Source organism: Cervus elaphus, chromosome 32 (genome assembly GCF_910594005.1).
Source record: "Cervus elaphus chromosome 32, mCerEla1.1, whole genome shotgun sequence".
Lineage (NCBI taxonomy): Eukaryota > Metazoa > Chordata > Mammalia > Artiodactyla > Cervidae > Cervus > Cervus elaphus.
In genome coordinates this window covers 10,763,046-10,907,224 of record NC_057846.1, presented here as the reverse complement: position 1 = coordinate 10,907,224, position 144,179 = coordinate 10,763,046, and the positions used below count along the sequence as shown (strand labels likewise).

At 50.5% G+C, this 144,179-nt stretch overlaps 1 protein-coding gene across 1 annotated transcript; it reads right to left on the bottom strand.

Moving 5' to 3' along the window:
• Positions 1 to 75,529: 75,529 nt before the first annotated feature.
• On the bottom strand, positions 75,530 to 137,119 carry MYOM2 (myomesin 2). The gene is made up of 37 exons (XM_043893501.1): positions 137,012 to 137,119; positions 130,895 to 131,015; positions 129,693 to 129,911; positions 127,450 to 127,612; positions 127,188 to 127,345; positions 125,831 to 125,923; positions 120,174 to 120,262; positions 120,037 to 120,087; positions 119,169 to 119,333; positions 116,962 to 117,123; positions 113,505 to 113,646; positions 111,574 to 111,773; positions 110,940 to 110,993; positions 105,951 to 106,078; positions 102,992 to 103,175; positions 102,081 to 102,255; positions 101,590 to 101,711; positions 99,740 to 99,927; positions 98,344 to 98,470; positions 97,071 to 97,249; positions 96,206 to 96,320; positions 95,041 to 95,197; positions 94,846 to 94,952; positions 92,252 to 92,296; positions 91,607 to 91,743; positions 87,399 to 87,543; positions 87,222 to 87,281; positions 85,892 to 85,959; positions 85,377 to 85,490; positions 84,920 to 85,007; positions 84,368 to 84,406; positions 82,098 to 82,203; positions 79,243 to 79,406; positions 78,962 to 78,998; positions 77,700 to 77,722; positions 76,551 to 76,606; positions 75,530 to 76,155 (listed from the first exon to the last, which is right to left on the bottom strand). Exons 2-37 carry the CDS (start codon positions 131,002 to 131,004, stop codon positions 75,838 to 75,840), a joined length of 4,488 nt encoding a protein of 1,495 aa, XP_043749436.1. The 5' UTR covers positions 131,005 to 131,015; positions 137,012 to 137,119; the 3' UTR covers positions 75,530 to 75,837.
• Positions 137,120 to 144,179: the final 7,060 nt, after the last annotated feature.

Here is a 144,179-nt window from a genome sequence, read left to right as displayed (position 1 = left end):
TCTTTTATTTTCAGATCAATAATAATGCAGCTCAGACGCAGCAGCAAATTCCAGAAGCAATTAGACTCAAATGCTTTGGATGATTTATGTGCTTAATTAAAGGCTTATGAGAATTCATTAAGAAGTTACATAAATTGTCTTTATTCCTTACATCTGGATTATTTACACATATAGACTCATATTTATGGAAGAAAATGAAGGCCCTCTTTCACATCTTTAACTACAATCAAAATAAATGCTTGGAAGCCTGCTGATATGAAAATTATACTTTATTTCTAAGTTAACTTTAGGAAATCAGCTGTTTGTTTTCCATTTATATATTACACTTTTACCAGAAGTTTGTTTTAACATCATAGTTTGATTCTCAAAATGTGGAACCTTTGCTCACTGAAGGTGGTTGCTATAGATTGAATGTCTGTGTCCCCTCAGAGTTCATACCTTGAATACTAACCCCCAAGGTGATGGCACCAGGAGGGAGGGGTGGCCTTTGGGAGGTGAGAGGTCAAAAGGGTGGGTCCCCCATGAGAGGACACAGTGAGAAGATGAGAAGATGCCATCTGTGAACCAGGAAGGTCCTCACCAGACAGTGAATCTTCCAAGCCTTGGTCTTGACTCCCAGCCTCTGGAGCTGGGGGAAAGCATTGTCCATTGTTCCTAAACCACCCAGTCTCTGGTGTTCTGTTAGAACATCTTCAAGAGAGAGAGTTGTCAGTACTCACATTTAGTCTATTTTGTGAAAAAGCAAATTTGACATTTTTCATTGAAGTTGATTTACAACATTATAGTTGTTTCAGGTGTACAACATAGTGATTCAAAATTTTTACAGGTTATACTCCATTTAAAGTAATCATAAAACATTGGTAATATCCTCCATGCTGCAGTTGCATATCCCTACAGCTGATTTATCCGCAGCAGCTTTGTCTCCTAGTCCCCCTTCCTTTCTTGTCACCCCTCCCCTCTCCTCACTAGTAACCACTGGTTTGTTCTCTATTTTCTGTGGCTATGTTTCTGTGTTATTATATACACTCGTTTGTTTTGTTTTTTAGATTCCAGAAGTAAGTAATAACATAAAATATTTGTCTTTTGAATAAAAGCAAAGTCTTGTCTGGTACTTAATGACATAAAAGGCTCTCAACTGCCTCAAAAAGTCACCCTCTCTTTCTCTAAACTGACTGTGGTCCAATGGATGTGCAGTTGCTGATGTCTACAAGGAGCGAGGTCTGGGTCTCTGTAGACCAACAGCACCTGTGGGGAACAGTATGGTGTCCTGCACAAGAAACTAAAACAAGGTGGATATCAAGGTTAAAAATAAGGCCCCCAACAAACAAACAAGGCCACAACGGAAGCGTGAGAGAGCTTTGGAGGTGCTGGGTGTGTGTAGCATCTTGACTGTGGTGCTAGCAAATATTACAAGCATTTGTGTATTTCCAAACTCATCAGAATGTATACATTGCATATGTGCAGTTTTTTTTTATATCTCAATAAAACTGAGAAGAAAAATATAAACAAATGAAATTTACAATTGGATTTCTTCTTCCTTTTGACTTTTTCAAAATTATGGCCCTCCTTTTCATATTGAAATTAAAGAAAGGCAAGAAGCCAAGAAAGGCATCCATTTCAATGGCACTTGTTATATCTCTGTGCTTTTCAGCCAGCTGTTTGTATGTCTGTGTTTCTCACAGGTACACACATGTAATCACACACACGATCACCATTAATTACTAGATTTATTAAGTTTACTTTTCCTCCAGAAACCAGTTAGCACCCTGTGTTGATGGAAAGCATGTCAACACAGCTTAGCTTCTACACAGGTTCTGCAGTCCTGCGTGTGTCGTGCTGAGCCCGTGCGAGAGCTCTGCCCTCATGCTCCAGAGGCAAGATTGCTCCACTCAGGACTGTGCACACGTGCATTTCTGAACACTCCCGAGCTACACGGAGTGTTTCTCAATCCTAAACTTCCCATCCAAATGCATTTTCTGTCTAATACAGGCAAGGGTAAGGCACCAAACACTGAAAGAAATGTCTGGCTAGGTTGAAGCAGAGAAGAGAGCACAGAAGCAGATTCTGAAAAATGCAGATGTGGAAAGGAAAGGGAGGAAGATTAAGGAAAAGATGAATCCAAAAGATAGTATACACATGTGTGTGTGTGTGTGTGTGTGTGTGAGTACAAAACAACAGAAGCAACACTTGTGTTTTCCTGTTAGCAAACATGGATACACCTCCATGTAGTTTAATCTGCACTGAAAAAATAAAACAACATGTGAAACAAGGCGCAATACAGCAGAGAAATGGAAATCCATTTGCCTTTTACAAATTAAGCAGATGTCCCTCTTCCTTTGGAAGGCTGAGACGTGTGAGCAGGGGTGACAAGGGCCACCAGCTGAGTCCTGCTGGGACTCTGGAAATCTAGATGGGAGCTGCCTGGTTAGTCAAGCCTCATAGTAAAACCAGGCTGAGATTAGCAAGTTACTCTCCTTCCTGGTTCCGTGGATCTTACACAATCAGTGGGCTGTAGGCATGTGAGGGCAATAAGCTAACAGGGTCCACTCTGTTCACAGAGTGAAACTAGGTCAGAGTTGACCCCAGCCACGCCCTGAGGCCATGCTAGATGTTTCTGGACAGGTCAGTGGCCCAGCTCAGTTGTTGGTTACTGATTTTATTTCAGATATGATTTTATGGCACATGATGTATCTAGAACAAGGTCTTCCCCGTCAAGTGGGAAACAATGCAGCCATGGCTCCAGATTCTGTCTCCAGAAGAGTCTTGTGACCTTAACAGGAGGGGATAGTGGCTCATGGAGAGAGAGCTTAAGGGCAGCCCTGCTCTGGATCATCAGGATCAGCAGCCCAGGCAGGGCCTGGAATCTGGGACACAAACTTCCAGGTGACTCTCCTGTTCTGTGAGTCCAAGACCACCACTCTAAGGAAACCTCCCAGCTCGGGGACCCCTCTTCGGTCACTGAGGCCTCACCCAGGCAACCAGTGTCTCAAGCTGGTCCCGACTCACCCCTGGGTCCCTCCTCTACTTGGGCTTCGCCAGGGAGAGAGCCCATCCCCTGGCTCACACTGCTGAGGACACAGCGTGATGGGGGAATGCGAGACTGGTGCAGCGAGTGATCATACCTCCAGGCATCACGGGAGGCTGCCCTGCTCAGAGAGGAGGGTGATCACATGCCCCTGCTGGAGGTGTGTGCCCAGCACCTTAGTGCTGACCTCCCACACACGAGGAACGCAAGATTCTACATCTATGCTAATGATGTCAAGTGTGATCCTTCTTAACCACTTAATTCACTGGGAAACTACTCCTGTCTCACAGTGATGGCTCTTAATTCACATAATGGATGTATGGCCTTTTACAAATGCTCCACAATGGAGCACGTGCCTGACATGTCACATTTTACAGCAGATGTCAATACCCAAACTCCATCCCAGCTTCAGGACAATGACATCGCTGGTTCTCACAGTCACCTTCTCAGCTCCCTGCTTCACAGGAGCAGGCCACACCCCAGGAGGGACAATAACCCCTCCTTCCCAGGTGGAGGGCAAGGCTCCTAGCCACGTGGTGTGAGCTTGGCTGGTCTGGGGTGTAGCAGTCCCAGAAGAGATTGGAGTGAAACACTATGGACCTTTTGCAAGCAAAACGGTCAAAAGCAAGAACAGATTATAAAACAGATCTTTCAAAAACAATTTTCTCAATAGAGAAAATTTTTTTTATTCTTTAAAATTCTCTTTATTCTCCCTTGTGGATTTTATGACTGTGTTAACAATACCATATCATGTACTTGAAATTTGCCAAGAGTAGATCTTAAGTGTTTTCATTACCAAAAAAAAAAAAAAAGTCATAACATTGGTGAAGTGAGAGTGTTTATTGGCTTGACTGTGACAGTAATCTCACATTATGTATATCAAATTGTCATGCTATACACCTTAAATATATGCAATTTTATTGGTCAATTATATCTCAATAAAGTTGGGGGAAAGTGTACAAAGAGACATGGTTAAGAATAACTTTGCTAATTTTATGGTTAATTGCAACAAAGAGAAAACATTCCGCTCTGCTAAACCATTTAATACTAATTTCTAAATCATCACCTGTTTGGGACATGTTTCTTACCCTTCTGTGTCTGACTTATATATGTGGATAGGATACTTTATTTTGACTGAAGGAATGTTATGTAGTATCCTTGGAAAGTCAAGCTATCTAGGAAAATTATAGCCAAGAACATCTACTGAGAAATTTATTTAATGGAGCACTCAAAATTAGTTTTAATGCAAATATGAGTTAATTTTTTTTTAGCAAAAATTGTACTTATTTTATGTTACAGAAAGAAATGTGCTCTGTTGAAGTATCCTACCAGTAGAGCAATGACAAGAACCAGAAGCTGTGGACACAGCAGTTGGGTAACAAACGGTGAGTAGGGAGACTCTGCTGCCCAGGGCCCAGCGAGAGAGCCTCACCAGGCAGCGACCCCACTGGCACTCTCATCCTGGGCTTCCAGACTGCAGAACCCTGAGAAGTGAGTTTCTGTTGCTTAAGTCTCTGTCTGGGCATTTTGTTTCGGCTGCCGAGCAGACTGATGCGTCGTGTTTAAGACAGAAGGTGGCAGACCAAGTCCTGATGGTCCCCAGAAGGAGTTTGTGTCAGCGGCGTGTTGTAAAGGTGCCTAGAGATGTGGTGCTGGCTTGGGCAGACAGGCTGGATGCTGGCTGGAGGCAAGGAGCCTTGGCCCTTGGCCGCAGGACACCGGACCTCAGCTCACAGGCTGAGTGCACGTGCAGGTGTGAGACCCGCCTTCCCACGAGTGGCCCGTGCGGGGCGGGGCTGGCAGGTTCTGTGTTTCCTGATGCTGTCTGGCTGTTTGAGCCCTCGCTCACTGTGGGGGTCTTTCTGAAACTAGATGTCCGGGACAACTTGAGCTGTAGCCTTGGTCGCACACTCTCTGCCTTTGTTCTAGTTGCTACTTGATGGAAGCTGTCGCGGTAAAAACATATTTTCTCTCATGTGAGAAAAGCACAGTAATCACACGTTAAATGGGGTCTTTTAAATACATGAGCTTGGGAGAAGCAACGGGCAATGGGGTAGTGTTTCAGAAAATCACATTCTCCTTTTCTTCCTATAAATGGCACTGTGTGCTCTAAGTATTTAGGAAGCATATCTGATTTCATATGTGCTACAATATGTGGGCTAAAGTTTTGAAGGAAAGTCTAATTGTGCTGTCTTACCATATCTAAGACTGAGTTTGGGTCATTGGTCACTGGTAGCCGGTAAATTGAGGGCTATTCTTGAGGTAGAAATAGACCTATATATCAGAAGTGAAGTTTTTGTCACTCCAACCAGAAGAGCATTTGCAATTAAATCCGAGCATGAAGTGATTTATTTACCGGGACCCATCATGTTGCTATCAAGATTATATACCACATAACGCGAGAGCGGTGCGCCCTCACCTCCGCAGCCAGGGGCTTGGCGGCAGCATCTGCGGGGTCAGCATGAGTTACTGGCGGACAGACGTCACGTTACAAGTGTCAGTTTGAAAGATTTAATGATAAACTGAGAGCTTAGGAGAGGAAGGAGCAAAATAATACTGACTGAAGGGACAAAGAAGAACCGTATTTGACTTTTGAGAACCCACCTCTTTAAGGGGGAATTGAGCAGTAAGTCTGATTAACAAACCTCGCATTCTCTCGGTGAGAGGAGCACTGGACTCTGGGGCCGTGGGACCCCTGAGACCCCAGCGCTGTGTTCACAGGAGGAAGTCTCGGTGGGTTTCAGACCCGTGGGCGGTCACAGGCGCCCTGAACAAAGAAAGCACAGAGACTCCATTTCACTTGCATTCAGACTGCAATTTGCTTTAAAGTTTTTTGAAAGTAGAATCCCAAAGAAACCTTTGCTGTAACACACTTAGTAAGATGGCATTTCCGTGTCCTCCTCTAAGTAAGTACCGGTGAGCGATTGTCACGTCCTCCCCAGAACGCTGATTCCATTGACTTCCTGGACAGTAAACGTCAGTCTGTCTGACGCTGGGGCTGTAACAGGTGAAGCATGCGTGTCCCAGCGCCTCCCATGTGACGTTCAGCGACAGGGTCACAGGGAGGAGCAGGTGGGGGGTTGATGAGGGCTCGTTCAGGCTCTGCTGGCCGCTGTCAGTAGCGTCTCGGTTCTGCCATGGCATCCAGGCCCCGTACTGCCCAAGCTGTACACGGGAAATTAGCACCACACCTTGACTGAGATGGTGCATAAGTAGCCCTGGTCTGCAACCGGGGCTTCTTTCACAACACCGCTTTGTTGTTTATTAAGTGTCAGAGCCAGAGCTAAAGCTGACAATCAATGCCGTATCAGTAAACCAGGTCACCACCCCAACACCTGACAAAATCCAGTGCTTATTGTGAAATAAGAATGATGGCTGATTCAAATAGAATCTGCTGCTGAAATAAGGTTTAGTTTAAAAAAAAAATTGAATAGGTTTCTTGGCAAATGTTGACTTAGAAAGTGCAGTATTACAAAAAGCCTCTTGAATTGGATTTGATTTTTCTGCTTTATATGGAAATTTGCATTACTTTATATGAATATTTCAAGGCAGGCTTCTTAAAATATTAAATTTTACTTCATAAAAAAGAAGAAAATAGGAAAAGACCACAAGTCATTTTGCTTAGTCCTCTCCTCTAGTTTAGGAAGAATCACATGAAACAGGTTCTCTAGACAATAAACCAAATTTATTCAAATCAGGCCATAACAGGCCTAGATCAGCCAGCTACTCAAATATTTTAAAAGATCCACTTTGCTGTCTCTGACTGGGGGTTGGTCTTGAGTAGCCGAGTAACCGAAGCAGTGTCAGGAGGGAGGGGAGGGTGCCTGGGCTGGGGGTCGGTCCCCCCAGGAGCTCCAGGAGAAATAAGCGAAGGGCCTGGTGTGCCTGCTGGTGTTCAGATCAAGCGCCCCTCAGCTGGAGATTCTAAAGCTCTCAGAACAGCTGGGAACCAGCTGAGATTTGTACAGACAGTCCATGGAAAACAGAGAAACGTGAAAATCCAAGATTCTCGAACACACATTCCCTTGTCCCACGTTCCCTGTTATGTCTCGGTGCCTATTCTGTTCAGCGTTTATGGTAGCCAAACTGTAACCGACAGTATCTAGAATCTAGAATTCAGAATCACGTGTTACAGGGCTCTGGACGTAGAAGACGGCTTCTAAACCGTCTCTCCACTGAAACATGGAGCATCTGATGTCACCGCTACATCACATGGTCACAGTCAGTGTGGGTCAGGTCATCAGTCAGTCAGGGACAGAAGCTATGTTCTCTCCCTTTTCCAGGGCCCCAGCACGTTGGGGGAAAGCAAGCAAACAGTGCTTAGGAGACAAAGGGACAGGGGAGCCGGGGAAGCAGGGATAGGAAATCTGAACAGACGATTGGCTGTTCTCCTCCTTAGTTGAGGTATAATCGACAAATAAAAATTGGATATGTTTAAAGTATACAATTGATGCTTTGATATATGAATACATTATGAAGTAATCACCACAGTCAATTTAAAATGATCAGACTCAGAGGAGCAGAGAGCAGAGTGGTGGTCGTGGGGGTGGGATAGGGAGATGGAAATCCAGGATGTTGGTCCAAGGGTGCAGACCCTCAGGTGCTGGAGACGGGAGATGAGTGGGTTCTGGAGATCTGACCAACAGCCTGTGACAGGGCCGACAGCACTGAGCTGTGCCCTGGAAATGCTGAGTGTTCTCAGACAAACCTCAGCTGGCCTCTGGGCAGGTCCTCGAGGGATGGGTGCAGCCAGCATGCATGCATGGCTTCACTAGACAGAGTCACAGGTCTGAAGTGCTGGGTGTGGGGTTTGCACAGCAGAGTGGACACAGGCTCCTCCAGCCGCTGAGGCTTCCTCACACACGAGGTCTTTGTTTGTGTTTTACAACATGTGGACTTGACTTTAGTTTCACATAAAGCCTTTGACTTGTTCTGGAGAAGGATGCTCCTGAAAAGTTCCGAGATGAGGGGAGGAAGAAGTGAGAGGCTTTGGCCAGATGACAGGCCAGCAGGACAATCAGTGGGAGGTGATCCCAGGACGACAGGAGGGGTAGTGGCAGTAGAGGAAGCTGCTTAGAGTGAATCAGCAGGCTTTCAGTGCCGGCAGGGGTCTTTGCTGGGTCGTGCAGGATCTTCCATGGTGGTGCGGGCGCTCTAGTTGCAGTGTACCAGCCGAGTTGCCCAGCAGCACGTGGGACTTAGTTCCCTGACCAGGGATCAAACCCGCATCCCCTGCATGTTGGAAGGCGGATTTTTAACCACCAGACCACCAGGGTATTCTCTAATTAAAATATTCTGCATTATTTTCATTTAGATAATTTGGAGATTAATATATTCTGCATTATCTTAATTGCTCCTTCAAAGTAGCACTGAATTGCTAGACTAGTGAATTCACACCTGAGGAAGGTAAGAACTCCAGTTTCCTGACTAAGGTCACAGAGCTGGAAAATGCTGAGCCAGCCCTGGATGCAGTTCTGGTGGTTGCAAATCCATGGCCTGTTCACACTGCGTGATATTCTCTGATGTGAATGTGTGACTTGCTGGTGATGAAACCAACGCGGGGAGGAGGGAAGGTGCCGGGAGGGAGACTTCTGTGAAAATGCCCTCTGAACAGCCATGTCCTATGGGACAGGGAGTCGTCAGGATCAGAACCAGGTAAACAAACAAGGTAAGGTTAGGAAATCTTCAACGTAAGGTCCTTGAGGGCCATGGATAGCCCAGATGTGGCTGGAAGGACCTGCCTGCCCAAGACATGCAGACGTTGTCAGTGTGTGTAGGCTGGTGACACTGGGGGAGTGAAACACGGGGTGTGATTTAAACAACACACCTGTCAGGATGGCTGGCGCCCAGGCCTGATGGCAGTGAATGCAGATGAGGAAGTGGAGCAGCGGGAGCACGCGTTCCTCGCTGGTGCAGATGGAGAGTGCTCCCATCACTGTGGACGTCAGCATGGGGGCGTCTTACAAAACTAAGTGTGCTCTGACCAGACCATTCAGCAATCATGCTCTTTGGTATTTACCCAAAGAAGTTGAGAACTTATGTCTACACAAAAACTTGCAGAAGGGTGTTTACAGAGCTTTATTCATAATTGCCCAAACTTGGAAGTAAACCACTTGTCCTTTAGTAAGTGAACAGATAAACAAAGCCCATTCATACAATGGGCTAAAGTAGAAGAGCGGTCAGGTGAAAAGACCCAGAGAAGCCTCAGTGCATCCTGCCCAGTGTACAAAAACTAAACACTGTGTGATCCCAGCCATACGACCTTCTGGAAAATCAAAACTGTAGACACAGCACAGAGATCAGTGGTGGCCAGGGTCCCTCTGTGAGAGGGCAGGTGAGGTGAGGAGGAGGAGTCCCAGAGGTTTTCAGGGCTGCAAAACCATCCTATGTGCTGTAGTAATGATGAATGACCGTCCTGTCATTATATTAAATACATTTGTCCAGACACATAGGATGTATAAACACAAGAGTAAACACAGTGTAGTTAATAATGTATCAGTCATTACCAATAAATTATAACAAACGTAACACCGTCTTGCAAGATGTTCACAGGAGAGGTGACTGAGGGGAGATGGAGGCGGTATGTGGGAACTCTGTTACTCTCTCCTCAATATTTTATATAAACTTCAAAGTGCTATAAAAATCAGTCGATCAATTTTTTAAATGTGTATGGAGACGGTGGATGATGATACTTGGGAAACATCTGCAGTTAAGGACTGGCTGGAGTAGGAGGAGGTGATTTTTTTTAAAAGGAGAATAAATACTAAGCTGCTAAGCTGGGCATCACACCTGATGTGCGCTCAATGTTACTTCAGCTGTTTCATGGGTGTTGGTCCTGGCAGCCCTCGGTCCTGTAAGATAGGGTGTTTCTAACGCCGATTTACAACTGTGCACAAACAGATCTGCTTCTTGCACACATGCATGCGCGCGCACACACACATACACATACACGCACACACATGTGCACATACATGCGTGCACACATACATGCATGCATACACGTGTGCACATGCACACACACGGCATTTCCTGCTCATCCATCTCCATCTTCTGAGAGAGTCCTTCCTCACAGCCGCAAAGCTCCCACCCCCTCCATCATCCTCCTGCCCCTAGAGGTGGGGGTCAGGACCACTGGATGCTGCCTGGGGGCTTTCCAGAAGCTTCCACCGCTGTCCCTGATCTCCTCAAACCACCCCCACCCTCCAGCTCCACCGCCCATAACTCCCGTTCTCCTGCTGCAGGCTGCATCCTGTCTCTGTAACAACCACTGCCTCTGCAGCCTGTGTGCTTGGGGCTTATTTGTCGGTCATCTCCCTCATGACTGCCTTTTCTGTTTTGTTTTGTTTTGTTTTGTTTTGTTTTCAGAAAAATGCATAAGACAAAACTTACCAATGTAATGATAATCATGCTATTTTCTTGTCAAATTGATCGTGAATTATTTTAAATGAAATTTGAATTTAAAATTGAAATATAAGCATGTTGTATAATACTGATAATAAAACTCCCCCCAAAGAAAATATCACATTTCATATGTATATGTGCACTCACTGAGCCATAAAATATTCCTAACGGAGGAACAAGATGGTGCAGTACATGGAGTACATGGATGTACATCTCTCTCCACGGATGCATCAGGAATACACCTTCAGACACAGAAGTGCTTGCAGAACACCAACTGACAGGAGTACCTGACCACCAGAAAAGAATACAAACCCACGCAAAACTCGGTAGGATGAAGGAACTAGGGGGAAAACAGGACTGTTAGCAGGACTGGACCTGCCCTCGGCAGGTGGGGGAACTGAAACAGGAGTCCAATCCCCACATCAGGGCAATTATCTGAGTCAGAGGAGAAATATTTAAGGCTGAGAGTGAAATAGCTGATCTGGGGAAGCCTCAATGGGATGAGAATCAGACAGTCCTTGCCGCAGCCATGCATACCCTGGACAGGGACGCAGGTCCCCTGGAAGGTGCAGTGGCTGGGAGCTGGAGCTTAGGGATTGTGGAGCAATGCCAGGGCGAGGGCCGCTGTTGACTGTGCAGAGAGGGATCGAGGGGAAGTGAGGGAGGAGATTGTGGTGGGAAATGCCGGTGGAGGAAAGGCAGGCAGCCATGGAAGCAAGGCAATACTGCTGAGTCACACATAGTGGGTGAAGCCAGCACCATAGCCTCTCTCCCCAGACACGACAGCATCAGCAGCTGAACAATAGAGAGGCCGGCCCATCAAACACCTGACTGACTGAACTGCAGAGCAGGACCCCACCAGGTGCCCCTTTAGTGACTGACACGCTGATCTGCAGAGGAGGACCCCAGCCGGAGAAGCCCCTCTATGTGCCTGGCATGCTGAACTACAGAGAAGGACCCCAGGCAAGGGAGCCCTCTAAGGGCCTGAATGGGCGGAGCTACGGAAAAGACTGGCCAAACAGGCTTTCTGATCACCAGCTACCAGGGGCTGAAAAAAAAGACTCTGGGAGAGCTATAACTCCTGTGACAGAGGCAGTCCGTGTCCTTGCACACTTGACACCATCAGGGTCCCCGCGACCTAAGTAGCTGCGTCTCCTTCACGCTGAACCCTCACTGGGGCAGAGCTGCCACAGGGTAAAAAAGTCTTGTGTCTGTGCACATAGGGTTGCTTCCACTGTGTCCATCCGTTTGTGACCCTGTGGACTGTGGCCTGCAAGGCTTGTCTGTCAGTGGGGTTCTCCAGGAGAGAATACTGGACCATATTGGCCAATACTGGTTGCCATACCCTTCTAGAGCACTGCATTTCCTGCTGCCCTAGCCGCCAACTCCCCTGAGGACCTGATGCTGCCAGAACCCCTGCACCCCAAGCAGCTGCACCAGCTCCACACCTGGCCCTCACAGGGGCAAACCCGAGTCCTCCAGGGCAGCCTCAGAAACAAACCCCAGTGGATGCCCCACATGCAGAGGTGGAAATAAAACCACAATTGAAACCCAGGGGCAGTGTGGCTTAGGAAGAAGACCCAAAACCTTCCCACCAGCTGTATAAGCCACAGATTAAATCCACACAATCAGCTAGGCAGATTCTGTGTCTATGGAGTATATAAAAGGACACTGAGAGCTCCCACAAAAGAATACACACTAGTTCTGATAGCTGTGGACATTGGAAGCAAGAACACATGGGAGCAGGACCAGATTAGAGTCTGAACTGTCCCCACAGCAGGTCCAGAGACCAACATAGTGTTGGAGGGTATCCTAGGGAGGTGAGGTAGACTGTGACTCCCCGCAAGGGAAAGGACTCTGACAGGAGTGACTCAAGAAAAACATTTATTATTCCTATGTTCTGACTTGTTGTGTAGTTCCTTCTGGATTTTTTCTTTTTTTGTTCCTTTTCTGTTGTAGTTGTCAATTTTATTAGCACTGTGAAATCTAATTAAGCTTTTGAGCTTTTTTTCCAATCACACTTTTTATCACTGTTACAAACCTCTGCCTCTACGTTGGCCTTTTGCAGTTCTATGGAGTTTTCCTTTTTCCTTTCCTTCTTTTTTTTCTAATTTTTAATTTTTTAATTTTTCAAACCTATTATTACTTTTTCTATATTTGTTACTTTGCTTGCTTTCCTACTGTTCTTTTCCCCTTGCTTAATCTTTTATATATATATATATGTCTTCTTTATCTACCTCTATTTAACTTTGCATTTCTTCTTTCTTTATTTTCTTTCTTTCTTTCTCTCACCATATATTTTAGTTTTGTTTTTATTGCTTTCTTCCCCAGTTGGCACCTTACTTTTGTTTTCCAGTTTGTGCTTTAGTTAGTTTTGTTCTTAACTGGTGGATCATTTTTGGTTTCCTTTGTGCGCTGGGTCAATCTATTGTACTTTATTTTTGTTGGACTGTTTTAATTTTACTTATGGGCATATACGTACGTGTGAATATTCCTTTATTTTCATTATTATTTGCCTGATTTTATAACAGTCATTTGTCTGGGGTTTATCTTTTGTTTCTCATTCTTGGATATTCATTTTAATCCCATTTAATGCCATAACAAACCACCTGTGGAATCTCCATTTCTGGCCAGAGATCAAGTCCTAAGCCTTTGGAGTGGGAGTGCTGACTCCAAGTACAAACTACCAGAGAACTCCTAACTCGGGAGTATCAAGCAGTGAGGACTCCCACAAAGGAAACCACTTGAATACAAGACCCTGCATCACCCAACTGCCAGTAATACCCTGTGCCAACCGCCTCATCCAAACAACCAACAAGACAAAAATACGAACCCAATCATTGATAGAGAGGATTACCACCTCACTCAGCCCTGCCCATCTCAGGAAGAAAAAAACACTCAGCACTCTCCCCCTACATGAAGCTTACACAAACCACTGCACCAATCTTAGGAGGGCAGAAACCAAAAGGAAGAAAGAATTCAACCTTGAAGCCAGGGAAAGGGAGACCTCAAACACGATAAGTTTAAAAAAAAAAAAAAAGTCAATGAAATACTGCACAAACAAAGGAACAAACTAGAAACACACACATCCAAATAAACGAAGAGGAAACAGGCAAACTACCTGAAAAAGTATTCAGAATTATGATAGTAGAGATGATCAAAAACCCTGAAAGTAGCATGGAGAAAATGCAAGAATCAATTAACAAAGACCTAGAGGAATTAAAGAATAAACCTACAGAGACAAACACACACAATTACTGAAATTAAAAATGCTCTAGAAGGAATCAATAGCAGAATATCTGAAGCAGAAGAATGAATCAGTGAGCTGGAAGATAAAATGGTGGAAATAACTTCTGAAGAGCAGAATAAAGTAAAAAGAATGAAATGTACTAAGGACAGTCTCAGAGACCTCTGGGACAGTATTAAATGCACCAACATTTGAATTAAAGGGGTCCCAGAATAAGAAGAGAAAAAGAAAGAACATGAAAAATTTTTTGAAGAGATTATAGTTGGAAACTTCCCCAATATGGAAAAAGAAATACTCAATCAAGTCCAAGAGGTGCAAAGAGTCCCATACAGGATAAACCAAAGGAGAAACACATCAAGACACATGCAAATCAAACTAGCAAAGATTAACCACAAAGAAAGAATATTAAAAGCAGCAAGGGAAAAGCAACAAGTGACATGCAAGGGAAATCCCATACAGTTTAACATCTGATCTTTCAGCAGAAACTCTGCAGGCCAGAAGGGAATTAATTGCAGGATATATTTAAAGTACTGAAAGGGAAAAATCTACAATGAAGATTACTCTACCTGGCAAGGATCTCATTCAAAACTGATGGAGAAATCAAGTCTTTCAGACAAGTAAAAGTTAAGAGACTTCAGTACCACCAAACCAGCTATACAACAAGAGTTAAAGGGATTTTTATAATCAGGAAGTACAAGAGAAGAAAAGATATCTACAAAAACAAACCCCAAATAATTAAGAAAATGGCTATAGGAACATATATATCAATAATTGCTTTAAATGTAGATGGATTAAATGCTCCAACCAAAAGACACAGACTGGCTGAATGGATACAAAAACAAGACCCACATATATGCTGTCTACAAGAAACCCACTTCAGAAACCCACTAAAGACACATATAGACTGAAAATGAGAGGATGGAAAAATATATTCCATGCAAATGGAAATCCAAAGAAAGTTGGAGTAGCAATTCTCATATTAGACAAAATAGACCTTAAAATAAAGAATATTATAAGAGATAAGGAAGGACACTACATAATGATCAAGGGATCAATCCAGGAGGAAGACAACAATTGTAAATATCTAGTCACCCAACATAGGAGCACCTCAATACATAAAACAAACACTAACAGACACAAAGGAAACATTGACAGCAACACAATAATAGTAGGAGACTTTAACACCCTCTTACACTGAAGGACAGATCATCAAAACAGAAAATTAATAAGGAAACACAAGTCTTAAATGATACTTTAGATGAGATGGATCTCATTGATATCTTCAGGACATTCCATTTAAATGCAGAATACACCTTCTTCTCAAGTGCACATGGAACATTCTCCAAGATAGACCACATCTTGGGTCACATATTAAACCTCAGTAAATTTAAGAAAATTGAAATTGTATCAAGCATCTTTTCTGACCACAATGCTATGAGACTAGATATCTGTTACAGTAAAAAAATCTAAAAATCACAAACACATGGAGATTAAACAGTACATTTCTAAATAATGAACAGCTTACTGAAGAAATCAAAAGGGAAATCAAAAAATTCCTAGAAACAAATGACAGTCGCAACACTACAACTCAAAACCTATGGGATGCAGCAAAAGCAGCTCTAAGAGGGAAGTTTATAGCAACAATCCTACCTCAAGAAATAACAGCAACATCAAATATACAACCTAACTTTACCACCTAAAACAACTGGAAAAAGAAGAACCAAGAAAATAAATTAGTGGAAGGAAAGAAATCATAAAGATCAGAGTATAAATAAATGAAAAAGAAATGAAAGAAACAATAGTAAAGATTAATAAAGCTAAAAGCTGGCTCTTTGAGAAGATAAACAAAATTGACAAACCTTTAGCCAGACTCATCAAGAAAAAAAGAGAGAAGATGCAAATCAGCAAAATCAGAAGTGAAAAAGGAGAGGTTTTTTTTAAAAAAAAGGAGAAGTTACAACAGACAATGCAGAAATACAAAGGATTATAAGAGGCTATTATGAACAACTATATATGGCAATAAAATGGATAACCTGGAAGAAATGGATAGATTCATAGAAAAGTTCAATCTTCCAAGACTGAACCAGGAAGAAATAGCAATTATGAACTACCCAATTACAAGCACTGAAATCGAAACTGTGATCAAAAATTTCTCAAAAAACATAAGCCCAGGACCAGATGGCTTTACAGGTGAATTCAATCAAACATTTAGAGACGAGCTAATGCCTTTCCTTATAAAACTCTTTCAAAAAATTTCAGAGGAAGGAATACTTCCAAACTCATTCTACGAGGCCACCATCACCCTGATACCAAAACCACACAAAGACAACACAAAAAAAGAAAAGTAGAGACCAGTATCACTGTTGAGCATAGATGCAAAAATCCTCAACAAAATTCCAGCACACAGCATTCAACAACACATTAAAAAGCTCATACACCATGATCAAGTTGGGTTTATTCCAGGGATGCAAGATATATGTAAATACATGCAAGTCGATCAATGTGATACACCATATTAACAAACTGAAAGGTAAAAACCATATGATAATCTCAGTAGATGCAGAAGAAGTCTTTGACAAAATTCAGTACCCATTTATGATTAAAACTCTTCAAAAAATGGGCGTAGAAGGAACCTACCTCAATATAGTAAAGGCCATATATGATAAGCCTACAGCAAACATTATTCTCAGTGGTGAAAAACTACAAGCATTCCCCCTAATATCAGGAACAAAACAAGGGTGTCCACTCTCACCACTCTTATTCAACATGGTTTTGGAAGTCCTAGCTACAACAATCAGAGAAGAAAAAGAAATAAAAAGAATCCAGATTGGAAAAGAAGTAAAGCTCTCACTGTTTGCAGATGACACAATACTATATGTAGAAAACCCTAAAGATATTATCAGAAAGTTACTAGAGCGAATCAGTGAATTTAGCAAAGTTGCAGGATACAAAATCAATACACAGAAATCACTTACATTCCTATATACTAACAGTGAAAAATCAGAAAAGAAATTAAGGAATCAATCCAATTCACCATTGCAACAAAAAGAATAAAATATCTAGGAATAAACATACCTGAGGAGACAAAAGAACTGTATACAGAAAATTATAAGACACTGATGAAAGAAATCAAAGATGACATATACAGATGGAGAGATATCCCATGTTCCTGGGTAGGAAGAATCAATATTGTGAAAATGACTATACTACCAAATGCAATCTACAGATTCAATGTAAAAGTAGAACAAAATTCAGAACTAGAACAAAAAATTTCACAATTCATATGGAAACACAAAAGATCCTGAATAGCCAAATCTGTCTTGAGAAAGAAGGGTGCTGGAGGAATCAACCTTCCTGACTTCGGATTATGCTACAAAGCTACAGTCATCAAGACAGTATGGTACTGGCACAAAAACAGAAATATAGGCCAATGGAAGGAGATAGAAAGCCCAGAAATAAACCCACGTACCTATGGGTACCTTATTTTTTATGAAGGAGGCAAGAATATACAATGGGATAAAGATAACCTCTTCAATAAGTGGTGCTGGGAAAACTGGACAGGAAGTCACAAAGAGATAAATATTGTATATTAATGCATATATGTGGAATCTAGAAAGATGGTACAGAGAATTTATTTGCAGGGAAGTAACAGAGAAACAGACATAGAGAGCAGACTCATGGACACAGGCAGAGGGGAGGAGAGGGTGAGATGTATGGAGAGAGTAAATGGAAACTTACCATGTGTAAAATAGCCAGTGGGAATTTGCCGTATGTCTCAGGGAACTCAAACAGGGTCTCTGTAGCAACGTAGAGATGGGGAGGGAGATGGGAGGGAGGTTCAAGAGGGAGGGAACACATGTTTACCTATGGCCGGTTCATGTTGAGGTTTGACAGAAAACAACAAAACTCTGTAAAGCAATTATCCTTTAATTAAAAATTAAATAAACTTTTTAATTGAAAAAGAAACAAAACAACCACACAAAAAAAGGAAATTCCATCACCATTAAGCAGTCATACCCATTTTTCCCTCTCTCTAGCCTCTTATCTACCTTGCTTCTGTAAATTTGCCTATACTGAGTATTTTGCATAAATTGAATCATAAAATACTGTACATGAAAAAAAAATTCCTAATAACTATGTATGAATATTCAGGCCATGTGTCTGTGTGAGGTGAGAGACCATAGAATATAACACTGGACCAAATGGTTTTGGAGGCATGCAGTCTAGAGTTGAACTGCAGTTTCATTACTTAGCAGCATATATAACCTTTCTGAGTGTGAGATGCCCACCTGAAAAAAATGGGCACAATCTTTACAGCATATCTTATAGTAACACAAAATTTTTTCAAAAGACAATGCATATAAATGTTTTTTGCAAATGATTCTATGGGAATCATATCATATTTACCAATCACTATATTTATTGGTGAATGAAGTACGTGTTCAAACTTTATTCAGTTTCTCTCTCCCTCACACTTAATTCTAACTTCTTTTAGTCATTTTATGCTGTCATTGTGTAAGTGATTAAATCTTTCCCTGACTTTGAGTAATATGATGAGTCATTTATACAAACGTTTGCAAGATTGATCACCGAGGTCGATCATAAATAATTTTTGGCTTACAGTCCATTTGTCTAGTCATTATTTATGGACAATTTAAAACATCACAGGCCAATTTAGCACTTATTAAATGACCCACAGCCTCATCATTAACCTTGAATGAGAATGGTGTAACCTTTTCCATAGAAACATTAGGGATATCTGGACCCGTTGTTCTTATTTTATTAGCTCATTAAGAAAGTTTGGGGAAATTCAGTTGCTTTAAAGCATCTTATAATTTTATTTTACAATAGCATTAGGAGGGCATTGCAGATTTATCGAAGAGACGGCAAATGAGACAAAGAAATGGAAAGATTTTTTTGAGGCCTTTGACCATTATAAAATCAGATGCCAAAAAAGTAGTCATGGAAAATCATCATTTAAACTTGTCTTTTAGAATGTGCCCTTCCCATGTGGCTTCATAATTGCCTATTCCAACCAAATGACTACTTTGCTTAGGGCTGCAGAGCTAAGATGCTTTCAAAAGGGCCATATCAATCATCCACAGAATTGTCAACCAAATTCAGAATGCACAATCAGTATCATCAGTTTTGAAATCCAAAAGCATAACACAGCTTGAGTTTTAGGGGAAAAAATCCTCTAATATATAAGCTAATCTTTGAAATGAAATTCAAGTTCAGCGTATGAATACATTTGCACATGAATACACTCTGTGTTTTAGTTACTTTTCCTGATTTCCACCTGAAAGCTACCGGAGACCTCTGTTTTGCAAGGCCAGTGTCTGCTGTCATGAGAAACAGCCATTCTGAGCCGGACTGTGTTTGCTGCAGCAGATAGCCTGTGGCCAGAAAGTGGTAGGAAAGAATAAGCCAGGGTTTGCCATGTACAGGAGGGTTTCCCTTTTTGTGCACTTGACAAATCCTTGCCTCTCATAAGCTTGGAATGAACACTCACGCCGCCTTCCTGCTCATGTTTACGTCTCCAGTATGACTATGTATTTTTAATCTTATTTTACCCCTACTCTGTTTTGTTCACAACTCCCATAGACTTCAAATATACCCCATATCTTCTTTTTCTTTACTCTTCTGTTCAGCCCGCAGAGCTAGTCCTCGCCATTGCCTCCCAGGGCCCTGGTGATGCTTCCTTTAGAGCCACCACGTGGCTGACTCCTGGGTCCCCGTGGTCCCCAATTGCTCATCTCCAGCTGTTGGCTCCTGTCTCACAGGTGCAGTACCTTCCCTCCTTTCTCTGGCGACGTTAGCTCTAGTTCTTGGTGTCGCCATATTTCCCTGGAGTTCTGGTTTTAGTTCTGTATTTCTGTTACTCAGCGTCCTCTTTTGTGTCATAGCTGTCCGGTTACCCTCAGCGCTTGGTTTATGCTTAAGAATGAGACTTCATGTCATATGTTTACACAGATATGGAATCTAGAAAGATGGTACTGATGAACCTATTTGGAGGGCAGCAGTGGAGACACAGATGTAGGGAACAGACTTGTGAACATGGGGAAGGAGAGGGTGGGACGAATGGAGAGAGTGGCATTGAAACGTACGTGTTACCATATGTAAAACAGATAGCCAGGGGGAATTCACTGTATGACACAGGGGGCTCAACTCAGTGCTCTGAGATGACCCAGAAGGGTGGGAGGGGGTGGGAGGTGGGAGGGAGATTCAGGACGGAGGGGACGTATGTATAACTATGGCTGATTCATGTTGCTGTATGGCAGAAACCAAAACAAGATTGTAAAGCAATCATCCTTCAATTAAAAATAAATAAATTTTTTAAAAGAATGATACTTTCTCCAAAGAAGATATACAGATGGCTAACAAACACATGAAGAGGTGCTCAACATCACTCATTATCAGAGAAATGCAAATCAAAACCATAATGAGGTACCATCTCATGCCGGGCAGAATGGCTGCTATCAAAAAGTCTACAAACGATAAATGCTGGAGAGAGTGTGGAGAAAAGGGAACCTTCTTACACTGTTGGTGGGAATGCAAACTAGTATAGCCACTTTGGAGAACAGTGTGGAGATTCCTTAAAAAACTGCAAATAGAACTGCCGTATGACCCAGCAATCCCCCTGCTGGGCAAACACATGGAGGAAACCAAAATTAAAAGAGACACATGTTCTCTTTTGTGCCCCAATGTTCATCGCAGCACTGTTTATAATAGCCAGGACATGGAAGCAATCTAGATGTCCATCCGCAGACGAAAGGATAAGAAAGCTGTGGTATATATACAGAATGGAATATTACTCAGCTATTAAAAAGAATGCATTTGAATCAGTTTTAACGAGGTGGATGAAACTGGAGCCTATTATACAGAATGAAGTAAGTCAGAAAGAGAAACAACAATACAGTATACTAACGCATATATATGGAATTTAGAGAGATGGTAATGACAACCCTATATGCAAGACAGCAAAAGAGACACAGATATAAAGAACAGACTTTTGGACTCTGTGGGAGAAGTCGAGGATGGGATGACCTGAGAGAATAGCACTGAAACATGTATATTATCATATATGAAATGGATCACCAGACTAAGTTTGATGCATGAGACAGGGTGCTCGAGGCTGGTACACTGGGATGACCCTGAGGGATGGGGTAGGGAGGGAGAGGGGAGGGGGGTTAGGGATGGGGAACACATGAACACCTGTGGCTGATTCATGTCAATGTATGGCAAAAAACCACCACAAATTGTAAAGTAATTAGCCTCCAATTAAAATAAATTTTTAAAAAAGAATGAGGCTTTAACAACGTCATTAGGAGCTTTGTGGGGTCAGGTGAGTCTTTAGCTGGGGGACCGCACTCTTCGGGCAAACTGAGCTCTGGTTAGGGAGTCTCTGTGTCAGCACTATACGATCTCTTCTCTAGCTCCATCCACCTTCACAGAATCTCTCAGTACCTCTCCCTACAGATTTGCTGGCGGAAGGGCTGCTTGAGAGTGATTCCCACCACGAGGTTACAGACATTCAGCCAACCCGCCTGGTCCCCGTCTCCTGAGCCCTGCCTCCTGCCACTGGCCTGGCCCAGAGAGCCTGTTTTCATTTTGTTAGACCATTGTCTCTTGTGTGTGCCGCCCATGAAATGGAAGATCGGAGGAGGCACCACCAGGCAGCGTGAGGTGCGGGTGAGGGCTCGGGGTGTCACTTCTGTCTCAGCCTCTTGCAACCACTTGTGCAGGGGTGGACAGCCCGGGGCCCCCCATCTGCGTGACTGGGAGTCTGGGTTCAACAGGCCCCACAGACACCCCTCCATCCATTTCTAATCTTTTTGGGAACATGGAAACTGCGTTGTCTGCTCTTCTCCCTGGCTAGTTGCTGTTGTCATCATTACTAATTTTTTTTTTTTTTTGCATTTTTCAAACAAAACTGACTAAATGTGTATATAATTTGGTTGGCATGACCTGAAATGTCAAATTTAGATTGAGAAATGGCATGATACCACATTTTGAGTGGTAAGCGCACAACACACACACACGTGCTTAATGCCATTCTTTATTTTCTACTTTTTGTATTCTTAAGTTATTAATGGCAATATGTCACTTTTTTTCTACCAAATCTTTTTTCAGTGATTTATGTAGAAAATGACATACTGTAGGTGACACAAGGTAAAACAAAAGAAAATTCTCACCAAGTAGATGGTCTGTAGTCCATTCAAGATCAGTAGTCAGGTTGATTTTCAGATTGCACTTCTAGGTGAGGCCAGCATACAGCTTCCCAAGGTCTTCAGGGTGGCATTCTGGAGCTAATGGGTCAAAATCCTTAGATGCTTAAGGCTTAATGAAGCTCAAGAAGAAATGAGATTAGCAGCTGAGAAAAGCATCTTTACCATCGGAGGAGTAATAATTTTACAGTTTTGCAGTTGATGAGGGCATTGCCAAGAAGAAATGATCTGATGGACAGAACTCATGCTGTTGCCAAACTGATGCATAAAATTCGCCATCACACCTCTAAGAAGAGTTCTGTGCTGGCTCCCACATGAGGTGAATTTTTGGGGGGTGGGGGGTTCCCTTTCTTTGGAAGATGCAGAATGTTATTTGTCATGACCACATGGACACTTAAGTCACATGAAGCCTCAACGTCTTCAAATCTAGCACTTGTTACATGAAACGTGCTCTAAGTCATTGTGTAGCAAGTAGAATTCTTATTTTAATTTGATTCGTGTGTCTACATGCAAGTAGATAAACTTATTATTATGTGATCCTTTCCCTCAGAGACAGAAAGGAAAACAGAAGGATAAACACACAGCTAGATAACGAGAGGACAGGGCAGGACAGGGTCTTGTTCTGCAGCAGTGTCTCTGCTTTGAATCCCTACAGACAACCCAGCTTCTGGCAGAGACTCTGAAGCTCACCTTCTGCGTGATCAAATCACATAATTTGTTCCTATCTTAGATCCCTAAGTGTAGAAAATAACCTTCTTTCTTTTCTTGCCAAATTCCCCCAAATACATAGAGAAATCGTCTACCAACTTCAAAGATCCTAGAGTGAGATGGGAAGGGCCAACAATGAGATGGTAAGCCTCTTTGGGAATTCACATCCAAAATGTTGATTGACATCATCCACACAGAGGAAAGAATTATGTCCTTATTACGGAGCAGCTTATTTTATGGTTCCTTGTCCAGTGTGAGGGAATTAGATTCTGACTTGCCTTTATATTGCCTATCAGTGAAACACATAAAAAACTCCTTGCTTAACCATACTTAGGAACGAATAGGATTTAGTTCCTTTGAAATTATATATTTGATTCTTAAAATTTTATGTATCTTCACTTGCACATTTTAGTAGATTGCTTTTTCAGTTGTATTTTATAGGTTTGTTGTTTCATGGTGGGAAAAGGATTATTGCTATCGGTGCTAAAACGGGAAGTACCCCTTTGCCATACATTTGAAGGGAAAGCTGTGGACTTGCTATTTCTAGTTCAGTCTATTAAAATAAATTGTTATTTATCATCTGAGATTTCAAATTTACATTAATAGTTCATATTATTTGTGAAGTTTTTTGAGCCCTGTCTGGAGTGTGATTCAGTAGTGGGGCAGCAAATGGACAAAGGCCAGTCGCCTTTAGCAATCAGGGGCCAGTGGGTCCCTGGCCAACCTGAGTTAGCTTCCACATGGTTAGCGATGACGGTCCTTGTTTTTCTGATCCGTTATAAACCATATGACTTCTCCCTGCCACAGCTGCCTTCAGTGGCCCCTTGGTTTTTCATCTGCAGTTAGAGGTAAACGTAGCGAGCAGCCGTTTTGAGAGGGACGCGCTGCCCTTCCTCTGCCCCAGCGGGCTGCCGGCGCCGCGTCCTGCTCAGGACGGCGCTCCTCAAGCAGTGACGTGCGTGCGGATCTCACAGAGGCACAGACTCGGAGTCAGCGCGCCTGCAGTTGGCCGCCATTTCTGCATTTTTGTGCTCTGTTCGCGGCTACACGAACCAGAATAAAAATTCCGTGAGCTTCCAGGACATCCGTATGCGCTCCATATGTCAGAAACGTTTGCGTCGTGGATTAATGAGTGAACGAATCTGTGGAAAAGCGAACAGCTGTTTCAGCTGCACATTATCCTCACCGTGAGCAGGATCCAGCGGCCCAGCCCCAGGGCCACGAGGAGAATGAGGGGCTGGCTGCAGAGCTGACAGTGCGGGGCCTACGCTGACAGGAGTGTGATGACAGCCCCCCAGAGGGGCCCCGGGACCCACTCCTGCACCGCAGAGCCCCCAAAGCGGCTCAGGATCCGAGTGGGCGGCCGATGATTTAACCCATCCTGACTTGATCATGTGGCCTCAGTGTGTGTCCGCTGAGATCTGAGGCCCCCTAGCTCACCCTGGACAAGCCCTGAAAGGGACAAACACACGAGGCCCCCATGCCTCTCCTCGCATCCTTGTGCTTCCGTGGCCCCAGAGGCCGGGGCCCCCCAAGTGCACCAGATGCAGTGAACACAGTCCCTGGCTGCCAAGGGACTGTTTCGTAGGAAGAATGGGAGATTTTGCTTGGTCCTTACATTCACTACAGACTTCAGCTGTATTCCTTTTATGATTTTTTTCCCAGACCAAAGCACTATAATAAACTGTTTCAGTAAGTTTCCTATTATAAAACTTATATTTAACCAAAGAAAGATTATTTAAATATGTGCTAAAGAGATATCTAATTGCAGTCATTACAAGCAAAGAATGGAAACCAGTATTAAAAATGCATTTCAGTCACTTGAAGTTTTTATAGGTGATGCATATAATGACCTGAAAGCTAAATTCCTATCTCCAGTTTGGCAATTTTTATAAATTTACATCTTTAATGTATATTGCAAAAAAAAAATTTACATCTTTAAGCACAATAACATATTTTTCTACACCTAGAATCACACACAATAGACTCCACTAACCATGTTTTACCAGTATTCCAAAGGGTAACAAGGCAAAACAGAGGCAAAATTTTTAAATTTTCCCAGCCTTGTTGAGGTAAAGTTGGCAGGAACTGTATATGCTCACATTACACATCATGATGCTGGTTTGTGTTGTAAGGGGCCCAACATGGGGAGGTTTAATGTGCTGTCCAGGTCGGAGCCCCATCTTATGGGACCTTCAGGGCCAACCAATTCTTGGGCTTTAGACCATGAGCCTAGGAGTTAAAGTACCTTGAGCTGCATAGTGACTGAGCTACCTTAAATATCAAGGTTTTAAAAATTAATAAAATGTCAAAAATTACCAAAAAATAAAAAATAAAAGTTTCCCGTTTGTTATGAAGGAATTTGCTCTGCCCATCAACATTCTCACAGCATCACCTAGTGGAGCTTTGAAATGCGAGCACTCTGGAAAATTTAAAAGCTGGAGATTAAGATTATGAAACAAGCCACCACGTTCTGAAGGCACTTTTTCCTCCATGCTTCTGTTGTTTTTTGAGCAATTGATGATGCACATCTTCACATGATTATAATTTCAATTTGCTCAGTCACTAAGTTGTGTCCGGCTCTGCGGCCCCGTGGGCTGCAGCACGCCAGGCTTCCCTGTCCTCCACCATCTCCCAGAGCTTGCTCAAACTCATGTCCATTCAGTGATGGACATCCCACTGTCTCATCCTCTGTTGCCTCCTTCTCCTCTTGCCCTCCATCTTTCCCAGCATCAGGGTCTTTTTCAGTGAAGCTGGATAAAAATAATAGGTGTGGGAGTCATTCAGAAAATCGTCCTTTTATATTAGTGTGAAAATAAAGATACTCTGAATTTTTACTTTTTTGCTGTTTTGTAAAAAAGTAAACACAGATTAATTTTTTCTTCCTATTTTTAGAAAGACTAGAAGTGAAACAATGTAGTATTTTGAGACAATGTAAATACTGTACATAGTATATCTTTGGGGATTATCACAATTTAGTGTAAAATAGCATAGTGACCAACCTAGACAGCATATTAAAAAGCAAAGACATTGCTTTGCCAATGAAGGTCCATGTAGTCAAGGCTATGGTTTTTCCAGCAGTTGTGTATGGATGTGAGAGATGGACTATAAAGATAGTTGAGCACCGAAAAACTGATATTTTTGAACTGTGGTGTTTGAGAAGACTCTTGAGAGTCCCTTGGACTGCAAGGAGATCCAACCAGTCAATCCTAAAGGAAATCAGTCCTGAATATTCATTGGAAGGACTGATGCTGAAGCTGAAACTACAATATTTTGGCCACCTGATTCGAACAGCTGGCTCATTTGAAAAGACCCTAATGCTGGGAAAGATCGAAGGCAGGAGGAGAAGGGGACAACAGAGGATGAGATGGTTGGATGGCATCACCGACTCAATGGACTTGAGTTTGAGTAGGCTCTGGGAGTTGGTGATGGACAGGGAGGCCTGGCATGCTGCAGTCCATGGGGTCGCAGAGTCGGACACGACTGAGTGACTGAACTGAACTGAACATAGTCACATGCGGTTTTAAACTGAAGTTTTATAAGAAGTATATCTTCGAAGACATTTCTCCAGATAAGGAATGTATTCAGGAGGATCCTTCTGTGTCAGTTGTTATGTGGGTGGCTGTTTCCAGTTGAACGTTATGAAGGTCATTGCCCACAGATGTTAAAAGCTCCACCCAGTACCCCTGTGTGCTCCATGCTTTGCAAACCTCCAGGGAGACTCTGTGACTTCAAATAAAATATGTAACTTTCTGTTGTGTTCTTTGTAATTTTATGCCATTTCTTTTCATCTCAGTGGACATTTTCTGATGGCTTTTGATGTTCAAGCAGCTGTTAATATAATTACTTGTTCACGTGTCTCTCCTACGCTTTTACACTTCTCTCTACGCTTTTACACTTCTCTCTCTCTTTCCGGACAAGAGCTCTATGTCAACTCTCTATGTGCCTGGACTTCTTACAGGAATGAAACAGTCTATCAAATCATTGTGAGGTGGTGTGGAGAGAGCTGTCACTAGGCCTCTTCAGGTGCATAAAGAGTGTACATTTATAAAGCGTGTTGGACATGAAGTCTATGTATGACTGAAGATGAAACTTTACAATTAAGCTATTGCTGCATTCTAATTTTAAAGTGGCATGATATTTATTATTTAGATTTCTGTTTAAAAAAAAAACATGAAAATCCCAAGTCCTATGTTGGTATCTAAACTCATGTTCATTAACTCACCCAACACATCCATTTATCATCACTATACACAGATGAGACCAGTAAGATAACATGCCTTCAAGGACTTCAGTGGAACAGTAGGAACATTAAGATTGCAAAAGGAAAGAAAAAAGGCTAATTATTTCAATGATGTAATCGTGAAAAACGATTATGACAACAACAACAAAAAAGACATTATGACAACAAACGGAAAGGTTTCCGAGAGCAGGATAACCGGCTGAAAGCCCAGGAAGACGTGAGGGAAGTGAAGCAGCTGTCATCCCTACTGCCGACACAGGCTGGAACTCGCCACAGTGTCCAAGTCAGGCAGCCAAGGAAGCTGAGGCCTCAAAACCAATGTGTTTTAGCAGCCTTGCTGATTCTACCAATTTTCAAGAAGGTAACTTGAGTATATCGTAAATCCTCTTGGCTGTGAACTTCTTCCCATTTCATGGAAAATGACATTTCTTGACGAAAAGTGATGCAGAGATGTTGAGGAAAACCAAGAGAATGGTGTGTAAAAAAATGTACTTACATAGCAAGATCACAAATAAGTAGTCACTAGTAGAGCGTTTCTATAAAATGTAGTTTGTGTTCTGAAAATCTGCCCTTGAATCTCAGTTAAGTATGCTCTTCTAGGAAATAAGGATCATCCAAATAATCTTGAAAGAAAAATGAGGAATTTGAGAAGCCAAATAAAAATATAAACATTAAGGATAGGAAGAGTTTCACATCTAGGAAAAATGCAAAAGATAGTTCTAGACGGTTTTCATTAATATAATAAATGTTTAAAATATGATAGGGTGGGAAGGAAGATGGGAGGGAGCCTCAGGATGGAGGGGACACATGTATACCTATGGCCGATTCATGCTGACGTGTGGCAGAAACCATCACAATATTGTAAAGTAATTATCCTCCAATTAAAATATATGAACTTTTTAAAATACACCTTGAATTCAACATCTTAAATTCATGATGAACATCATATTGAATAAACTGACAACAGAGATTCTTGGGTTTATTTAATAGAAATAAGGTGTTACATCACAAAATTCAGAATAAAAGGCTCCAAAGAGAAGTTAAGCTCTGGGGGATGGGTGAGGAAAGGAACACTTAGCATTGACCTTCTGAGACTCCAGGACCCTGGGCTCTAGAACCTTGAGTGCCCATCAACAAATGACAGATGGCATTACTGTTGTTTTAAGCTTTATATATGTGAAGACTGTTGTCAGCATTAGAATGCAAGTTTGAGACTATTCTGGATTTCCAGTTTTTAGGAGTTGTTTTTAGGATGATGTGATGTGCCTAACCTCTGTTCTCTGTTTTGGTCTTCAGGTCAATTGTATGTCATAGGCTTATAATATACGTATATCCTTATATAAAAAAGATGATGACTGGGTAAGTGGGTGTAGCATGTGCATATAGTGGAATGTTATTCAGCCCTAAAAAGGAAGAGCACTGTGAATGTCAGAATTTTCTTCTGCTGATGGGTGCTCAGGTTGCTTCCAAGTTCCAGCTATTGTGAAAGCATTGCTGTGAATAAGCTGGGGCTCTTAAGAGAGCTGCTGTCTGAATCGTGTCCACAGACCAAGTAATCACTATAGAAATGAACCTGAAAACATGAAATCATGCATACACATCCCAGAAGGATTTCTAGTCAAGCCCACCATGTCCTTGGGATTCCCAGAGGGAAAGGAGAAGATACCCAGAGTGAGCCCAAGGCTGATGAGGGTGAGGACACAGTAACAGATCTATGTCAGGAGCAGTAAATGTGTTCTCAGGTGACCACTCTCAGGATCCCACGGGAGAAGCACCTGACCTCACCCTGGGGGTGTGGAAAGGGTGGTGTGATGGCCAGTGCAGACATGCATGAGGGCTGACCTTCCATGTCCTTGCTGGACGAGCCGCCAGCACACTGAGGGTGCAGGATGAACACGCATGTGTCTCAAGTCCAGAACGAACGATCTGGGTGAGACAGAAGCACGTGTGTGAACCACACCAGTTGTGCTGGTGAAGGTGTGTGCTGTGAAGAGGACACATTCCAGTAAGGAGGGCTTCCTGGAGGAAGTGCTGTTTTTAAGCTGAATTCTGAAAATTGAGTAGGCATTGCCCAGAGGTCAAGAAAGGCAAATCCTATTTCACACAGAAATGGAATGTTTCAAGCTCTTGCCATCAAGGAGAGCAAAGTAAACTTAAGAAATCTCAAGTGAAACGTGGCTGCAGCAGACCATGGGGTGGGGAGGGAGGGCGCTGACAGAGGAAGTTGGGGGAGGCTCCTGCAGAGCGTTGTTCCCATGCAGACGAGATCTATGCTGGTGGCTGTGGGGTCACCAGAGGGTCTTAAGCACAGAAAGATTACAATGAGATATAAAATCTAGAAGTATCATTCTGGCTACAGGAAAGAACATTGCTTAAGGTTTGCAGAGTTGTGAGCAGGACAGAGCTTTTGACATTGGGGGTGGAGCAGAGGTCAGGGATGATCAAGGCCAGACTGCCAGTGGAGGGACGTGAACCCCCCAAGGACCCAGACACTGGTGGGCAAGTTAATACGGAAGAGTAAGGCAGGAGGCATCACCATCTCTTTGGTTCTGGATGGAGAAACTGGACCACAGATGAGGCCATGCATTCAGCAGGGAAGCCTGGAGGGGTCGAGCAGAGGACCAGAGGTGGTTGCATTTGCATTTGTGGGCTTTCCCATCCTCACATCCTGAATGCTCTTAGATGGGCAAGAAACAGTGCTGGGGCGGGTCTACTCAAATGAAATGCCCTCAGATTTCCCGGGCAATGATGAGTCATCCACCAAGAAAATAGGGAATCCTCATTTAAGCAGGAAGCTCTCACATCTCAAACTACAGTTTCCTCCCTTCCTGACCTTATGCCTTGGTCCTCAGCCCCATTCCACCACCATTGGCTGGTTTCCCTGCCAGGAGTTAGAGCAAATGCATCATTCTACTGGGGTCTAAGCTCACTTTATCTGTGTCTTCTCACAGTACATCACCCACGGGAAGAGAGTGTGTTGGTCCACATGCCTTCCACAAAGGGAGGATTTTTTAAATTACAGTCATAAGGCTTTTTTCCTCAAATCCATACTTAACAATTAAATATTTTTCCCTTTTAGGAGTTTGTTGTTGTTGTTCATGCCATTTTCAACTCTTCCAAGTTTTGTTTTAAAAAGTACTTCTTGTTAAGTTAGGGGACAGCTCCTTTCATTGGTCCATGTAGATCTTAATGAGCAAACCACAAAGGTACAGAGTTTTTTTCTGGAGAGGTTTTGGAGTTTGAGGAGACTAATCATGAAATATGCATTGTAGCGGAGGTTTCAAAGCAGTGCCCAATCTGTATGCAAAATCCCAGGCTGCATCAGATACAAAGTAATTCAGGGGAAAAAATAGGACATTGCAACCAGAGATCTCTCCCAGGTAGCCTTCTGGGACCCATGAATCAGCTCTGAAACTGTGCTCTGGGCTACACTTGGCACACCCAGCCAAAGATTCTGAGCATTCCTTTTACCAAATGCGAAAAAATACAGCCAAGTTTTTTAAGTGAGAAAGGGAAGAAAAAGAACGGATTGCTTTGAAATGCTTTTTGGCTCAGTTATAATTCAAAACCAGCCTCAATAGTTACTCTCTTGATAGCATAGCTTGTAGCTCAATCTTCAAATCCTCATTTTTCTGGACAAAAGTCACAGAACTGGCCATCACTTACCGCAAACACATAAAGCAATGCATGTCCCTGTGGAGCGTGTGTGCCTAGCTTTAAAACTAAACTCTGCAGCAAATTACCTTTCTTTAAAGTTAATGACAGCTAACTTTCTTAGCCTGAAAATAGAAATGTCTTCTTGATGTTACTAAAGCATGTGCCACATTGTTGCACCCTCAATCACAGAAGTTCTGGGGTCCCCTCTGCCTGCCGTGGGCACCGTCAACCTCAGGAAAGCCAACAACAGCATCTGGTGGGTAGGCTCCATGTCTAGCCACTGGAATCTGAATTTCCACATGATTGGCCCAGTCTGTTTCAAACAATGCCCATTCCTGTGATGCAGTGAGAGTAGAAGATGGCGCCTTCCAGACCCCACCAGTTAGCAGATTTCTCTTTAGAGATTAAAATAAAGACACAGATCCTAGTGCTCACTGCAGCCTGAATCACAGCCTCTGGTGTTGTGACCCTGAATGAGCATCTATTAAGACTGACGCTTTGGGATCATCCCTGAAGACAGGCGATTAGACAGTCCTTACTCTGATGAACTTAGAAGTTAATGGCAAAGGAGGTATCTTCATATGAATAAACAGGTCAGTACAATTCCCTGGGTCTCACGAGTATCTAAGAGGGGCACCTAACTCACACTGGGGGGATGGGGAAGCCAGTGACACCCCTCATGACAGCAGGGGCTATGGGGGAGGGACAGCAAGGTGGTGCTGACCTGCCTGCTCCCCCCATGGGGCCGCCTCCCTGTCTTAGCATCCCCTCTGTGAACAGCAGCAGAGGGCTAACGACGGGCCTATGACGCCTTCTGTCATTGCTTTGTCTCTTGTTAAAAATCACAAAAGTAGTATCTATAACATAGTTCCTTTTAATATAAGCAAACCTGGCTTTCACATTCTATCTGTATATATATTTTATATGATGAAGATCAATAATTATGTAATAATAATAAAGTTTACTTTTGGGTGATAAAGGAGGTTCCCTGGTGGTTCATATGATAAAGAATCTGGTTGCAATGCGGGAGACCCAGGTTTGATCCCTGGGTTGGGAAGATCCCCTGGAGAAGGGAAAGGCTACCGACTCCACTACTCTTGCTGGAGAATTCTGTGGACAGAGGAGCCTGGTGGGCTATGATCCATGGGGCCACAAAGTTGGACACGACTGAGTGACTGTCACGGTCACCTGTCTGGGTGATACCAGGCTGCCAGTACAAGGGAAGTGACTTGATGAGTAGTCAGGAGGGTGGACGTTGAGACTCCCTTGTCTGGGCCCCTGCTGCTGCCAGCAGAAGTGATCTCCATTGCTGCCTGCCTTTGGCGCTGGCCTCCTCTCAGCTCCTTGGGTTTATTGCTGGCCTTGTGTTAATGAGACCTCTGTAGCTGCATTCGTCACCGATGAACCGGCTCCGACAGGCGCTTTAACCAGGGCGGCATGTTCAGCCTTAGCTACTGCTGTCATGCTGACTTGTCAAGGGGCTCACAGTCTGACCCCAGGGTTTCCAGATTTTAAGTTCAAGAGCTAAAGGTACATTCATTGGATTTGATAAATGAAGGCAAAACTGGCTTTCTCCTTTGCTGTCACAAACTTTTGAGATCTCTGCACCATACGAAGTGATGAAGTATTTGTCAACACGTAAAATGCTGGAGGAAAGAACCCTTCTTTCTCTTCTGGGAAGCCCTTGGCTGTTGTCTTCCCACCTGCAGTGACTGCAGGAAGGAAGTTTCGAGTAGATGTTGATGATCTCCAGCGTCTCCGTGCAGCTCCTGGTGAGCCTCCTTGGACGGAGAGATGCAGAGCTGTTGACAACAGGGGAACAGGGAACAAGGCGACCTGGGTCCTGGGAGGCGGTGCCCGGGAGCTGTCCGTGGTCCTGAATCCACGTTGCTGCCGAGTCTCCCAAGACTGGTTGATTGGCCGCTCTGCTGTTTCTGCTGCTGGGAAGGCCTCTTTGTGTCCTCCTTGCTCTGGTTCTCTGTCCAGACTAAACCCATAAAGCCAGGCGTCCACGCTCCACAGAGCTGCTCCACCCCACCTAGAAGCCCAGACGTGCAGGAGCCTGTGTACTTGTGAGGGCTTGGTCTACCCGTGGCACCTGGGCTGAGAATGTGGGCTTGCATTTCAAGGTGATTGGTGCTCAAGCCCAGTCTCCATCCTGTGAGAGATACACGGCAGACAGGTGGGTGGACTCACTCTCCTTTTCTGAACGTGTTACCGCAGGCGGGGCCGGGGGAGATGCTGGCCCCATGTGACTTCCCTGTCCTGGGGAAGGGGAGAGACAGGCAGGGAGACAAAGAGTCAGAAGAGCAGAGAGAAGGAGGCAGAGAAGAGACAGAGATGGAGGGCAGGGAGTCAGAGGAGGGGAAAGACAGAGAGGCAGTGAGGGGAGGGAGGGAGGGAGAGGAGGCAGAGGAAACCTTGCTAAATGCTGCATGTGAGCATAGGAGCACCTCCACCTGGAAACAAGCTGGCCTAAATCACCCCCAAAATATGCCTCTTTGACTTAAAAGCTATTGTGAGCCCTTTTTCTTCCTGAGAGCAGAGAGAAGCCCGAGGGAGGCCATGCACTCTTCCAGAGGAAAGGAACGCTCCATCACCAGGACGGGGCTGAGATCTAGGGGACCCTGTGTCCTGACCGTGTTGACACTGCCTCTCTCCCCTGCCCCCAGTTCAGTGGCTGCTCCCCCGCCCATCTCCTCATCACCCCAACATGAAGCCCACAGCTTCAATTAGAGCCATGGTTTTCAATGTCTTCTGTGAAACCAAGACACATTTCTGTGCATCATGAGATTTGCCAGCTCTCTTTGACAGGCTTCAGCTGCACGCACAGTCATTCCACCCTGCCTTCCCCATCCTTCAGAGCTGAGTTGTTGTGTAAAGAGAGCTATTTCCCCCCCACTGCCCTCTTCTGCACGTGGGAGTCCAGGTTCTTTGCAGTCTGTGAATAAGCAGTCCTCCGGGGCTGGTCTGTTGGCATCTTAGGCCCCCTTTCTTTCCCCAAGGCAAGTGCCACTGCTCTGCCCCAGGATGGAGTCCCTACCGCTCAGCCAGGCTGATACCACCATGAGCCTGAGGACCCTTGGTCCTTTCAAAAATTAACTGCCTGTAGATTGAATCTGACAGCCGTGCTGTAAAGACAGGCCCGGGGTCTGTGAAATGCCAGCCAAGAACCCACCACCTCCAACAGCTTATGGAGGGGCCACGAGTGGGGAGTCCTAGGGATTCTGATCTGGGTCCAGATTTCTCTGGTGAGTTGTCCAGCTTTCCTAAGCCTCTGAAGGGATGGCTTAGGTGGCACTCATGATGAGCGTCAGGCAGCTCATCACCATGAAAGAAATTGCACCTATGTATCTGCACATTGTGTCTATTCTCTGGCTAGTGGCAGATACCTCAAGGTCCACATGACTATGTAGGCTCATCAGGGTATGCTTGGCAGGCTGAAATGGTTAATACGTGTTCACATTCGACGGTTCTCCTCACAGAGCAGAAGTTGAGAGCAGGCAGATGCTGCTAAAATTGTGGACTCACGCAGCTATTGTCATCATTTACAAGTAACATTTTATCTTTATTAGAAGTTTTTACACACCAGTTGGGAAAACTTCAGGAAAAAAATAAAGCAGATGAATTAGAAAGGGCAGCTCCAAGAAGTAAAGGTCACTCAGTCGTGTCTGACTCTTTGCAACTCCATGGACTATACAGCCCATGAAATTCTCCAGGCCAGAATACTGGAGTGGGTAGCTGTTCCCTTCTCCAGGGGATCTTCCCAACCCAGGGATTGAACCCTGGTCTCTCCCATTGCAGGTGGATTCTTTACCAGCTGAGCCAAGAAGGAAGCCAGCAAGGGCAGCTAACTAATACCAAGGATAACAGCTCATCTTTGGGGAAATTAGCATCTGTTTCAGTGACATACACACCCAGAGATCTCACTCACGTCCTGAAAACTGCACAGAAAGCATCCTGGACTGTGAAGACACATGTGCAGCTGCAGGTCCCAGGCTGTGTGGCGGCTGCCGGCAAGGAACCCGGGGGTGTCCGTCCCCGCAGCGCTGACCCTGACACCCAGGCCGTGACGCTCTTGAACCACCTTCACTGAAATCACAAACTGAACTGTCTGGTGATTCTAATAAAAAATAACCACAAAATAAAAATAGCAAGAGAGAAATTGACTTCACAAAAGAATTGGTCAGCACAGTTTAAAAAGCCAGCACAGTGAGAGACTGTGGGGGAACATTATCCCACGTGGCCCTGGACCCAGGACAGGCTTAATAAACATCATCTGATGTGGGTGCTGATAAGAGAAAACTTCATAAAACACAGAACACAATATCCAGCTAGTTCTGTAGTCTGACTTCCCGATGGAGCTCCATTATCTTTTGTTTTCCTGGAACTTTGAATTGAGCTGAGAAGTTTGGGGCAGAAACAGTAATAACAGATCCCAAGATGGAGCCTCCTGTATGTGAACTGTGAACTTCAAGATTTTCAGGCTGGACTAGAAAAGGCAGAGGAACCAGAGACCAAACTGCCAACATCCACTGGATCATCGAAAAAGCAAGAGAGTTCCAGAAAAACATCTACTTCTGCTTTATTGACTACGCCAAAGCCTTTGACTATGTGGATCACAAAAAAAAACTGTGGAAAATTCTTAAACAGATGGGAATACCAGACCACCTGACCTGCCTCCTGAGAAATCGGTATGCAGGTCAAGAAGCAACAGTTAGAACTGGACATGGAACAATAGACTGGTTCCAAATCAGGAAAGGAGTATGTCAAGGCTGTATATTGTCACCCTGCTTATTTGATTTATATGCAGAGTACACCATGAGAAACGCTAGACTGGAGGAAGCACTAGCTGGAATCAAGATTGCTGGGAGAAATATCAGTAACCTCAGATATGCTGATGACACCACCCTTAATGCAGAAAGCAAAGAACTAAAGAGCCTCTTGATGAAAGTGAAAGAGGAGAGTGAAAAACGTTGGCTTATAACTCAACATTCAGAAAACTAAGATCATGGCATCTATTCACGGCAAATAGATGGGGAAACAGTGACAGACTTTACTTTCTTGGCCAAAATCACTGCAGATAGTGACTGCAGCCATGAAATTCAAAGACACTCACTCCTTGGAAGGAAAGTTATGACCAACCTAGACAGCATATTAAAAAGCAGAGACATTACTTTGCCAACAAAGGTCCATCTAGTCAAAGCTATGGTTTTTCCAGTAGTTATATATGGATGTGAGAGTTTTACTATAAAGAGAGCTGAGCACCAAAGAATTGATGCTTTTGAACTGTGGTGCTGGAGAAGACTCTTGAGAGTCCCTTGGACTGCAAGGAGATCCAACCAGTCCATCCTAAAGGGGATCAGTCCTGGGTGTTCATTGGAAGGACTGATGCTGAAGCTGAAACTCCAATACTTTGGCCACCTGATGCAAAGAACTGACTCATTGGAAAAGACCCTGATGCTGGGAAAGATTGAGGGTAGGAGGAGAAGGGGGTGACAGAGGATGAGATGGCTGGATGGCATCACCGACTTGATGGACATGAGCCTGAGTAAGCTCCAGGAGTTGGTGATGGACAGGGAGGCCTGGCATGCTGCAGTCATGGGGTCTGAAAGAATCAGACGTGACTGAGCGACTGGAGTGAGCTGGAGACGGAGCCTGTCATGTGGTGTGAGTCACTGTGCTTGTGTGTAGTTGCTCAGTCCTGTCCGACTCTTGGGAACCCATGGACTGTAGCCCACCAAGCTCCCCTGTCCATGGGATTCTCCAGGCAAGAATACTGGAGTGGGTTGCCATTTCCTCCTCCAGGAGATCTTCCTGACCCAGGGATCAAACCTCGTCTTCTGCATTGGCAGGCGGATTCTTCACCCCTGAGCCAGTGGGGAAGGCCAGATGCCGTGTGAGGCGGGTCAGTAAAGGCACCTGTGGGAAGGGACGTCTCAGGGCACTGCAGAGCCATGGTTGGGGGCAGGGATGCTTCATCAGACATCGTGGTGAATCCAAAGTTCTACCCAAGTGGAAACATCTGCAGGGCCAGATCCAAAACACAAGACAGCCTCAGCGGTCAGGTCTGGAGCAGGGGCGACCTCGTGGCCAGGCACAGGAGGGACACACACTTCTGAGCTGGCCGCTGCCCTGCCCTCAGACATTAGGACCCTGAGTGAGGACTGCCCACCTCCCCCCACCCGCTCTCCCCCACTCACTGCACGGTCCACTGCAGGGTCTTTCATGAAACTGAGCTTGAAGGCTTGTGTCTCTTTAAGCTGAAAGCAAAAGGCCTGACCTTCTGTGATGGACCATGAGGGCTGAACCACACAGGGTCTGAGGAGGTCTCCTTGACGTCTGGTTTGGCGTAAATGAAAATTCTGGTATTTTCAAAAATAAATGACTGCTGGCTTGGTGGAAGCATATTTTAGTCTCTGAAAAAATAAAGTTTCAGGCACAATAGGCAAAACACTTGAATGGACTGAACTCAACCAGCTTTAAAGTCAGTCTGTGAGTTGGTGCTTATCCAGGCATCACAGTCGTCAGCCTTTCTGTGGATGAATATGGATCACGTGTCTCCTTCTTGACTCCAATAACGCCCTGGTCACATCAGGATGATTTGTGGAGATAAGTTTTAAATGCTTTTTTGGGTATTAGAAGTATTGACTTAGAATTTATGATAAGATGGGAATCAGCTTATAAAAATATATGAGAACTGACATACCCAGGAATTAAATGAATCCACTGATAAATAAAAAGTTATTGACATCCACTGCTCAAAGGAGTCACTTGGGCCCTTTCTTATCAACACAGAATCCAGACAGGTGCTAATAAAAACATCTTCTGTAGCCAACATACTAGGCTTTAGGGAAAAGGGGAAACAAACCTGTCTTAGGCCTAATATTTCATGATTGATTACTAGAAAGGTTGATACAGTTCTCTTTCCCGTTTCTTTAAATACTGGAGTTATGCTTTAAGGTGAAGAGTTCAGTACTTTATTTCCTCAGATGGTTCTGCACGTGATGCAGTTCTTGAGTTAAACTATTTAATAACACTTCACATAAAACGTCAACACTGGTGTCCAGCTCTGAGCAAAGCTGTGGATGGGGATAGTTTCTCCCTGGCATCAGGGCTCTGTCCTTTCTTTGGCCAAGGCTCCTGTTCTAAGGCCCCCATGAGCCCTCCTACCCACGTGTCCACTTGGATCTGCTCACCAGGACATGCCAGACCTGACTCGGGGACCCTGCCAGCTTAGCCCGTGATGATGGTTTGGTTTCTAAGTAACCCACATGCATCTCTCTTCCCAAGAGGAACGTGTCTGTCTTTTCACAGCCCTTCTGAACCATCCACATCATCAGGACTCCACAGTTTTCACAGATCTTCAATTTAAACTATGTAATGCTCTGCCTACCCTAAACTTATTAGAAATGATTGAGAATTCTATTCAATTTTCTAATTTGCTTTGGTCTCAGGCCTCTGGAATTTCATTTACTATCCAAAACAAAAGAAAAGAAAAAAATACATTTCTAAAGTCAAACAATCTTTTCCTAGAACGCCATGTCTATATATGTAAATGACAAATTTCTTCTGCCCTTGCAAATTGATCCTTCAGAAATACTTACCATTTCAATCAATAACGAGCTTGTGCAGTGGAACTAAGTATAACAATTTATATCACTTGTCAAAAATGGGCTGGTATAACCTGGTTCGAATGTAAAAGGGTGTAACCATTGTGTACCAGAGTATGGAGATTCCTCAAAAAGCTTAGAATTACCATGTGACCCAGCAGTTTCATTTCTGGATATTTAGATATTTATCCGAAAGGATTCAGAGCAGGCCCTGGAGGAGACACCTGCACCCCGGATTCACAGTGCTCACAACAGCCGGAGGTGGATGCAACACAAGTCCACGGGCAGACACACGGACCGAGACAGTGCCGCCCTCCGCACCAGAGAATATTGTGAAGCGTTAAGAACGAGAGCACTTGTGTGACATGGGCAACAGGTATGAGCCTCGGGGACGTTGCTCAGAGAAATAAGCCAGTCCCCAGAGAGCCAACCCTTCAGGTTTCCCCTTCTGAGAGGTTAACCTGGAGGAGTCCATTTCTTAAAGACAGAAGGATGCCACATGCCAGGGCCAGGGAGGGATGGAAGAGCAGCTGTGTTTAGTGGGAAGAAAGTGTCACTCTTGCGAGATGGAAAAGATCTAGAAACCTGTTTCCCAACAACAGGAATGTACTTGATTAACACGGCTGAATTGTGCACTTAAAAATGGTCACGTTGGTAAATTGAATGTGTGTTTTCACCACAGATTTAAACATGTGCTCCTGTAACCTTATCCACAGGAGCGAACAATTAAAATTTAGAGACCTACTTGTAGGTATTTGGAGTCTGGCAGATTCAGAGTTAAAAAGTTGGAAGTTTGGGAGAGCTAGCAGTTTACCAAAGCCTCTTTCTTAAATAAGCCACATAAGCTGGCATTCTTTATGGGACCTTTTCTTTTTATTCCCTTTAAGCATGGCCTTGAGATTTGGTGTGGGGGAGAATATGTGAATGTTGAATCAAAGATGCATTGTTGGCATATTTTATGAAGATTCCCTACAACCCTATAAAGCACCACCAGGGGAAGAAAAAAAAAAGGTTACTTTTATTCTGCTTGACATGGAACTAGGCAGCAAGGTTTCCAGTCAAAACAGACATTGTTAGAAAAAGTAATGCCTTGGTCCAACACTCCCTCCTGCTTTCAGAGTTGGACGAAGATGTCCCTTCAGAAGGTGCAGTACTGGTCCACCTCCCACACACGATGAGCTCAGACACCGGTGAGTTCCGGTGACAGATGATGAAATCGCGTGGAGACATACAGCCGCCCTGGCCTGGTGGGACAGATGGAGGTGCAGTGACGGGGTGCCTCCCCCTCTGGGCGGAGCTGTGACAGAGCTGGGGGAAGCCGGCAGCCTGGGGGCCACGCGCTCAGGAACCGCGCTGGCTGCAGCCGGGTGTCCTTGGACCACGCCGTCAACCGGGGAGCAGCACCGCACGCGCCCTGCGGCCCGCCCGCCCGCGCTGCGAGCTGCCGGTGACTCTGCTGTTGCTTCCCCCTCGCTGACCAGCCCGGCGCGGGGGCCTGCCGGCATCCAGGGTCCCCGTGTGAGGACCCTGTGTCAGAGCGCCCAGCTATCCAGGCGTCACGGCCAGTCCCCTGGGCCGCCCCCCGGGACCGCGGAGGCTCTGGCCCAGGGAAGCCCCCGCCTGGAGAGCAATCGGCATCCTCGCCTTCCTCCACCGGGAAGACCACGGGTACTCGCTGCCCGCGGAGAAGCCAGGCGGTCTCCGTGAGGGCCGGCTCCTCACCCCCAGGCTGCTCTGCTACTCCCGCCGCGTGCCTGGTGGGGAGCCCATGGCCTCGGGTCCCCGGGGATACACACGACCACCTCCTGCTCCGTCCCTGGGCAGGAAGGAGCACACCCCGGCCCCAGAGAACAGGGCCAGTTCCTGGCGGGGACAGGGCCAGCACCGGCTGCATCCGGGTGCAAAGGGCACATCTGGACCCGGTGATCCCGTAACCAAGGCAGAAAGACTCTGGCATGCACCTTCCGGACACCGTCCCTGCGCTGTGTTGCATTGTTTAATCAGCCAAGCATCTTAGAGAAGCATGTTCATAGCAGTGATGATGAAGGGTGATGACGGATGGCAGTTTTGGTCCAGTTAACCGCCCCCATCCCATTTCCCCTGCTGACATTCTGGGAGACCTCTCCTCCCGGAAGCACTGAGCTGACGGCCCTCCTTTCCTTGCTCGTCTCACAAACAGGAAGGACTGCGTTTAAAGTGTTTGAGGAATGAACGGCACCAGAATAAAGCCTCACCGGTTCCCCCAGGCTCCGAAGGCTGAGGCCGCATAGTACCGCTTCCGAGACGGCTCCTCTGGGATGAGCAGGGAGCTCTCTCTTCAGCATCCATTAATGCCCGATACCCTGAAATCCTTATTTTTGCTTAAATTTCATCAAAGAAAGGGCTCTTTTCCAAAGATCCATTTAGAGAAATAAAGGGGAGAAACTCTTTATTCCTTTATATGCAGAAAACAAAACCTTACCCTACGCTGCCCCTTCCTAAATACCCAAGTACTTCAGAATACACTCATCTGGACACCTGGGTGTTCACAGTTGAAGTCCATCAGCTGCTAACCCGAAAAAACAAGTTTCTCCCTCTGAACCTCCCTGGCCAGACGTGCAGGGGTTAAAATACGCCGCCTGCTTCAAGCAGAACACCGTGGACAGAAAGTCTTTGAATTCTGCAGAGAAGTCCTGGCCTGGAGCAGGGGCCTTCCGCTGCGAAACACAGGGCAAGAGCGCCACCTGGTGGCTAGATCAGGTGTTGCGTGCTTGTTGTCACGGCTCCCGTTCCCATCCTCACTCTGCGGGCTGTTTGGTTTAGTTGCTCAGTCGTGTGAGACTCCGCAACCCCGTGGACTGTAGCCCGCCAGGCTCCTCTGTCCTTGGGATTCTCCAGGCAAGAATACTGCAGTGGGTTGCCATGCCCTTCTCCAAGGGATGTTCTCTTTCTATTAAACAGCTGGAGGAGGAAATGGCAACCCACTCCAATATTCTTGCCTGGAGAACCCCACGGACAGAGGAGCCTGGCAGGCTCTGGTCCATGGGGTCGGCTGCCGTGCCCAAGCCGCAGAGGGCAGGGTGGGAGGCATGGCACCCTGGTGGACCACCTGGGAGGACGTGCTGCAGGGATGGCACCGCGGCCTGGCCTCACCCAGTCCCATCCAGTCACCGCCTCCTACACTGCGTTCCTGATTCTCAGGCGACAACAAGCAGGGCCCCGTCTTCTGGGTCAGTTCAGCGGATGGCATTTCATGTGTGTCTGCCTGAGGCGCAGGGGCAGCGGGGCGGGGGAGATGGACTGACTGTCGCTGGTCAATACGTTCCCATCTTATTTTCTCCAACTCTTCTCACAGCACTGATCCTGTTGTATTCCAGGCATCTGTATATTTGTTTTTTAGATATTTATATGCCTGTTTCTCCCAGTGAACTATGACCTCCTTCTGGCCATATATCAAGACTGTATAATTTTTTTAGCCTAAAAATAATGTCAGAGTAACAAGCAGCCACCGCCCACTCACTGTGTACTCTGTTCCCGGAGCTGTGCCGTTTTGTTTCGGTTTTCTGGGCCCCGAGCAGCAGCACAGCTGTGGGCCTCGGTTTGCAGGTTTGGATCAGAAACCCAGGGCCTGACCCAAGACCCCAGCTGAGCCAGGGCTGGACGTCCAACCCGCCCACCGGCCAGTGGAGTCAGTTCCAGCAGCTGTTTGTCTGCCCAGTCTCCTGAATTTGAATAATTCAAAGAGCTCTTACACAGAAGGGTGGTCATGGTAGTGTTTGTTTTTCCAGAAGCAGAACAAGACCAAGGGGTGGAAATTACAGAAAAGCAGCTTTCGCATGGACGTGAGAAGCCAGAACAGCAGCGCATCTTCTGATCATCAGATTCTTCCATGTTCCAGACTCAGCTTCCGAGCTGTGACTCCGAATGCACACCGGTGCACCTGTGCTCCAGATAAAGCCTCGGCAGCCCAGAGGCCAGGGGGTCATGTGTTCAGTCCTGTGACAAAAACAGATCTACGAAGCCCCAGAGAAAACAGTGGGGTCAGGGTCCCCCCAGCTAACAGTGGGTGGGCGGTCCCCAAGCTTAGCAGTGGGGCGATAGGGTCCATTGACTACAAGGAACACGGTGACCCCAACATCACTGCAGTGCAGGGGAAACTGTCTTACACTCACGTTCTGTGCATCTATCGAACGTGTATGTCACCATCTGTTTTGCAAACTTGTGTTACAAGTCTTGGTGTGTGTGCTAAACACACTGTTGCTTTTCTAGTTAAAAAGAAAAAAATGTCATTAACGCCTGCTTCAGATCTTCTGACATGCTATTGGGTTTTTTTTGTTAAAATTATTAAACTATTTCATGAATACCTGACCTTTTAAACATATAAAGAAGGTAAGGGCCTAAACATGTACTTGTTCTGAGGACTTTCCCAGAAAATCACAAGCCATAACAGTGAGCTGAATGTTCACAGTCAAAACTGCAAGCTTGTTTCATCACTTATTTTATATTTTGCCTGATCATGTTTCATTTGAGTAACCACACTTATTAGGGAAGAAAAATACAGTAACTATCCAATCACACATACAGTTTTGTCAAAGATGGCCATGCCAGGACTCACATTAATGAAAATGTCCTGAGGCTGTACAGCCCCCGGGCTGGGTTGTATTGAAGCCGAGGAGAAGGTTGCTCCCAGAGGAAGCTCACGGGTGCTGTGATCAATGTTCGTGGGCACCTGCCTCCCGCCAGCCTCTCTCCTGAAAGGGTGGCCTTTCCTCAGTGTGGTCCTCAGCATGGCAGTGTTTTCCCAGAGACCTGGATTTAAATGCAAAGATACAGCAGTCTGTCCCCCCATCTCCCTGCTCAGAAGGAATTTATGAACTTACCTGAATGATTGAATCCTCTCAGAAAAGTAAACAGGCCTCAGTTCTCCCGCTCGGGCGGGGGCGGCAGGGGCGTGGGGGTGGGGGTGGGGGGGACAGGGCGCTGGAGCGGCGAACCCCCCTAATTGGATTCTCACATCACTAAACCTGATTTCCAGGCATCAAGTTTCCTGGAGACCAGCTGTCCTTCACGTTCCCATATTGACTTTGATCACTTTTACTTTGTTTTATGAAGTTAAATTCTATCAAGATTGATAAATGAGCACTGTAGAAAAGCCAGGAGCCTCAGTGGCTCTGGAGGCTGGTGGAGTGTGGGGCGCTGTATCCATTTCCCCCTTCAGTCCCCGGAGTTCCCTGTTTCCTCATTTAAGGGAACGTCTGTAGACTCCTCAGTGACCAGGCAGCTCCTGCTTCTTAGGAAGAATGCTTTCACACCCAGACTGGAAGGGAGGGACTGGCCTGATTCCCTCGGGAGTCCTGGAAGTGTGCAGAGCGTGCCCCCACACCCCACCCCCGGAAGCCTCGCCACTGCAGGGGAGGCGGACAGGGGCCTGCTGCGTGGACGGGCCCCGAGAGCGGGTTTCACAGGAGGTCACACTGGGCTGTCCAGGACCCAAGGGACACCGTTGGGCACCTGTGTCATGTTGGGGTGAAGCTCGTGGGCAGGGGGTGGGGAGCTGGGTCACCCACACCTGCCCCACGCTTCACCTGCTGACGCAAAGCAGCTGCCCTTCAGTGAGCTGTGCCCGCCGTGGTCAGGAGCACAGGCAGCTCAGCGGGGGCCCGTGACATGGGGAGAGCAGCCGGGCACACTCGGACCCCACCAGCGGCCGCCCTGCAGGGCCTGGGCCTGGCCCCACCCTCACGGTCAAGCCCCACGGCCAGGCGAGGACCTGTTATTCATCAGCATTTGCTTGAGGAGTCAACACTGCACCCGGTTCATCAGTGTCCCCTGCTAGAGAAATCACCCGCTTCCTTCTGGCTCGCTGCTGGGGCCGTCACTGCTGCATAACAATCCGCCCCACACGGAGGGCATCCGGGACTCACGGGCATCCCACCGGCCAGGCTGTGCTCCCAGCGGGGCCCCTGCATGCGTCTGCAGTCAGCTGGCAGGATGTTAACAAGTGCTAATCGTTACAAATGATAAAATGCACTTCACTTCACTGAACTTCTGTTCATCAAACAAATCAATTTAGAAAAAAAAAAAAATAAGACAGTAAGCCTAGAAAAAAGAATCCCAACACACATATCTTGGGCTTCCCTAGTAGCTCAGCCAGCGAGGAACCCACCTGCCAATACAGAAGACCTGGGTTCGATCCCAGGGTGGGGAAGATCACCTGGAGAAGGAAGTGGCAATCCACCCCAGTCTTCTTCTCTGAAAAATCCCATAGACAGAGGAGCTTGGTGGGCTACAGACCATGGGGTCACAATGAGTCAGACACGACTTAATAATGTCTGTTCAAAAAAAAAATAATAATGTCTGTTCATCAAAAAATCCATTTGGAAAAATATAAGATAGTAAGTCTAGAACAAAGAATCCCACACACATAACTTTAAAAAGACGTACATACAGAATGTAAAAAGTACTGGAAATCAGTAATAAACATAACAATCAGCTTAAGAAGTTATACTTATTAATCCAAAGTTTACTTTAAAGTCAGTCAGTGATCTCAAGAGGTCACACGTGGGTTTAAGATGCCCATTTCCCAGAATGACAAGCGTGAGCATCAAGGACCTAAGTCTTAAAAGCAGCTGCTATTCCTGAGAAGGATCTCTGCATCCTCAGAAGAAGTAGACGGAGAAGAGAGTGTCCACAGAGGAGTCTCAGACCCGCCCGAGACACGGGCATCGGGAGGAAGGGCACCCGTCCCTCTCGGGCCGGGAATCCGGAAGCCGTGCTCACAGCCTCATGAGGGCACAGCAGCTCGAAGTGAAGCTCATCCCGAGCGCCCCTGCTGGTCCCGGGCTGCCTGCTGCTCCCCTTCGGCCGAGTCACTGCCGGTGCGATGCCCCCAGCAAGGCGGGGGCTGACGGCCGGAGCACCAAGGCAGCCTCCAGCCTCGCGCCTCAGAACACCCCACGGTCTGCACTCTTGTGGCTACGTAAACAGGCTGCAGGATCTGGTGGGGTGCACACCATAGGGGGGACACCTGAATGTCATGAGGTCTGGACAGACATACAGGCCGCAGTAAGAGTATATTAACAGTATCTGACATGCCTGTGCGTATATCCAGAGAAAACTCCCAGTTCCAGAAGGTACATGCACCCCTGTGTTCACCGCAGCACTACTCACAACAGCCAAGACGCAGAGGTAACCTCAGTGTCCATCAACAGAGTGGATAAAGGTGATGTGGTACATACATGCCGTGGAATATTATTCAGCCGTGAAAAAGAATGAAATCGTGCCATTTGCAGCACAATAGATGGACCTAGAGATTATCATACTAAATGAAATAAGTCAGAGACAAATACCATATGATATCACTTATATGTGGCATCTAAAATATGACACAACCGAATTTCTTTATAGAACAGAAAGAGACTCACAGACATAGAAAACAAACTTGGATCACCAAGGAGGGGAGTGGGGGGAAGGATGGTTGGGGAGTTTAGAATTAGCAGATGCAAACTATTATACAGGGAATGAACAAACAAGGTCCTGCTGCATAGCATAGGGAATGATATTCAGTGTCCATGATAGACTGGTTTAATAGGTTAAAAGTTTAACCCTGAAGCCAGGCTTCTGATCCTGGCTCTGCCACTGACTGGTTCATTTTCTTGGGCAAAATAATCTGGTTTTGGCTCAGCTTTCCCATCTATAAAGTGAGATGGTTTCAGCACCACCTCTTACAGGAAGTCCTTAGCTTGGAAATTAAATAAGCTAATGCGGTAAGTGGCAGGCACACAAATTACTAAAGTAGTGTTAAATACGGTTTGGGAGAAGAGCAAGCAGACAGCACCCTCACAGTAAAGCAGAACTGGAGAAAAGCTTTTTTCTTCACCACGATTGTGCGCATCCCACTTAGACTGGGCCAGGGCATTCCTGCAGTCTGCACATACATCCAAAAGCTTCAAATAGGTTTGTAGAATGTAGCGAACCCAAACGGGCTTGTGATAAACTTTACTACAGATACACTGTAAAACTAGGTGAAACTGGTTTTCATTTAAAAATCTATAGAAACATGAAAAGTGACTCCCAGGACAAGGAGTAAACTCTTGTCCAAGCAAATAGTACTGAATAGGAAACTGTAACACTTGCTATTGGAAAGATGGCAGATGGTTACACACACACACACACACACACACACACACACACACCTATTTATTAAAGAGCTAACATTTTAAATGCCTGCCCATGTAACCTTAGATGCAATAATAATTAAAATACAAGTCACAGATGACAATTCCATAGGTTCAAGAGTAAAGTCTGACACTAATTTATCATTTTCTCACTTAAACTACCTGATAACGTAGGCCACCTCTGTCGTGTCTGAGCCTTGCTACTTCCATGATGTAGTGGAAAGGTGGAGAGCTTTTTTAAAGGAGTGCTTTGTATCTTCGTTAAGAGTCAGTTAAGGAGACTGAATCCATTCTCGATTTGCCAAAATCTTTTGATATTCAGACCCTGGTGAGCCCCTTCAAGCCGCTAAACAATATAATTTAAAAGTGAAATGAATCTGTAATGTGGTTCTTATTGTTTGAAACTAATGGCTGGGATCACACCGTGTTGTTTCATTCAATCTGTGATGCAGAGACCACCCTTGCCCAGCAGGTACACCTCTCAAAACACATGTGTGTGCGCAAACACACACACATAACCATATAAAGACACATGCTCATACATACACACTCACACATGCACTCTCATATGCACACACTCACGCACACATACATGCACACTCACACAGGCACACTCACACATACACATATGTACACTCATATACTCACACTCACACACACATACACACACATGCACACTCACACATACACACATGTACACTCATATACTCACACTCACACACACATATATACATACATCCATACACACTCACACGTGCACACTCATACATACACACATGTACACTCACACACACACACACATACATACACACTCACACATACACACATGTACACTCATATACACACACTCACGCATGCATACATGCACACTCACACATGCACATTCATATACACACACTCACGCACACATACATACACACTCACACATGCACACTCACACATACACACATGTTCACTCATACACACACTCACGCACACATACATGCACACTCATACATACACACATGCATGTACACTCATACACACATGTGCCCATACATACACATACACACATGTACACTCATATACACACACTCACACACATACATGCACACACAGGCACACTCACACATACACACATGTTCACTCATACACACACTCACGCACACATACATGCACACACAGGCACACTCACACATACACACATGCACGCTCACACACACACTCAGGCACACGCTCACACACGCCATCCAGACCGTGGGACGTGTCTCCCTCCCGCGTGCTCTACCAGCAGGCCCAGGGCTCCGCAGCACAGCCGCCCGAAGGTTCCGTCAGCTCCTCTGATGAACCCCCCAGAGAGCTGAGACTGCCCGCTGTGACAGCAAGCCTCTGATCCCACACTGACGTGGTCACGACCTCTCACGTCTCCACGTAAATGTGCGAAGACAGCGTGCGGGAACTCACCTCACCTGTGCATCATTATCACAGCCCTGGACAGAGGAACCTATTCTAGAGAGCCCAGCCCCGTGTGACAGAAAGCCCGAGATTCTGGCTGAGTCAGACCTGGGCCTTCACGAGTCACGTGGAGCTTCACAGATTCCTTTTAAAAGCTGGAGTAAAACAAGCTTCCTAGAACACAGCACAAAGGCAACCACAGTGATTTAGTTGCCTTTTCATATGTGTATAGACAGAAATGGGAATAAATAATTTTCTAATTTAGAATATGGTCACACAGACATTTACTCAGTGCATTAGTATAATGAGTTAATTATGCAAAGGGATATTCCAAAGCCTGTTTGTTGTGTTTTTTATAAAGTACATTCTAACCTCACTTCGGTGTTCACATCTGCCTCCTGCCAACTGTGATGTTCCCTGTGGGTGACGAGGGCTGTGATCAGACCTGACCTCACAGGGCAGTTTTATGGCGTCTCCGGGGTGCAGGCCTGGACCCTGCAGTGTGCCCCAGTCCACCCTGTTCCGTGCGGGGCCACGGGGATCAGAGAGCAGCCCCGGCCCCTCTCACGCTGCCCCCCTCAGGGTACATGGCACCTTACTTACGGAGCATCTATGAGGTACCAGGCAGGTTCCCAGCCAGTGTGGATACAAAGACATAGTTGTCCGTAGGAACAGAAACAGTCGCTCACCACCCTGGACCTTCAGTCTAGACAAGAAAACAAATACTTTTATCACAGTGCCTGTACCAGAAAAGAGTCACGAGTCACCACTCTTGACTGAGACGCTGAGAGCACAGCCCCGAGAGAGGATGCCTGGGGATTCGCCGGGTCCGGGTCAGAGGAAAAAGGAACAGCGTTTGTGCAGAGCAGTCACAGGAGCACAAAGCCCTCTCAGGAACGGAAGCCAGGATGGGGGCCTCCGAGCTGCCCAGGCCCAGGATGGAGCCCCGTGCAGGCTGGGCACAGACCACGCCCCGGGAGACCGCGTCGGAGGGCAGCTTGGCCAGCACAGGTCAGGGAAGCCAGCTTCTCCTCGGGCCCCGGGACAGCGGGACTAAGGAGATGGTGAGTCTTGCCCGTCATGTGACGGGCCACAGGTGAGACACTACTCTGGTGTGTCCATGAGGACGAACTTGGATGAGCTCCGCGTCTGAGTTGGTGCATCTAGAAAAGCGCTGGCCCAGCGGTGCCAGCCCGCCAGCACCGCAGCCAGAGGAGCCTCTGGCCCACGGGTTAGGGACTCCTGGCCCCAGGAGCACCCAGGAGGCCTCCGGTCAGGCCCTGCTTCTCCCCCGTCAGGGCAGCGGGTGAGGAGGACGCGGGAGCGGGGCCAGGTGAGAGGTGCAGAGAAGAGAGGAAAACCGTGGCCGTGAGGGGTCGGGGCCGGCCCGCCTCCTGGGGCTCCCTGGGCCTTGGGGATGGACCGGGGCATGGACGGCCCTGAGGTGTCTGCTCCCCTTCGCTGGGTTGAGCCTCCCCTTTCTCTTCCAACCGTTGCACACTTTAGTTCCCGAGCACATCCTAGTGGGGGGTGACTGCTGTGTGGTCGTGCTGGGCTGTGACGGGCTGTGATGTGATTGTCCAGGACTGTGGGCCCTGGGACCGGTGGGAGCCACCCTGGTGTCCAGAGCCTCACTGTGCCTCCACCTTTAATTAAAGTCCACATTGCCCTAAGCTCGCTGTGCGTGTTCCAAGCCCACGAAACCCCTTCCCCAGTCCCGCAGGGGTCACTGGGGTCAGCCGGGGCCGTGCGTCGGGTCTCTTCCAGGTCCCTACGTGCGGGCTGCCTTTCCTGTGCTGTTTGTAATCCCACCCCCCACCCCCACCCCCCATGGCTGCAGCCAAAGTTAACACCAACTCAGGCCCGAGCATCAGCACCCAAGACGTACGCTCTAAGCTGATGGGGCTTCGTGTGTTTTCCCACAGTGATGACCGAAGAAAAGGCAGTGAAAACTGACGTATCTCTAGCCCCTCTTACAATACAAACACGTGTGCATTCATTTCTCATTAAAATCAAACAGGGGGTCTGCATTAACCTAGAGGGGTGGGATGGGAGGGAAACGGGAGGGAGGTTCAAAAGAGGGGGATACATGTATACCTATGGCTGATTCAGGTTGAGGCTTGACAGAAAACAACAGAATTCTGTAAAGCAATCATCCTTCCAAAAATACTTAATTAAAAAAATATACAAGAACCTAAAAAAAAAAATCTCAGAAAGGGCTGGAAGCAGCGACACTGCTGAAACAGGGATTCATGCAGTTCTGACAATATATCAGGATATGGTCTGGAGTTGGGGTGACTCGGGGCCAGGAAGCTGAAGTTCCCCACCTCGAGTCACCAGCTAAAGGCCGGCATCACCACGCGGGTCAGTCTAATGTCTTTTCTACAAAAAGACAGTAAGTACCAGTATCTCACAAACGAGAAGTGTCACTGCATGGTATATGCAGAGGAAATCTCGAGCCACGGACTCGGAAAGCATTTGTTTCCAGAAGTCCTACAGAATTCGCAGTGCAGTAGTCAGAGCCCATGTTTTCATTCCTGGAGCCTTTGAGGCCAGCCCTCGGAAGGGACCGTGTCTGAGCAGCCCCCGCACCCTGTCCGGCCTGAGCATCGGCCCCCAGGACGCGCAAGGCGGAGGCTTCAGCGCGGGTCCCAGCCTCCTCTCCTCCGCGCATAGGTCACTTGGTTCAGCTCGTGTTGCCTGGAGTGCTGGGGAGACGAACCGGGTCCTCCTGGCTCCCGAGAGGAGGCTGGGGTCTCACACCATGCTTCCTACACCACCTCCAGGGCTGAGCCAGGCCACTGCTTTATAACCTCCCTGCAACAGGCATTGGACTCGCTGATTAAACAGAGACTCTGAACTTGACGGAGGAGGAGAGTGAGGGCAGGAAGTCCAGCCAGTTCCCCTGACACGTCCCCGGAGCTGGTTCACCACCGAGGCCAGCAGCACCTGCTCTTCGGGGTCCCACCGTCCCTGTGACCAGGGGCGGCCGCCCGGCAGGAGGACTAAGACCCAGACGGGACGCCGGGAGGGCAGTGGAGACGCAGGACACCCCGCGCCATGCCGAGCCACGGGCTGCCTCTGTCTGGAGCACCCCCAGCCCGGAGACAGGAGGCCAGACTCCCAGGCCGGGAGCACCCGAGGACAGCACCACCCCTGAGGGGAAGGCGGTCAGTGCGGGACCCTCCCCGCGGCGAGGGCTCCGTGGGGGCCGCCGGGTCTTCTCCGGCCACAGGAACCTACCGCTTTGGCGCAGTCGCCCTGGAGGCGGGAAGTGCATCTGTTTCCCAGCTGTCCTAGAGAAGAACCAGGACGCATCCTCCTTGAAGCCTTTTCATCAGCCAGATTTGAGGGCTGCAAAAGAAGGGATTCGTGCAGGAAGCAACTTTGTGTTGTAGAATAATTTTTAATTAAAAATAAATAAAACCTCTATTGTCTCTTGGACGTCCTCAGTATATTAAAGAAATTGCTCACTTTATCAGCCAAATGATTCAGTCATCACCAGTTAATGTGAAGTCTAGAAAACACATCATAGTAGACCGATTAAGAAAGGAAGAAGAATTAAAGAAAATTAAAGAAAATGCATAAAAACAACAAACTCTCAAAGACGTTCAGCTCAAGTATAAACAGGTTTGTTTCATTACATAATTGCTGGAGTAACTCCCTTTTTAATAAACACAGGAAACACACCTTATAAATCACACAGCAAGTTGTTATATAAGTGTTATATAATCGAGTCATTCTTAAGCAGCCAAATAATTAATACAGTGCCTCTCTTTCTGTTGTTCCCTGCACGGAAGGTTTGTTCAGATTCCAGAATGTAAAAGGTAGTAACTTGCTCCTAAAACTCAAGGAATTAAATGCCACATATGACAGGTAAGCTTTGACAGGCGATGCTCCACCATCTGAGGGAAAGGGGACGTCCCACTAAAATGTAACCTTACTGCGCCCTACCTCTGAGGGACACTGTGGGGGCCGCCTTCTCCCGTCAGAAGTCAGCTCTTGAATTCCAGGAACTACACGCTCACCGTACAGTCTAAGCAGCCCAACTGCCATTTCTAAGAACTGCAGTAGAAATGGGGACATAATCTAGGAGGCACCTGTCTTTTGGGAAATAGCCTAAGACAAAAAGCTGAATTTCTTGGGGTGTTCCCTAGCAGTCCAGCGGTTAGCACTCAGCACTTTCACTGTGGCCCTGGGTTCGACCCCTGGCATGGCCAAAATAATAAATAAATAAACTGAATTCTTTTTCTACTTAGAATTCTGCTCAAACGGGGATCAGAACCTCTTAAAGTGGAGGAATTAAGAGTATTTGTAGACTCTTCCTCTCAATATCTGGTGGTTTTTAATACAGGAAAGGAGATTGCCTAGCATAAATAAAAATGCAGGAGCAGTGATTAAACTTGCATTTAAGGGGACAAACTGTCTTCGAACACTCTCATTTTAAAGTTGTGATTTGCATAAAATCAATTAATATGTTAATTATAAACAAATCCCATCCATGTATTAACTCAAACCTTCTATGCATGTAACCTACTTGAACTTCCTCTGTGTAGGAAAATGTATAAAACCTCCTCTTTGACTCCTCTCTGTACTGACCAGCCCCTGTTAGTGACACAGCAGAGGGGGTGCTACCAGCGCTCATCAGATCCGGGCTCAGGACACACCCGGCTCTCTGTTGCCGCCTCGCTGCAACCCTGTGGGGCCCTGTGTCCGCCCGACAGACGCTGAGGTCCTCACTCTGCTTTCAGTGCTGGTCAGAAAATAGCAACCTGAACCAGAGCAGCCCCGCCTTCATGGGACTCAAGCACCAGTCAGTCAGAAGGGAGATCAGCACGCTAAAAAAGATATGAGATGCATATGTGACAGGCATAGGGGTGCGTATATCTGAAGGCAAAGGGGGAAGAGGGTGGCGGAGAGGAGCTGGTTGGATGGCGTCACCGCCTCAGTGGACATGAGTTTGAGCAAGCTCCAGGAGATTGCGGGGGACAGAGGAGCCTTATGTGCTCCAGCCCACAAGGGCGCAAAGAGTCTAACACGACTTAGAGACTAAATAACAAGCTTGCATAAACAAGGGGCAGCTATTGTGTCCATTTTTAAAAAGTAGGATCTGGGATTCAATACCTTGTTCCAGGGCAGAGTGAATGTGCCACTGACCCAGAACTGAACTCCTGAAACTCGCAGTGTGTCAGATCCTGCAGCCCAGACTCCGAATCACTACACTCTATTACTTTACCATGACTCGGGCAGGATAAGGGCTTCCTGGGTGGCTCAGTGGGAGAGAGCCCGCCGCAATGCAGGAGACACAGGTTCAATCCCTGGGTCAGGAAGATCCCCTCGAGGAGAGCATGGCAACCCACTCCAGGATTCTTGCCTGGAGAATCCCCACGGACAGCGGGGCCTGGTGGGCTGCAGTCCATGGGGTCACAAAGAGTCAGACACAACTGAGCAACTTAGCATGCACGTGCAGGATAAATGTATATATATCTGGTTTCAATTTCTAATGATTGGGATAAATTACTAATCAACTCATTCAGAACCTACACTGAGCACCGTCCATGGTCAGATATCAGGAATCCTGAAATGGGTAGGCATATGAGCTCTGCCTTCTTGGGGCTCGGTCATGAGACTTCAGGGCCAAAAAGAGAGAAAGAGTCCTCAGTTATCTTGCAGACACAGGAGGGACATGTGAACAAAGACAGGAGTCAGGGTCCTGCCCCTGCCCTGCTCTGACCAACACTGCCTCAACCCAACATCACAGCTGCTCAAACCGCTGATGAGCAGACACAAACAGCTTTGCTAGAGGAGGCAGAAGACCTGTTAGTTACCAAAGAATGCTCTGGGCACCTAGCCTGTTATTACACATGGTGTCAGTTCCTTATCCCCGGAGCAAGGGCAGAACAATGGGAGAGGCCTGGCCTGGAGGCGCTTCTCTGTGACGGGCAGGCCCCCCGCATTACTTGAGTCTCAGGCCTTCTGCCGCCCAGCTCCACGGCCACCAAGTTCACGGTCTTGAGAATACCCCGCAACTCCTGCCGCAGCCCCGAAGGGCACACCGTGGTTTTCAGGTCTGTCTGTAAATAAAGATTCTTTTTACAAAGATGAGGACAAACATCTCATTCATCCTTTCATCCTCATTGCCTGCTAATAAGTTCTTTAAAAAGAAAGCACAGTCTTTTGCAGACACACCTTCGATGCCCCACCTCAGCCCAGTCCCAAAGCCTCCTCCAGGCCTCCGCCCTCGCCCGCGGCTCTGTCTCGTGAGCTGCGTCTGCTCAGCACCTTTTCTAAGGCAGGGACATCCTTCTTGTTTTAATCTCCCTTCCTCCCAGCTCTTCCCTCGCACTGTCTGGGTAAATAACCTCAGCTCGGAGAGGATGATACGTATGGATCAAAAATAACAAAGGAAGCAAATCTCCTACCACCTACAAGGCAGCTGACAGCCCCTGAGACGCCCCCTGAGGAGGCACAGAAACCGCCCGCCCAGGGCTGGTCCCTCCTGAACGTGCGGGGACCCGGAGGGGAGAGGAAAGAACTTGGTGTCTGCACTTTTAATGATGACGTTTAAAACACGGTGCACCCCTGGGTGGGGGGATGAGCAGGAAGGTGACCTGGAGTGTCCCAGGGGTGCCAGGGCCGCTTGGGGGGCCAGGCAGGGGTGCCACGCTCCAGGAGAAGAACCACCGCCTAACGCTGACAGCAGCACTGGACCCCGTGTCATCGGCTCTTAGGGGAACTCGGGAGGCTTCTTCCCCAACTGCCCGTCACCGCGATGTGGACGACACTTGGATATGAAAGTGACTCTGGATCTTCTCTCGGAACGTCCCCAAGCCTTAAGTCAGGTGGCGCCTCCCTCCTGTCTCCAGAGCAGCCGACACCCGAGCCTGACTGTAAACCCAGCCGCCATCCACAGGGAAGAGGCCTGAACTAGGGCCTCCCGGCCCACCGGCCGCCCACCTGCTCCCTGCTCACCCACCTCCCACCCCCTCACCCGCAGCATCCCTGCCTTTGAATCTTTTGCTCAACCCAAGGATGTGTCAATCAGAATCCAAAAGGGTAAGAGAAGGTGTCAGGAAGCCAAAGGGGAGATAAAGATGGGAGGGGTGCGGGGGGAGCTGCGTCCTTAGTGAGAGTGGGCTCGCAGACCCCAGGAAAGAGCAAGGCCGCAAGGGGCAGACATGTGGTGTTAGTTCCACTCAGACCACCCCATGCCGACACTGGACGGCAGGGCGGTCCAGCACCATTCGGGCATGCTACTGCTTCCGAGCGTGAGGCTTCACCGTAGACGGAAATTCTATTGCAGCTTGAAACAGATAAAGGGACGTGTGAAGTTACCTGGTTCTTGTACACACGAAACAACCAGAGGCCAAGAGCGGAAATACAAAACTTTTATTTCAAGTTCAAATTTCAAAGGGAAAAATATGCTAAAATATTATGGAATCCCGGGCCTAGGGAGAGACAGTAAAACCCCCACCACCAGGCAAAATGGGGAGTTAGTTATTTGACACAGAGGAACTGAGACGTGACCGCTTTTATACGATACGTTTGCCGTGGAAGGAGGGAGACTTTCTGGCAGGAAGAATGAAAATAAGCAGATTTCTGTTTATCCCAACTCTCAACGCCAGCCCTTGTGGTCGCGTCTCTGACATATTGGAACCCAGCTTGTGTGTGTCCCTGCGACGGCAGTTCCTCGGGGGCGCTCCGCGCGGGGGTCCTCCCAGCATCTTGAGTCTTCCTCCTGCTTGTGATCTGGATGCTCATTTGCTCACGTGGGAAGGAGGAAGGGAGGAAAGGCGGAAATAGATGGTGGGGTGGGGGGAGGGAGGGCTTCTGAGCACTGGGGATCTCATCTTCTCAAGTCATCTCTGCTCCCTTTAGCACAGACAGTTCAGAGCCGCCCGCGTGGGCTCCCCTCTAAGCACAGGTCTGAGGGGACATGAGAACTCAGCTCCTGCTTGCCTCTGTGCAGATGCCCAGAAACGGCCTCCTGCTCCGAAGCAGCACATTGCTTGATTCCTAGTGAACCAGGCGTGGAAAGAAAGGTGCTGATGAAGATACTGTTAGTTCATTACGGGGAGACTCTCAGTTATCAAAGGATTGAAAGCAGACAGTTTTCCTGGTCTCAGGGAGACCCCAAGAGAAAGCAGAATGCGTTTACCCACGACTAAAGAAGCATTGGACTGCAAGGAGATCCAACCAGTCCATCCTGAAGGAGATAAGTCCTGGGTGTTCATTGGAAGGACTGATGCTGAAGCTGAAACTCCAGTACTTTGGCCACCTCATGCGAAGAGTTGACTCATTGGAAAAGACCCTGATGCTTGGTGGGATTGGGGGCAGGAGGAGAAGGGGACGACAGAGGATGAGATGGTTGGATGGCATCACCGACTCGATGGGCATGAGTTTGAGTAAACTCCGGGAGTTTGTGATGGACAGGGAGGCCTGGCGTGCTGCAATTCATGGGGTTGCAAAGAGTTGGACACAACTGAGCGACTGAACTGAACTGAAAGAAGCGTTGAAAGCATAGATCGAGTATGAGATGCATTTCCAACCTATTCGATAACATCTACTAAGAAAGGGCTCCTGTTCTCCTCACCTCCCAGGAGCCACATGGAGACAGAGAGCCTGGTGGATGGGGATGGTCTGTGCCTGTGACTTCAGACGTGGCCTGAGCCTGAGAAAACCCTGAACAGCTTTGATGCAGGACCATTAAAGAGCCTGGGAACCTGCACTGTGTTCTCCGTGCCGAGGCAAGCAGCCCAGCAACCTTGGACTGCTACCTCCTCCGGGGTCAGGCCCCCTGCAGCGCTGCTGTCCCTGGATGTGCGCCCACCACCCCAGACCCAGAAGGAGAACTTCCATCCTCTTCCCTCAGCCTCACCGCCCGGAAGAGAGTGCCCGTGGCCGTCCTTCCTGGGGATATGTCTCCAGATCATCAACGTGGACGTGACAGGCCAGCCGGGCCTCCGGGAGCACAGACCACGCTATCACCAGCCAATCCCGAGTCAGGGGGTCAGAGCAGGGGAAGGAAGAAAAGGGGGATGGAGGAAACAGCAGGTGTCAGCCAAACCACGACCCCCAGCAACTTAAACAACCGTGAATTTATGAGTGATATGAAGAAGCAAGATAGAAGAGCACGTATGTTGGCTTTTAGGGGGAAAGTGACGGGGCTGCCCAGGTTGACGTGGTGGCTTCCTTTGATCACAAGTTGCCACATGGAGAAAAATCCCCTCACAGCCCCTGACAGACCCCGCCCAAGCCCACCTATTTGTGCAAACCCACAGGACAGTCCACACCAGGAAGGACCTTCGTGTGCACCGTGGACTCGGGTGATGACGCCTGCAGGTCCGCCCACTGTCACACAGGTACTGATACATCCGGTGCGGATGTTGATGGAGGCAAGGCTGTGCAAGGCAGGGATGGCATGTGGGGGAATTTTTGTGCCTTCCTCTCGGTCTTGCCATGACCCTAACTAAATAACATCAAGCCCCCTTTCAGTGCGAGCACAGCCAAGAAGGCCAGATAAGCAAGGTTTGCCACAGACCATGGGGAATGCTAATAATCTCAGTGGTATGGCCTGGCGATCTGTGTCCCCTGAGAACTTATGCTGAATTCTAACACCATGGGCAATGGCGTTAAGGTGGGGGGCTGGGGCTTTGGGAGGTGATGAGGTCATGAGGGTGGAGACCCCATGATTAGGATCAGTGCCTTTATGAGAAGAGATCCCAGAAGCTCCCTTGCCCCCTCTGCCACATGAGGACACAGTGACTGCAGCCATCAGTGAACGGGAACTGAGAGAGACCGACACCGTTCATAAGCTGCCGTGTGTGGAAATTTTGCCTTCTGCGAATGCCGGCAACAGGAGAGTCAAGGGACCAGGGGACTGGTAGCACCATCAGACCTTGCTGAATCCAACCCTGTGGTTTTATTTTTTAAAAAAAAAGCACAAAGAAAACAAAAACCCAGATTTGGGAGGCCCGGACGTCCACTCTGCCAAGCAGCGGCGGGACGGGCGACCCCATCACCCTGGTTCACCATTCTGAGCTCCCCCTTGAAAGTTGGTGGGTTTCCCAGGACTTTGTGAGGCAATTTATAACCCATTTTGTTTTCAAAGCAGAGCACATAAAAGCGCAGATCAAGAGCGCCGCCTGGTATCTGATACTAGGACGAGAACGCTGCTGAAAGAAGCTCTGCCTCGGAAATGTCATCATCCTTTTGATGTTTATTCTCTCTGTAAGAATTTTTTTAATCCTTTGAATAGGCTCTAATGAGAAACGCATAGTTTTTAACTTCTGACTTTTTTAAACTCCATTTGAAAAGACTAACTGAAAAAGATCAGGTCCTTTCAAGTGACATGTCTGTGTCTGCGTGATTTTGCTCTGTCTTAATTACAACATGCAAGGGTGTCAGAACTAAAAAATAAAAAAGCTGGCAGATTAATGCTTTCTGTTGCTTAAAGTTTTTATCTATGAAACACACTGAGGATGTCTTCATTCCCATAATTGATCAATGTGCTCATTAATGTCTCATGGAATAAAAGCTTTGGAATCAATTTGCTTAGGAAACTTCTGAAACAGCCTGAGCTGCCTGAATGACGTGCAGCTCAGCAGAGGGCCAGCAAACTGCTTCCGGGTCGTGAACTGTCTACTCACAGGCCACTCTGGGGAAGTCTCATTTCCATAATTGATCAATTTACTGATTTTTACCTCAAATTACATAAGTGCCTTCTAATTGATTGGTAAAGTTTAGAAAACCTGGGCTGCAAGAGTGATTTCAAAATCAACAAAGTGCTTGATGTGCATGGAAACCTTACCTGGAGTCACTGCGAGGAGAAAGAGAGGACGTTTGCAGAGCCTCCTTCTTCACCGCCCTTAATCCGGGAGGATTAGCCAGAGCCCCATCCTGGGTGAGTCCTGCCCCCGAAGGGACTGGGCCCCATCTTATTCCACAGGTCAGAGACATTCCAGATGCACAGAGGTCTCACCTGCAATCCTTAGCTCCATCAGGCGTAGAGGCTGGAATTCACACACATGGCAAGTTAGATAGAACCTCCGCATGCAGAGACACGTCAACACGCTTCTACCTCGTTCTCAAAATGGCATAATATTGGCTTAAAAAATCACCCCCTCTTTCAGTTCAGTTCAGTCTCTCAGTCGTGTCCGACTCTTTGCGACCCCATGAATCGCAGCACGCCAGGCCTCCCTGTCCATCACCAACTTCTGGAGTTTACTCAAACCCATGTCCATTGAGTCGGTAATGCCATCCAGCCATCTCATTCTCTGTTGTCCCCTTCTCCTCCTGCCCCCAATCCCTCCCAGCATCAGGGTCTTTTCCAATGAGTCAACTCTTCGCATGAGATGGCCAAAGTACTGGAGTTTCAGCTTCAGCGTCAGTCCTTCCAATGAACACCCAGGACTGATCTCCTTTAGGAGCACATTGCTAAAATTGGAGAAAATGGCCCATTTTGAATATACTCACTAGGAGATCTCTTTCACATTGGAGAGTCCAGTGTGCTCACGCCCACTGGAATTTTAAAGTTAGTACAATGCTCTTATCTGATATATTTATTTCAAATGTCTAAACAGCTTTCTGCTTCTCTAGAATCTGAAGTCCAACTCGTGATGGCCTAGGAATCGGAGATCCTCACAGATTCAGGACACCAGCCAAGAATAAAATCTGCATCTTTAAAAAAAAAAAAGTAAGCAACAGCATCCCCAAGCCAGTGTCCAGGGCCCGGGTCCTCAGCTGGGACCACGAAGCCGGGAGGCCATGGCCTGGCAGCTCCCGAAGCAGCAGCCCTGCAACCGCACGCCGTGGGGAGGGGCCTCTCTCAGCACCCACCCTCAGAGTCTCTGACACAGCGACCCTGGGAGCTTCTCTGAAGAGAGCTGCTCAGATACCCTGTCAAGGAACCCATCATCACCAGGTTGACAGCCTCTTCTGTCTATCATTGTGGGGGAGTAGATATTTTCGCCACTTGATTTTTGTCCCCTTGATGCTGAGCTTAAGCTAAGCAGGAGAGATGTTATTGATGAAATGCTCTGTAGTGTATCAGCTCGCGTATGTCAGCTCCATCGATAATGCATGCCCTAGGGGCTAATGAAAGAGAGGAATTTTCACATTTTTATAGACTATCAAACTCCAAACTGTCAGCTCTTCCCAATATAAACCTATTTTAATTTCAGTTTCTTCTGAAACACTTAGCTTCCCAACTGCTGTATGAAGGTGTCAATGAAAAGTGGGGTGGAAGAGGGCATATTGATGCAACGCAGAGCGGATGATTCAAGAGCGGGAATGCCTGTAAGGTCGCTGGCCGCAGGGTAGGAAGTGCTCAGGGCACTGTCTCTTCTGCCAATGACTTGCTGCATGTCTCTGCCACAGCTCTCGTTTCTGTCGTAAGTCGTGCATTAGATCTTTAAGTTGCCTCCAAGCCGTCCTGGAAAACAGACTAATTACATGTCCTGGTTAATTGCATATCATTACAGGTTAGGAACCACAGGTTTAGTCTGGGCTGCAACACAGTCTCTGTTCCCAGGTCACGGTCTTCCCTGCTCTCTCCTCACTCGACGCAGGATAGATCTGCTCCCTCTAGGGAGAGTCAGCCCGGAGCCGAGCAAATCCCAGGGATGCCATCTCGGCCACCGGAAACCTCAAAAGGAAAGTTATCGGTGGCAGTTCTGTGCTCCGTGGGCTTCCCAGGAGGTGCTCGTGTTGAGGAAACCGCCTGCCAATGCAGGAGAAACCAGAGACCCAGGTTTGACCCCTGGGTTGGGAAGATCCCCTGGAGGAGGAAATGGCAACCCACTGCAGTATTCCTGCCTGGAGAATCCCGTGGACAGAGGAGCCTGGCGGGCTGCAGTCCACGGGGTCGCAAAGAGTCAGACACGACTGAGCCTTTGAACAACAGCCCAAGGATGTTCTCGGCATGGAGAAGAAAGCCGGCAGGACCTCTGTGTCTGCGCTTCGGGGACTGGGAACAAGAGGGGAGCGTGAGTTTGACTGCTCGGTTGAGAAGCTGGGCAGGTGGAGGCTGGGGTTCCCTGGGGACAAACACAGATCCCCCCCTACCCCGTGCAGGCAGAAAGGAGCCCTCCACAGACGCGGCGAGCACGGCCCGTGGGGGCGTTTTATTTGCCCGGACTGTGCCGGGTCTCAGGTGGAAAGTTAAACAATTTCCTCGGGTTTTGTTATGCCTCAAAGGCAGACTTGGAAAGAGTCATTCCATATCACTAAGCAAATAACCTGTTAGCGCGTACGTCCTTACGGACTCCAAGGGGCAGTTTGACAGAACCAGCTAAGGCAGCTGGCTCCGTCATCACCTGAAGGCCCTCCTGCCCCTCAGAGCCATGTGAAAGCCTTTCTCTGGGGCTGGAATTCATAATTAGCCATCGTTACCTCTCAAATTGCTTCAGTTTAAATCTAGGAAGAGATTAATCTGTTCACAGTGATGTTGCAGGTCTAACAAAACGAGAAGGGAGGCTCTGGAAGATGCTGAGGGGAACAGGCTTATGCTGGGCATGTTGGGGTTTAGTGCAGTCTGGCCAGCCTTCCTCCCCTCAAAATATCCTCACGAGAGCGAAATAAGATGCTCCTGTGTGTGCAGGTGTGCGGCTCAAAGTGCAGGATTATCCTCCTGCCTCCCTGGGGAAATGTGATGGTGTCATGGTCCCATTTTGTGAAGGATAAAGACAGCCTGATTGACAAAGCTATTTCCATGTTTCCAAGAAGCCAGAAACCCCAGGTCTGGACCGCCGCCCCATGCCTCAGAACTGTCGTGCAGAATTGGCAATGGGGCTCACCTCCGAAACAGACATGACTGCTCGGAAATTGAGGTCACACCTGCTGAAATTGCCAGTGGACGTTCATCCTCCAAGATGTGCCATTAACGCAGTGAGGAGGCAGGGAGGCTGGGACCCGGCAGACACTCAGGTAGGTGCTCGACCCGACGGAGGAGAAGCTCATGTCTCTGACCGTCGGCACATCCCACTTCACGGGAGAAAATATGAGCCTCATTGTCGGAAAAAACCTATGTTCTGTTTGTAAATTTTATTTTTGAAAACAGTGTTAAATACCATTGTATTATTGATGTTGGTATTTTCCTTAGGTTTCCTTAGTTGTGTTTACACTGCTGCTTTACTGGTTTATGACATCTGGGCCTAGCCATTCCCACCCACGTGGAAACAATGCATTTCATACCAGTCAGTAACCCCAAGGTCACCACAAACCCCCTTCCCGGCTCCACGAACCATCTTAGGGGAAGTGGCTCCAGTGGGTGGGCCTTCGAGCCTCCAAACAAGCATTACCTGGAACCAGAAGACCCTGGAGCCCGTGGAAGCCAGGGAAGGCCCAGAGTTACGACAAGAAGGAAGGGGGGAGCACCCCAGTCCACCATCCATGCACGGCCACAATTCAGCGGTGCTTTTATTAACTGCCCAAGTGAAGACCAGGCTTAATATATTCTGGATCTAAAATAATACAAAGAAACACAGCCGGGCAGGTGACAATAAACCAGCGTGAGCTGGAAAATGGGCTGTAACGGTTTTGCAAGCTCTCAGCACAGATCTGAGAGCTGGAGTCAAGTGCAAGGAGCTTTCATTTATCTGCGGGTGGGTGCTGAGGCCTTCAGGGCCTGGGATGCCACTGGGCCGGGTTGGACCAGGCTCTGTCCTGGGTTTTCCAAAGAGCCACCCTCCCATGGGGGACTGGGAAACCTCTGAAACCTTGTCGTGATCTTGGCTGTCACACATCACTCCTGGGTTTCCCTTTCTCCCGGCCACGTAGAGCTTTTTGGAAACCTTCACTGATAAGGTCTAAAACCCAGAAAGGCTCTATATAGACAAGACAGAACCTCTCTCTCAACTTTAGCTGATTTCACATTATTTAACCAGGTCAGAGTTTAGTAAGCGTCCCACCAGGCTCACTTATGGGAGCACCATGGTCCAGCAGCCCAGCCCTGGTGTGTGGGCATCAGAGGGGCTTGAGCTTTAATCCTGCTCTCCTCATGGCACACACCCCAGGCCCCGCCACCCGGGGCCCAGTGTCCCCCAGGACCCTCGGGGCTGCCTCTGTGACATCTGACTTACAGGATAAACCCCTGCCTGGCTGCTACGGAAAGCATTTAGACATTACAGACAAACCCCATCCTTGCCCCATGAACACCAGTGGATTTAGGGGTTAGAGGTGGAGAGAAAAGGCAAGCAAAACACGCATGAAAGTAAACAGCACATGCAACATAAATCTATCAGTATAAAATTGACTTTGTACCCATGTGGGTGACAGAAATCTGGGGGGGAAAAGACAGAGCTGTTTAAAGAAACAGTGTTAAGGAAAATATGTTTACCATACAATGTATATATTACCTTGTTACACATAGGAGATTTTGTTAAACATTTAGAAAGGAACAAAATCCATCTACATGCATGTATTTCCGAAAAACACTGTGTATCTCTGGTTTAATGTCATCAGGATTAGTTATGATTCATCACCTAGTCCATCCTTCAGGAATTATTTAGCCTCAGGCTAAATAAAAAATAGTTACTATTTTTCAGAGTACAAACAAGCAAACAAAGCGGAGAAAACATAGATAATTACTGAAACGGTGCTATTTAAGGTACACTGCTGAGGAGCGCCTCCACGCACAGTTATTAATAGCTGCCTGCTCTCTCAGCTCTTGTCCATATGTTTACCATCCCCTCTTATTTATTCCTTTCTGTCATGAATATGCATCAGCTTCTCCTCCATCACATCAGCCTGCTTAAGAGTAGCTGCTCCTCTGAGATTTATGCTCACTGTCTGCGCCTGGAGCTGCGAGAGGCTTCAGGAAACACCACACTCTAAGATTCATAGGAGGGCAGGCTACAGCCGCACAAATCACATCCGTGATCCGTGGGCCGTAATTCCAGCCAGATCTGAGCAGCGTCACGTCTGTTATCTACAGAAACAACCATGAATTACCTCTCAAAACCGTTTTTTCACATTTCAACAATACCACTTCTCTTCATATTTATAGGCTATTTTTGCAATGAGATATTTAAGTACTGTGCTGGGCATGTAGGTTGATTGGTGGTTTTATTGTGTGCTGTTTTAAATTGAATTAAACATACATTAAACCTTTTAAGATGAAAGCTATTTTCCCTTCTGTTACCTTTCCCCAAACATCAAAGGACTCAGCACCCACAAAATTGCTTCGGTGTTTCTTGAGTCTTGCTCAAGTTTCCCTGTTGTCTTTGGATGCTGCTGAGCTCAGAGATGAGTTTTTGCCAAATTTAATCACTAAGCAGGTTCTCACCACCACAGGCATTTCTGTGCATTTCTGTTTTTATCTTAGTATTTCCTTCTTATTTTCTCTCTGACCTAACTGTCCATCACTTTGTGTTATTTGTAAGGACACTCTTTTGTAAATTATCTATAAACAGTTCTGAAATGAGGAATGGGATAGATTGACCAGATGGATGGATGAACAGATAGAAGATGGATAAATAGGGTAGATCAATACAGAGGTGATAGATATCTATATAGTTGATAGATATGTACATACATAATAAATAGATGATAGAATAATTCATGATGTTATTAGTCCTCTACACCTATGTAGAAGAACATGAATCAGATTTTTGGCACTGATGACCTGGTTTGACCACAAGAGGAAACCGGAATAAAGACGAGCAAGGAGTTATTTTCCTTTTACCACTTTCCAGTATTTTTTCTTTGCAATGAGCACTTGTTACTTTCAATAGTTTAAAATGCAGAGCATTAGTAACAAGTATACTCTATAAAATAAATGCTACATAAATAAAATATTAGAAATATAAATGAGTCCATAAATATAAAGCAAATATAGGGTCAACATGTAATGTGTCTTTAAATTCTGCATATAAAAGGCATGAAGGCCGAAGCAGTGTACATTCCCATCAATAGTGCACAGGGCTGCCTTTTTTCCCACACCCTCTCCAAATTGTTGAAAACCTAGTTTCTCATCTATTCTAAGGTGCCTGAAAGACATCTTTATTACATAAACACTGTATATTTGAAAGATAGTAGCAAATAGATTATCTAAGACTGAAGAGAGAGCAAAGACAGACCCACACTGATATTTAACTCACTCTCCACAAGAGTTTAGAGATATGTATTTTCCAGTAAATTTATAGCAGAATATTAACAGCATGATCATTAACTGGTTTTATTAAGTGATTTTATTTTTGTTTGCTTAGTAGGTAAGATTTGTGGTAAATTAGAGTCCATGAGATTTTTAATTAAATGTATTAATTATTTAGAAATAGACGTGTTTATATATACAGTGGATACTTTTATTTTTAAATAATAAAAAATAATAAAATCTAGAGGAAATTTTTGATTCACACAAAACATTGAAGCTAAAAATGGCACGGACACACAAAATATATATACATGTATACACACACACACAAACACATAAACACACACTTCTCACTTATTTTCTCCTGATTTCTCCTCTTTCCCCTACTTTGACACAGGATTCATGGATAAAATTTAATTTTAATATTATTTTAATAATATTAATAGTGCTAAATATTATTGTAAAGAAAATGTTTTACACCAGCTAAACAATCTGTCAACACAGTACTTTAAGGAACAGGATTTATACTGGGTTGCCAAGGCCAACACAGGAGAAAGAGACATTTGACTTTTCAAGGATGAATTTCCTAAAGTTGTGAGGCTGCGTCCTGACACGCTGGCGGAGGAGGCCCTGGACGGGGTATTTATAGCCTGTGGAGTTCACAAAAGCCACACAAGAGCACACCCGTGGGGCAGGGGCACTGACAGCCTCATTCCGTCAGGACGAGCAGGACGCCTGGTGTGTGTGGATCGTCAGAGCCGTGTTGCGCAAGTTCCTGCTAAAACTGTCAGCCAGCACCTTCACCCTCCCCATCGCTGGCAGAAAGTTGGCACAAATTGTCCCACAGACAGCAGTCTCTTCATTACCTTCACAGCCCAGCACGGTGGATGCTCTATAAATAAAGTTTCTCCCCTCCTCATTCTGAAATAGGCAATGACGGCATGGGTGAAAATGGCTAACGTTTTCAAAAAGACAAAACTCACACTCCCTCTCAAAACCACGGGTGTCTGCACCATCCTTTCCCGTGTCTGACTTGGAAAACTGGATTGAGAAAATGTCAGCTCGCTGCTAAGTCTCGATTTCTTAGAAATGTGAATAGCAGAACTCAGGGAGAGGAAGCGAAATCACATTTTGGTTAAGTCTGAAGTTGGTGAAGTCTGAAAATTCCCAAGGGGTGACGTCTCTGTGAACCAAAGACGGAGGGGAGAAGCCATCAATTTCGACATCACACGGCCCCGTGTCCGCTCTGTCAACAGGGCAAGCTGTCTTCAGTCTCATAACAACCCTGCAGAGAGTTGCTGCCTCGATTTCACAAATGGAGGGAGGAAGCCAGAGAGAACAGAGGTGCTTTACTTCGGTACCTGCAGCTTGACGAGGCGACGGCCGGGGACGGCTTCGGTCATTTTGTGATGAAAGCGAACCAGGGGAGCGGTTGCTGCTGAGCTCTCAACACCTGGCGCTTGAAACAGTTAACAGCAGCTGAGAGCAGAAATCAGAAAACCGGGAAGACGGTCCCTCCACCAGCCAATGAGATGGAGACAGGATGAAGGCAGACCTCGGTGCTTCAGAAGGCTCTAGAAACGGTCAGCTCCAACTGGAGAGAAACAGCTGCTCACACCAGTCAGAACAACTAAGGTACCCACCTCTTGCAGCACCACTGCAGGGGCGTCTCCAGCCATCCCGCCAAAGGCGCAACCCAGGAGATGCTCCAGGACTCATCAGAGGTGGAGCCATGAGCCCTCGGATCTGGGGAGAGGCCAGGAGAACCTGCTGCTCGGGGAGCCGCTGCAGGGGGCACCAACACCGTGCAGGAGGTGGGCACTACCCCTCCTTGTGCGGGAGGTGTGGTGCCAGCTCTGACAAGTGGCCCGGTTCCGGCTCTCGTTATGCCTAGGAAAAGGCAAACCCTCACCACGTGGAAGCAACTCGTCCCCCTTCAGGAATTTAAGACCACTTCCCACAGTTGGGTGCAGGTTGCATAAAAATTTATTAACTCTTCCACTTGTGTTATTCTTCCCAGAGCTGTTACACTCAAGCCATCATTTTAAAATGTACTTTTAATGATGGGAGAAGTGTTGTAGTTGATTTTAAGTTTCTAGTTTTATCTAAGATCACTTCCTTTGCCTGTCAGCTTCTTATTTTTCAAGAGAAAACTGCACAGGGTCCAAAAACCATGCAAATTCCACCTCTCTAAATGGTTGCAAACTTAAAATGATATTACGTTGCTTTATGTTTAAAAGCAAATTAATACAGAAAGAGCATTTCCTGAATATTCAGCCCATGCCAGAATTTCTCCTTTTCCACTGGCCCTTCCCACCTCTTGGGTGTTCCATCCACCCGTACCTGACAAACTTCTCATCACTTAGGGAAAAAGCAGCATCTTAGAAAGAAGATCATAAGCGTGAGAGAAATGATGCGAAGGTAGGCATTGCTAGCTGATGAGGCTAACTGTTCCTAGTGGTGTTTCCTGGTGGTGTAATTACGGACAAGCTAAAGGTGGTCTGCCAGGTGAAGGGGGAGGGGAGTGAAGATGCTAGAAGTCCCTTAAAATCAGGAACAGAGAACTTCAAGAGGCCAAATTTATGCAGCAGAGCCACACAGTCCATGACTGAGAGGAGAGGTGGTGGGTCAGAGGACAGGGAGCCTGCCGGCGCCAGGTGAAGGTTGCAGGGCCGGGCTGGTCCTGCGAGGAAGCCTCAGAAACCCCTTAGGTCAGCGAGGAAGTTCTCCCAGCTGCCCCCATGTCCGCGAGAGCCGGTTTTCAGTCAGGAACCCACAGCCAGGGGAGGGGTCACTGACCCTCGTCTAACTAAGAAGTGGGATCCAGGCCAGAACTGATAGTGTGTGCGTGCTTGCATGCTAAATCGCTTCAGTCACGTCTGATTCTTTGTGACCCTATGGTCTGTAGCCCACCAGGCTCTTCTGTCCATGGGATTCTCCAGGCAAGAGTACTGGAGTGGGCTGCCATGCCCTCCTCGGGGGGATCTTCCTGACCCAGGGATCAAACCCGTGTCCCCTGTGGCTCCACATTCCTGGCAGATTCCTTACCGCTGAGCCACCGGGGAAGCCCAGAGCTGATCATCCGTGCACTCGTTCCCTAAGAAGGGTTGTTTTCTGTAGGCTCCACCTCCTTGATTTCTTTTATTGTCTCATGTTGTGTACATGACTCGTACCTTTTTAGTCAAGAGGGAACTTTGGCTGCAGGTAAACACAGACTGAGTTGAGGGCGCTGGAGAATCAGGCTCAGGGGACCAGGGACCCACCTGCCCCTCCCAGCCCAGTGAGGACCTGCCGGGCTGTGGATGGTGTGTCTGGAGGCCTGTCCAGGGAACGCATGTCGCTCTGAGTGTCTGTAGCAGAAACACGTGGGGCAGAGCAGCTGCACAGCGGAGCAGTCTGCCTCCTAAGCCTCCAGAGGAAATGATGGACTAAACTTAAAGACGCCTTCTGGGAACTTGTGAGTTTGCATTGAGGGCAGAAATGAAGTGCTCAATAGACGTAATCTGCTTGAATCATCCCCAGACCATCCCCCTCAACACTGGTCTGTGGAAAAATCATCTTCCCTGAAACCAGCCTAAATGATGGATTCTATCTAACGAAAGTCAGGCTGGGGATCTACAGGTAACAAGGAGTCACCTAAAGTTTTTCAGACAGAAGCTTTCTTCTTTTTTGTATGATTGCATTTCTTCAATGAAGAATAGTTGATGTAAAATATTATATTAATTGCATGTGTACACCATAGTGATTCACAGTTTTTTAAGGTTATACTCCATTGTGTGTGTGTGTGTGTGTGTGTGTGTGTGTTAAGTCGTTTGGTACTATCTGACTCTGCAACCCCATGGACTGTAGCCTGCCAGGCTCCTCTGATCCATGGGATTCTCCAGGCAAGAGTACTGGAGTGGGTTGCCATTTGCTTCTCCCAGTGATCTTCTCCAACCCAGGGATTGAACCCGAGTCTCTTGCAGAGGCAGGCAGATTCTTTACCACTGAGCAACCTGGGAAGCCCACATTCCATCTATAGTTATTGCAAAACAGTGAGTATATTCTGTGTTGTAGAGTATATCCCTGTAGCTTATTTTATACCAAATAGTCTCTACCTTTTATCCCCCTCCCCCGTGCCCTCTCCCCACTGGTAAGCACTAGGTTCTTCTCTACATCTGTGAGTTTCCTAGTTTGTTGTATATTTTAAGTTCCACATATAAGTGATATCATACAGTATCTGTCTTTCTCTGACTTGTTTCATGTAGCGTAATACGCTCCAAGTTCATCCATGTTGTTGCAAATGGCAAACTTTCTTTCTTATTACGGCTGAGTGGTGAAACAGAAGCTTTCTCTTGGTCAGCGCTTCGCTTTCAGAGGGTGAATTGGGCCGCAGGTGGTAGCCAGGTAAGGGGAGTGGGAGGATGCAGACCCAGGGAGGAAGCCAGGGAGGTCTTGGTCAGAGGGATTAAGGGCCTGAACCAAAGTAAGGGCACAGAAGGATGTGAAGAGGGAGTGTAGACTACGTGTGCATGTTCACTAAGTCGTGTCCAACTCTTTGTGACCCCATGGACTGCAGCTCCCCAGGTTCCTCTGAGTGTTCCATGAGTGTTCATGGCGTTCTCCAGGCTACGATACTGGAGTGGGTTGCCGTTTCCTTCTCCAAGGGATCTTCCCAGCCCAGGGATCGAACCCACATGGCTTGTGTCTCCGGCATGACCAGGCGGATTCTTTACCGCTGAGCCGCTGGGATCACACACGTGAGACAGTTGGGTCGCTCCCTGACATCTGCCCCTCCCGCCTGTGTGCTCAGTTACTCAGCCGTGTCAGCTCTTCTGTGACCCCCTGGGCGGGAGTCCACCAGGCTCCTCTGTCCCTGGGATTTCCCAGGCGAAATACTGGAGTGGATAGTCATTTTTTCTTCCAGGGGATCCTCCTGACCCAGGGATGGAACCTGTGTCTCCTGCAACACAGGCGGGTTCTTTACCACTGAACCACCTGGAAGGCCCCTTATTTGCCCCTACCAGAACGGTATTCTTCCTTCTGGAATCCATCACAGCTTCAGGGAAGAGAAGAGCCTTTCAAGGATGGTATTCATCAACAGAGAGGTAACCAAGATGGAGACTGAGTAACAAATGAAGTCATTCAGTTAAAGAGCATGATGCTTGATAAATTAAGAAATCATCTCCCTACAGAAACCACCACTCATCTGTAAGCTGTGTCCCAGACAGAAAGCGCGTAGCAGACGGCAGTACAGGGAATCATGTTTGTGCCCAGACATCATCTAAGATTGACTGGACGGCCACAAATGCCGCACCCCACATGAGGATCTGCGTGGGAGGGGGCCCACGTCCCCTGCCTCACCCTTTAAGGCTTGGACTTGATTAAAACACGTCTTTGCATGCCATCTTTATACAAATACTCCCTGAGGCTGCCCATTTGAGAAAAGTGGCAGACAAGGATAATGTAGAAAAAATTCCTCCTGCAAATACCCAGAAGTGCTGCTACAGCAGTTTCTCAATGGACTGTGAGGCCCCGGCAGCAGGAGCCGAGGAGCTGGGGGAGTCGGAGTTGGGGTAGACGGAGCTCGGGGAGACGGAACTGGGGAAGACGGAGTTGGGAATGTGGGAGACGGAGCTGGGGGAGTTGGAGCTGGGGGAGACGGAGCTGGGGGAGACGGAGCTGGGGGAGTTGGAGCTGGGGGAGACGGAGCTGGGGGAGACGGAGCTGGGGGAGTTGGAGCTGGGGGAGACGGAGCTGGGGGAGACGGAGCTGGGGGAGTTGGAGCTGGGGGAGACGGAGCTGGGGAAGACGGAGTTGGGAATGTGGGAGACGGAGCTGGGGGAGATGGAGCTGGGGGAGACGGAGCTAGGGGAGATGGAGCTGGGGGAGACGGAGCTGGGGGAGACAGAGTTGGGAATGTGGGAGACGGAGCTGGGGGAGATGGAGCTGGGGGAGACGGAGCTAGGGGAGATGGAGCTGGGGGAGACGGAGCTGGGGGAGACAGAGTTGGGAATGTGGGAGACAGAGCTGGGGGAGATGGAGCTCGGGGAGACGGAGCTGGGGGAGACAGAGTTGGGAATGTGGGAGACAGAGCTGGGGGAGATGGAGCTCGGGGAGACGGAGCTGGGGGAGACAGAGTTGGGAATGTGGGAGACGGAGCTGGGGGAGATGGAGCTGGGGGAGACGGAGCTAGGGGAGATGGAGCTGGGGGAGACGGAGCTGGGGGAGACAGAGTTGGGAATGTGGGAGACAGAGCTGGGGGAGATGGAGCTCGGGGAGACGGAGCTGGGGGAGACAGAGTTGGGAATGTGGGAGACAGAGCTGGGGGAGATGGAGCTTGGGGAGATGGAGCTGGGGGAGACAGAGTTGGGAATGTGGGAGACGGAGCTGGGGGAGATGGAGCTGGGGGAGACGGAGCTGGGGGAGACAGAGTTGGGAATGTGGGAGACGGAGCTGGGGGAGATGGAGCTGGGGGAGACGGAGCTGGGGGAGATGGAGCTGGGGGAGACGGAGCTGGGGGAGACAGAGTTGGGAATGTGGGAGACAGAGCTGGGGGAGATGGAGCTCGGGGAGACGGAGCTGGGGTAGACGGAGCTGGGCATGTGGGCTGGCCGGGCTCCAGGGCCTCACAGGGCAGCCGGCTGGTGCACTGAACACAGGAACTTCCTGCCGAGGAGGTGAACGCGTGCTGGAAAAAATGCAAAGCTCCCCGCTTTCTTGCTCGATGCACATGTGTGGTGAACGGGAGCACAGGCAGTGACCACGGAGCCGCAGGGCCCCGGGTCCTGAAGTGGGGGGACAAGGAGTGCGCGAGACCCTGGGGTGCAGGCGGGATGGGTCATTTCTGTGAGAGACTGAGGCAGGTGACGATGGTATAGCCAGGGAAATGGTTGAGCATCCTTTTTTTTCCTTTCTGTTAATCTTTAGAAGGGAAAACATGGACTGATGTACCTGTGCATTTTCTTACATTGCACGAAAGAGCTGAGGCATCTAAAAAAGCCAGCAGACGGCAGCCTTGACTGGAGTCCGGACGGGGCGGAGCGGTCCGCGCACTCCGGGCCACCCAGTGCAGCGAGCACGGCTCCAACGGAGCCCCCAGTAGAACCACAGGCACAAAGGCCAGTATCCTAAACCTCTGATCCGAGGAGGAAACCTTGGAACTACTGAAATATCCCAAGAGCCTTTCAGAACGTCCCATGAAGGAGACAGAAGGTGAGGTCACCACAGAGGGGCCCGAAGCTGCCAGGAAACTGGCCACTCGGGGCATTCCTAGGACACCCGGATGGCACTCGGCTGGAGAACTGGGGGTCCCCCCATACAGTGAGGGCAGTGAGCGCAAACAGATGGAGGCTTGTCGGGGTCCCCTCTACAGTGAGGACCCTGGGCACACACGGATGGAGGCTTGTCAGGGTCCCCTCTACAGTGAGGACCCTGGGCACACACGGATGGAGGCTTGTCGGGGTCCCCCTGTACAGTGAGGACCCTGGGCACACAAGGATGGAGGCTTGTCGGGGTCCCCCTGTACAGTGAGGACCCTGGGCACACACGGATGGAGGCTTGTTGGGGTCCCCTGTACAGTGAGGGCCATGGGCACACATGGATGGAGGCTTGTCGGGGCCCCCTCTACAGTGAGGGCAGTGAGCACCCTCGGATGGAGGCTTGTCGGGGTCCCCCTGTACAGTGAGGACCCTGGGCACATATGGATGGAGGCTTGTCGGGGTCCCCTCTACAGTGAGGGCAGTGAGAACCCTTGGATAGAGGCTTGTCGGGGTCCCCCTGTACAGTGAGGACCCTGGGCACACAAGGATGGAGGCTTGTTGGGGTTCCCTCTACAGTGAGGACCCTGGGCACACACGGATGGAGGCTTGTCGGGGTCCCCTCTACAGTGAGGACCCTGGGCACACACGGATGGAGGCTTGTCAGGGTCCCCTCTACAGTGAGGACCCTGGGCGCACACGGATGGAGGCTTGTCAGGGTCCCCTCTACAATGAGGGCAGTGAGCACACAAGGATGGAGGCTTGTCACGGTCCCCCGTACAGTGAGGACCCTGGGCACACACAGATGGAGGCTTGTCGGGGTCACCCATATGGTGAGGGCTGTGGGCACACACGGATGGAGGCTTGTCGGGGTCCCCTCTACAGTGAGGACCCTGGGCACACACGATGGAGGCTTGTCGGGGTCCCCTCTACAGTGAGGGCCGTGGGCACACATGGATGAGGCTTGTCGGGGTCCCCTGTGCAGTGAGGGCAGTGGGCACACACGGATGGAGGCTTGTCAGGCGCACACGGATGCAGGCTTGTTCAGGGCTCCTGGGTGGCTGGTTCTGAGAGAGCCAGGACTAACCCCTGTGCTTCCTTGGCTGTGTTCCCCACCCCAACATGCTTTTCTAGGGCAATGCATTAAAAGCAGTGAAAGAAACGACCTCTGGGTACCAGAGAAGCCGTCATCTGAGTGAAATAAAAGCCGCTCAGCGAGTGCAGCTGGTGGGCGAGGCTGACTGATGAACAGGACCCAGGAGAGCGGCCGCGCTGTGCTTGGCATCCCGGATCCACGCCGAGTGGGGTGCTGCATCTTCCCTTCACTTTTAACACATCCCTTAAGTGTACCTGGTTTGTATGCCCCCTTTGTTTAAAAATACCGTCATAAGTCCGTGCTAAAATGCCAGTATAATCTTATGCTTAAATGATGTTTAAATGGATTTTCAACTACTTTATGCCAAAAAAAGAGATGGTTATATGTACACTTTTGTTCCATTTCTTTATTTAACTGTACATCCAAGGGGGCAACTACAATAAAAAACAGACGCCCCCTCCCAATGAACCACGTTGTTCACTATAAAACAGAAGATGATAGGGGTTGCTCATGCCGGCCAGCAGCTTCCTCTCCCAAACATCCATTGTAAGAAAGTCCTTTAAAAAATCAAGAGGCAGAGCAACCACTGAGAAATGCTCAAGGACAGACAAGGGCAGCTGGGTGGGCACGGCTCCCCGAAGACCCTGAAGCTCTGCCGGGTCCTCCAGTCCCACTCCCGCCCCACAGCCCTGCAGCGCCGGTGGATTTAATGGGAAAAGTCCCAAAGCTGTAATTTACTGCTTTGAAAAATGAGGGAGACTGCTGCGTTTGACGTGCTTCTTTGAAACACAGAATATTTAAAATCCATACCCCAAACTTAATGCATGGACAGATCACATCTTTTTATGGCTTCGCTGGTGTAAGAAGAGCCTCATAACCTCTCACGAGGTATGTTTTATTCCTTGTAATGTGTATCACGTGAAGATTAAGAGGCTATATTATCGCCTTCAAAATGACCTGCTATTTCCTGGAAACAGTAATTTGCCGGACCTGTCCTTGCCTCTGGGGCGAGCATAACACCCTCAATAATCTTCCATTCACTAAGCAACGTGTCTGCGACAGAAAGATGGGTCTGGTCTGGCCATGCCGACGGGCATGCGGTGGTTCGGTGCCCGCTCTCCGAGTGCCATCTAGAGGTGGTGAGCCCCAGCGCAAGCGCTGGCTGGCAGGGCTTTCTGCGCTTTCTTATCCTGGAGAGTGTACCCTCGAGGCTAAGAATGAACATGTCTAAGAGCTCGGGCATCTCGTCCCTTCACACTGAGCCAGAACTGTAGGAACCTTCCCAGCGGAGAGGGGAGCACAGGGGTGGGGCTGAACCGAACCTGGGGCAGGTTCGCACTGAGGACAGAGAAGCCCATGGAAGCTGCAGAACCCGGAGCCACCAAGAAGCTGGCCCTGGAGAAGGGCAGGAGCGCCTGCTGGGCTGACCTCCGTGGCCGCCTGCCTCCCGTGAGAACTGAGAAGGGGTCCAGCTCCCCTTCTTGGTCACGTCGCAGTCACAGTCCTAAAGCAGCTCTTGCACCTGCTGGAAACCGTGTTCGCAGAACCCAGCCCTGCGAGGCACCAGCCCAGGACCCCAGACATGGGAAACGACTCTCTGTGACGCAGAAGCAAAGCCCTCGCTCCCCAGCTACGGATGTTTTCCCCATCGACAGACACACAAACCTACCTTTATTTACTTAAACAATTGTCTGAATCAGTTTTTTAAAAGATGCTTTCATAAATACCTACCCACTGATGAGACGCTTTCAGACGAGTCACAAATGTGTGTCTGCTCATTTGTTTCATGCCATCATTACCGTGAATGCACTTTTATGAAATTTAATTTCTCAATCTATTTATGGCTTTTAATTTTCTATGTCACTAACGTTCACATGTGGATTCTCACTGCTCTCCTGGGTGAAAAACCTCTCATGGAAAAAAAAAAAACACATGTTTTCCCGACAGCAGCACATCTGTCTCCCTCGGAAGGAGGGAGTGACGGCACGGGCATCGTTCACAACCCGTTCACGTCTGTCTGCAGTGTACAAATACCCAGCAAGGGCGCCTCCTGTTTTGAGAATGGATATGCAGGTGAGGTCAGCACAGGAATGGGCTTCACTCCGTGTTTATTGACTGGGGAAAGTGGCGGGGGTTTTCGGGAAAGGATTCAGGTGGAATCCTAGGAAACCAGAGGCCTCTCGCGGGCCGGGCTGTCCTGCCTGCGGGAAGTTGCAGGGAGCACGCGGAGTCTGGAGCCCCCTCCACCCGGGATGCCTGGCTCCTCAGCTCACGAGGCCCACTGGTTCCCGCTGTGAAGCTGCCCCGGGTCCTGCAATTAACCAGACCAGATCGGGGGCATGAGCAGGCTGACGTGCTGGGAACTGCTTGGTATAGGAGAGACACCAAAAGTTGCCTTTTTTGAAGTTTTATTGTCTGAAGCGAGAGAAAGCAGAGAGCAAGACGCACATGTGCTGACCGCCCCAGCATCTCAGAGCCCCCAGGCCTGCAGGCATCATGGACAGAACACCCCAGCGAGGCGTCAGCTCACCCCCAGCCCACCCTGTCCAGGGCAAGCAGACACAGTTGTACGGGGAAACGCCCTTCCGCTGAGAAGGACCGAAACTACTAACAACAGAACACCAAGATAAAACCACAGCGTGCAGGGGCTGTCAGGCCACGCGGGACGCCACCCGCGGGGATGGCACGGCCCCCGGCCCTCAGTGGGCGGGTGAGGCGGCGGCCGCGGGGAGCAGCTTGGGCTTGGCCTGCTGGGGCAGCACCACGTCGGGGATCTGCTCCCCATGCTTGTACACGCTGACCGTCACATCGATCTTCTCGCCGCCGTACTTGTTCTTCACGTGCATGCTGTACTTGCCGGAGTCCTCGGAGGTCACGCCCTTGATGGTCATGCTGACGTACTTGGCCTGCTCCACCTTGACCGAGAAGTGGTCGCTCAGCTCGATGTCCTTGTCGTTCTTGAACCACACGACCTCTGGGTCAGGGTTCCCGAACACCGTGCAGGTCAGGTTCAAGGTCTTGGGGGAAGAGCAGGCAGAGAGGGGGAGACAGAGAAAGAAGAGTCAGGTGGCCTCTGTGTGGCTGGACCCGCAACCCCACCCAGGTATTGATCTGCCCCACCCATCATTTATTTGGTCAACTTGCTCTTTGTATATGGAGGCACCGCTGGAGACCCCAGGAGCCTCAGACACGGAAGGTCTCCCGTGGTGGGAGGGGTGCTCTGTGTGTTTGGAAGAATGAACCATCCAGCCCTCGAGGAGACGAGGTCCGCAGAGGCAGCCCAGGCCCGGCAGGACGCAGGGACCCCCCACCCCGGCTCCACACTGGTAGGACACAGGGACCCCCCACACCGGCTTCACACCCTGGGCCCACGTGAAGACCCCCCGCCATCCCGGGCACCCCCCACCCTCACCTTCCCCTCCATGATTGTCACCACGTCGGGCAGGCCGCCGATCACCTTGCCACGATCTGCAACAGGAAAGCAACTTGGCTGAGAACACCATCCGTGGGGCTGTTCCTGGGGGTCGGGGCACCCAGGGGCCAGGGGGGCTCAGGTGTGGGGGTGCTGCCCGACAAGGCTCACGGCTGAGGGGCCCCTGGCTGAGGTCTGAGCAGAGGGGTGAGTGATTCCATGTTGGGAGGGGCTGGCAGGGTGGTGGGTAGAAAGGGGGCTTGTGAAACACCCGAGAAGCTCGGGCTCTGAGTGGGGCTTCGCGGATGAAGGTTCACCCCGGCCACAATGCCGGGTAAACCGAGTCCTCCTGAATTCCTTCGGGAGCTGGAGGGGCCTGGCCTCTGGAGAGAGGATTCTGCAAGAGCAGTGTTTTGTATATATAATGTACATATATTATACATATATGTATACATATATATATATACAGTGTAGTTTTCTGTCTCCTGTGATGTTCTGACATCTGAAATCTCCGCCTGGCTGGGCAGATAACCCCCACCAGCCAAGGGCCCACCAGGAACCGCCCGTGACCTGTGTCAACCCCCCGGCCAGGCCAGCCTCCACCACCTGCCCTGCCCCCGGAGGGGACACTCCTCTGCCTGGATCACCCCAGCCGGGTGTCCGGCAGCTCAGAACACCCCTGTCGCCCAAAGCCCAGAGAAATCACTAGAATGAGCCAGTCTCTTGTTCACCCCACCCTGCCTGCCTTTCCCTGGAAACCCCAGGACAGACCATGGCCTCCGTCCCCCTCTGTCCTGCCCTCTGCCCCTTGCTCCCTGACCCCCGACCCCTGCGTGCCCCTGCCTCCAAGACTGGAAGCCTGTCCTGCGTCTCCTCTGGTGGCCTCTCCTGAGTAAGCAGCGAATAAAAGGACACAGAACTGGTGGGGGGTGGTGTGGGAAGGAGGGCAGGGGGGAAGGGGGCTGGCATCGGGCTGCAGGGAGCGGGGGTAGGCGGCTGGGGGCAAGAGGGGGCATGGGCAGTCCTGGGGCTTCGCCAGGTGAGGCGGATCTGCTGGGCTCCCTCAGTGACACAGGGTCCTAAAATACAGACCCTTTAACCCCACCCAAAAGAGTGTACTGTGCTTGTTGTAATCAAGCATGTACTCACTTTTCTCTGCAAAAGCAGCGGCCCTAAAAAATGAAGAGGGCAGAGGAGAGAGAATAAAATAGTCATGAGAAATGCTGTCAACTAAAGCATCACACATTCAAGAGGTCTGCTAGAGACAGAGCTTCTCCGAGAATACACCCAGGTCACAGGGTTGGACAGAGTTCTGATGCCTCCCACCGCCCTGCCTCCCAGCTGCCGAAACCCACAGAAAAGTCTGCCATCCACACTCGCAGGGTGAAGAGATTTCTTTTTTCACCACATTGCTTTGGAGATTTTTAGATACTTTTTGAAAATGTCAGTTTCTGATTTACCCCAGTTATCCATTCATCCATCAACAAATATTTACTGAATAACTTAGTGTGGGACAAAGACTGTTCTCAGTTTTAAAGATGCTCTAAAACTGAGACACAGATTAGAAATCCCAAGTCATTCTTTAAAAAGTTGCTCTGAGCAATGAAATATTAATTGGCTAAAAAGAAATGAGCTCTCAAGCCATGAAAAGACACAGAAGAAGATTAGGTGCTTATGACCCAGTGGAAGAAGCCAGTCTGAGAAGGCTGCAGACCATAGGATTCCCAATAGAAGTGACCCTCAAAAAGCACCGGGGTAGGAAAACTCTTGTGTGTATACCTGTCAAACATTGTATGCTTGTCCCAACCCACAGACTGTCCAACACCAGAGCGAGCCCTAACGGACCCACAGACTCGGGGTGACGGTGACCTGTCCACGCAGGCTCCCCAGGTGTAACTCATGGACTGTGCGTTGGGGGGTGCTGAGTGAGGAGGCCACGCATGAGCGGGGGTGAGGGTATTTTCTGTACCTTCGTCTCAATTTTGCTGTGAACCTAAAACTGCCCTAAAAATATGAAGTCTTTAAAAGGAAACTAAACATACAACATTTTAAAAATTGCTCTGTATGATGAGTATATATAATTATGGACACATATATATGCATATATAATTATGGACACACATATATGCATATGTAATTATGCCTATTTCAGAAATTCAGTATTTAAATTCATTTAAAGTAACCCAGGGTCATTATAACTCTAAAATCAATTGTTAGATGCATTTATAATTTAGAAGGACACCTTCTTCTGGATGTGGAATGGCTTAAATTGCGAATTTATCCCAGTTCCTAGAGCTTCACATCCCTTGGGTCAGTGAGGCATCCACAGAGGTCCCCACACTCAACCAAAATGACACCTTGTCCCCTGGACGCCAGAAGGAAGAATCTATAGCCAAACATGAAAATCTTACTTGAGCTGCTGGAATTCAGCAAACGCTTCATCGAAAGCTGCAAGGGAATATTTCACACGTTAGTGAGCGTCTGAATGTGCTTGGCTTTTATTCCCTCACTCTCTCTGCTCCTGAGTTTGCTTACTGAACGCTGACAGATAGCCAAATGAATAAAGCGCTGATTCAGAAGTAATCCTCTCTGAGTGAAAACCGTAAACTTGGTGGTTTCCTTTTCAGCATCCAGCTTATTACCCTGATCACCTAGTACAAAATTACCAGGGGCCAGAGAATAATGATCCTACCCTGACCAGACAGGTCGAGCGAGCGCTGGTGGTTCTTCTTGCCGTCGAGAATCTCGAAGGTGTACTTCCCCTTGTCCTTCTCTGTGGGCTCACAGATCTGCAGCCAGGCCATCTCCTCACTGCCGCCGATCCTCATGTGCTCGCTCGACGCGATCTTAGCGTCCCTTTGAAAAGTCACAGGACACACTTGATTTACAATCTCACATTGCACGTGAGACACCTCTGGGGCATGCTGGGCGTCTTTCGGAGGGAGCCTCCTCCAAGCTGTAGAGTCAATGTCATCATAGATGTCTCTGGACATTGTACATTTACGAACCACATCAGCAGCTCAGCTCTGAAAACTTTCCGAAATTAAATCTGATACTTATTTTATAGAGATACACTGCTGTTTAACATCTGCTTGCTGGCCACACATAGACTATCAAATCCTCTAGGCCATGAGTTATTTCTCTACTTAAAAAATTAAAAACAGAATCACTGTATGATCCAGTGGATATGTAACCAAAAGGATGGGCAGCAGGGACTGGAACAAATGCTCACCCATGACAGACGATGGATAAGCAAACGGTGGCCCGTCTGCACGATGGAATGGGAGGAAATTCTGACTCTCACTACAGCACGGATGGGCCTCAAGGACATCATGGCGAGTAAAACCACCCAATCACGAAGGGAGAACTACCCCCAGCATCGACTCAGCCATGGCGAAGGCTGAACACGGCACTGAAGGAGGGGGCGTCCACCGAACGCCAGACCACCCCTCAACCTGCCCGCACGTGTTTGGAGCCCTGCCGCCCACCAGGTCTCCTGCAGGAACCCCCGGCCCCTAGGCAAGCACGTCCCCAGCCCAGCATGACCCTGAGATCAGCCCCACTCTCCGGTCCCAAGCCCAGACTTGACCTCTGCCCCCACCCCATGGTCACAGCCCTGCCGTCTTGGACTGGGGACAGATTCTGTCCCCCAGACACACAAGAAGCCCCCCGTCTGCAGCAGACCCACCCCTCCACCACCCCCGGCCTGGCTCCATCCCCAGATGAACCCTTGCCTCCAGAACCTTCCCTGGCCAGCAGCCCCAGGGTCAGCCCCCACAGCAGTTCCATGAACCCGTCAGCTCAGAAGGCAAACCAGCCCTGCTTGGAGCAGCAGCAGAATCCACCGTCACCGTCACCCCCCTGACAGCGACCTTGGCTCAGAGGACTAGCTGTTCCTTACTGCCTGGGGACTTAAATGGGCCAAGTTGGATAAAACCGCCTCCTTGGTTTTATTACTTGATCACAAAACCTGACTGAATCCCTTTATTCCCCAGTAATCTTAAAACAGCTTACATTAAGGAGAGAAAGAGGAAGATGTGCAAAAGCCTACACGTGTCTGCCTGTCTGTGTGAAAGCAACCAGGAGGCTGGTCCTTGCAGCGGTGGGCGGGGAGGGCGGTGGGCTGGCAGCAGGGTCGCCCCGAACCTCCCCTCCCCCGGGATCCCCAGGCTTCACTGAGACTTCAGGGGCCTCTGAGCAAAGCTCCCCAAGTTGAGTTAAAATCTGCACTCTGGGATTAAAGCACTGTTAACTGTTTCCTTCTGTAAAGAGGCCGCTGGAGTCTTCAACAACCCTGCTGCTTCAACGCCTTCAGCAGCCAGTACTTCGCACTTTGAGGTCCAGCCCTCCCGCGTCACAGTCATTTCACCTTCCAGCAAGAGAAGAAAATCCCCTATCAGAGGGCATTTCTGCCAGCTCCACTTTGTGGGTTTCTAAGTCCTTAGGAGCAGGTTTACACCTTCCTCTAAGTGGCCTTGGTGTCTTACTCAGCATTTTCTTCAAAGAGCAATCAGCCTTGCTGACGCACACGTTTCACCAAATCCTCATCTGTATTGATTTCTCATCACCTACTGGCAAAGAATGTCCGGGTCCCCAGGACGAGTCTCCCTCCGGCACCCCAACTCTGTTAAGTGGGCCCAGCAGCCTCCCATGGTAGGCTGTATTTCAACAAATGCTTGTTATTCTCTATGTGTCCGATTAGTGTCTAACAAGAACTTGCTTGTCAGTGACATACAGCCAAGGTCCTGTAAGGCACATGTGAACATGCTGGGATCCTGTCCGCTGAGGAACAGAAGGTCTGAGTTTGTGGATGTCACTGAAAACGTGGTCTGCAAAGGTTGCCTGTGTTCTCAGGTTAGAGGCAGACTAACCACAGTCCCTACTGCCCGTCGGAGGCCAGGCCCGGGGGACGGTAACCCTGAACCTGGTCCTGTTCCTGACAGACCTGAAGCTTTGATGAGTGTGCTGGAGACAGGCCTGGGGAGAAGGGTCGGAAGGGCAGACCCCAAGGGGCTGGAGGCAGGCCCTGGTCCACCGCCGTGGGCATCGTGGGAGTCTCTATTGTTTTAATTGTGAGCATGCCCACCTGGACGGGCAACCGCAGCAGAGGTGAAAACAGAGAACCCCGCTGTGTGCAGGGCTTGGTCTCACTTGCTTTCTTCTCTTAAGTACTATTAAGTTGTTGTGGTCTTTTCTTCTTAATTGATCTAATGAGAAAGCAACAGACTGGAAATCTGGAGTGTGGTTTCTGAATACTTTTTCCATCAGCTCTGCCAGATTCCAGACTAAATGTGTGTCACTGGCAAAGCCACCCTCGTCTAAACCAAGAAAGCAGAGGACGCGATCTCGGGCACCTTCAGCACTTCTCCTCTTTGTCCTTCTCCCCCCATTTCTGAGATGGCCCCGCCCTGAGCCCACGGCTGTTATCACTTCTCAAAACTGCAAAGTCTCAAGAGGACTTGGCCAGGAGCCCCGTGGCCCAGCGACGGGCCCCGGGCACCTCCCTGCGGATACGCAGGGCCGCGGCCATGGCACGTGGACACTTACTTGTGGTACCAGTTCACCTTCATTTCCTCAGTGAAGTATTTCATGAAGCACTGAAGCCTTATTCCTTCTGGGGTGCAGAGAATCTTCAGTGGAGACGCAGAGGCTCCTGCAGAAGACAGAGCAGACTCAGAGCCGAGGAGAGCGGTCTGCGCTGGGTGAGAGCGGGCTGGCCCTGGGCCGGGAAGCCCGGCCACGTCCCTGTAAAAACATCCTCACCCAAGTGTTCTAACATCCACACTGAAGGTACCCGAAAATCTCTACGACAGAGCCATGAAGGGACTCAGACGGCCCCAAGAAAATGTTCTCAAGGGGCTCCTCACGTCCTGACCACGTCCATACAGCCACTACCACAGGCTTACTTACAACTAGACCGCGGGCAAGCCTCCAGCGCAGACGGGGCCCCATGCTGATGGGCCTGCCCGGGGGGCAAGACCGCACCCAGCTTCTCACACCCCTCGCCTTCCTCCTCCTTCCCCCTGAAGGGAAGAAGCCCCGGGCATTCCATCGCCTACATGTTTTCTGGAAATGCATCAGCAATGCCCCAGTGGGAGTACCTCCACGGGGCTCTGAGCTCGGAGCCGGCTACCTGAACGCCCCGCCCCATGGCCTCTGGAGCCCTCTCTCTGCTCCTGCCTGAAGATAAACCAGAAAACGGCTTTTCTAAACCCCTTCCTGCATTGTGCTTCTCCCCACATTTCACCCTGTGGTTGGGGGGGTGAAGGGGCTAACCACAGAGGGCAGCAAGCCACACATCCTGGAACACAAAGATGCGGAAACGCTGCAGTCTTAACAGAAGAGCGTGAAGAGGAGGCTCGTTTTTCAGACCACAGTTAGGGTCAGTCCAGAAGGGTTTCCAGTCAAGCAGGGAGCGGGGAATGGTACTGTCTGTAAGACGCCGGGGCAGAGGAGAGTGGCCGGATCTGACTGCGGTGCCTGAGCACATGCGGGGCAGCCAGGCAGGAGAGCGGTTCTGGGAGATATCTCGGCTCAGATCCAGGTGCCGCCATGTCCCCTGTGCTCCTCACCAAGCCTGCAGGGGGTTACACTCTGCCCACACCACCAGCAGGGGCTCACTTCAGCCGGAATCCACGGATAAGTAACTGCGCCCACCACGGGGAGAAGGGACGGCTGGATGCACCTCCCGGGTAATCAGACGACAAGAGCCTGGCTTCCAGGGCTGACGCTGACCGGGGCAACATGGCCCAGGAAGTCATGTGCTTATCCTCAACTGTGTCCTTACTAAGCCTTGACTTGGAAGCTTTAAGGAGCATCTACGTCTTATCAGACAAAATTTAACCAGATAGGCATTTAATCTTTGCAGTCACCACACCAAAAAGTAAGTTCTGCCATTGGTGCTTCTGTTTCACAATTGATTCTTATTTGATTAGACATTTCAGCGTGAGCATTAAGAATCAAGGGATACACTATAAGTCTGGCCCCCGTTACAGAACATACACCTCAGACATTTTTGTGAAATAGGAGGATTATGAACGGGAAAGAACTGGATGGGTCGCATCTTAGAGTACACGTCTCGTGAAAGGAGGGAATGTTGAAGGACGTCAGAAGGAAGCCTGGGCTCCTGAACTAGGGACACGCGACGACCCCAGTGCTCCCCAGGACTCTGCTGGTGACAGCAGGTCACACAGCTCCCCGGGACCAGAGTCCTCGTCTGAACACTGCGGTCTCTCCTAAGACGCTGCAGAAGTACACAGCTCGTGGACACAGTGATGCGATGCTGAGAGTCAGTCTCAGGAGCCTGAGGCTCCAGTTCTGCCTTCCCACCTCAGAAGTCAGGTGGAAACGTGAGAAGTGTCAACAGCATGTTCTCAGGTGTGTGTTCACACACAGAGCATCCTCCACGCAGAGAACTGTCACTTTGGCATCGATTCTTGTAACAGGTTTGTTTGCATCCACAGAGTTACAGAATTTTACCTCTGGATGAGAACCTGAAAGTCACCCCTCCAGATTCCCTATCACAAGGGTGAGGAGGTCAAGGGAGCCTAACTCTGTCACAACAGATTTGCTTTGCAGGCACACACAGCCTTTAGCTCTGGGGACACTAAGAACAGACTCTTGTTCTGTGGGCCGTTAGCCTGACCCTGCAGGAAAGCCCCTTCCTTATGCCTGTCATCCGCAAGACGCTGTCCTGCCACTGAACCTGGGCCTGTTCACAGATGTGCTGTGGTTCCATCAGCTGTGGAAAATGCCCTTCTCGGGAAATAGAGAGTCTAGCCCCAAAATGACTTGAAAATTAGAAGGCATTTACTTACCACAGACTCTACTCATCGCCAAAATGATATCCTCGTACACTGAAAGGAAGGAGGAAATGCACAGTTACAGGCCTAATGTATCAGCAGCATATTCACATTTAATTAAATTGATACTGGAAAGCAGGATGTTCAGTTGAGAAATGAAACATTAAAGTGGCAATGTGTATCCATGAAAGGCTTATGTGGCGATAAATCCTTCTAATTTCTCCACTTTTTAAACCTGGAACAAGGACATTTTGCTCGACATTCATCTGACCTTGAATTTAATTGAACCACCTCATCCCGAGTTCAATCATTGTAACACATTCGTCACGGGACAGGATTTGGCTCCTGTTGGTGGACGAAGATGGCGTTTCAGAGAACCACAGAGTAACATCATTCTCAACTCACTCAAACACCTCTGAGGACAGTAGGAGCAGAAACCTGTCCTCTACTGTGCTCCCACTAAAGACACAATATGCCTAAGGACACAGGAGGCCTCGCCTGCATCTCACACCCATCCTGCTGGCCAAGTGCACTTCCCTGGGGAGGAGGGAGAAAGCTCTCATCTACCTTTGCCAGCTATCTCAAGGGTAGACACATCCTGACCCCTGTCGTCTTTCAAGGTCGCCTTGTATTCACCGTGATCCTTCTTCGACAACTGCAAATGAAACAGATCCCATGTGAATGTAAAACTGATGCCACGATATAAAACCTAATGCAAGCTGATACATTTCCTTTGCAAACCATGGAAATTCAGCATGCAAACTGGGAGATAAGGCAGAATTCACAAGGGATTTGAAAGACTTTTCTTCCTTGTCTCTCTGTTTTCTTTACCCCACTCCAGTATTCCTGCCTGGAGAATCCCGTGGACAGAGGAGCCAGAAGGTCGCAAAGAGTCAGACATGACTGAAATGACAGAGTGCGCACACACACACACACGTGCACACACGCGCGTGCACACACGCGCGCGCACACACACGTGCACACACGCGCATGCACACGCACGCACGCACACACACGCACACACCTTTGGTATGAGCAGCTCACAGACCCCCTTCTCCAGGTCAGGCATCTTCTCCGTTTCATATAGAACATCATCCTTTAGCCACTTGAAAACCGTTTCCTTCTTGGTGTTTGCAACCTACAAGACAGGGGTCTTATGTTGAGCATGTGAATTGCTGGAGCTCATGAGAAAAAAGTCTTTTCTGATTTCAAATCACAGACCTAAAAAAAGTAAATAAACTTTTATTATAGACAGTGTCAGACAGAAGCTCACAGGAAAGCTGTCTGTTCTATCAATGGTACATACATTTCTAAATTCTAGCTTCTGAAATAATTAAGGCCTGACAGGAAGAACAAGTGACTCCTCTTTCTTCTGACCCATAAAATTAGATGGTGTAAGTTTGGTTCATACAAGATTTCAATAATAAAGACAAGTTGTGAGCAGTGTATTTTAAATTTATAAATAATATAAAATCACACGAGTGTGATCTGACCATCTCCCTGGTCGTCACTCCCTTCCAGGTGGAACTGATCTCTCACCTTACACACAAGCCGAACCTCACACTCGTCTGTAACATCCCAGTGTAGGTACTCAGCGAAATGCGGGCCTGAGGGGGAGAAGGGAAAAAGTTTTTAAAAAGGAGAAAAATGTATACACATACACATACATATAAATGCATTTGGGGCAGAAGAAAGTAGTTGTTCAGTCTGAAACCAAGATGACTTAACAAAACTAATCTTCAGGGCTTTGACCTCAGTGTGTGCAATCCTGGTACAAAAATCTCAATTCCCAACAGGACGATGCTGCCCAGTCTCTCCTGCTTACTGACATCTAACAGCTCCTGCCCTTTAGAAAGAAGAATAATGAAATACTATATTTCTTCTCAAGGCACGTGTCTGACTGAACATCCACCAGCATAGCCTATAAAAACCTTGAAATAGGAGAACTAATCTAGGTATGATGAAGAAAAAGCAGTTTGACCTAGCAATCATATCAACATGTGATATTTTATTTACATAGCATCTGAAATCAAAGACAAATTTATATATCTGTAAAAAATACCATTTTGCTTAATATAAATGTAAAAGTCATATGCTAATAACACATTCAACATAAAAATACAAAGCAGATTTAGGAAGTATTTTTTAATTTCTTCTATATAAATACATTCTACAAAGTTAAAGAATCATATGGTAGAAATGGGTAAAATAAATATTTTGTCTATTAAAAATAAAAATAATGTAAAACAATAAAAATAATATTTGTATATTTTAAAATCTGTATTCTAACTTTAAAAAAAAAAGAAATTCCATATAAAAATGTTTTTCAAATAAACCCCTGGGCTATATTTCAGTTTTTAAAATTTATCTATTTTCCTTCATATCTAGTTATTGATAAGATGCATTTTTAAAACAATGTATCTTAAATATATTATTTGTAACTAAAGAATTACATCTAAAAGTTCACGTTCATACAATTTTAAGTAAAATAACAAGTTCATGGGAATTGGAGTTGGGTCTCCAGCCCTCTCTCCATCTGTCCTAATAAAGCCCCCACCTCACTGCCCCCTTCGTTCTTTCCTCTTTTTGTTACAATCACTGGACTCACGAGGACCCTTCCTTGTCTCTGCAGGAGAACATGAACACTAAATGAGATTCCAGGGCTTTTCAAGTAGAAGCGAGAAAAAAGTACAGATGAAATAAAGGAACAGAAAGTGTCCAAACTTCTACAGAATAGAAGAGATCTGACTTTTCCATCATTTAAAATTGCAGTTAGCCTTCTGGCCTCCGACAGGATCTGCTCCAAGCAAATACTCAAATCCTACACCTTCGTCTATGCTAGCGGTGGGAGAGCCAGCCGACCACCTACCTTGTTTCCTGAGGAACTCCTTTCTTTGCAATTCAGCCTCTTCTAGGACAGTCTTGAATGCTAAATCCAATATTTAAGGGAAAACACAGAAATGAAATACACATGCTTCCCTCCAATCAGAAGAATCTGTTTTGAATTCTCTTTTATGGACACACAAGGGCCTCCCACATGGCATACCGTCTCCAATGAGAACCAGGGAAGACTGGCTTTTGGCTTTTCCGTCCTGAATCTGCACGGTGTAGGTGCCCTCGTTATCAATGGTGAACCGATCCATCACCATCTCAATGATGCCAGTGGACTTGTCACACTTGATTCTGTGTGCCTGGGAGGACACAGGCGAGGTGAGAATCCCACCTTCCCGAAAGGGAAAACGCCTTCCCGAAGCTTCCCCTCTGGGATCTGACAGTCACTCAACTATTGTATCTTAAGGAAGTAGGCTGCCCAAAAACCAGAAAGTGAAATTTCACCCACTGAACCTCTTGGTGAAGCAAAGATCAAATAAGGGACATTAGGTGATGACGCCCTGTGTCTACATGGGGAGCGACCTACACTCAAATCCAGCAGAAACTCTGCACACTCCCTGGGGATGTGCACCTGCCATGAGATAACTCAGCATGTGGGGAGCAGAGCAGGGTGCCCTGGGACCCGTGTGACCACAGAACCGGAAACAGCAGCACAACCACCTCCACGCCGCGGGGGCTTCAGTCTCGGGGGCTCGGGGCCCCTCCCATCACCACGCTGGCACTGGGGCTGAGGGTCTCCAGGCTCTGCAACCCCATCTGGGCAGCATCGGGTCGGGGGGACCCGTCCCAACACAGCCCGCCCAGGGCTCAGTCTCACAGACTCCACCCTCGTCGCCTGTGAGGAGCTCAGGCGCTCCGACGCCGTGTGGTTGCTGACGGGCCATGTGTTACTCCACCCCGGGTACGAGGTCACCATCGAGCACGTCAGAGGCAGGAGGGGGACAAGCACACGGATGATCGTGTCCAGCGCAGCCGCCAGGCAGGGAAACGGGGCCGAGGCGCCAGGACTGAGCTCCCCGGGGGGGCAATGCAACAGCAGAGGCGGGCTGCTCCCTCAGCCTGGGCCTCAGCCTGCTCCAGGCCCAGTGAGCAAAGGCACGGCCACCTCTGCCGGTGACGCTTCCTGCAGGCGTTCCTGCCTCCTTTCAGAGGCAGGCAGCTGGGACTTAAGCAAAGCCTTCCCCGCCTGGACCTGACCTGTCCCAGGAGAGCAGGGCCTGGAGCCAGGTAGGCAGGGTCGCCGCGGGACTTGTGGTCAACACCCAGTGCGGGGACCAGGGGAGGCCACTCTGTTCCTTAGAGACACCCTCCTCCCACACCCTCACCTTGACGACACTACCAGACGCACTTCTGTCTTAGGCGACTGAAACAAAGTGCGTAAGATCAGCCGCGTCCTGACATAGCATGCGCATCTATTTTCAGGATGCTCGTCTTCCTGTTTCAGCTGGCAGTTATATTTTGGATTCGAAATGCCAGTATCCCAAGAGCGCCGAGATAAATGTTAGTGAAATAGCACCTCTGTTCAGCGTCCCTAAGCTCAGCTCCCTTGGCATCAAGGGTTGGCTCCAAATTCCCCCGCTTGGTGTTGGAGGAGGCCCCTCTGCCTTCTCCCACCTTCCGTTTTATCCAAGTGAGTTTCCAAGATGCCCCATCCGTGGCCACTCCACTCAGTCAGTGCACCCCTCATCTCCGGCCCACACCTTGCCCACTCTCCCTCGGGGAGGCTGCAGGGCACGCCTGGTCCCCAAACTATTCCTCCTGAAGAGAACCCAGGAACCCACTACTGTGGGAATCTCCTTTAAATACTCAGGTTGTACTAGCTCCTTCTCAGAATCAGTACTCACTGTATGTGGCGCTCGTGGTAAAAAACCCACCTGCCAATGCAGGAAACATGAGAGTTGGATCCCTGCATCTGGGATATCCCCTGGAGAAGGGGACGGTGACCCACGCTAGTGCTCTTGCCTAGAAAATCCCCTGGACAGAGGAGATTGGTGGGCTACGGTCCGTGGGATTGCAAAGAGTCAGACACGACTGAGCGACTTCACTTTCTTTCTCTCTTAAATGACTTAGCTCGCACATAATTGTTTTAACACGCTCTTTTTCTATATCATCCTCTGACTCAAGTTGTGTTTCTTTCACTCTGGGATAACCTCCAGGAAGGCAAGGTTATATGTCATTTTTCTAGGCTACAGAGGGCACTCAAATGCAATTTGCAGAATATCAGCTGCCAACCATGAGGAAGAGAGAATGAGTGTGTGAGGTCCCGGGGGTTAACATGATGCCTCAGGTTCTCTTTGACCAAAGATGACTTCGGGCTTTAAATGAATCAAGCCAGCCCATGCCCATGGGCCTTAACTTCCAGTAAACATAAAAAAAATCACCTTGACAGTTGCAAATTCCAACAGACCATTTGTAACACTGTGTTCTTGCACAGGATGGCTTAGGTATTTTTCTTGATGGGAAACTGGTGTATATGAAGTGAGAAACACATGAATGAGACACGTGAGCTCAGGTTACTTTTTGAGGGAGGTCATTTTGGGAGACAGTGCTGATCACAGGGAGTGCATGGGACCTGTCTCCTTCCCGGAGACTCGGGTGGTTCTCGGGGGCTGGACAAGGAAGGGGCTGAGGGCTGAACAGAGTACCTTGTGGGGCCTGTGGGGGTCTTTGTAGTTCTGAGTATTTGCTTTTGCAAACCAGGAGCAAATTTCAAGGAGCCACACTGATTCTGTCCATTTTCGCTCCCTTCAAGCATCTGTGAGGAGCAGTCTGCAGAACCTGCTCTAATTAGGCCTGAGAGGTGTGAAAAGGAACCTCTCTCACCGACCAGATCCTCAACAACCCAGAGCCTTCCCCGTTCTCTTAGCTTCTGCACCACAGGGTCTGGGCAGGCTTGAGAAAAAATTAGGCTTCTGGCGAGTGCCATTATGCAGCGAGACAAAGTTCAATGATTTTATAGGGGCCATAAATACAGGTTTCTATGTGACTTTCACAAAACAGCGTCAATCTCCACACGGAAAAGTCACCTGTGGATTGCTAATTAAGGCAGTGAAATAGTACAGCCCTATTGCAAAAGATGAGCTGTGCAGCGAAGATGTCATTCTTAAAGCCAGCTATCCACAGCAGGGAGGAAATGCTAATCAAAAGATGCTCTACAGATAAAGCACAATTATACTAAATTCCACTGCACGCCCACATGATCTCTGCTCATAAAAAATGTCTCCAGTTACCTCGATCATGACGCTCTTCTATGCAGTGTCCACACTGTGGGCTCTTCTGCAGCCAGGAGGAAGCTGCATGCTTTCTGCTTACTAGCCAACCCCCAGCTTGTACAGTCCTTCAAGGACGTCATTATTCTCGAGGGGAGGATGGACTGGGAAAGAAACTCCCAGGATCTTTGTCCACACACGACCTCTCCCTGAGGGACATCCGTCTAACCCAGCTTTACTAAAACCTGTCAGACACAGACATCAGACTAGGGATGAGGAGCCCAGCTCAGAAGGAGAGTGAGCGACCCTGCCTCCCAGCCAGTCCTGTTCAGACTCGTCCCGCAAATGGTTGAGGCACCTGACTGAGACTCAGTGGGATTGCTAAATAGATACGAAGTGGTGGGTATCGAGGGGAAAAAGGACAGAGGAGGTAAAGATGCTGGGACTCAAGAGACCCCCAGGGCACCACTGAACAGTAAGGAACGGCTCCAGTCAAGCGGTCGGCTTTTAACTGGGTTCCCGGTTGCGCTGTAGTAATTAGACAGAATGACGTATATCGAAACACAATATTCCACAAGCAAAACAGGAACCTTCTAACATTCGTAAGCTTCATTCTATACAATTAAAAGCAGCAGAAGGACAAAGTATTGCATCACAGCATCCTATGCATTTTCTTGGCCCAGATTCGCCCAGGGGGCAGCCTAAAGCTCAAGGGGTGCAGACGCTAATTTCCCTGGCATCACCTCCCCCAGGAGCTCTGGGGGCTGGGGCAGGGTGAGGGAGGCCTTGCTCCCATCAGGGCAAAAATACACACCTTCAAAACCCCTATGAAGAGGAAATAAATGGATCTGTGGAGCGTATCCCTCACCCCGTGTAACCAGAACCTTTCCATAACACCAAGCTCAATGTCTCTAAAATGTAGACTGTCGTTTCTTAATTGGAATAGGCTTGAATTTAAAGACCTCCCCATCTCTCACGTAACCCAGACCAAAGCTCTGAACAGTGCCAGCCTCAACCTTCTCTCACCCACCTTGTCAGCCTTCTACAGCCCAAAAGGGATGAAAGCAAACCCAGAATGCTGACTTTCAGGAACTGACCTCCCCATTTGTACCCGGTGTCTCCAAAGCCAGAGACCACACTCACACGCACTCACCTCGCTGTCGGAGACTTCTCTGTCGTTGATGATAAAGCGGTAGCTGGAGTCTGGGGATAAGTGCTCAGCCTGGAGCCAGAAGCGGACCTGGCCCTTGTCGAAAATCTCATAAGCTAATTCTGACTTCAGAGGAATCGCTAGAGGAAGAAAAGAAATCACAAGTCAACAGTGCGCGAATCACTGTGAGAAAGCAGAGCTGCATGTTATAGGAAAATATCAACCCTCACTATTACATTTTTTGAAAATGTAAAAAGCCCCTGAAGATTGACTTGATTATGAAAAGCAAAACTAAGAAACAAAACTCTAGTTAGCACGGCACTGCAATCAAAGCCTCACCCCCGGGGGCCTCAGCACGCATGGTCTGCTTCCCCGAGGGCCCACCAGGGACCACAGACATAGTCCGTCTGAATCCAGTGTAATCCACAGCTGAAGATCCCACCGGATGCAATTCTCACTTGGATTAAGCAGACACACTCAACCCGAAATCCAAAACTTGGTATGCGATGAAAATCACAACCGGTCACAGTAGCAGCCACGACCTATTCTGAGCCACACGCTGACAAGCGTGCCAGTTGCCACACGAGGCCAGGCCCCCAGACTGCACAGGTCACAGACCCGGCCCTGCTCCAACCTAGGCCCACTTACTGGGGTTCTTGATCTCATTGCTCAGGGCCTTCAGACGTCCCAGCTCTGAAATTAAGACAAACAGCATCAGTGGTTTTGACCTGTATGTTCAGAAGTTTTAAGCCAGAGCAAAGCTAGACAAAAGAGATTCAACGTCACCAGGATTTCATTTGAGGCTGTGAAAGAAGTGAGAACTGAAATGAGGAGACGGGGTAACGTGAGCTGTGAGCGCTCCCTCCAGGGAATCAGGGCATGCCTGCTCAGTCGCTTCACTCATGTCTGACTCTCTGCCACCCCATGGACTGCAGCCCACCAGGCACCTCTGTCCACGGGATTCTCCAGGCGAGAACACTGGAGTGGGCTCCCACGCCCCCCTCCAGGGATCCTCCCGAATCAGGGACTGAACCCCCATCTCTTACGTCTCCTGCATTGGCAGGCAGGTTCTTGACCAGTAGCACCACCTGGGAAGCCCCCCAGGAAGTCAATGATGCCTCACCGTTGAGACAACCCACTTCCTAAAGGGGTGAGTTAGGACTGGTTAGGGCGGAGGTCCTGAGTGCAGGGCTGGGAGGGCAGGTGTGTTCTGGAATAAAGGCCGACCTGCGCAGGGCAACACAGGGGGCTCCACCTCCACGTCCTCTCACTCCGCATGAACTCTTTCATGAAATCAGTCTGGCTCACCGAGAACATGCTGCTCTGTGATTTTCCTTCTGCTTTCAGACTGTCCTGCCTCAACATCTCTCTCACCTACCCAGAATTTCACTGTGGTGTATTTTCATGAGTTTAAAAAAATTTATAATAAACTAAACAATAATAATAAAAAAACAGAATACATTGCTCCTAAGAGTCTCAAGAATAAGTTAAGAAAAATTGAAGGTTCTAAATAATTTCTTTCACCTTCCTTCCTTCCTTCTTAAAGTTAGAATTTAGAAATGAGATCATGGTTACAAAGGTCTGTATGCAAATCCACTCCAGACTTTGGGCTTCCCCGACGGCTCAGGGGTAAAGAATCCGCCTGCAGTAAAGGAGACTCGGGTTGGATCGATCCGTGAGTGGGGAAGATCCCCTGGGGGAGGAAATGGCAATCCACTCCAGTACTCTTGCCTGGAGAAGCCCATGGACAGAGGAGCCTGGTGGGCTGCAGTCCAGGGGGTCAGATAGAGTCAGACACGACCAAGCACAGCACAGCATTGGAACTGAACACCGAAGCAGACTTCTCGTGACCAGAAGTAACTCAGCCTGGACCGCTGATCTGAGGGTGTCCCAGCGGGTCTTGCAGCAGGAACTCCCATACATCAGGTGACCTAAAGCTTCAGCATCAAGGTTTTGCCTGACTGTACTTGATGTCCATATACAATATAAAAGGTACTGGAAGCGTCTGTTCTTCACAATGATTTAAAATTAAGGTGAAATGTCTCCAAACTCAAATGCAGCAGAGGAGTACACCACTTGTCAGAATTCATAAAGGATGTTTTGCAAGTAAAAGGCTGTTTGAAGACCACCATGTAGGGGTCAAACAAGGCAGCTTAAAAGGCCTGTGAGCAGATTCCAGCCTGTTCCTGCTTGCTGGGGAGCTTGCTGGGGACCCCAGGAAGCAGAGACAGTGCACCCCTCTGCCATTCTCCTCATGGTCCCGTCAGATCACAGGGGCTCCCCCCAACTTACCCAATGTCTGCACAGGACCCTCAGATGTCTGCCATCAGCAGACCCTGTCCCCTCCCGCTGCCGCCCTAGCTCCCACTCCCGTCCTAGACCCTCCCCGTCCTAGCCCCTCTCCCGCCCTAGCCTCCCCACCCCCACTGTATCCCTCTTCTGAGACCACACCCTGGCTGTGTCAAACAAACTGCCAGCTGGTAAGGAAAGGATTAGATGAGCAAGCTGTGGCATTTCTGACTGAGGACTCTCAGGCACTCGGAAGCCTTCAAAGACCCAACACGAAGATCTGAGGCTTCCATCCAGGGTTATGCAGTCCCATCTAGATCACAGACACAAGAAACGTCAACCCAGGCAGGGGGAAGCCTCCCCCAAAGGCTGGCTCAGTGCCTGGGGACTCAGACCTGGGGGCCCACCTAAAAGAAGGGTTGCTCTTCACCGGATCGTGATGAGATGACTTCCTTCACTCCTTTCTGCCGTCTGCTATTTGTAAGACAGCTAGGGATCTTAACTACAGCAATTAAATGTTATCTCATGCACACAAACACACCCATATGTGTGTGTTTTCTTTTATTAACTGATTACCTGATTATTCAGTGCTGGGAGGAAAGGAAAGCTTCTTTGCATGCCTCTCATTAGTTTTATGAACATATTTATAATATGCTAGTTGATATTTGCCAAACTAATGAAATGTAAATAAAACTCATCTCTAAAATACAAGTGGGAGGCAATAAATGCAATATAGAGAGCAATAAATAAAATACTCCCAGACCAGTGATTTACTTAGTGGCTAGAGTTTGTGTAATTCCCAAAATAATCTTTGGATTTAAAAGATTCCCCACCTTTAGCCTCCTTCAAAGACACATCCCTTTTCTGAGCAAGTAAGTCTTTTCTCTATGAGCATCAATTTCTCAAAGTGTTATACACACCCCAAAGGTGAGCCAGTGTCCCGCAGGCTTTACCTTCCTCATCCATGACAAAGCTTGAGGACACACCATCCGTGTCGCTGACGGACACAGAGTACGTTCCCAGGTCCTCTTTGTCCAGGTTCTTGAAGTACAGCTTTGAGCTGGAAGGGGAGAGAGCCCGGGGCGTGAGTTGCTGTGCTGGGAGGTGCTCCTAACGGGTCACGCCGGCCGGCCCGGGGAGGAACTTACTGGTCCCCCGCAGTCTCGACCTTGAACCTGTCATCGTCCGCGATGTCCTCGTAGGACTTGCACCACGTGAAGTGGGAGGCGTCCGTCACCTCCGGGCAGTCGAAGCTCAGGTAGACGTTGCCCTCCTCGTCCACGCCCGCGCTGACCTCCTTCGTGCCTGCGGAGGAGTCGGGAGCACTTAGGGATGCGGCATCTGCCCCGGGCTCTCTCTGGAGAAGGGGTGGCCCCGGCAGAGAGCGCATGTCACATCGAATCAGCCGTTTTTGCCGACCGTCCGCCCGGGATATCGGCCAACACACCCTCGGCAGTGACGGAGGGCAGAGGAGGGCAGGTCTGCTTTCCCGACATCACCTTCTGTCCACTTCCTTTTCTGCACCCGGCACCCCTGAAGAAACCCTCAGGGCTGAGATCCAAACACTCGGTCTTCCCCCGGGGTCTGACCCCTTCTACCCCCAGGCCCCGGGCAGCACGGTCACAACAGTCTCCCCCACACCCCGCTTTCCTGTCCCCACTTTTCCTCTGGGTCAGGGAGTGTGTGCTGGACGCAGCTGGACACCTGGCCCCTTAGGGGTCGGAGCTGGAGGAGACGTGCCAGCCCAGCCGGGAGCTCGCAGACACCCTCCTCACCAAGACGACGGAGCCGGGAGGCAGAGCGCCCACCCTCGCCGATCTCGGGGAGGGGAGACCCCCAGGGACGCCATGGCTTCCAGTTCCCTGTTCCACCCCTCCTGGGAGGCAGGGGCCCCCTCCCAGCACGTCCCATGTTCTGGAAGCTTACCTCCCACGCTCAGAACCACTTCCCCACCAAGGGCCCCTCGCTAGGCTCTTGCTACTTGTAACCAAGACAGTTACCAGAGGCTTTATAATTTCTGATCAAAACTCAGCCATAACCTAAAACACCACCGCCACTGTCTGCCTGCTGTTCTGCCGCTGCCAGTGAAGACACCCACCCCCTCGGGACAACCTCACGCGCCCCTCTCTGCCTGGGGCGTCGGGGCATGTGGTGTGTCTCTGAAGACACCCTCTACCACATGAATCAACCCACCTCCTTTCACGACAGTCCCGCCATCCTCCCGCCCACCCGCCCACACGCCCGCTTGTCCCCTCCTCCAGGTCACCCCACCCGAAGGTCCTGCCTGTTGCCAGCTGAGCAGGCGAGTCTCACCTGGCCTGGCCTCCACCAGCACCGGCTCCGACGTGTCAGAGGGCCTCCCCACCCCACTGGCGTTCACTGCCCGCACGCGGAACACGTAGGTCTTTCCATGGTGAAGGTCACACACCTTGAGAGATGAAAGCAGAGTCACACGTGAACTGATAAATGAAAATGACTTCATCCTTCATCACATTTTATTACGAACATGCTTTCTTTTTACAAATATCGTGTTCTTCCTGGTCAACCAGCCACGCAGAGGAAGTCAGGGGATCAGGAGGGGAGACGAGATCCAGGGGCAGGGCCTCGGGTCTGAGCCACCGACCTGACCCTCATCGATAACCAGACCCGTCACCGCTGACCAGGCACCACTGACCCATCACCACTGACTCATCACCGCTGACCTGACCTGTCACTGCTAACCCATCACCACTGACCTGACCCCAGTGACTAGTGAACTGCAGGAGCTAGAAATAGAAACATTTGGAGAATACACTCTTCAGATGTGTTCACGCCATGCATATGTGTCTGTTTATCAGATAGACGTCCGTCAACAGTCACATGAATTGAGTAAATAAAACACAGAGTTGGGGTGAAAAGACGTAATTCCAGTCATCACTGTGGAAGGCACATCCATGCAGCCAGGCCCATGACGTCTCATCACCATCGGGGGTGGTCGGGTAGCGGGAAGGAGAGGAAACTGGCCCTGTGCAGACGGTCCCCACACGCAGTTGCTGCCCAGGTCCGCAGAGGGCAGGCAGTCCCGAAGCCCCCAGCGACCAGGAGGGGTACCCGGTCACACGTGCTGGCCCCTGGGCACCTCAAACTAGACCCCGACGAAGCCGCTCCCCGGAAGACAGGCCTGAGGGGCCTGCGTCACCTTCAAGTAGCGATGCGGTGTGGTGGCCTCGTTGACAGTGAGCCATTCTCCAGAGTCCTCCTCTTTGTAGTCCACGAAGTAGCCAGTGACGGGGCTGCTGCCCGAGTACACCGGGGGTTTCCAGAGCAGCACCAGGGACGTGTCCCGGACCTCACAGAACGTCAGGTCGTAGGCAGGGCCTGAAAACACACGGATGCCCAAGTCCCCATGCTTGCCCAGGGCATGCAGGCCCATCTCGCAGAGAGAAAGGCGTGCAAGACGGTACCCACCCACCTCTGCCCCGACACCCGAGCATCACAGGACTCACCCGGGGGACCAGGCACCTGCTCCACCACCAGGGGACCCCTCCCGCTGCGACAGCACCACTGGGGTGCAGCTGAATCCCCAGGTCCAGAGGAGCCCTGAGCAGCGAAAGGGGGGACCAGAGCCCCACCCTGACTAATCACTCTACACCCCCAAAGCCTCAGGGAACTCCCACAGCTTTCTCTTCCACTGAGTTTTCTAAGGGGCAAAAATTAATATCACTAAAACAATTCCCCTCCCTCCCTGCCCAAAAAAGAAGGGAAAAAGCAATATAGTCTGGTCCCAAAATTGAAAATTTTGAGCCTCAGAATTTCTGATATTTTAGGCTTTGACTTTGGGTTTATTGTTTTATGTTGTTTGGTTTTGTTCAAAATGTGAGCATATTAATCATTTCATTAGGGACCCTGATGGACCGGATACCCTGATGGGTCCTGATGGGCTGGATCAGTTTCTCTGGAGATGCCCAGTCCTTGCAAATTTGTGAAAACACACCTGTGCGTGTGGAGCCCTGAGTAAATGCAGATCTTTGACACTGAGGCCTTTCAGAACCAGAGGCCCCAGGCTCCCGGGTGCTCTGGGAGGGGGTCCTGCACAAACGCACAGCCAGTGGCGTCCGACTGCCCCACACTGGTCCCGGCTCCCGCCCCACTCCCGGGAGCTGGCCTCCCCCCACCCCTGGAGCAGGTCTGCCCTGGACCAGCCTCCGGCCGCAGCGTCTCTGACTCGGGGGAGCCGGGCTCATCCTGCAGTGGGGGTGGGTGGCCCCCCACCTCACACGCCCCCTTGTCACTGCCCGGACACAGGGCAGGCCCCCTGCCGCTCAGCCCTGGCCCGCGGGGGCGGTGGTGTCAGACCTGTGAGGGGGACGAGCACCTGCGGGCTAGGGGGGCTGCGCCGCAGAAGGCCCCCCGCCCCGGGCAGCCCCGTGTGTGCACGCGCTATCCCGCGGTGCCCAGGAGACGCCCCTCACCTGGCTCCGGCATCGTCCAGGCCTCACACTTGAACAGCTCACTGGGGTCCGATGACTGCCCGATCCCCGCCATGTTGGCGGCGGCAATTTTGAATTCATAGAGCGAGCCTTCGGTCAAGCCCTCCACCTATCCAGAGGATGTCTACATTAGCAGTGAGCCCACAGACACAGAAGACAAACCTCCCTTTCTGTCACCAAAGGCGAAAGGGAGGAGTACGTCAGGAGACTGGGATCAACGTCTGACATACACACCCCTGTGTGTGAGGACCTCCCAGTCAGCACAGGGACTCTGCCACGCATTCTGTGGCAGAGTGGAAAATAAACACACACGCACGCGTGAGCACAGCTGAATCACTGCGCTCTGCACCGGAAGCTGACACAACCGTGTAAATCGGCTCAATTTCTAATCATTAAGCGAAACAAAGCTGCATTGCAACCCACAGTCCATCAAGGGAAGCGGGCATTTCCAGCCGATCGAGGGGCCAGTCAGTGAGTCCAGCCCGCCTGCCACGAGGCCATCCCCACTCTCCCTCTCACACGGTTGCCTTGTGCACTCCATACGCCCTCCCTTGGGGATGACGTGAAGACCCAGTAGGGAAATCAGGACTACAGGACGGACTACAGGATGATCTACAGGACTACAGGATGATCTACAGGACTACAGGACCACCTACAGGACTATAGGATGACCTAAAGGACCACCTACAAGACCTACAGGATGACCCACAGGACTACAGGACTACAGGACAAGCCAGTATGGAGATCAGGACTCAGAGATGAGAGCCACGAGGGGCCAGTGGCAGAGTGGGCTGGGGGCGGGGCACACGGCCATGTCACCTGGCAACGGTGAGCGACCGTCACCCAGGACCCTGGTGGGCCAATGGCCCCTAACTTATTTCTCTCCAAGAAACCCTGAGTGGCGGCTCATAAGGAGGCACTCCGGGAGCAAGAGCAGGGCCGAGGGCTCCCCTGGGACCTGACTCTGGGGCTTTCTCGCCCTAAGTCCTCGTGGCCCCAATTCCCTGCACCCGGACACAACGTGCACCTGAGCAAGTGACTCGCTGAGGGGCCTGGGAGACGGGGACGCACAGGCCCAGCAGCGCTGTTCTCCACCGCCTCTGCCCTTCCCGCCCCGAGGACGGAGCCTCCTGCCTCCAGCGCCCCTACCAGCCCACCAGCCCCGGGAAACAGCCCACCACCTTGCATTGCTCCTCCTCCCTGCTTCTCAGAAGAAGGTGCTCCCTAAAAGCCTCAGGTCTCACGCTGAATTGTTTTCACTCATCTTTGCTTCTGCGTCATATTCTCTAACGCCACTGAACTCTGAGACAGCAGATGGGGGACTGCGCCCCCAGGGAGAAGTCGCCAGGCGAGAGGAACTGAACCCGCGGGCACCCACCGTCAGGATCCTCTCTTTGAGCGGCGAGGAGTTGACCTCATGCCAGTTTTTGTGGTGAGCCTCCCGCTTGTCGACGTAGTAGCCGATGATGGGGGAGCCGCCGCTAAACTTGGGCACCTTCCAGCCCAGGATCATGGAGTGGCCATCACAGTTCAGGAGGGTGATCCCGTAAGGATGGGAAGGGACGGCTGCAGGAAACACAGAGGCAAAGTTGCCTGGGTCCCAGCGCCTCATCCCGAGCCCCCCTCCATGGCCACCTCTCCGCCACGGGCGGCACCCCAGCCCTGTGCCCTCCTCCCTCCTGTCCTGCCTCCCTGCCCCGTTTCTGCTGCTTCTTTTAAAGAGAATGGTTTTATAAAGGGCTTCCCAGCGGAAACTTGTGGTAAAGAACCCACTGTCCATGCAGGAGGCTTAAGAAATATGGGTAAGAGCCTCTCATACATGTTCACTGGAATCTCTAAACACACCTTCAATACATACACAGGTCTTCCAATATTCCAATAATACAAGGGCCAAGAATTATTTCAGTCTGGCCTGGACATGTGAAGTCCAGACTGTCCCTGCTCCTCTAAGGAAAAGATTGAGAGAGTAGCTTTCTCATTACGCCTGTGAAGGACTGCTAAGCCTCCCGTGGCCAGCGATGACCAGTACCCTTAGGCCAGTGAGTCTTAACTTCCTACATGGTTACAGAAACTTCAGACTAGTTCATTTCCCTTTTGACCACCGTGTTTGGAAATGGACCATCTTTTCCCACCAGGTTGGCAAGGATGTCGCTGCCTCTGCTTGACTCTGAAGACCCCGTGGCACCCCCTCCACTGATACCCAAACAGCCCCCCACTGATACCCAAACACCCAAACACTGATACCCGAACACTGTGCCCAGGAATGAGTTACCCCTATTATGGGACTAAAACACAAATGACTGCTTTTCCTTTAGTAGGAATGACTTGAAGAGGCAAGTGGTAATGTTTGAAAGTCCCTCCTGAGAAAAACTGATAGACTAAGACAATGACCATAAAATAAAAGGAGCATTAATGTTTCACTATATTGCCCACCTAAGTATTATCAGATTTGACATTCCTTGGAAATTCCAGTAAGGTTATTTACTGTTAGAAGAGAGATCATAATTTCTGAAGATGCTTTTAGATTTCGATGGAAACAGAAATAAAGAGCAAAATGTGTCTCTCTGAAGTAAAAATAATATCAATACTCTGATTCAAAATGTGTATAAGAGATGATCTTATTTCAAAATGTTCATGGGTACTTTTAAGCCTTGAGTTTCACTTTATATGAAATAATTATAAACAATTATAAAACGCAGAGCTGCACAGATCAAGTTTCCTAGGGCACAACGCTACAAGCTAAGACCCAAATTGTTCAATGTGATCAATATAATAATTTCTAAAGATCACCATGTATGAACAAAGCCACAAAGTTACATAAACATTTGAAATTTTCTGGAATGAGTAAGTTCCTTGAACTAAGAATAGCTGAAAAGGCCACTGATGTTCTATTTTAGCATCTTATTTTGAAAAGAAACAGTCACACCAGACAGCATGCATTTTAATGTGGGCATGTGTGCTTGGAAACCAATGTGGCCTCTAATAATATTTCCTATTTTTCATGCATATTATCATTTCCCCCCTCACACTGGCATTTGCAAGACAAGTAGCCAATTGATGAGAGGGTTCCATGTAACTGCATGTTCTCTGTTCAACAATTCACATCCACTCTTCCCCTCTGGTAATGTTCCAAACGGCATCATAAAAGTTGATTGCTGCAGAAGTTAAGACGTAAGTTAATTCCTGGAGAACCAGGAGCTGGCGCAGAGCTGCCCGAGAAGGACTCACTGAGGGCGGCCTGGACTTTGATGACGTCCGACTCCTGCGAGTTCTCACTCACGCCGACAGCATTAACAGCCTTAACGCGGAAGATGTACTGCTCACCAGTGGTGAGGCCATGCACCACGAACCTGGAAAACACCAATCAGGGGCGTGACGACCAGGGCCAGCCCTGTTCCCTTCTGCAACACACACAGAAATCGCCTTGAACACACCAGAAACATAGTCACTGGGACTGAGAGGAAGTTTACTCTTTTGAGTGTCTCAGGAATGCCTAACATCCATCCATTTTCATCTGCAGTTGTAGTTCATTAGTTCCCGTGACCACTGGTGGGTCCCAGATTGAGGGCTGGAGGAAGCTGGACTCTGACGGGGGCCCAGAGTGGATGCCTGCAGCCTGGATGCCTCAGTGTCCCCCCAGCCCTAGCCGAGGGCCCTGGTCCCAGGATGGGCCTCTCCCGCCCCACTTGGGGGCAGGGGTGGGGGGCGGGTGGCTGCACCTGTTGTAGCCGATGGGCTTGTGGTTGCAGGGCTCCCAGACGTTGGAGCCGGCCACGCAGCAGTCCACGTAGTAGCCCAGCAGATCTTCCTCGTGCTTCGGCCGGTCCCACTGCACCACCACCGAGGTTCTGGTGTTCCGGGACGCGAGGACGCGGCCAGGAGCCGAGGGTACCGCTGCAGAGACAGGCGTGCAGGCCCAGCGGCATCAGAGTCTGGGAGCCACGCCGGAGGCCCGCAGCCCCCTCGTCTGCAGGGCCGGGGGCTTCGGTGAGGTTTGGACAACGAGGACAGTGCAGGGAAGGGGGCCCAGGAGGCGCCGGGCAGTCCTCACGCTCTGTCCCGAAGTGCCAGCCTGGCTCCCCAAGAAAGAATCCCCATCACAGGCTCCCGCCCCCACCGGCCCTGGTCCAGACCCTCCAGGGTGCTCCTCCACTGACTCATGCGCTTTCTTAACTGGGGTATAACGTTAGCCATTTAAGAAAACCAGGACACATTTCCAGCAGATTGGAGAGACTCAGCAAGGGCTCAAATCAAACAATGATGCAACCCTGGACCTCTCCCCTGGAGCAAGTCAGAATCCCTCTAACCCAGACGTGACATCTTCAGAGACAGAACTTCAAGCCACAGGGACAAGAACCTTGGTGCATGTAGGGTTGTGTTGTTGTTTTAAGTAGCCACTGCTTTAAAATATTTCTAACCCATCTATTGGCTCCATAAAAAGAAGATGGAACTTGGGAGAAATGTTGACCAAACCAAGGCAGAGAGATCGTCAACTCGTGTACAATGGAATTTTAAGACAACTTGAATTTTAACCCACAGGTGACATTAATGTCTTTGTCAACATTCGCTGTCCTGTGTGACGTTGCCCAGGGCCCGTCTCGCACACGGGTCACGTGCAGGGACTACTCACCAATGGTGTCCTGGGCCTGGATGGGGGCAGTGATTTCCGACGGGTCGCTCAGGCCGTGCTTGTTTGCCGACAACACTCGGAACACGTACGGCTTCCCCTCGGCGAGGTCGAAGACGGCGTACCTGGGGGACCTCACGGCCATCTGGGCATTCACCCGCTGCCAGCTGCCGCTCCCCACCATGGACTGAGAAGACAAGGGCCGCGCTGGGGGCCACGCTCCCCGAACCCACATCCCAGGGGGTGCTCGGCTCTGGCTCCCAGAGTACAGGGCGGGAGACCACAGCCAACGGCTCCTCGGAGTCCATCAACACCCCTGCTCTGAATTTCAGGAAAAGGAAGCCAATTTGGAGAAGAGGGTGAGAAACTGCCCAAAGCTGGATATGTTACCAATGAAAATTTTTATGTGAAAGCCAATGAATGATGGAAAACTTCAGGAAATCAATACACAGGCTGCAGCTCTAGGCAAGGTAAAGTGAACTGTAAACAGAGCTAATTGAGGAGCAGATGCAGAAAATTCCATCACAACTTCTCACATGTAAGTTTAAAATTTTCACTGTTTCCCAACTACTACAGTAGTCACAAAGTGACACCTCCCTAAATAACGCAAAATGACACATATGTATTACATGTAGCCACTTCAGTCACTGTATAAAGACCTTCACTGGGGTGAGAGAAAGTGTATCATTTTGTTAAATGTAATACAGCATGCCAACCATATCTACAATATGTGTGCATAAGTGTGCATGTATGTGCTAAGTCACTTCAGTAGCATCTGGCTCTCTGTCACCCCATGGATTGTAGCCCACCAGGCTCCTCTGTCCATGGGATTCTCCAGGCAAGAATACTGCAGTGGGTTGCCATGCCCTCCTTCAGAGGATCTTCCTGACCCAGGAATTGAACCCGAGTCTCTTATGTCTCCTGCACTGGCAGGCAAATTCCACTAGTGCCACCTGAGCAGTCCATGCTTATCTATGGGCTCGATATATCAAGATACAAATACCCACAGAGAAAAGGACTAAACATGTGCCATGTTAATAATGACTATTTTACATGATCAAATTATTGGTGATTTTCATTTTGTCCTATATACCATCTATGTATTTTCCAAATTTTTTATAATGTTTTTAATTTTTATCACTGATAATTACTTTTTTTCATTTATTTTTATTAGTTGGAGGCTAATTACTTTACAATATTGTAGTGGTTTTTGCCATACATTGACATGAATCAGCCATGGATTTACATGTGTTCCCCATCCTGATCCCCCCTTCCACCTCCCTCCCCACCCCCATCCCTCTGGGTCTTCCCAGTGCACCAGCCCCGAGCAGCACTTGTCTCATGCATCCAACCCGGGCTAGTGATCTGTTTCACCCTTGATAATATACATCTTTCAATGCTGTTCTCTCAAAACATCCCACCCTCGCCTTCTCCCACAGAGTCCAAAAGTCTGTTCTGTACATCTGTGTCTCTTTTTCTGTTTTGTATATAGGGTTATCATTACCATCTTTTTAAATTCCATATATATGCGTTAGTATACTGTATTGGTGTTTATCTTTCTGGCTTACTTCACTCTGTATGATGGGCTCCAGTTTCATCCATCTCATTAGAACTGATTCAAATGAATTCTTTTTAATGGCTGAGTAATATTCCATTGTGTATATATACCATAGCTTCCTTATCCATTCGTCTGCTGATGGGCATCTAGGTTGCTTCCATGTCCTGGCTATTATAAACAGTGCTGCGATGAATGATAATTATTTTAAAACCCAGGAGTGCATACCTAATGTAACTTTCCACCCCTCTGGAGATGTGCCTTCCTTTCCAAAAAGAACATTATATGACACATAAACTATATTTCAGTTTAATATAATTAAAAATGTTTTAAGATTTTTAATCGAAAAATTAAAACTTGACCTTTCCAGCTCTGGATAAGTAGATAAGAAAATATCCCTGAAGAGGGGGAGAGAAAACAGGTTTCCTCCTCTGCCAGCCCTTCCTCTGGGGTTTTCATGAGGCAAGAACTAGAAGTTAGACTCAGAAGAAAGAGGTTAACACGACTCTGCAACACAGGAAAGTCTTGCAGATACGCGGGGAAAGCTGAGGGTCGTTACACCTTCTGGAGCCTGAAAACTGTTCATATTCACTCTGCTTTGCTTCACCTTGTCGTATTTCACGTCATCACTGGGTGAGACGTGTGCTCATATAAGTGTTACAGACTCTACGTGTATGCTATGTGTACTGGATTGTATGTTATATTGTAACATAAAGTCAGTATCATGAAACCACGGTTACAGGGTTCACGTGGCTACATGGGTTTTTTCAACAGCCCACGACCCAGTCACAGGTCAGTGATCTGCACGAGCGGGTCACAACCTGCATTTTAGCACGATCGGCCAACCAAAGCAGGAGGGAGGGCACGTGGCGTGCAGTGAGGACATGTGCTTGGAGTTTAGATGGGGGTATACATTTACTGTGTACGCACTCTTTCTTTGTGTGCGTCCAGACCTAAAAGCAGCGAGTCTGTGTAATCGTTCACCACTGAAGTGTGAGCTGCTCAGCGCGATCGCCGCCACCGAGTAGTTACTCGGCTTATGAGCAAGCTGAGAGCAGGGCCGCTGTCCCCCATGTCCCGGATCCTCAGAACCGGGGCCTAGGATGCTCCAGCAGGAAGCACACTGCAGGCTCCCCCAGCACAGGCCCTCGTGTGTGGGGGACCCGGGGGGCCAACTGGCCCGCACGAAGGCCGCACAGCCTGAGCCCACCATGTTCCCGAGGCCACGTCCACCACAGCACTGCTCAGGCATTGCCGGGTCAGCCGCTGCCTACAGCTTCACGATGGAAAACCGCGTGGAGTCTCTGAGATGATTGATCCAAAAGCCACCCACCCTGAGAACACACGACCCAGAGCCTGGGCAGACCCAACAGACTCGCTGCTCCTGGAAACCCGGCCGGCGCGTACCTTCTCAATGAAGTACATCAGCGGCTCCTTGCCCCGGGGCTCAGGGGGGTCCCAGCTGAGGACCACGTATGTCCTGCTGGTTTCCGAGGCGTGCACGTTGGTGGGAGGTCCCGGGATCTGGACTTCGCCTGGAGGAGGAGGCAACACCGTGAGCGCTGGCCGAAGCCGGTCCCCCACTTCCCCGGCCCATCCTGGAGCAGGTCCCTCCGCTGCTTCACAGGCCCTGAAGGACTCAAGTGTCAGTGTCAGCCTTTGCTCCACTTCTATTTTGGGAAAGTCAGTAAATGGCAAGAACTGTTTCTCCAGAGCCAAAGTATAATGAACGGGTGATCATCCAAGTACTTTTGTTCCCAGTATAAGCCAGTTCGTAAGAACAGAATCTAATCCAAAGCTCATCCAGAATTTCAGCTGGACGCAGGAAGGGGAGAGTTCACCCAGAAGAAACAGGGCTTGCGTGTGTGCTAAGTCGCTCAGTCAAGTCCAACTCTTTCCAACCCATGGACTGTAGCCCACCAGGTTCCTCCGTCCATGGGATTCTCCAGGCAAGAATACTGGGGTGGGTTGCCATGCCCTCCTCCAGGGGATCTCCCCAACCCAGAGATCAAACCTATGTCTCTTATGTCTCCTGCATTGGCAGGCAGGTTCTTTACCACTAGCACCACCTGAGGAGCCTAAGAAATAGGGCATTTAACCAGACATGCAGCTCTAACTGGGTGGGGAGTCTGTGCAGAGAAGGTATGAGCAACCGTGCCCTGCAGCAGGGAGGGTAGCCCTCTCTGCTGTCTTCCTTGCACGACGCCCTCAAAGCACTGAGACTATACATTAACTAGTGAAGCATGTGGTTTGCCCCCACCTCCCCGGGTAGGTCTGGCCCACAACACAGGCACTGCCTTCCAGGTCTGTATACTTGACATTCCCACGTGACATCCGTTAGCAAGCAGCCATAACAGAACATTGCATCAGAGCAGCCCGCTTCCTCTGTTCTGCCACATGTCTCTCTCTAATAAAACGTTAGGTGTCGGCGGTGTTATGTTTGGACATGAGAACTTCTCGTAAGGAGTGGAGGTTCTCCAGACACACAGTCCCAGTCATTGCGATACAAAATATTACGAGCTTCTGATTAGATTAGCACATGATTAAAAAGGTTCAGACATCCCCGGGGACATCTCGGAGCCCTCCTCAGTATCCAGTTGCTCCCTCCAGACTCTGCTGCCGGTGAGGAGTTGCCCGGCTGCATGGAAACAGCACACACAGGCCTGGGTTTGTTTCATCAAGAGCCCTGAGACCGAGCTCTTCACATATTACAGGCCGCAGGGGCGCCGAGGCACAGCCTGGTCTTACCTGGCAACATCTGGCAAGTGGGTTGGATTTCAGATGGAGCCAGAGTGTGTCCAGAAAGATGTCGAGTGTGCAGGCAGAGCAGGGCCCCCAGGGCCCACCTGCCGCATCTGCACCCAGAGAGAGCCAGAGATAGGGCTTGGATCACCCGAACCCGGCAACGCAGCCGCGCTTCCAAAACTGAGTCCCGGCTCGTCTCAGAGGCACTGGACAACACAGGGACAAACTGCAGGACGGACAGAAGCCACGCAGATGATGCCGCAGTGGGAGCATGGGAGACAGTGCAGACTGGTCAGACCTGGGGGCCTCGGTGCGTTTAGACTTGCATGTAACGTCTAGGCGCAGAGGAAAGTGGAGTGACAAGCACTCGATCTGATCCCAGACAAGAGGGAAGAAGAAGAAGCCTCCCTGTCAGCAGGGAATCCCTGATCAGGGATTCCTCCCTGTCATCCAGACGCCTGGCACCAGCCTGAGCCCCTGAGACCAGCAGGTGCCCCCAGCCCGGGCAGAGGAGGATGGGTCTCTACATGGTCCCGCAAGCCAAGGGGGGACCACGGGCAGAAGCTGAGGTCTGTTACTGACCCTCCGACCATGGAGAGGCGCCTCAGAGAGAGAGAAGCAGATGAAGGCAAAAAAGAAGAGGATGTGCTCGCGGTGATGATGGTGGTAAGCACGGCCCACAGCCCCGCCTCAGCACCACGGCCTGTTCGGGGGCTGTTCTGAGGAGCCACGTGAGCACCGGTGAAAGCAGACACGCAACATGCAAAGGCAGCCCAGGAAGGGACGCAGGAAAACGCAGCGCCTTCCTGGGATCACACAGCCCGCCAGGGGCCCAGCCTGGGTCTCCTGACTCCAACTCTGGCTTTCTGTTCTGTAGTCCCAAGGAAGCCCCAGCCTCCACAGCCAGCCCAGGAGACTCTCAGCTAAGTCAGTGAAACATAAAGTTTACTTGGAAGTCTTAGAACACCCAAGAAGACAGGATTCAGGAATGAACGACTGTAAATGAGTCTGCATCATTCAGAGCAAAGGATGAGCTCAGTGTGTTGGCTACAGATGACCTGGTCCAGGACAGTGGACCAGGTCCAGGACGTTTAGCAGAACAGAAGCCATCTCATTATTTCTGCATGAGCCTCTTATCGTCTTTCTAAGAATGAAGTATCTATTCTTCCAGGGAACCACTCAAGAAAGGTTGCAAAAGCTAGATGATATTAAGAGAAGAGCACAGATATTAATTTAAATGTTTGCAGGAAGATACTAACCAACATTAAAATGATTAGAAAAAAATTAGCAAAATATAAAAAATACCCTGAACTAACATAAAAGCATGCTGTTAGCCAACAAAAATAACATTTTTTTTTCATTAAAACAAATGGCATTTGCCAGCACTTTTCTAGTTAAAGCAATGCCAAGAAAGTTCAGCTTAGATGAAGAAAAGAGATACAGGTAGAAAAGGAAGAAGTTCCTCATAGCCCATTTTGAACCCAGAAATGGTTTCCTTGAAAACATCGTGGCGTTTTTCTCGCTAAAGACTTTTATAGATTGGGAGAGGTATCCGTTGTTTAAAACGAGAAAGGTAAGCAAGTGAACCCTCCACTCCCTGTGTGAGTGCACAGGTCTTTGTTTCACACCTGGTTTGTTCTAGACCATGGACACTGCCTGTGCCCCACACGCAAAGCCTCACATAACAACTGAGGCCCGCGAGGCTGACTCCAGGCTGTATCAACACCCAACTCCAGCGACTCTGAGGGTCTGAGCCTCAGCCCTTCATAACCAGCTGGTGTGAAACCCCACCTTCTTACAAGAAAACAGGAGGCAAAACACGAAAGGTGTTTTCTGTGACTTTAGAAGACCTAGAAAGAAGACCTACTGTGTCTGTAAGACACACTCCCATGGAATCAGTTGGAAAAGCAAGTCTTTGGAAATGGGTTATCTCTTCATTTGGTGCTTAGTGAATCACTGGCTGTTTCAACCCCAGAACATGCATATCTATGTTTCAAGAGGTAGCTGTTCTGCCCAGAGGGGCACAGTCCTGCCTTGGAAAGTGTGTCAGGAAACATTACTTCACACACACACATACACACATACACACACCCGCTCTTCACAGTGACCTTTATACAGTGCAGATTTCATCCTGGATATTCAGCATCTATGTAGCAACCTATATGGGCCTTCCCTGGTGACTTAGCTGGTAAAGAATCTGCCTGCAATGCGGGAGACCTGGGTTGGATCCCTGGATTGGGAAGATCCCCTGGAGAAGAGAAAGACTACCCACTCCAGTATTCTAGCCTGAAGAATTCCATGGACTATATGGTCCATGGAATCACAAAGAGCTGGATGTGACTGAGCAACTTTCACTTTCACTTTACATAACAACTTATACCCTTTCATTTTAGGTAATTTTTACCTTATCTGAACTCTGATGTGTCCACTCAGGGTAACTAAGATCACTGCTCTCCTCACTGATAACTTTAGGAGAAAAAGAGCTTCTTTTTCCTCTTTCAGGTCAAAAACGCATATTTTGTACAGGCTGGTGTCCTACGAAACATCTGCTCTAATATCATCAGGGTCATTTTCATTCATTCAAACACCCATGTCTTCATCAGTTGTTTGGTGGTGGTGCTTTATTGCTAAGCCGTGTCCGACTCTTTGCGACCCCACTGCAGGCAGATTCTTTACCGTTGAGCCACCAGGGAAACCCCTCTCAGCTGTACAGGGGGTCATTATGTCAGCATCTCCTAAATTATTTTGTTATTTTTTTATTGGGCTTCCTTCTCAGTTTCTGCGTTTTTCTGGAAGCAGAGGTTTTAATGGAGACGTTAATGTTACCATGGAATTAACCAAAATTCGTCAAGGAGTTCCTCTGAAAGACACGTGTTCATTTTGAGACATTAAAGGAAAATCTTTACGGGGTAGAAGATACAATGTTTGGGGGGCAGACTGAGGAGCAAATATGAAAATCAACCTCTGACTTTCTGACTCTGCAGTTCTCCAGGGAAAGAACCCGAGTTATTTTTAAAAAGAGCTCAGAAGTACATCTCCCTGGACAGAAGCTCCAAATTAAGCTAGTTTTTCACGTTTAAATTTTCATTCATTGTCCTCTGTGGACTGTAATCATAATTCCAATCAAAATCTTTGGATCCCAGGTTAATGATGCAGGATTCTCCTCCTCAGTGAATCGATCTTCCTACAGCAGGGACGAATATCCCAGAGAAGTGTTCAGAAAAGCCAGTATGCAAAGGGAAATGCAAACTTTCAAATCACAGGGATGTTATTTGATGGGAAAACCAGTCCTTCTTAGTTACAATGCTAGAAATAAAATCTGTGCTTTAAAAGAAAAGAAAATAGAATACTGTTCGTGCATGCAGTCCTGGGTAAAGGACTGCCTCCTTGGCCAGGAATCAGGGCTTGGGCTGGGCTCGTCACCGCTCCATGGCCCCTGCAGACACTGGAATGACCCACATGAAGCCAGGACTCCGCTGACCTCCTCTCTCAGCCCTGCCCTCTGCCTTCCCATCTTCCTGATTCAATGACCTTAAGCTGGGCCCAAAGGCTTCATTTTCACATGTGAAGAGCATACCCTCCACTCTCTAATCACAGCCCTAGACCCCTCGGGCAAAAACAGCAAAAAGGAAGTGGTGCCAAGCGCCTCACCTTCAAGGTCCTCCTGGTAGATCACGATGTCTTTCTCTCCCTCCAAGTGGACGGCTGCAGAGAGAAAGGTCGATGCTGAATCTGAGTCCAGAAATCCTCTGCATAACAATGGCAGCATCTGCACTAGGCTGAGGTGGTCTGAGTTGGCGTTTTGGAAGTGGGCTTGAGGAGAGCCAGTGTTTCTCATCTCTTTGTACTGGATTCAAGAGACCCCGCAGCTCGGGACAATGCAGTGACCACTTCAAACGTCATTAAGGAGCATCGTTAAGGACACAATCTTGCTAAGCAATCTGAGTCACATGAAATTAAAATTCAGAAAGAGAGGGGCTTGGCCTCAACGCCTTCCATCTCTCATTATGCACTGAAGTGACAGAACCAGTGGACAAAGTCTAATTCTGAACCAGTTTGGCTGATTTCAGTGAAGAGCCTTAGGACGATGAACCTTCCTTTCAAGGTGTAAACGTGGGTCTGGTGTCCACACCCCTAACGTGACCTCGAGGGTTGCCCGGGGCCCATGGGCCACAGTCGTGCCATGCTCAGCCCTGAGGATTCTCTCAAGGCTCAGAGCCAATTGGGGGAAAGAGAAAGAACAAGCCACGCAAACCTGCCGGACCTTGAACTCCAAAGGACCTACCTTGTAACCTTCTGAGGTCCAGAGGGTCCAGGGCAGCCACGGCCTCGGAGACTCTGGAAGGCCGGCTGATCCCTGCGCTGTTGACGGCGCGCACGCGGAATATGTAAGACCTCCCCTCAAAGAGTCCAGTCACGGGGTATTTACAGATCTTCACGGGGGCGTCATTGCACTGTACCCAGCTGTCAGTTCCCACCTCACATCTTCAGATTACAAAAGAGAGCAGAGAGTAACAACTGCATCAGTCTAATACATGTATGCAGGAGATCAAACCTGTCAATCCTAAAGGAAATCAACCCTGAATATTCATGGGAAGGACTGATGCTGAGCTGAAGCTCCAATCCTTTGGCCACCTGATGTGAAGAGTCGATTCACTGGAAAAGACCTTGATGCTGGGAAACACTGAGGGCAAGAGGAGAAGGGGACGACAGAGGATGAGACGGTTGGGTGGCATCACTGACCCAACGGACATTAGTGTGAACAAACTTAGGGAGATAGTGAAGAACAGGGAAGCCTAGTGTTCTGGAGTTCATGGGGTCGCAGAGAGTCAGACATGACTTGGCAACTGAGCAACAACAGCATACATTACACACACATGTAGAACAATCACAACGGGAGAGCATCTCCCAATCTGTTTTGGTTTCTGTACTTAATTCAACGCAAAGCCTGAACAATGCAAGTCTGACCCTAGCACATCAAATTATCGCCCTGATGGTGCATGTTTTACCTAAACACATAGCTTTGTTGGATGCTGCTGCTGCTAAGTCGATTCAGTCGTGTCTGACTCTGTGTGACCCCAAAGACAGCAGCCCATCAGGCTCCCCCGTTCCTGGGATTCTCCAGGCAAGAACACTGGAGTGGGTTGCCATTTCCTTCTCCAATGAGGAAAGCGAAAAGTGAAAGTGAAGTCGCTCAGTCGTGTCTGACTCTTCGCAACCCCATGGCTTGACTAACCAGTGAAAATCTCTTTTGCTATAGGATGTGTATTATATGGATAAAAGACCTGGAATGCCTGTATCCATTTTGCTTTCCAAAGGATGGAACCAGTACATAAGGACCAAGACATACATGTTGGATGAGGAAGTGAATTTAACCAAATTTAAGCAAAAAAAAAAAAAGAACTGCTTGTTCTTTTCTGAAATAACCCCCTTATGCTAATGCATTTTACACATACAAAACCCTAAATTCCTACCCAGAACCATCCTCTTATAACCAAATAGCTTATACCCTTCTCTCTTACTTCTGAATGCATGATCTTTGATGTAATTCCATCCACTGATGAGAATGGATGATAAATTGCATTTCCAGTAAATTCGCAGCTCCCCTTGGTCTCCCTCCCAGGACCGGAGCTCCATTCCAGGTGAAGTAACAGGAAAGAGTTCAAACTCCTTTCAGATCAGAGATGACCTACCATCACGTTATCACTCAAAGACAAATCCCAATATTGTGTGCACTAGAACATCAACATTTTCTACTTGGAAACAAGAAGAAAATACTATTTAACCAAGAAGAAGATGGGCCTTTGGTGTGAATGAGCTGGCGTCCTCGTCTACATGTCACCGTGCCGGGCTCTAGGCCCAGAGGGAGGGACAGGGCTGAGCAGGGACCTCTCGCTGGACCCACAGCGTCCCCAGCTGGACCTGAGCAGAGCCCGAGGCGGCCTCGAGCGGCCTGGGGTGGGCTGGAATTCGCCATTAGTGTTGGGCAGGCACATGGAGCCCGGTCAGCACACACAGGAATCAAGGGCTCACAAGGCCCTGCCAAGGAGCTGATGTTTTCCAACCACCCAGCCAGGAGCCATAAACAACCGCATCATGAAGCCACCTACACCCCGCAGAGGGCATCCCAAGCTTCAGATGAGAAAGATACCCACACCCGTTGTCCAGGAGACTCGCCTCAGGCACGTTTCAGCCCTGGAGGAGCAGGACACTCACCGGTCGATGAAGTAGCCAATGACCGGGCTCTCCTTGGTCGTGTTGGGGGGCTTCCAGCTCACGATGACATAGTCCCGGTTCGCGTCGTGGCAATGCACATCCATGGGTGCGCCCGGGGCCCCGGTGACCAGGGGGTCAGCATCTGGGGGGGGAGGACAGTGAGCAGGGGTCAGCATCTGGGGGGAGGGGAGAGGACAGGGACCAGGGGTCAGCGTCTGGGGGGGAGGGGAGAGGACAGGGACCAGGGGTCAGCGTCTGGGGAGAGGGGAAAGGACAGGGACCAGGGGTCAGTGTCTGGGGGGAGGGGAGAGGACAGGGACCAGGGGTCAGCATCTGGGGGGGGAGGGGAGAGGACAGGGACCAGGGGTCAGCGTCTGGGGGGGGGGGGGAGAGGACAGGGAGCAGGGATCAGCGTCTGGGGGGGGAGGGGAGGGGACAGGGAGCAGGGGTCAGCATCTGGGGGGAGGGGAGAGGACAGTGAGCAGGGGTCAGTGTCTGGGGGGAGGGGAGAGGACAGGGACCAGGGGTCAGCGTCTGGGGGGGAGGGGAGAGGACAGGGACCAGGGGTCAGCATCTGGGGGGGGAGGGGAAAGGACAGGGACCAGGGGTCAGCATCTGGGGGGAGGGGAAAGGACAGGGACCAGGGGGCAGCGTCTGGGGGGGAGGGGAGAGGACAGGGACCAGGGGTCAGCATCTGGGGGGGAGGGGAGAGGACAGGGACCAGGGGTCAGCGTCTGGGGGGGAGGGGAGAGGACAGGGACCAGGGGTCAGCGTCTGGGGGGGAGGGGAGAGGCCAGGGACCAGGGGTCAGTGTCTTGGGGGGGGGGGAGAGGACAGGGACCAGGGGTCAGCGTCTGGGGGGGAGGGGAGAGGACAGGGACCAGGGGTCAGTGTCTTGGGGGGAGGGGAGAGGACAGGGACCAGGGGTCAGCGTCTGGGGGGGAGGGGAGAGGACAGGGACCAGGGGTCAGCGTCTGGGGGGGGAGGGGAGAGGACAGGGACCAGGGGTCAGCGTCTGGGGGGGGAGGGGAGAGGACAGGGACCAGGGGTCAGCATCTGGGGGGGAGGGGGGAGGACAGGGACCAGGGGTCAGCGTCTGGGGGGAGGGGAGAGGACAGGGACCAGGGGTCAGCGTCTGGGGGGAGGGGAGAGGACAGGGACCAGGGGTCAGCGTCTGGGGGGAGGGGAGAGGACAGGGACCAGGGGTCAGCATCTGGGGGGAGGGGAGAGGACAGGGACCAGAGGGTCGGCCTCTGGGGGGAGGGGAGAGGACAGGGACCAGAGGGTCGGCCTCTGGGGGGAGGGGGAGAGGAACGTGGCTGGGGCCTGGGGGCAGCTGAGGCACTGGCAGCCCCTCAAACCCAGACTCCCCCCTGCTCACTCCGCTCCCCAGCTTAACCCTGACACCCAGATGACTCGACTGTGACAGGCTGGTAACCAGAGAGATGCCTGTATGTGTGACTTTTAAACTCAAAACGTTCTGTCCTCTATCACACATTCAGTCTATGAGTTTCCATAACTGACTCCAAAGTTGAAGTTCACCTTCTCCTGATGGCCGGTTGTCACATAACGTCAGGTCATCAAAAGCTGACCAGTGAGATATTACTATTATCAGGAAGCATTCTGAACACTGGACACACAGTACCTTGGACACTCATGTGTTTCAGAGTCCTCAGAAGGTTTGAAGACTTACATTTTTTCCTGCGAGTTGTGACCACATTTGAGTCTGTACCCATGTGTCCCTTCCTCAGTCGTTTATGACCACAGTGCAATTGCGTTTGTTTCCAAATGTTAATTACAGCAGCTCTGAAGGCCAAGAGAGCTGCTTAGAAGTAAGTGTTAATACACTGAGCATTTAATCTCCTGGTGTGGAGTGTGTATGCACTTGGGACCTGTGGCCACTGGACCTCCTAACAGTGTTAGGTGTATGCGATTTCTTGTTCTGTCTCCTCAGCACATTGAAACCTAAGGATTTCTTGACACTAAGCCAAATATTCTTTCTCACATTCAAAATCCTCAGAGAGTCGTCAGAACAGTTAAGCACCCCCAGCCCGGCCCCCACCGTGTGTGCACTGTTGTCTTCCTGTTGGCGGTGCTGCACAAGCTAGAAATTGCAGCTCCACTGTATGTACTGCACTTCGATGAGGCGAAACATCTTGCTGGAAGGTCTGCCCAGAGAATGGAAGCGAAATTTTAATGCCATCCTCATAAAAATGGCAAAACTCTGTGGAAGTGTCTGAAACTCCAGCCTCGCGGTCTTGAGGGGGTGGGGAGGGTGGGTGTCTGTACTTGTTTTGCATTTTTTTAAGCTAAAATATTCTCTGACGGTACAACCCTTCCTTCATGTGTGGATCTAACTGATCTGGTTTGGAAACATGATGACAGGAGAGGGTTACTCCAGGCACACAGAACCTGGAGCCCGAGTGGGCATGAAGGTGCAGGAGACACAAGCCCAGGACAAGGTGGGGGGCTGAGCCACAGTGAGGCGGGCGGGCTAGGACAGTGGCCGCCGCCCCCCAGAATAGACCGTGCTGGTGTCCTGGGTGAGGGCGGTCAGCTGTGCCTTGGCCAGGTCGGAGCTCTGTGCCTGAGGTCCCTGCACGCCCAGAGGCCACACAGGCTGAGGGCTCGGCTGGGGGAGCGAGGCCCCCAGCACAGCACAGGGGACCCTCCCCAGCTCAGACACCCAGGGCCCCCTCCCTGGAGAAGGGCCCAGGCCTCTGCCTGCCACACAAAACGGAAGAATATTCCTTACAAAACTGTTACAACATTTAGATTACATATGGTATATGAATATGTGTGTATATATATTAATACATATATATACTTGTATGTATACATATATGTGTACATTATATATGTATAATTGTATCCATTTTATATATTCCTTTATCCATTTTACATGTAAAATGTATATGAAATATGTATGTATGACCTATACTTCATGCACACATGAATGTATACCTATAAGCCTAAAAGGATAGGCACGTGTATACGATAAATAAATGCATACGTCACACTTCTGTCTAAAGGTAAACGCTCTTTCATATACAGCCTCGCCCATCGTGCCTGCGATGTCCTGAGCTCTGTCCCCGCGTCCACACCTGGGTGGGTGAGCCCTCCCGCGAGCTGCTGTGAGGATGAAACGACACAACACGGGTGTGTCCTGTGTGAACACTCCGGGGTGCGGCTGCCCTGTGACCGTCTTATGCACACACACGTGCTGAGGTTGGTTCCTCCTGCCCCCATCCTCTGCTGCCACGAGCCTCAGGGGTGGCAGAGGGGAGGGAGGGAGGTGCCTGGAACCGGCCTGGCCCCTGAACCGCAGGTGCTCACCCCAGGACTCATCCCCCGGATTCCAGTGGCTCGTCCGCGCCCAGACAGCGAGCCCTGCCTCCGCCCCAGCCCCACTCACACCGCGTGTCACGGTGCTCCCCGCCCCCGGGAGCCTGCGCACCTCGGACAAACAGGAAGGCGCTGTGGTCGGTGATCCCCCCCCTGGACACGATCCTCAGGGTGTAGAGCCCCTCGTCGTCCTTGTTGAGGTGGCTGAAGGACAGCGAGGCCTGGCCTTCCCCGAAGAACATCTTGGTCCACTTGGACTCCTTCAGCAGCACGTCTGCAAGACGGGCAAGGAGACGGCCTCAGGGACACGCAGGGCCCAGGGGCGTGCGGAGGACGGCGCGCATGGGGCCCGGCCCAGGGCAGAGTAGAGGGTCGCACGCGGCGTGTGGAGGGCGGGACGGTCCCACACGGCCCTGCTGAGCCTTGGAAACGGACCGCGAGGCCCCCACAGTGTTCCTTACACAGTAATAATAACGTGCCAAGAAACTACAACCTAAAGGGAACATAACTAAAAAGGCAAATTTCGGGAGAAGAAATGTAAATGATAAAAAAAATAATAATAATCGACACTGGGCGTCAAGGAGACACAGGATAAAATAATGAGAAATTATCTATTATTTTTCACCTGCTGACTCAGTAACGTCCTCAACCAGAAAGTGCAGAGACGGCCTGCCTGCTCCGCCCTAATCAGCCAAGACTGTGACACCACGTGGTCTGGGGATCCCGGCACCGGGAACACCTTCTAGCATCCAGGCCAACACCCTCTGGAAATATCAGGAGACCCCTCCTCACGTCCCTGTCACTTCTTTCCAGAAAGGGTAAATTAGAACCTTAGGACTTACATGAGACCTTAAATCCTAACTCAGAACTACAAAGCATAGATTAATCTCCTCTGTGACCACAAAGTGTCTCTCTCCCCGCCCCTCGCCCTCCTGGGCCCTGAAGACACGACACACTGTCCTTTTCCAACCAAGATCCTGACTGTCAACGCCCTCAAACCTAAAGCACCCTTGCAGTGGCTGCAAGGTCAGCAGCAGCTCCCGGCGCCCCCCCAGAGCCGCCCCCTCTGTCAGCAGCTTCCTTTCCATCGAGCTCTCCGTCATCCGCAGACCTGGTTTCCTGGCTACGTCTGACAGCACCAGGGGCCAGAACCAGGCATTTGGCAAATTATCGCAGGCTTTCCTGGGACACTGCTTATACTTCACAGAGACTCGATTTACCATCTTGTGTATTTTCCCAGCTAGGTTATAAACTACCTTATGGACAGGGACAGGGATGGCATAGGATTCTTTGTGGTATTTTGCATTGGGTTAGGTCCCTGGACAGATAAAAGCAGAGGGTTCTGTGACCGAATCCGTAGGAAACGAGCAGCCTCCAGAGGTGAAGTTTCCTCCTACAGTCTGCTCATACACACACACGCACACAGGAGTTCTCTCTCACAAACACACACATGAGTTTACACACACATACACGCACACCGGAGCTCACACACACACACAAGAGCTCACACATAGTCACACACTCTGCTCATACACACGCACACAGGAGCTCTCACACACACACATCACACGGGAGCTCACACACACATAAGAGCTCACATGTAGTCACACACATACACACACACGTGAGCTTGCACATACACACACAGGAGCTCAAACATAGTCACACACATACACACACACGTGTGAGCTTGCACATACACACATACACAGGAGCTCAAACATAGTCACACACATACACACAAGTTTGCCCATATACATATGCAAACTCACACACAAACACACACACTCACACACGCACAGGCGGCAGCATGGGGCAGGGTCCTGGGGCCGTGGAGACTGGGGCCAGGCTGCCCGGGTCCCACTCCCTGTCCTGCCGACTCCCAGAGGCAGAGAGGCGAGGTCAGCAGTTCCTTGCCTCAGCTGCCCACCCATGAGGGGTTGACCGCAGTCCCTCCAAAAGTCCTAATGAAATCAACTGGGTCACCAACCTCAGAACAGTTGGACACACAGTTAGCTCTAGTGACTGTTCACAACTGCTGTAGCCGAGAAAAAACATACGGAAACAAACACCTCGCTCTCTCCCCCTAATCACACAAGACCCTCTCTGTAGACCAAGAACAGCCCTAATGCCTCATCTCTTCCAGGCCAGTGAACCGCATTCCGGGGGAGGTCGAGGTCACGGCAGGCCCAGGCTCTGCCCAGGCTCGCCCGCTCTGTCCCCCTCAGCTGTCACGGAGGCGGAGACAGCGCCACGTCAGCGCCAGGTTCGGAGCTCACGGCCGCCCACAAGGCCTGGGAGGAGCCCACGGCCACTCACCGTCTCGGTACCACTCGGCCCTGGGGTGCACGCGCTTCAGGTCCGGCGTCACCAGCAGTGTGCACTTGAGAGTCAGGGTCTCGCCCTCCCGCCGGAAGGTGACTCCGAACTTCTCAATGAACTGGACGTCAAAGTGCGTGTACGGGATCACGGACGACAGGGGCACTGCAGAGAGCAGCAGACGCGGTCATGGCCAGGCCAGCAGGCAGAGTGGGCCCCCCACCACCCTGTGCCCTCTGCCTCCATCAGACAGCTGTGGATGGAATGTCTGTGTCCCCCAGGTCTCATGTGGGAGAGCTCCTCTGTGATGATACTGCGGGTCTGTGGGTGATGAGGTCATGAGGGTGGGGCCCTGGACGGGATCCATGCCCTCGTAAGAAGAGGACGAGACCAGAGCCCTGTGTCTCCTCTCAGAGAGGACGCAGCATCCCTCACCCACTTGGTGGGCACCTCAACCTGGGACCTCCAGCCTCCAGCACTGGGGGAAGGAAGAGTCTGATGTTCAAGCCCATGTGTGATGTTCGTCACGATGCCTGTGTGGACTCAAGCCACCTCTGAAGAACCAGAAAACCAGCGTGGAGTCACATCTGGCCATTTGTGCCAAAGGAGGAGGGAGAATCAGAGTGTGCAGGGCGTGTGTGCTCTGAGCACCATGCAAGAGTAAGGGGTCTAAACCCTGCACCAGCCCCAAGACGTGTGGCTGCCACCAAGTCATAGCACCCTGAGCCCCGAGCCCCCACAGCAACTGTCAGCACACGGACACCAGCCGGCAGAAAGGGCCTTTTGGAACACAGTTTTAGAAAACATCTGATGCTTAGAAAATATTTGGACACATTTTTCTACACAAACAGGAAAATAATCAACTTACATCCAATCGGGAGCCCCACCGAATGGAACGGCTCCTCGTCACCCCGGAACCCTGCAAGACAGCCGGGCGGTCACGGCGGGCAGAGAAAGGGGCGAGAAGGCGGGAGCAGCCCCCAGCCACCCCGAGGGCACACTCACTTCTCACCACCACTGCCGCGTTGGTGGACACCTGTCCATGCACGTTCGTGGCCACCGCCGAGTAGGTCGCAGTGTCGTCGAAGTCGGCCCTGGGGGGAGAAGCCAGACGAGGTCCCGATGGTGCCCTGGGACCGCCCTGCTCTGCCCCGGACACAAGCACAGCCTTCCTAGAAAGCGGCTGGGGTGACCTGGATCCCTCGTCCATGAGTGATTTGTTTAAGAACAATGCCAGCTTGTCCTCGGAATGAGGTATTAATTACACACACCATGCCTTGGCTTTGCAGGGAAAAATACGTACTGGCCCTTCCTAAAACCCCGAGTTTCACCCTCGAGGAGGAGCCTGTGTTCCCGCTGGTTCTGTTTTCCTACCTGCTGCGCCCGTGGTTTTGTCTTATCATGGGGCAGTTCCAATGGCCTCAGCCTCTGGGAGAATCACCCCATCTCCCTCCCCACCAGGGGGCCCCTGTGCAGACCCCAAAGCACCCACTGGCGGGTGCCTGGACTGGACCCGCCCGAGGCCTTGGGGTCCGGAGAATCACGAGGACGTGTGCTCAGCCCCAGGAAGGACAGTGACCTGGGCACCACAGACCCCAGTTTCCCGGGGAGGGGCTCCTTGCCCCATGTCCATTTCACCGAAGCTGAAGCTTATTTTCTGGATCTGCACTGTCCTCCAACCAGCTTCCCCCAGAAACATCACTGCGTCGAGAGGAGGCGAGGACTTACACTAAACGTAGACTCTCTGCTGGCTGGGTTCCAGGTGGCGCCAGGGGTAAAGAAGCCACCTGCCAACGCAGGAGACACCAGAGATACAGGTTCGATCCCCGGGTCAGGAAGATCCCCTGGAGGAGGGCATGGCCACCCACTCCAGTGTTCTTGCCGGGAGAATCCCATGGACAGAGGAGTCTGGTGGCTACAGTCCATGGGGTCACAAAGAGTCAGACACGACTAAAGCAACTTAGCATACACACACTCCGCTGGTCATTTTTCATCAGCTATTTTGTATAAAAGTCTCAAGTGCCAGGCAAGAGAGTCCTGTTACCCTATCAATACGGAGAGAAAGCAGAGTCTCTAAGAAGCCGGGTAAACAACACACACAAAATCCTGAAATCTGCAGCTTTCTACCTTCTGCCGCCTCTCCAAGCGTGCGCATCACACGCACAGTGACAAAACCACAGAGAACGCTTACTCAAGCATCACGTTTAGATGCTTCAAGCACCCGGTGACCCAGAGACAAACCTGTGCTTCAGAAGTCCTTTAATTTTATTGCACATGGAAAATAGTTTCTTTGACCAAAAAGTACACAGTGTCTCCAAAGTGTCAGTCACCCAGTCATGCCCTACTCTTTGCGACCCCATGGACTGCAGCCCACCAGGCTCCTCTGTCCATGAGATTTTCCAGGCAAGGATACTGAAGTGGGTTGCCATTCTCTTCTCCAGGGGATCTTCCCAACCCAGGGATCGAACCGGGTCTCCTGCAATGCAGGCAGATTCTTTACCGACAGAAGAAGGGTGTATTTCAGAACATTCGGAGAAACCCTGGCCCACCCTCAAGAGGTTCCGGGCAAGCCCCAGGTGCCAAGCCCACCTGGACAACAGCATCTCCTGCCAGAGTCTGAGGTCTTCCTCGGTTGATTCACAGAATTAGGACCCAGGGCAGAGCTCCCTAACGCATTAGCGCCGACGCAGGTCACGTAACCCGCCAGCACTTGGCGCTTAGCAAGAGGGACCGGGCCGGGGAGAGGGCGCCTGGGACCAAGGGTCCTGGTGCGAGGAAGGCGTGTGTGCCCACTCACACGCACTTAGCCAGTACAGAGGCTCCATGGGCCGTGTGATGTGGACAGAAGCCCACACCCCCTACGAATGCCCAGACCTGCTGACTCACTGCAGCGGGCCCCAGGCAGGCACGCCCACTGAGGGGGCACACGGGGCAGGGCGGAACTCTGGTTACTTTCATCTCTTTCTTCTTAGACATGTCTCTGTAAACGTTTCACCCCTATGAAACACAGTGGAACATATACAGATGATAAATAAGCACACGGGCGTGCGGGGGTGCCCGTATATATTTGTTGGCTCCAGTGCAGGGGTGGGCCGCAGGAAGCCTCGTACGCGGTGGCACCACGCGGAAGGGCAGACGGCAGGGCCAGGGCGTGCAGGACGGAGTGTTCAGAGGGGACCGCACCCCACTTGAAATTTCGTTCACAGGTCACCTGGAGACCCACACACCTGACCACAGCCAGGGGCCCCCAATCTCTCTCCTTTCCAAGGCCACACCAGGGGAAGCCCGGAGCCTTAACTCGAGACTGTCAGAAGCTGCACACAAGTGATGAAGGGGCAGAGAAGCTTCCTTTCTACCTGGACGACATTCTGGGGCACACAGAGGCGGGTTCCTTCCATCTCAGTGGTTTCAAACGTCCGTGGGGCACTTTTGCATCCCAAAGCCTCCCCAGGCGAGAAACCTTATCTATTTTTTGGGGGGGGGGGTCACTCCGAGTGGCATGTGGAACTTCCGCAGCCAGGGATCAAAGCCGTGCCCACTGAAGTGGAAGCGCAGAGTCTTAACCACTGGATCACCAGGAAGTCCACCGTGGTCCGTTTTGTTTTACTTGAATATTTACTCATTGACTGGGCTGCACCAGGTCTTATCTGCGGCATGCGGGATCTTTGATTGTGGCATTTGAACTCCTAGTTGCGGCCCCTGGGATCTATTTTCCTGACCAGGGATCGAACCCAGGCTGGCAGCATTGGGAGCGTGGGATCTCAGCCACTGGACCACCAGGGAAGTCCCTTGTCTATTTTAAAAGAGGGGCAGACGAACGTTTAAGCAGGACATGAATTTCTTCTGGGTCATCAGGTCCCATGTCCTCAAACTCTAAGCGGTGTTGACATGGGATTTAAATTTTCACTCAAAGTAGAATTTGAATATCAAAGTCTAAAAATAAAGCGCGAGAAGAGGCCAGCCCTGGAGTCACCCTACAAGGAGTGGGGCGCATTGGGGTCAGACTGAAACACAAGATGGCATGTTCTGAGCGCCTTTACCCAAACACGGCGGCAGCATGAAAATTCTTTGCAGAAACAGAAGTCACACTTTGAGTCCCAAGAGAAAGTCTTACGAGCATGTAAAACCGTGTCAATTACAGCTTCAACTCAAACAGCACCGAAGGGGACGGAGCTTCCTTTTCGGCACTTCAAGAATCTGGCAGCAGCGGCCAAAAAATATTCATAGGAGCAAATGTGAGTGGGTAAGAGAAGGCGGGGCTGGCTCCCGCGGGGCGGCGAGGCGCGGGCGCATTCTCCCACACCTACCGGGCGCGGATCAGATGATGGCAACTCAGCAGTTTGGAATGAACAGCTGACTGCAGCTGTCGTGTGTGGGACCTCCCGGCCCTTCTTCAGGAGAATATGCTCATTTCAGCTGCTACGAATGTCCCCACATGGGTAAGAACACTGAGAGAAGCGTCAGTCTCGGGAATGTCCTTGTCCCCAGTTCCTTGGCTGCTTGCAAGCTGATGCCAACACCAAGTATATCAGGATGCCTGGGTATACTGGGGCCTCACTGATTTGGTTCCCCTAGCTCAAAGCTTCTCTTATTCCCGATACACCATGAAAAGTTGCCTCATGAGGGTGAGTGGGACCTTTTCATACTTGAGAAGCACTTCCCCAGGGGCTCCGATGATAAAGAATCCACCTGCAGTGCAGGAGACCCAGGTGTTGTCCCTGGGTCGGGAAGATCCCCTGGAGGAGGGAAAGGCCACCCACTCCAGTATTCTTGCTGGAGAATCCCCATGGACAGAGGAGCCTGGTGGGCTACAGTCCAGGGGGTCGCACAGAGTCTGACACAACTGATTAACTAACACACACATACTTGAGAAAGGGAATTTGCTTCTCTTTTCAAAATAATGACTAAAATACAGCTTTGAAATGAAGCAGTTGCTCCCTCAAGCTCACCCCAAGCAGTCCCAGGGCACCCCAGGTGAGAAAAGTGACCTCAAATTAAAGCACTCTTCTAAACAGCAGCTGACCCCTCTCCCTGTTCATAAACTGCATGGTTCACTGCCTGTGGACATTTCCAGAAACTCTGGGACTCGAAGGAACATGGATGCCCGGCCCCCCACCGTCCCCCAGCCGTCCACACCCCAGCGGACGGGGGACTGCCTGGCTTCGCCTTTCGCATCCACTCCATCACAAGCTCTCCTGCTCCACCCGCAAAACCTGTCCTCACCCCCCAGTCCACCTGCCCATGTGCCTCCACCTTCCCTACGTTCTGGCCAAGCTGCCCATCCGCCCTCCTGCCACTCGCAGCAGTGACTCTCGGGGACCTGTCAGACCTGCCCTCCCCCTTGTGCCTGACAACAGCCACGGTCCCAGCAGGACGGCTTCAGGGTGGAGGCGGTCGTCTCTGCCCTCCTGTCCAACAACCACCGACCGCTACAACCCGGGGGCAGTTCCCCTCCTGGGAGCCCCTGTCCCTCTTCCGTCGCCTGCAGGCCTGGCGCTTAGATGTCTTCTCCCCAAAGACCTGCCTCTTCAGTTCACACCCGCCGCAGGGCCGAGCTGCGTCTGGATCTGGGTGCCCAGCACCGTCACCCTGGCCTGATTCCCCTTTCCACACGGCTCACCTCCGTGTGCTAGACCTCCAAGTCAGGAAGCCAGCCTCTGGCGGCTTTATCCCGAGCCCCCGGACAGTGTGGGGCACACAGCACGTTCTCAGCCAACAGTGCCAGTGGGGCCTCAGCTTTACTTCAGAGAATCAGTCATGACTCAACACAGGCTTTAATCTTAACTGTAACCTGTTAGCCTCTGTCCTCATTAACCTGCATAATGTTATGATCTTTTTATAAAAAATAAAAGCTGTGTATTCAGAAAAGCAGAGAGAAAATGAACAGCAGAATTTCACTTTTTGTAAAAAAAAAAATTGAAGTGTGCATGGAGGGTGAGTGTTGGATAAAAGAAACAGCAGTGCTTAAGTGTTCCAGAATACTGACCCCAGACGCTGGAAACCGGTGAACGTCATTATCTTTTACTTAGCCATATTTACTGTGTGTGTGTGCATACTTAGTCACGTCAGTCATGTCTGACTTTGCGACCCCATGGACTAGAGCCCGCTGGGCTCCTCTGTCCGTGGGATTCTCCAGCAAGAACACTGGAGTGGGCTGCCATGCGCTCCTCCAGGGGATCTTCCCAACCCAGGGATCGAACCTGTGTCTGTTAGGTCTCCTGCATTAGCAGGTGGATTCTTTACCATCAGCACCACCTGGGAAGCCCACCTGTATTTATTACATGTTTCCACTATGTTGTGAGAAAAAAAAAAGTTACGTTTCCTTGAAGAGTGGAGCTTAGGGATTGTGGCCCAAACCTGGGAGAAGATTCAGCCCTGCTGGTGGGCGGGCGTGAGGCCCAGCTTTCCCCGTGGCCTCACACCTGGACTGGCCACCGTCGTCCTTTGATAAACTGTTTAAGCCACCTACTCCCTTTGTGCCTAAAGCAGAAGCCTGGGCAGAACTCTTGGGTCCACACCCCTCAGCTGCCACCAGGGAGACGGAGGGACGCTTGTGTCTCCTGCCAATAGTTAACTCAGAAGCTCCCAGAGCGCCGTGTGGAACATGGCCTCTGCTCCCATGATGGGGGCCTGACCACCTGGGCAGGCATCCCGGCACTTACCTGTTGATCTCCAGCGTGTGCACGCCGTACTTGCTGTCGATTCTGTACTTGCCCGGCTCCCCGGCCTGGCAGATCAAGCTGCCGTCTTTATACCTGAACAAGGGAAGCACCTGAGTGTGAAGGCAGGTGGAGGTTTGGCGCATGTCCCGACCTTGCTCGTTTTCCATCCCTGCCCCCGCCTGGCCCCACACTCACACACATGCACACGCACGCACACACACACACGCATGTGTGTGCACACACATGCGCACACGCACACACACACGCATCATTGCCCTGCTTCTGCCTGAGTCACCGCTCACATCTCAGGTGGATGGTCAGGGGGAGCAGTTTCAGGAAAGGTCCAGCACCCCCTCAACTGTTGAAGAGAGGGTGGCTCTCACTACACGGCCTGGGCAACCCTCAACCTGCAACAGAGCATGGGCCAAGACCCCCTGGAACTTTCTAGAAACTCAGGATACGTCATTCCAAGAAAAAACGTAACCAAGGTTGGTTAGGCCCTGGTACAGCCTCTGGAAGCCACAGGGTCACCGGGACTCACATGGAGAGAGCCAACCACTCTGGTCTCACCAGGATGAGGCTGGACCCAGTGGTCCCCCAGGACACAGGACCATGGCTCCCCAAGACCAAGGGCGGGCAGCCCCAGTCTCCTTAGCCTGCCTGTCAAGCAGCCAGAGGAGCCAGGCAACACTTGTCTCCTCTGCTGCCAAGAGACCCAACCCGGGACATGAGCAAAATGTCTTCTGTGGCCAGACAGACCCCAGGGACCCAGCATGCGCAAGTGGGAAGGAAATGGACAGATATGTCAACTTTAGCAATGCACATCAAAACCAAGTGTCGATGGGCTTAGAGACTTCATCTGTCAGTATCTCAAGGCTTGAGGAACCCTACTGTAGGGCTCCAGGGCTTTGGAGTTTAGCGTCTCCATTCACATGAGTAAAAGCAGAACCGTGGGTGTCAACACTGGTCATTTCAGGAAACTTGGTTTTATTTTCCTTTATTGTATTTTCCTGGCTGCATTGTGCTGCTTGCAGGATCTTAGTTCCTCAACTAGGAGTGGAACCCCAGGCCCCAGCAGTGAGAGCTCAGAGTCCTGACCAGGGGACCTCCAGGGAATTCCCGGGTTTTACATAACAAACCTCTGGACAATCAGTGGCTCAACTGCAGTGAAATGAAACCTCCTGCCCAGGCCCCCCGGGCACGTTTACGGCTGCCTTTCCCGGTGGGTTTTGTGTGTTGGTCCCTGGAGCGGGTGCAGCTCCCTCCACTGGGACCTTCTCCATCCACCCAGGTGAGCCGAAGGCTGCGGAGCCTTCAAAGGGAAGCAGCCGGGCCGCCCCGAAGGGCGCCCACTCACCACTGCACCACGGGGGTGGGGAACCCCTGCACCGTGAAGCACAGCTTGACTGACATCCGCTCCCAGACGGTGTGTGAGCGCAGCCGCACCAGGATCTCGGGCGCCCGGCTTATTCGATCCTCGAACGAGTGCCGCTCCCAGGCCAGCCTGTCGTCCACCTGTCCGGGGTCCGGCACGGTCAGGGCCCCGGGAGGCGCCCCGGTGCGCCCCGGGGCCCCGGAGCACCCCACCGCCCCCGGACGCCCCCAGTGCGCGCGCCTACCGCGTGGTGCAGGCCGTGCCTGCCCGCGTGCTGCAGGGCCAGCCTGTCCAGCTGGTCCCGGGCGTGGGTGCGGGCCACATGCACGTCCTCCTCCAGCTGGGCCAGCTCGCTCAGGTAGCGCTCCCGCTTGGCCTCCCCGTAGGCAGCCAGCATCGACTGGTACCTGCGCGAGCCGCGGAGAAGGGGGCGCGCTGACCGCGGGCGGGGCCCGACCCCGCCTCCCCAGGATCTCCTAACCCGGCTTGTTCCGCGAGCTCCCCTCCGCTTGTTCCCCTTGACTCGCTTGTTCCGTGAGCCCGGCGTCACACAAAACCCATTTGTCTCCCCCCAAGGCTTCCATGTCTGAGTGAATTTCAGACCCAGGTAAAGCCTTCTGAACTAGCGAATTCAGAGTAAAATAGATCGCATGAAGATCTCACAGCTTAACTTACACTGATGGAGCCACAGTTTCGTCTTTCACCAAAGACTGATTTGTCCTGTAGATTAAACTCCTATCTGCCACAGGAGTAGGAATAAATATGTGCTTTCAGTAACACTTCAGGCCAACAAGAGCAGTAAATCATCACCAGGACTGGAATTCATCTAACTCCTCAAATCCCCCTCCATGGCCAGAACAGAGTGGGAATTGCTACAAAATCTCTGTGAATTCTGGCTCAGCTCACCAAAACCTCCAGTTGTACTCAGGTTCACTTTGAAGGGAGGAAAGACCTTGCAGGATCTTTCACGTGAGAGATGTGCATGTGGGTTGTGAGAGTAAAACCCTGTGAAGGTCCTAAAAGCAGCGCCCAAAGCATGGGTGCTGGGCCCGTGGAGAGCTGGCACAACTGTGCCCTGTCTCCACTGCACCTGCCCAGATGGACTTCACCCTGAGCTCCAGGGACACAGTAAGATCATAATTAGTCACTGAGAATCAAAATACATTCTTGAGTCAGCTTTGCTACTGCATGAAAGAAGCTTCAAATGTTTTAGGAAAACTTCCAACAGCCAGAACTGTTACAAAAGTCATTTTTTGCTGAAACCACACGAGTCACGGTAACCGACTCCCTAACTGTTCAAATCAATACAAGTTTACTTTCCTCATCCATTTCACCTCAGGAAACTGAGGAATGGGAGTTTATGGGACAAGATCACCACAAGTTATTAATATAACTGATGGTTCAAATAAAGATAAAGTGATAAGGCTCTGGTCTTGTCACTTGCTGTGCCAAAACAATAAGTAGAGTAGAACTCTTTCTGCAATAATCCAACATATAAAAGCCCAATTTCTTAATGTACACATTTTGAATTGATTCTTTTACAAAATAAGTCTTCACTTGACAATAAAATTAATTTACAGGACAACATTCCCATAAGGCATTTAAAGATAATTCAAATTTTCAAAAATAAAGGCTAATCTTTTCAGCTATATAATATTTTCATTAAAAAGATTCCTTAGTCATAGTGCAACTTTCCGACTGAAACATGTTGACCTAAATCCCATTTTTCCTTCTGGTTTTGAGTGTTTTAGAGATATAGAGAGAAATTTCTAGAGATAAGTAGAAGGTGAGGAGGAAAAATAGAGCAGATACAAAGCATTCCCGAGATGCGTAAGCACTCTGTTCTTAGAAGACTGGAGTCAGTTGACCACTGGCTTCTTGTGATCTGGGATAATTTTAAGCCCAGAGTTCTCAGTCGCCTGCCCACCCCATTCCAGCGGCTTCTCCCCCGTGAGCTGAGCCAGTAGAAATGTGAAACATGAGGGTCCACAGACAGCCGGCTGGCAGCCTGGTCCCTCTCTGGAAGGTCCCTTGCTTGAGCGCAGGCCTCACAGCTGGCCTTTAGTAGCCCGAGAGGCTGTTGATGGAAATTTGAAAACTCCAATTCACACCTTTAGGTCTCGATGCTTCCGAGTGTGGCAGTCATGTTCCCTGGGTGGGGAAGTGTGTTTAGCAGGGAGGGGACAGAGGCCTGGGGCCAGTCCAACTCTGTCGCGGGGAAGCAGATGTGGGTCCCCTGGACTGCAGCACTGGACCCTGGACCCGAGGTTGCAGAAAAGCCACCCCGGTCGCTTCCTTGCAGGGACCAGTGGAGACGATGGGGTTGCAGAGCAAGACGGGTCGAAAGCGGCCGTTCGTGGCTTCTGCTGTAGCAGGAGCCCCGCCGCGTCTCCCAGGCCCCTCCAGCTCTGCCCCCGCTCTCTGACCACACAGCCCCCTGTCCCCGGGCCAGGACTCCGAATGTGGCGGTGGGGGTTGGGGGGTTACCTGCGCTTCCTCTCCTGCGCCTCCTCTTCCAGCGCACTGCTCACCCTCTTGGCGCACAGCCGGCAGGTGGTCCTGCCCAGGGTGGACTCCCCCAGAGTGGTCTCCCCGAGGGTGGTCTCTCCCAGGGTGGTCTCTCCCAGCGCCGCCCGGCTGGACTCCCTCTGAGAGGACGACTTCCGAGTGACAGATCTCTGCAAAGACGACTGGGCAGAAGCTCGCCTTGGTGCAGGGAAGAAGCGCAAATGTGTAGTTACAAACAGCATCACTCTTGCCGTACCCCCAGCCTCTCCTTGGAATGTACGGGCATCCACGCCTTCGGGCACGCATGTGTGTACACACCTACCAGCTCGCATACGCACACACACAAATCCCCGTGTGTGACCTCAGCCCCGTCTGCCCCTGCCCACCCCCAGGGGCGCCCCCTCTCCCCGGACTCAGCTCCCTGCCACCCCCACCCCACCCTCTGGGGCCAGCAGGTGCCCGCCAGGCCCTTCTGGCCTGAGGCCACAGTGATGTCTATCTTAAGAGATCTGAAGCTCCCCGAGGCTGCGGGGAGGGGCAGCGAATGTTTGGCTCTGTTTGTTCCCGGGATGGCAGCCGACCACAAGGGCCCTGGGCAGCTCTAAATATAGGGGCCGTGGAGCTGAGGCCAGAGCCCCGCTCAGTGTCCATCTCCTAAATTGTCGCCGCAGGAGCTCACTGATGCTGCTGCGGCTTGACACCAGCCCATCAGACAGAGAGCAGTCTACCTTCTGCTACATTTGTCATTAACGTAGCGGTATCCTCTCTGAGATCAGCTTCCATCCAATCATCACTTTACCCCTACACACCTTGGTCCCAGCGGCCTTCCCTCCCACGGATTTCCTTCTCATGGTCCTTGCTTCTGGGTGAGCTTCTAGATTATAGTTCTGGAAGGCGTGTGAAGGAAGGTCCCTGTCTCATGAGCTAAACCCGGGGCTCAGAGCCAATCTAAGAGGACCTGCTGGGACCTGCTGGGACCTGCCAGGATGTCATGCAGTAGCCTGACAGCTTTCTGTGGAGCTGGGTCAGCCACTCTCCCTGTCTGCTCTGGACGCTGGCATCGGGGATCACGGCCCTCCCTGAACCCCCAAACCAGTTCATCTCTGGGCTTCAGGAAGCCTCCAAGGTCAGACACAGCTCACACTCGAGATCGGCTGCGTCATCCGTGACTTTCGACTTACTTCTTTTTCGCTGCGTATTCATCCAGAAGGTACCGTGTTTGGATATTGCGGTAGGACTGGTCAAAGTGCTTGTGTCTCTTTTGGTAGAAGGGCACCGCGACAAGCGACATCTTGGCGACTCCTGCAGGGAAGAGCAACAGCGGAACTGAGGCCCTGCGTTTCCACCGGCCAGGCTGCTGCAACGCCTGCACGGAAATCAGCTCCAACTAACTCAACCCTGGCTAAAAGAAGGGAACAAAAGGAAGATTCTATAAGAGGAAATAGTGTTGGACACCTATTAGGTCCCCCGGCACCTGACTGCATTTCTTGTTTGAGTCCATAAAAAATCGGAAGACTGAACTACACTTTCCACTTAATTAATAAACTCACCCAGTGTCTACAGATGACCTAGTTCATTCAGGCAACATGGAAAGCAATGTGAGTGATAAGGATAAAAATAATTGAAGCACAGGTCAAAGAAGTACACAAGCGCTTAGAACACAAACAAGGAAGAGACACAGCAGAGGGAGGCGCGAAGCCCTCCAGGAAGCGGCCTCGGAGCACGGCGGCCAGCGGCCCCCAAGAAGGCGCCGTTTGAGAGGAGCCTCTCTGGGTGGGGAGGTGAAGGCGGCCGCAGGGCGGGTGAGGGCGTCCCTGGAGCAAGGCGAGGCAGGACACAGGGTCGCAGGGTCCCAACAAGAGAGCTTTCACTCTGCAAAGACCACGGCCATGGGTGGAGGGTTCGGCATCTCGCAGGGGCTGAAGCCACTCCTGATTGAAGGGGCCTTGAGAAAGGATCGTGTCTCCAGGACACCCCCAGGCTCACCCCTCCAACAGCCTGGCCCACTCATGGGCGACCTGTCAGTTCACTTCGTGGGAGGAGCAGGCCTACGGACGGAGCCCAGCTCAAAGCCTGCGGGATGCAGGAAAGTGAGCATGTTTCAGCTAAATCCTCCCCAAACAAGAAGTCTGCTAGAGCAGTGGTCCCCAACCTTTTTGGCACCAGAGACCAGTTTTGAGGAGCACAGTTTTCCCACGGACTGGAGGGGGCAGGGTTGGGATGATTCAAGTGCATTAGATATATCGTGCTCTTTATTCCTATGATCAGCTCCTCAGATTATCAAGCATTAGATCCCAGAGACAGGGGCCCCCCTGCGGCGGGGACGTGTGGGTCTGAGGCAGGGCGTGTTAGAGGCGTGTGCTACACATGCTCGCCAAGCTGGTAGCCCGCCGGCTTCCCAGCTGCCTGCCTCTCTGAGGGGTGCAGACCGCATCCCCCAGGCCCTGTGGTTGCTGACCTCCAGGCAGAGGGGCTCAAGGACCCCCCAAACCCCAGTCCACTCTCATCGTCTGTGTTCAAACTGTGATCTGGCCCAGAGCACAGCCCACGGCACAGGGTGAAAGCCAAGAGGCAAGCGCGGGGTCCTGCCTGCAGCAGGCCCCCACTCCGCACCACCACCCACACTCCTGAGCGGAGGCTAGGAAGCCTTCCAAACGCAGGGTTTGTTCCTCGCCTGTGACTCACAATCAGGTCCCTTTAGACTGTGATCTCCCAGAATCACAGAACTGCAGAGCTCAGAAAGGTCGTTGGGGGTTAGCCAAGCTCCTGCCCTTGCGGGAGGATGGGCAAGAGCCCCTGTGGCCAGAGAGGGGGCTGATTTCCCAGAAGCAAACAGAAATGACCTATGTGCACGCAGAAGCATACAGAAGCACACAGAAGACCCGGTCCAGACGCCACCAGACTGCTCTTCCTGGGCCTTTTATACTTTTCTACACTAACTCATCTCCAGATTCCCTCCTAAAGACCAGCTAGTCAACCACCCACCACGGATCCCTGGGGTCCGGCGTGTGGCACGTGGTGTATGTCTGACTGTAAACACACAACAGAACGTTCCGCCTGAGGGAGCCGAGGCAGACGCAGACGCTCCATCCCACCCAGCTCTGAAGAGGCGCCAATGCTGAGGTCAAGTGCGCAGGTTCCAACACCTGCAGCCCTCTGCGTGGCCTTGGCGCTCTCGTCCTGTCTCTAACCCGGACCTTTTATACTTTTCTACACTGACTCATCTCCAGATTCCCTCCTAAAGACCAGCTAGTCAACCACCCACCATGGATCCCTGGGGTCCGGTGTGTGGCACGTGGTGTATGTCTGACTGTAAACACACAACAGAACGTTCCGCCTGAGGGAGCCGAGGCAGACGCAGACGCTCCATCCCACCCAGCTCTGAAGAGGCGCCAATGCTGAGGTCAAGTGCGCAGGTTCCAACACCTGCAGCCCTCTGCGTGGCCTTGGCGCTCTCGTCCTGTCTCTAACCCGGACCTCCGGCTGAACGTACACAGCGCGGGCACGACGCCCCCCAGGGAGGAACGCACACCAACACCAGTGGCCGTCTGGGCCTGGCACACCAGTGTCTGCTGTTGTCGAGCTTAATTCTGTAGGCAGGACAGGGTATCTGAAAGCATGTGCTTATCATTTTAATATCTGCAGAGCCCTCAACTGCATCCCTGGGATTTTCCAGAGTCAGAGTAAATCTTCAAGGAAAGCTTCCCCTCTAATAAGGCACACATTGCATCTCTGAAAACGGGCCGCTGAGTCCATGTGTTGGGGGCCAGAGGTCACCACTCAGAGCCAGTTCCGTCTCCGAGACGCTGTCTCCCATCAACCCTGCACTCGTGGGGACGAGTCCTAAGCAGAGGAGCCCAGGACGCCCCGCAGCTGCTGTTGCACCGGTGTCCTGTCCCATCGTGATGTGTACATATCTCTGCTGAGCCACCCATCAAATCTGTCGCCTTTCTTGGCAGAGGGAAGAGCCCAAAAATGGCCAAGGTGACAGGAGAGAGTAAGCTGTCAGGACGCGTTCACAGTGTGGCAGCGAGCGCCGCATAGAGGCAGCCCCCTCGGCAGGACACCGGTCCTGTTCAGAGCCAGCACCCCGCGGGCTCTACATGCGGGGGCGCCCGGCCCGTGCTGGGCTGACGTGTGGCTGGTGAGTCTGCCGTCTCCTGCCACGGGCGAGCCCTCTGCAGCGATGGGGACGCAGGGCTGGAGTGGAGTGCCCACACTTCCCCTGCTCTGACTGTGGACTTGCCCGAGATGCGTCCCGCAGGAAACCGGGGGCCCGGCGGTACCCAGCCCCCAGCCCCCGCGCTTCTCCACTCACTGAGTAGACGTCCTGCCCAGAGATCCAGGAGGCTCCCCCGCATCCTCCCCGCCCACAGCGGGTGCACCTGCCCATGCCGGCCAAGCCTGGACCCCAGCCTGTTGCATCTCAAGGATGGAGAGGCCTTAGGGATGACTGCTCCAGGCTGGCAGCGGACTCCCACCTTTGTGCACGCGACCCCTGCCAGCAGGACTGCCACACAGTCAGAGCCCACGCCAGGCCCCGCGTGGGCGCCGCTCGGTGGGCCTCAGATTCTAGAATCTGCCCAACTGTGCCCGTCCCCGCCCACCTGGGGCCTGTCAACAGTGGGAGGATGCCCGTGGAAGCAAGCCCTGCAGGCCCAGCACCTGCTCCAGAGTTGCAGCCCCAAGGTCTCAGGGGACCACAGGGACATGGCCAGTTGACCTATGGGGACCCCCCAAGGGGAGGGGGTGACGGGCCATCTCCACAGACCTTCCTCAGCTTTCTCCTCTTTAGGAAAACAGTCCCCCCACTGACTCCTCAGCCGCCCCCAGCACAGCTTAGGGGAGTGAGTCCTGGGGGAGGGGGCACTGGGGCCAGATCCCAGCTCTAACCTGGCTGCCTACCCGGGTCAGTGTCCTTCACGGAGAAAAAAGGGGCTGGAGGAGGGGGCAGAGGACATTGGGCACACCAGCGGGCCGGCTCTGTGACCCCTGGAGACAACACCCCATTCTGACCAGTCAACCGTGGTCAAAGCACAGGGGTTTCGGTGTTTTCAACCGTGAGTGAATTTACACAACTCGAGCTGCGTCATCTCCTTCTGTCCCAGTTTGAGTCTCGACCTTTCCTGCGAGGAAACCGTCTCAGGTGATGAAAATAAGCCTCCTGCTCACTGGCTCCCGGCAACAGAGCGGAGCATCTGTCTGACCCGGAACCGCCCACTCTCCACCCACGGGTGCTCCTGACACGTTTGGGGATCGTGACCCCGAAATGAAACACGAGCCTGTCCTCGGGCGCAGGGACGTGCTTCCGTGAGAGGCTCTGCCCTGGTCCCGTCCCTCGCGCACGGACCGGAGTCATCACCCGTGTCCCCAGAAGGGCTTTAATCCGTGGAAACATGTCCATTTACTTCCATGTAGTAAAAGAAAGTGTCATTTGTGCCGCTAAAGTGGTCAGAGTCCAAGGGCACACCAGGTGAGAGCACCTCCAGAGAAGCAGAGCACACAGCTGCCCCCACCCCGTGGAGCCGCTCCCCCCACCCCGCGGAGCCCCCCACCCCGTGGAGCCGGCCCCCACCCTGCAGAGCCACCCCCACAGCAGGGAGCCAGCCCCCACCCCGCGGAGCCACCCCCCACCCGGCGGAGCCACTCCCCCCCACCCAGGGAGCCAGACCCCACCCTGCAGAGCCGTCCCCCACCCGGGGAGCCGACCCCCACCCCGCAGAGCCCCCCACCCCACGGAGCCGGCCCCACCGCGGGGAGCCAGCCCCTACCCCGCAGAGCCGTCCCCCACCCGGGAAGCCGACCCCCACCCCGCAGAGCCCCCCACCCCGCGGAGCCAGCCCCACTGCGGGGAGCTGCCCCCCACCCCGCCGAGCCACCCCCCACCCCGGGGAGCCACCCCCACCCCGGTTCCCAAGACACGCACTGCTCTGCCTGAGGCTTTCCGGACTACTCAGCCCAGAAGTCAGTGTAATGGAGCACAGAGCAGCCCTTCAAATCCTCACCCCCTGACGCGGCCTGACGCCTAGTGTCTGGCTGCCAGTTTTTCAAGTGTTCCCCAAATAGCCTCTGAGCCCCGGGACTGAATGTCTTAGCAGTTCCCTCCTTGCTGCGCAGTCCCTGGCTCCCCGGGAGCTGGTCCATGATGCCCCGGCGCTTAAGCAGGATCAAATTAGACGGAGAAACAGGATAAGGCGCTGCTTCCTGGACAGGAGCACGGCCCTCCCCGGCAGCCCAGTGGCCTGCCACATTTTTCACAAATGGAGAGAACTAGAAACAAAGGAGATTATCCGGAGATTTCATCCCGCAAACTTGACCCACCAGTTTCCTTGTCTCCATAAGAACACGTGGGCCAAGTTCCCCAGTTCAGCGTTAGCTTCACACAGATGCCCTGCAGGTACGACTCAGCCTCAGTCTAGGACAGAGCTCTAAATGAGCTTTACCCCGAGTGCTCTTGGAAGCCTGTGTTACCGCTGCATTCGTCAGGGCAGGACCTTAGATCCAGAGGTGGGGAGAGCTCAGCATTTCTGGGTTCTTTGCTGGCACCGTGCGGCCTGCAGGACCCTCCCCGGCCAGGACCAGGGCTCGAGCCCATGTCCTCCCATGGGATTCTCACCGCTGAGCCCCCACCTTCCTGCCTCGCCACTCCCCCCACCACCCCGGACCTCCCGGGTGCAGGCTTCCAACCCCACTGCCTTCCTCTGGGGCAGCGTTTCAAGAGCATGGCCAGCACTCCGGCTCTCTCAGGGGAACCGGGGGAGAATCGTGCAGGCTCGTAACGCACGGAAGAGCACCGGGAGCAGCCCGCTGCCGTGACAGGAGCTCTTGGAAAGAGTGACAAGGAGCACGGAGCTGTCCCCTCCCCAAGACGCTGCAGTCAGGTCAGAGCGGAATGGCCCTGAGGTCTCTTTTTCTCTTAAGAAAATATCCAGCTTCATTTCACACCACTTCAAACCTGCCCTCTCCTGCCAGAGGCTGTCATTTCTGAGGCTCCAGAAAATTGCAGACAACCATCAACCGACTGGGCAACCTGGAGATGCTGCAAAATCCAGGCGAAGGTGCGAGGGCTGGGATGGGCTCAGAAGCGCCTAATGGCACAGAAAGTTTCAAATCCCGGCACAGAAACTCCAAGTTCAACTCCAACTCCTGGCTGACGTTTGTCTGCGCAGAGTAGACTGCTCTGGTTCACGTTTCTCCCCCTGACACCCACTGGGAGTCTGAGTGCGGTCAGCTCCTACCCACGCCTCAGTCCTCCCTGCCCAGCCTGCCGCGAGCGAGGGGGAGAAGAGGAGACTCACCGCAGGAGGGGGTGGCCGAGGGGAGAGGGCTCACAGGGCCGCAGGCTCTGCTGGGGCAGCCAAGCACGACTCCCTCCCGATGCCCGGCTGCGGTCCATTTATGGCCGAGGAGATGCTATTTATAGACCCTGGGACGCCTGGCCCCACGGGGCTACCTGTGTCATAAATCATTAGCCTGAACTCAGGACGGAAAAAGTCCAATTCAAGTCGGAAAAGTGGAAACGTTGAGAGCACCCGCCTGCACTCCCCAGGTGCACTTTTCACACCCAGGAAACTGAGGCACCTGACCCAGAGAACGAGTGTGGGCCCGACCCCCTGCCGCCCGCCCTCCCCCCACCAGCTTCCCTCTCCTCAGGGTTCCACAGATCTATTCCAGCAGTTTTGAGTTAAAGTCTCCCTGGTTCATGAACGGACACCCCTAGACAGCTCTCTCACAGAGAGTGGACTGCAGCAAACACTGAACCGTTTGGACTCCAAACCCCGAGAAGGCTCTGAGCCGTGGGTGCAGGGAGGTGGCCTTGGCGGGGACAGGGGAGGTTCTGGCTGGGTTTTTAAGTTTATTTCAGAGATGACTCCGTCTGGGAATTTCACCCCAGGTTTCATCCGGGGGTTAATTTACCCAGAACTTCCACCTAAAAGAAGACCCATGCCTAGTCGGCAAGTTACGTCTTATTTATAGTTATTACCACAGGCGTGCGTGGCATCTCACCCGCCCAGATGCCTGCAGGGTGCCCGTCGTTTCGTGCGGCCCGAGTCCAAATATAAATAACACACGACTGGCACGATCGAGCCCCGGCTGCCACCTGGCGCCCATCGCCGAGAGGAGGGGCGGCAGGACACCCCCGTCTCCGAGGCTCCCCACCCGGGGACCCCCGTCTCCGAGGCCCCACCCAGCCACAGCGCCAGCCCCCAGGCTTCTGGGCCAGGGGCGGGCCATGTCCCCATCTGCTGAGTGCTAAGGATTTCTCGAAGTTATAGCACAGGGCCAACATTGATGCTCAGTTCAGAGAAACCTGTTTGAATGTTTGAAAAAAGTAGCATAATATTCTAAGGTATTTTGTTAATTTCCATTTATTCTGTCTCAGAAAGCAGCAAAAGAAATCTTTCAACACAGTTTAGAGAACAGGTGTCCAGCTGGCCAGACGTTCGTGACTTACTTTGCGGAGGACGAAGGCCCATCGAAAAGAGGCTCAAGGCTTTGGCAAGAGAGGGAGGCCCAGGGCCGGTTGCGGTGGCGCCGGGCATGCATGTCAAGCTTCACCTCTGCAGGGGGTCCCCACCGGCAGACGCTGCCAGCAGGGGCCCTGGAGAGCTGGCCCCGAGCCCCAGAACCCAGTTCTTCCCCCAGGTGGGTCCGCCCTCTGCTGCTGAAGGCCTCGCTTCTCACTGAAGAACGTGATCCTGACATTCTTACCACAGCTCACTGGAGCTGACCCCTGCTGGGCCCGTCCTGAGCCTGGAGAGTGGGCGCACGCCCTGCAGATGCCACACGACGGGGGACAGGGATCAGTGCCCATCACACCCCCGTGCATCCCGTTCCCGTCACGTTGCTGGCCAGCCCGCGTGGGGGCCACAGGCTTTCCCCTCGGGCTCTGCCTCCTGGACTCTGCACCCTGCACCTCGTCCTCGGGACACAGCCATCCCACGAGGCCGCTGCTCCACTGACGCAGGCGTGTCCTGGAAGAGTTCCACAAATACCTTTCCCAGGGACCCCCTGCTGGTCCAGTGCAGGGGGCCACTGCTCACCCTCGCTGGGTCTTCTCCCTCAGGCTAGAGAAGCTGAGGGCTTCCCCATCCCATTTTCTACTTTGCTCATCACATTGAGCTTATAAAGGCACAAGCCACAAACTTGCTTCCTCTGACAGCAAAACTGCTGGTTTCTGAAGAAATCATGGCCAAAAACCTCCCAAATTTGATGAAAAACTTTAATCAATAGATCCAAAAGGAATGACTCCACTGACATTGCTTCCAGCAATGAATACATATACCTAATTACCACCAGGAGTGAAAAAGCTGGCTTAAAACTCAGTGTTCAAAAAACTAAGATCATGGTATATGGTCTCATCTCTTCATGGCAAATTGATAGGGAAACAATGGAAACAGTGGAAACAGTGACGTTATTTTCTTGGGCCCCAAAATCACTGCAGACAGTGACTGCAGCCATGAAATTAAAAGATGCCTGCTCCTTGGAAGAAAAGCTATGAAAAGCCTAAAGTGAAAGTGAAATTGCTCAGTCATGTCCGACTCTTTGCGATCCCACAGACTGTAGCCTACCAGGCTCCTCTGTCCATGGGATTTTCCAGGCAAGAGTACTGGAGTGGGTTGCCATTTCTTTCTCCAGAGGATAGTCCCGACCCAGGGATCAAACCTGGGTCTCCCACATAGTTGGCAGACGCTTTACCATCTGAGCCACCTAGACAGCATATTAAAAAGCAGAGACATCATTTTGCCAACAAAGGTCCATCTAGTCAAAGCTATGGTTTTTCCAGTAGTCATGTATGGATGTGAGAGTTGGACCACAAAGAAGGCTGAGTGCCAAAGAACTGATGCTTTCAAATTATGCTGCTGGAGAAGACTCTTGAGAGTCCCTTGGACAGCAAAGAGATCCAACCAGTCCATGCTAAAGGAAATCAACCCTGAATATTCATTGGAAGGACTGATGCTGAAGCTGAAACTCCAGTCCTTTGGCCACCTGATGCAAAGAGCTGACTCTTTGGAAAAGACCCTGATGGTGGGAAAGGTTGAGGGCAGGAGGAGAAAGGGACAACAGAGGTTGGATGGCATCACTGACTCAATGGACATGAGTTGAGCAAACTCTGGGAGATGGTGAAAGACAAGGAAGCCTGGTGTGCTGTGGTCCATGGGGTCACAAAGAGTCAAACATGACTGAACAGCTGAAAAACAGCAAGAAAAGTACTGATGGGGTTGACAGCACATTACTACAGAATCAAAACCTCAGTGAATATTGGAGATACAACAATAGAACATAAGCAAGATAAAATACAGAGAGGGAAAAGATGGGGAAAAATAAGAGCTTCCAAGAGCTGCAGGACGACCTGAGGCAGGTAATACATGTGGTCCCACGGGAGTCATCAGGGTCCCCAAGGGAGGGGCTGGACCAAAAAAAATACCTGAAGAAATAACCGGCACGACGTTTCTAAATTTGCTAAAACTCTGAGCCCATGGATGTAAGAAATTCAACAGACATCAAGGTCAAGAAACATGTACAGAACAGACTTTTAGACTCTGTGGGAGAAGGTGAGGGTGGGATGTTCTGAGAGAACAGCATTGAAACAAGTATACTATCAAGGGTGAAACAGATCCCCAGCCCAGGTTGGATGCATGAGACAAGTGCTCGGGGCTGCTGCACTGGGAAGACCCAGAGGGATGGGATGGAGAGGGAGGTGGGAGGGGGGATCAGGATGGGGAACATGTGTGGGTCCATGGCTGATTCTTGTCAATGTATGGCAAAAACCACTACAATAAAAATTTTAAAATAAATAAATAAAAAGTAACATCAACGAAGCTACAGCCAGTCATGTGGTAATCCAGGTGCTCAAAGCCAGCAGTTACCAGGACAGCTTCAAACAACACGTTCTGCACAGAGGGATGAAGCTGAGAAGGGCTTTTCACGGAAACAGTGCAAAGGAGAGTCTTCAGCCAAAATAAAAAGCAACTTTCAGAAATGAAGGTGACTCCCCCATGCACACACAGAGCTGGGGTGCTATGAGTGGGAACCTGGGGGGACCCCCAGGAGGTCCCCCTGCCTCAGACCCGGGGTGTCAGCAGAGCCCGGGGGCCCTGGTCTCACCAGTAACCAGGCAGCATGAGCCACCCCCCCGACCCATCAGGCTGGGGCCAGAGGGGCCTGATCCAAACACAGCCCACACAGACTCCGCCACCTCCTTCTCCACCGGGCCAGCTGAGTCTGCACACGGGACCCCCGCCCTGCTCCCCGCCTCCCAGGACCCAGCTCCCTCCCAGGTGCTCAGAGGGTGCAGGTGCCGCCCCAGCCCCGCCGCTCCCCTCCTCACCCCGCAGCCCGCCCCCTCAGCCCCAGCGTCCTTGCGGTGCCCCCCCAGCCCCCACGTGCTCTGCCGGCCTCGCCCTCCCCCGCTCCCGGCCGCACGTGGCTACATTCCCCATTTATCCACTTTCCACCGCCCTTGGGCCTCTCTGTCCACCTTCCACTCCCATCACATCACTCACCAGAATAGCCCGCAGTCCCCCAACCCCGTGTCACCGCCTCCAGGGGCTGTGACCCGCCACCTCTGCCACCGTCTGACCCCAGGGACCACCTCCTTGAGATTCCATGAAGAGACACCGCAGCTGCCCTGGGGCGCGGCCCACAGCCCCTCTCTCCCCACCTTTGCCCCCCTTACCCCGAGGATGCCCCGCCTGGGAGCAGGCGCCTGGGGGGGCGGGTACCCGATGTGGACACCCGTCCTCATCTGCAGAGTGGATGCAGTAGTAACCTCCATGAGGTGAAGACTGAGCTCAGGCCGGCTCTGCTCCCGTGGGTCTCCGTGTCCAGCGGTGGCCCCTCCACGAGCAGCACAAGGCAGGGACCCTGGGCGCCTCCGCCAGGCCCACCTGGCCCTGCACAGTCCTCCTTGACACCCCACTCCACGCCTCTGTCCCCCTCCAGGGCAGAGCTGGGCCCTTCTGCCCGAACCACCACTGTCTGCACCCACACGTGCCCTGGCTTCCCCAGGCCCCATCCCAAGTGACAGCCTCGGGCTGCAAATCTGAGCCATCCATCACCCCAACCTCTGAGAGCCCGTCACGCCTTAAAGAATAGTGTGCTGATGTCCGCCTGGCTGCAGCGTCCCAGCTGGAAGGCCCCAGGCTGCCCCCTCCTTCCGCTCAGCTAACCCCGTCCAGATTCCACCTCAAGCTCGTTTTTGGGCGCCACTCCCTGACCCCGTCTAAGTCGGGTTCCTCTGTCACGTCCCCTGAGAGACCTCATCGTGGTTGGTAAACATACATGTGCGGTAACCGGGGCGATGGCCAGGCCTGCCCATCTACCCTCCAGCCTCTGAGCACCAGGTACCCAGCTGGCCATGAAAACAGCTCCAGGCCTGCAGGGAAAGCACGCTCAACAAAGAGGTGCTTCCTGATGAACGCACAGAACTAGCTAACAGGCCTCCTTCAACATTAGCAAGACACGGAGGAGTGACCCGACCCGTGCTCTCCCTGACATCAAACAGCGGGTGCCTGGAGCATTCCTCAGTGTGTCTGTAATGGAGCCCGGAGTTTTTCCATATTTTGTAAATCGGAACTAATCCTAGGAAACCTGGCACCAGCTCCCGGCCACGTCTCTGCAGGGTCATGTGTACATTCTGTTCAGTGACCTCCACCGCGTCCCTCCCAGACATGGGGGTGTCGGAGCCCCTGGGGCCACTGGGGGCCTGCAGCCCAGCTCCCCCGGGGAGCTGGCGTTTCCTGACTCGGGAGGTTCTTCCCAACCAGCTAGAGAATAAAAGTTGTCTCAGCAGGTAGGAAACCCAGAGAGGCCCACAGACCCACGTGGCAGGGGAAGGGCTGCCCTGAAGTGGGTTACGGTTGTCAAGGCAACCACAGATTTCCACGTCTTGGCAAAGCTGGAAATTATAATTCAATCCTGAATGCAGTTTTCGTGGTTGTGTTTTTAAGCTGAGAACTGTCGTCTGACCAGCAGAACTGTACCCTTGGGCCTTTCTCCTAACCCACCGTCCCCAGCACCCGAGGACTCCCCCCGGGACGGAAGCTGGTTGGCAGCCGCGCCCTCCCTCTGACCGAATCAGGCCTCTGAATCGTCTCAGCTCCATAAAGACGTGTTTACTAACTGGGAGAGCATGGCCTTTGTCCTGCAGATTCTATTTACAGGTTTGTTTACAGATATGGGCCTCAATTAATGGGAAGTTTATCTCCACCCTGTCACTAAATAATCACGGCAGGGCCAGAGGAGGTGAGAGCTGCCCGGGGCACCCTGAGCCCGTTGTCAAGGGCACTGGCCGCCGGCCTGGTTTTCCTGTCTGCTAATCTGCGGCTGAAGCTGCGTGCCCTGGGCACAGGCTCCGCCGCCCGGGACTTGGCTTCCCGGTGGGAGAGCGAGACACGGATTAGATGGTCCTTGTCTAAGCCCCGATCCGCCGTGACTTCAGTGCTGAATGGCAGCGCCCGGGGAAGGGAGCGCAGCCCCCGCGAACAGGGTCTCCAGTGGCCAGGCCCGGAACAGGATCCAGGAAACAGGAACCAGAGCCCAGGACGCGCCTGCCAAGAGGAGTGCAATCCATAAGCGCCTGATGGCCTGGAGACTACCAAGCTCACCGCACACCGTGCTTCGAAAATAGCGGTTGTCACAAAACAGAGCGGGTGGCAGGAGCGCTCAGCTGGCAGGGCCGGTGTCCTGTGCGTGTCGGGAGTCGGCCGTGAGCCCCCGCCCCAGGGTGGATGCGGGGGGCAGAGACGGGCCCAGCCTCAGAGGACCCCCAGAGCCAGACAGCACCGGCTGCCACCCCCCGGCCCTTCGCTGCCCCCTGCAAACGCGGAAACAGACCCAGACAGGCCGAAGGCTGACGGCGGGACTTCTGGGCCACTTCCTGTTCTAAACCTCCCCTCGTGTCCGTCTGTCCATCTGTCTGTCCCACCGGCTGTCTCTCTGAAGCACGCTGACCACAGCACCCTAATTACAACCAGCATACGCTCACCCCACGAATGGGGACCCAGAGCCGTGCGGGCGCCCAGACCTGCCCCATGAAAATGAAACACTTTAGAGACACACTCAGTGAGGATGACGTTTTTCTCCAAAAGACTCTTATTTCCCCTTCCAGCTGAATGTGGAGCTGAGCTCACGGAGCTTTGCTGTCTCTCCCGTGAGCTCCTGCACTTTATTTTTCATGCCTGTGAAGAGCTGTCACAGATTCACCTCGTTCGACTCGAGCTTCCCATGGTGCTCTTCCTGAGACGGTTCCCTTCGTCATCACAGACTAATGTATGGAGAAGACGCCGAGAAACAGGGTGTAGATAATCCCCCGCTGCTGAAATAGCCCAAGTTCATGCAACGGCTGTTTACATAAAATTCTAATTTTCGCCAATTAGGAATGAAACTGCAGACCACAGTGCCTAGGATCTAAGAGTACTCAGTTACTCATAAATTAAAAGACGACCGTCCGAAGTCTAATTT

Excerpts from the sequence above, each read along its gene's own strand:
- MYOM2 (XM_043893501.1), bottom strand. The coding sequence starts at position 131,004 with ATGTCGCTTGTCGCGGTGCCCTTCTACCAAAAGAGACACAAGCACTTT. Across the intron at positions 94,953-95,040 it reads GTCGAGACTGCGGGGGACCA|CTCAAAGCTGTACTTCAAGA; the intron begins GTAAGTTCCTCC and ends CTCCCCTTCCAG. Across the intron at positions 84,407-84,919 it reads CCTTGAGATAGCTGGCAAAG|TGTACGAGGATATCATTTTG; the intron begins GTAGATGAGAGC and ends CCTTCCTTTCAG.